The 144,179-nt window shown below is 41.4% G+C and overlaps 1 protein-coding gene across 3 annotated transcripts; it reads left to right on the top strand.

Annotated features, from left to right (window-relative positions):
- The first annotated feature begins 51,881 nt into the window (after positions 1 to 51,881).
- On the top strand, positions 51,882 to 117,312 carry papolg (poly(A) polymerase gamma). Of its 3 annotated transcripts, XM_078556910.1 has the most exons (24): positions 51,882 to 52,089; positions 52,728 to 52,790; positions 66,439 to 66,609; positions 66,701 to 66,767; positions 67,654 to 67,735; positions 67,851 to 67,960; positions 76,516 to 76,569; positions 77,684 to 77,795; positions 78,229 to 78,318; positions 78,409 to 78,547; positions 80,024 to 80,096; positions 80,176 to 80,296; positions 81,071 to 81,155; positions 83,183 to 83,236; positions 83,695 to 83,814; positions 91,281 to 91,390; positions 99,239 to 99,360; positions 99,444 to 99,625; positions 99,718 to 99,836; positions 99,917 to 100,140; positions 101,751 to 101,840; positions 102,801 to 102,857; positions 103,078 to 103,193; positions 116,412 to 117,312. In XM_078556910.1, exons 1-23 carry the CDS (start codon positions 52,073 to 52,075, stop codon positions 103,174 to 103,176), a joined length of 2,361 nt encoding a protein of 786 aa, XP_078413036.1. In that variant the 5' UTR covers positions 51,882 to 52,072; the 3' UTR covers positions 103,177 to 103,193; positions 116,412 to 117,312. The 3 variants fall into 3 exon arrangements, with proteins under 3 accessions (XP_078413036.1, XP_078413035.1, XP_078413037.1); XM_078556909.1 differs by lacking the exon at positions 116,412 to 117,312 and having other exon boundaries at positions 103,078 to 104,206; XM_078556911.1 differs by lacking the exon at positions 116,412 to 117,312 and having other exon boundaries at positions 51,914 to 52,089; positions 52,712 to 52,790; positions 103,078 to 104,206.
- Positions 117,313 to 144,179: the final 26,867 nt, after the last annotated feature.

The following is a 144,179-nucleotide window of genomic DNA, read 5'->3' as shown; positions in this document are numbered from 1 at the left end:
TGATATGATAGACAAATGGCCTCTTTCTGTGCCATAACTTTTCTATGATTCTATGGCTCTATCATAAGATCATAAGAAATAGGAATGTGGGCAGACCATTCAGCCCCGCAAGCCTGCTCCACCATTCAATAAGATCATTGCTGATCTGATTGTAATCTTAACTCCACTTTCCTGCCTGTCCCCCATAAACTCTTAACTCCCCGTGTTGATCAAAAATCTGCCAACTCTACCCTGAACATACTTAATGACCTAGCCTCCACTGCTCTCTGTGGAAGAGGATTCCAAAGTCTAATAACTCTCTTAAATGGAAGACCCTTCATTTTTAAACTGTACCCCATAGTTCTAGATACCCCCCACAAGGGGAAGCATCCTCCCAGTATCCACCCTGTCAAGTCCCCTCAGAGTCTCATATTGTATGTTTCAATCAGATCATCTCTCATTCTTCTAAACTCCAATGGGTATAGGCCTAACCTGCTCAACCTTTCCTCATAAGACAACCCCTTTATCTCAGGAATCAGATGAGTGAGCCTTCTCCGAGCTGCTTTTATGCAATTATACCTCTCCTTAAGTAAGGAGACCAAAACTGTACAGAGTACTCTGGATGCAGTCTCACTAAGGCCCTGTACAGCTGTAGTAAAATTTCTCTACTTCTAAACTCCATCCTCCCTGCAATAAAGGACAACATTCTATTTGCCTTCCCGATCACTTGCTCTATCTGCATGTAATTCATGTATAAGGACATCCAGATCCCACTGTATCACAGGTTTCTGCATTCTCTCCCCATTTAAATAATATTCTGCTTTTCTATTCTTCCTGCCAAAGTGGACATCCTCACATTTTCCCACATTATACTTCATCTGCCAAATTTTTTGCTCACTCACTTAACCTATCTATATTCCTTTGCAGGTTCCTTGTGTCCCTTTACAACTTTCTTTCCTACCTACCTTTGTGTCATCAGCACATTTAGCTACCATACATGCAGTCCCTTCATCCAAGTAATTAATATAAATCACAAATAGTCAAGGTTTGAGCACTGATGCCTCTAGCACTCCACTAGTTACAGTTTGCCAACCTGAAAAGGACCCATTTGTCCTGACCCTCTGCTTCTTGTAAGCTAGGCAACCCTCTATCAATGCTAATATATCACCCCCAACACCATGAGCTCTTATAATGTCTAGTAAGATTTTATGTGGAACCCTAACAAATTCCATTTGGAAATTCAAATGCACCACATCTATTGGTTTCTCATTATCCACCCTGGTTATTACTTCCTCAAATGCGATTTTCCTTTCGCAAAACTATGTTGACCCTGCCCAATTTTATTATGATTTTCTAAATTACCTCCTTAATCATGGGTTCAAGCATTTTCCCTATGACGGATGTTAGGCTAACTGGCCTATAGTTTCCTGCTTTCTGCCTCCTTCCTTTTGTGAACTTTTGTGGGGAGATGGTGGTGCAATGGTAATGTCATTAGACTAGTAATCAAGGGGCCTAGGCTAATGATCTAGGGACATGGGTTCAAATCGCACCACTGCAACTAGTGGAATTTAAATCCAATTAGTAATGTCAGTGATGATGACCATGACAACTGTCATCAATTGTTGATTAAGAACCCATCTGGCTCACTAACGTTCCTTTAGGGAAGGAAATCTGCTGTCCTTACCTGATCCAGCCTACATGTCACTCCAGACCACAACAATGTGATTGACTCTTAACTGCCCTCTGCAATCCGACATAGTTTCTCCTGATGTGGCTTGGTGTCGTACTTCATTTTATAATGTTCCTGTGTAAGCCAAGCAAGCCACTCAGTTCAAGGGAAATTGGGAATGGGCAACAAAAGCTGGCCTTGCCAGCAGCACCCACATCCCATGAAAGAATTAAAAAAAGGTTTGCAGTTTCCTCATCCACTGGGATCTTTCCAGAGTCCAGGGAATTTAGGAAGATTACAACCAATGCATCCACTATCTCTACAGCCACTTCTTTTAAGACCCTAGGATGCAGGCTATCAGGTCCAGATAACTTGTCAGCCTTTAAATCTGACATTTTTTCCAGTACTTTTTCCCTAGTGATTGTGATTATTTTAAGTTCCCCCCTCCCTTTTTCCTCTTGATTTTCAACTATTCTTGGGATGCTTTTTGTGTTTTCCATAATGAAGGCTGATACAAAATACCGGTTCAATTCTTCAGCCATTTCCTTGTTTCCCATTATTAATTCCCAAGTCTCGCCTTCTAAGGGACTTGAATTTGTTCTTCACGTACAGCCTGGGTAGAACAGGGCTGTCTAGATTGCACCCTTCCTACCTCTTCCTCCTGTTCCTTTTCCTCATCCTCCTCTTCCACGTTACACCAAGTACCCCTGCTCCTCAGCATCTCATCTGATAGGTAGGCTGTTCCCTCATGGTGGCATGCAAATTACAAAAACAACAGCATTGTTATATAGCACCTTTAAATAAGGAAGTGTCTCAAGGAGCTTCATAGGAGCATTATAAAACTTCAGATTTACTGCCCCTCCCTAGTCGCCCTTGAGAAGGTGGTGGTGAGCTGCCTTCTTGAACCGCTGCAGACCACATGGTGTAGGTACACCCACAGTGCTGTTAGGGAGGGAGTTCCAGGATTTTGACTCACCAACAGTGAAAAACGGCAATATATTTCCCAGTCAGGATGGCGAGTGGCTTGGAGGGGAACTTCCAGGGGATGGTGCTTTCATGTGTCTGCTGCTCTTCTCCTTCTAGATGGTAGTGGTCATGGGTTTGGAAGGTGCTGTCTATGGAGGCTTGGCTGAGTTCCTGAAGTGCATCTTGTAGATGCTGCCACTGTGCGTTGGTGGTGGAGGCAGTGAATATTTGTGGATAGGATGCCAGTCAAGCGGGCTGCTTTGTCCTGGATGGTGTCAAGCTTCTTGATTGTTGGAGCTGTACTCATCCAGGCATGTGGGGAGTATTCCATCACATTCCTGACTTGTGCCTTGAAGATGGTGTACTGGCTTTGGGGAGGATTTCTAGCCTCTGACCTGCTCTTGTAGCCACAGTATTTATATGGCTAGTCCAGTTCAGTTTCTGCTCAATGGTAACCCCCAGGATGTTGATTGGGGTTTCAGCGATGGTAATGCCACTGAATGTCAAGGGGTGATGGTTAGATTCTCTTTTGTTGGAGATGGTCATTGCCTGGCATTTGTATGACGTGAATGTTACTTGCCACTTGCCAGCCCAAGCCTGGATATTGTCCAGGTCTTGCTGTATTTGAACACGGACTGCTTCAGTATCTGAGGGTCACAAATTGCGCTGAACATTGTGCAATCATCAGCGAACATCCCCACTTCTGACCTTGTGATGGAAGGAAGGTCATTGATGAAGCAGCTGAAGATGGTTGGGCCTAGGACACTACTCTGAGGAACTGCTGCAGTGATGTCCTGGAACTGAGATGATTGACTTCCAACAACCATAACCATATTCCTTTGTGCTAGGTATGACTCCAACAAGCAGAGAGTTTTCCCCCTGATTCCCCTTGACTCCAGTTTTGCTAGGGCTCCTTGATACCACACTCGGTCAAATGCTGCCTTGATGTCAAGGGCAGTCACTCTCTCCTCACACAAGGAGATTTTTTTCAGATGACCAGAAGCTTGGTCAAAGAGGTATGATTTAAGAACCGAAGGCCATTGTCACTCACCACAATGTCTGGAATGCTGCAAAGACTGAAATGTGTTTTCAGGCATTCTACTATTTCTCCTGTTGAGTGAAGATGACAGAGAAGATAGCGACGGAGACGCCTGACTGCACAGAGGGAGGAGCAGCACCCTCAGGGAGAAGAAGCAGCCGGGGTTCCCCCACACGCCACTGAAGAGCCACAGCAAGCCATTGCTGGTCGAAGTGTAGCTAGACTCAGGGTCAATAGACGTCGCCTTTCATTCCCGCAGATGACCGAGAACCAATGTCGCCGAAGACTGCACATTCTAGGGAACTGGTTGGTCACATCTCCCACTTACTGCAAGATTTGGCGCCAAAGAGACATGGAGGGCATCCACTGTCAGTGGCTGTGAAAGTGACCACGGTGCTCAATTTTTATGCCAGTGACTCCTTTCAGGGCTCCACAGGTGACCTCTGTGGGCTATCACAAGCCTCCAGCCACAAATGCATCCATGAAGCCACGGATGCCATCTTCACGAGAGCACACAACTTTCTTCATTTCACCCAGGACCAGGAGAGCCAGGATGAAAGAGCGATTGGGTTTGCCCAGACCTTGGGTTTCCCACAGGTTCAGGGTGTGGTCGACTGCACTCACATTGCACTCAGATCTCTGATGCAACAAGGGGTCAACTAGGTTAACCACAAGGGCTTTTATTCGCTGGATGTGCAGCTGGTATGTGACCACCACAAATGCATCCTGCAGGTCTGCGCACAATTTCCTAGAAGTGTCCGTGACTCCTACATTCTCAGTCAGCCACAGATCCCTGATGTCTTCCAGGGTCCACAGAAGCTGCAGGGGTGACTCTTCGGGGACAAGGCCTACTCGCAGAGGACGTGGCTTTTGACACCCGTGTGGTAGCCACAGGCTGCAGCAGAGCGAAGGTATAACAAGGCTCATGCTGCAGCTCACAAGTTGGTGGAGAAAACCATCAGGATGCTGAAAATGAGGTTCCAGTGTCCGAACAGATCTGGTGGAGCCCTGAAAATATAGTCCACAGAGGGTGTCACACATCATCATCTTGTGCTACACCCTTTACAACCTGGCGCTGCAGTGGGGAGAGGAGCTGACTAAGGAGGAAATGTAGGTCTCTTCTGTTGAGGAGGACATCGATGGTGATGAAGGTGAGGAGATCCTCGAAGGCGACGATGATGGCAATGAGGCCCTCGCACTGGCCAGACGAGGCAGGCGCACTCGGGAGGCCCTCATTACTGCTAAGGAGGCATATGGGATACTTGCCTTTATTAGCCGAGGCATAGAATATAAGAACAGGGGTGTTATGTTGGAGCTGTATAAAACGCTAGTTAGGCCACAGCTGGAGTACTGTGTGCAGTTCTGGTCACCACACTATAGGAAGGATGTGATTGCATTGGAGAGGGTACAGAGGAGATTCACCAGGATGTTGCCTGGGCTGGAGAGTTTCTACTATGAAGAGAGACTGAATAGGCTAGGGTTGTTTTCCTTAGAGCAGAGAAGGCTGAGGGGGGACCTGATAGAGGTATACAAAATTATGAGGGGCATAGATACTGTAGATAGGAAGAAACTTTTCCCCTTAGTGGAGGTGTCAATAACCAGGGGGCATAGATTTAAGGTAAAGGGCAGGAGGTTTAGAGGGGATTTGAGGAAAAATGTTTTCACCCAGGGGGTGGTTGGAAACTGGAACACACTGCCTGAGGGGGTGGTAGAGGCAGAAACCCTCACAACATTTAAGGAGTATTTAGATGAGTACTTTATCTTGTGCAGGAAGGTTTCACATCTGAGTGACACGAATACTGCTCATCAGGACAAGGAGCCATAGGCAGAGAGACATTGTTGAGAGTTTATTTACAATAGTGAATATTACATACAAGTGGTTAACACCCATGTCTAGGCTGTGCAGCTACATCTTCTTAACCTTCCTAACTCTGCTGCTACGTCTTGGTGCTCCCCAGATATCCACAGCGGAGGTGAAGGCAGCCTAGTGACTGCTGTGCCCTGTCTGTGATGACCTTGATGAGTGTCCTCTGGAGGGCCGAGACCTGGAGGGTCCCAACCTGCTTTCAGGGTCCTGCTGTGTGGCATTGGCACCCTCCTCGGCCTGTGGAGCTGGAGCTGCTGGGGTCACAGGAAGAAGGGATTCGGATGGGCTGGACACTCAAGTCACGTGGGTGGATGGCTCAGGATGTGCACCTGCTGACCCTCCTTCCTTTGGATGACTCCTTGAGGAAAAGGGGAAGCTGGAATGAGATCGAGCTGTACACATTGTTGGAGACCAACTGTGGCGTTAGCAATGGAGTTCAGCCCGCACAGCAGTGCAGGAGATGTCCTGGACCAAGGTCTCCATGGCGGCTGCCATCCTACCCAGTGTTGATCTTGGTGTGTTGGCATGCAGGCACTATCACCTCAGCCTGAAGGCAAATGGACTCCTCCATCTTGCCTTGCGATCTGAGGAATGCAGCGAACATCCCTTCCTGATGTTCCCAAGCTGGCCTTTGCAGCTGCAGCAACTGTGACATGACTGAGTCCAGAGGCTCGTCATCTAACTCAGACTCAGCAAATCTCTGGCCTCCAGCGGTCCTCCAAGTGCCAGGGACTTGGAAAGTCTCTGCTGCCGCCTGCTGTGGATCAGAAAGCACGATGTGTTCACCAGATTGTGATTCTGAGGCTACTGTAAAGCTAGGTCCCACTGAGGTGCATCTCTCTGCGCTGGTGGAGGGTGTGAGTGAGTGCTGTGATGGTAATTCAAGGGGAGTGCCTTCAGAATCTTCTTCAGAGGCTTCTTCGGGACTTGATTGGAGGCCCTGGGTTGTGGACTCCTCCGACTGTTTCCCAGATGTTCCTGTGAAAGCAAGGAGAGATAATTAGTGCATGGCAGTGGCCTGTGAAACAGAACACGTCACTCACAGCATGGTTGTCTGATGGATGTTGCACTGCTGGATCCTCACTTGGCAGAGCACTGCCCACCTCACCGTCAGCACAGGAACTGTCCAGATCATCGCCAGCCAGCTGGATGGCTCAGTGTTCACAGTCTGTGAGGACATTGATTTCGGGCATTCCTCCACCAGTCTGCAACCTGTCCCTCTTGTTGTGTGCCAGCTTGTCCTGCATGAATAGAGATGGAGAGAGTGCAAGCAGGATGCCTGCCAGGCCAGGTGAGGACAATGAAAGTGTGTGAGAGAGCAAATTGTGGTGTACCTTGAACTGGCAGTGAGTTTGTGGGTTGACAGTGTGTGGGTTGAGAGTGATGAGAAGAGTAACTTCTCTGGTGGAACGGAGGAGATCATTCATTCTCGTGCAGCAATGAGTGGCTGCCCTCTTTTGAAGGGCATTGGCGCTGACCACTGCTGCCACCAACTTCCAAACCGGATTTGTGATGTTGCTGCCCCTCCTGTGGCCAGGGCGGAGGTAGAGGACATCGCGGCGGGCCTCCATGGCATCCAAAAGGATGGGTAAGATGTTGTTTTCCCTACCCGCTACCGCACTTAGTGTAAATCTGGGACAATTCCGTCCTCTATTTTATCTCCACTTCCTGACACCATGTTTCGAGTTCAATGTTTGCAGCGCTTTCTCATTGTAGGTATTTATTGACCTGATTGTAAGATGGCCGCTTACAAAGTTTTCCTCATGGCAGAGGTCACATGATTACAGCAAGCTAGATAGCACAGGTAGTACTGTTACATTTCAAAACCCAAGCAGTGTTCAATACATACTTGCTGTGGCTCTGCCAGTTGTAATATTCGCAAAGGCTAAAACCTTCCATTTCACAGCAATGGCATGATATTTTGGAGAAAATGTGAGATATTTAGCTAGCATTTTAGGTGACAAATGCAATGTTGTCAAAACTATGGGCCAGAATTTACTGTAGCCAGCAAACAAAAGGCACTCCTCCTTGCCCACTTAATTTCCATAAACTGTTGCATGGCAAGTTAGGGCTACTGGGACATTGAAATGATGCAGCACCCTGTACAGGACATCTGCAAGCTGTATGAACTGGGAAAGCGGATCTGTATATCCTTAATCAGTCAAAGTGAAGAATTGTTAATGAACAGCACAGCATCAGAACCAGGAAGTGTAAGTTAGAATAATGAATCAAATCAGACACAGGAAGCAAAATAAAGAGAGGGAAAGAGATATTGAATTAAGAGAGAGAAAAAAAAGACAGAAAGTAAAAAAAAAAATTAATTCCAGCATGATTAAAAGCTGAAGGAATGAGATATGAGATGCGTACTTATAAAAGTTAATTGTCAATGCCAAGAGGTTGTTTGGCAATAATTAAGACTTACCACACCAGTAAAAAGGATACTTACATTGAAATGAACAAACCCTGACCTTCCGTGGCAGGTTTAATTTGTAACTACTATCCAAGTACAGGAACTTCACACCATTCAAAGCATTTGAATGGCTCAGTCAATGAGATGTCATTTTCTGGAAGCTAACAAAGGAGTTGTGCATCTTGGACAGCTATTATCGGATTTTCGTGTTTAACCACACATTAGCCCTCACCTGTAGTCTCTGTGTTTTTTGTACATAAATAACCATGAGTGTTGTTAGCCACACAGTTGATTTAAATTAAATTCCACCTCCATATTGTTGCTGAAATGGGCCAATTTCACACCGTGCCCATAGCTAAAGTCCACTATGCTTTACCACCACCCTCAACCTCCTTGAAGGTGTATCCATCAATAGTGGGTCGCTATCTATTCAGCCTCCTTTGAGATGATATTTGCCATATCTCACTATTGATCATAAAATACCATTTATGTACAACAATATTCCTAGAAGACAACAGTAAGAAATCCTGGTTTAAAAAATGCAACTTTATACATTGTGAAAATTCCCGTTGTTTATTAATTTCCATTGTTCATTCTGTGATTGGAGTCCTGTCTAGACAAATGGCTGTTAATTATCTAACTGCTTATTGCCCTTTTCATATTTTATGGCATTAAAGGTTTTAATTAATTAAATTTAATTTCATTCTGTCCATTTGGCATACAATTTTAGTTGAATATGCAAAATTATTTGACATTGATAATGGTATTATTTATTCAAGAGGAGCAGTATCCATTTCTTGACCTTGATGAACTGCAACAAATGTAAAGGATCTAATATTCTCCATTAAATGGACAGCCTTCTCATTAGGATCTAAATAATTCCACATTGATCACTTTAAAAGCCATAGCATGAGATTTTAGGGTCCAATATCTGTATTGTTTCCGCTCTAAATTTAAAGAGGAACTGCCTTTATTAAAAAATATCTGACAATACAATTTTGCTTATTTGCTAAGCACAACAATATGATCCATTCTGACTTGTTATCACAAGCTCCTTACTGATTTCTGGCACTCTCTGGCGTGGTACTGAACCATACAGGGCAGAGGCCCCCTGCGATCAATGCCACATCAATCCCATTCATGCCACACACTAGGATTTTCCATTCCATAGTTCCACACTTTGACACTCCATGCTCAAACCTACCAAAGCCGAGTGCTTTCCTTTGATTACTTGTAGAATTCATGACATCCCTCCCAGTTCTCTCATACCCTAACAACTGCAGTATGACCTTAGCCAAGACACATTCCTCAGCTTTCCTATATCCTACCATTACATACAGCACCGCACTGCCAACATGATCATGCTTAAGCAGCATATCACACGACTGCCACACTGCAAGTTGCTAAGCTCTGGCTTTGGAATCCTCCTCCCACTATTCCTGGACTCCACCACAGACATCCCTGTGCTTCCATGCCCCAAGATAACCATTGTTCTATCCTAGGATCCCTTCCTCATTCTCCTAACTCCAAAGTTTCAAAGCCCAGGATCCAACTATTAATTTTACCACCAGACACTGGTATGCTTTTCTCAGTCCTTCCAAACTACAGAACCCAACACCTTTGCCCTAGCACCACTCTTAAAATACTCCCACAAAATAGAACATCTGCAATTTAAATAAATGAATATCTCTTCCCTAACATTAAAAACAACAGATAAGTGTTAATGTTAATGAAACAAACAATATAAATGTTACATGATCATTATCTCAAACTATCATTTTTCAAAGGATTTTTCCTGTCAAAATCCTGTAATTAAATGAGCTATACATTCAAGATCACAGAACCAAATCACCATGTCCTATACGAATAAATCAGGTGAATTTGAGAAAAGAATGTGAAAATAGTTGGAAAGTAGCTGATATTGTTCCCATTTCTGTTGAGTATATCTATCCAGTGATGGAGGTGGATCTTCTAGTCTGCATTGTCAGTTATTCTCAGTGAGTTTTATTGCATTTAGAAACTTTATTGACCTATCCCCTCGAATCATGCACAACCATTTCTAGGCCCAGAAACACATTCAGGTCTCTCTCACTCCCAGAATGTAAGCAGATGTGTGGTGTGTGCAGGAAATCCTTCGATTAATTTTCCCTCCAATTTCTTTGGATAAGTGATTTAACTCTAACAGCACCTCTGTAGTGTATTGAAAATAGTGTCAGGAAGGTACAATAATTTTCATGATGTTATTGGAATTTATTGTGAAGTAGAGTAATAGTGGGGTCTGTGTCTATGTGTGTGTGTGGAGGGTGGGGAGGGGGACTTAATTGAATTAAAGGAAGCTGGTCTGTAGGCTTTGGCTTATCAGAAGATAAGCTAGGTTTTAAAAGTTAAGTAGGTAAACGTGGTTGAAGTTTTAGAATGTGAGGTGTAAAGTGAACATTTGCATTTTTAGATAAACCAATCCCCCTCTTGCATTCAAAAGTGGTTGGGGGGGGGGGGGGGGGTGAAATGTTTCACCTAACCAGGAGAAGTTAAGAAACGGTGTGTTTATTTTTCCCAAGGATTACTGGTAAAATTAGTACTATGACAGATTTTATTATTAGAGAGGTAAAGTCCAAAGACATAGTGAAACAATGGGAATTTGCATTCAAAGGGGAAAATATGTATATAGGAGAGGAGGCTGTGTGCAAGGGAAGACATTCTAAGATCTAACACAAGTGTGAAAAGCCTCCAGCATCTAAACCTCAAGCTGCTGTCTTAAGAACTGAAGTTAAGAAAACTCACTTTGAATTCGACTGTTCAGGGTATCGTGTTACTTTTCCTGGGTCTTTTAAAATATATGTGTTTTTACTGTTGCCTTAATGGAGGTAACTGGGAGTTAGATTATTTAGGGGATTTAGAAGTTATCATAGTGGTAATTTGTAGATCTATGTATATGTTTAAAATCATTTCTTCCACTAATAAAGGTTTAATTTAGTTTTTTATGAAACCTATAAGACTTGGTGGCCTTCTTTTTACTGAATTCACAGCCTGCATCTCGAAATAAGTACAAATTGCAAATAGTTGTGGCAGCTGCTTCATGTTTCCCTCTGGGATTTGGGCAGCTTGTCATTAACCATCCGCCTGCCATAACAATAGCATTGTGCATTCTGTCCACTTAAGGTTACTTTGTATATGTACCAGCAGAGAGAATCTAGAAGGAGAATAATGGAAACCACGTTTTAACAGCACATGTGGCAGTTTTGCTTTGTACTAAATCTTGCTGGATCTTACTATTTCTTCCCAAGAACTTCACGATGGCAATGAAGATGGTGAGAAATAGGAAATATTGCTTTCAGGTATTACATATTTGGAAGGTCGTTGTCTACTTTCTGTAGACAGCATTTTAAATTAGAGATTAGCAGAGAACACTTTGAAGCTGTTGCCTGTTAGACACACAGAGGCACTCCATCTTGGGATTAACAATAGGAGAGCCTGCACTGTCTTCTCACACACACTGATCTCACCAAAATAGTCATCCAAAGGAAAAAAAAAGATCTTAGATCATTAAAGAGACATTTTTATTTGGAAGGAACTTGATCCCAGATTTTGATCAGACACTATCACTGCATTGCTGATCAAAATGGCTTTGTCTATGCCCAATCTACCACATTTTGATATGCATACGGAGGGATCATCTGTATTCCCACAATGGAAAAAGTGGCTGTGATGTTTCAAAGACATGATTGTGGTCACAGATGACAAGTGCAAAAGCCTTTTCCACTATGAAGATGAAGAATTGGAAGATATCTTTGAGACACGTATGCCTGCGCAAGACGAAAATGATGACAACTCAGCAATGCATTAACAACCTATTTCATGCACAAGAAAATACAATATATGAAACAATTGTCTTCCAACATACTAAGTGCTACGGACAGGAGGATGATTCATTTAAACAGCACTAATCTTTCCTCTCACCAGCCATCCATAAAGAGAAAGGTGTTTTTGATTTGCTTCCCTTTATAATTGATAGCGTATTTTCCAACCCCTCAGTTTTGGTGTGATCCAATTTTCTATTAATAACCTGTTATGACGTGACAGGTGATGTGTGCCAGGCAGACCAAATCCACAAGGGAAACTTGGTCACGCTATCACAATGGTTTTGCAATTTGTATTTATTACAAGAAGATGTGGGCACTGAATTCAGAAGTAATAAGTCCACCAACGCCTTTAGAGATTTTTAAAAATTAAATTAAAATATTTATTAACATAATAAAAGATTTCAAACATATATATAAGACTACAATAATTTACTACTCTAATAACTCCTAAAATTCCAAATTAACCTGACCTCCAGTTACACCCCCTTTAAGGAAATGGTCCAAGATACATTTTAGATTTAAAACAGAACCAGAAAGTTAACACAATACCCACTTGACAGTGGAATTCCAAATGGCTTTTCCCCAACTTCAGTTTTGTTACATAGCAGACTCATGCACACATGGTTGGAGGCTTCATTAAGGCTATTTCACAGATGCTTGTTAGATCTTACATGGCCTTCTTCCCACAGAGCCTTTCATTCTCCTTTATATATGTTTCTCACTCTTTAATATGTAAATTCTATTGTTTCATACGTCTATGAAACTGTATCTTCTTCTTAATATAAAAACATTCATGTTGCCAATATTGTCAGTAACCTTTGAGAAAAATAAACACACTCCTTAGCCTTACTTACCTGGCTAGTTGTAAACAGACTAAGATCCATTTGAAATCTAAATCTCTTCATTTATCTAAATATTCAAATTCCTTTCACACCTTGTATGCTAAGCCAGCATCCATGTTTATCATGACCATGTCAAGCACCTAGCTTCTTCTGATGATTTAAAGCTTGCAGACTACTTGACTTCAAATGTAATCAAATCACAGACAGATCCAATTATACTTACTGCCATAAACCTACTTCACAATAAACCAGAAAAATATTATGAAAATTATTATACTTTCATCACACCTTCACCTTTATGGGAAAATGAACTGTCACAATTTTAAAAGTTGGCTTCATTTTCTTACCCCATCTTACCTACCTACTGCACTTATCTATATAGCCAAACTCTTACACTACCAGATGCATGTATTAACATAACAAAATATATACTAATCCTTGGTATTAACAGAGGCCAATTCAGTCCAGTGTCCAGGTTTTAAATGTCCAATTTCCCTTTGAGCATTGAACTCTCAACAATGCATCTGCAATTAGATTTTCTCGTCCAGCTACATGTATAATCGGTAAATGAAATGGTTGCAGTAATAAACTCCATCTGAATAACCTTGCACTTCGGTCTCAAAATTTGTCCAGAAATTTTAAAGGATTGCGGTCTGTATAAACAATTGTTTCTGACAAATTGTTTGCAACATAAACCTCGAAATGCTGTAACGCTAACAACAGACCCAGAGTCTCCTTTTCGATCGTTTAATATCGTATCTGTTGTACATTCAACTTTGGTGAAAAATACCCAATCGGTTTCTCAATTCCAGTTTCATCTTCTTGCAACAGTACAGCCCCAATGCCTATATCACTTGCGTCAATAGCCAATTTAAATTGTTTGGCATAATTGGGTATTGCCAAAACTGGTGTCATAGTCAATACAGTTTTTAAACTGTCAAATGCCTTCTGACACTCCTGTGTCCATTGAAATTTCTTGTTCTTTTATAATAGTTCAGTTAATGGAGCAGCCACACTGCTAAAGTTTGGTATGAATTTCCAGTAAAACCCACTCATGCCCAGAAATCTCAAAACTTCTCGTTATGTTGTAGGCACAGGGAAATCCACGATAGTTTTGACTTTCACATCTCTTGGAGCCACCTTACCATGTCCAATGGCACGGCCTAGATATGTAACTTTCACTTTTGCAACCTCACTTTTAGCCAAGTTCATCACCAATTTAGCTTCTTGCAGTCGATTAAATAATTCTTCCAGATGTTGTAAATGCTCCTCCCAGATTTGACTGAAAACCATCAAATCGTCAATATAAACAGCACAATTGCTCAGTCCTGCAATTACTTTGTTCGTCAGTCTTTGAAATGTTACAGGTGCATTTTTCATACCAAATGGCATAACTTTAAACTGATATAGTCCATCTGGTGTCACATCTAGATCCCTCTGCACCCCAGAATTATGCAGCTATTCTCCATTTAAGTAGTACTCTGCTTTTTTGATCTTCCTGCCAAAGTGAACAACTTCACATTCTCCCACATTAAATTCCATTTGCCAGATCTTTGCCCATTCACTCAACCTATCTATATCCATCTGCAACCTCCTCATGTCCTCTTGACAAGTGGGAAACCAGGGGATTGGGAAGCCTACAAAGACCAACAGAGGACATCTAAAAAAGAAATAAGGAGGGAGAAGATTAAATATGAGGGTAAGTTAGCCAGTAATATAAAAGAAGATTGCAAGAGTTTTTTACATATATATAAGGGTAAGAGAGAGGCAGAAGTGGACATTGGGTCGCTGGAAAATGACACTGGAGAAGTAGTAGTGGGGAACAAAGAAATGGCGGAGGAACTGAATAGGTACTTTGCGTCAGTCTTCACGGTGGAAGACATGAGTAACATCCCCAAAGTTCAAGAGAGTCGGGGGGCAGAGGTGAGTATGATGGCCATTACCAAGGAGAAGGTGCTAGGAAAACTGAAAGGTCTGAAGGTGGATAAATCTCCTGGGCCAGATGGATTACACCCCAGAGTTCTGAAGGAGATAGCTGAAGAGATAGTGGAGGCGTTAGTGGTGATCTTTCAGGAATCACTGGAGTCAAGGAGGGTCCCAGAGGATTGGAAAATCGCTAATGTAATCCCCCTGTTTAAGAAGGGAGTGAGGCAAAAGACGGGAAATTACAGGCCGATTAGCCTGACCTCGGTTGTTGGTAAGATTTTAGAGTCTATTATTAAGGATGAGATTTCAGAATACTTGGAAGTGCATGATAAAATCAGGCAAAGTCAGCATGGTTTCATCAAGGGCATGTCATGCCTGACAAATCTGTTAGAATTCTTTGAGGAGGTAACGAGTAGGTTAGACAAAGGAGAGCCAATGGATGTTATCTACTTGGACTTCCAGAAGGCGTTTGACAAGGTGCCGCACAGGAGGCTGCTCAGTAAGATAAGAGCCCATGGCGTTAGAGGCAAGGTACTAGCATGGATAGAAGATTGGCTGTCTGGCAGGAGGCAGAGAGTGGGGATAAGGGGGTCCTTCTCAGGATGACGGCCAGTGACTAGTGGAGTTCCACAGGGGTCAGTGTTGGGACCACAACTTTTCACTTTATTAATGATTAATTAATGAAGGAACTGAGGGCATCCTAGCTAAGTTTGCAGATGATACAAAGATAGATGGAGGGACAGGTAGTATTGAGGAGGCGGGGAGGCTGCAGAAGGATTTAGACAGGTTAGGAGAATGGGCAAAGAAGTGGCAGATGGAATACAACGTGGGGAAATGTGAGGTCATGCACTTTGGTAGGAAGAATAGAGGCATAGACTATTTTCTAAATGGGGAGAGAATTCAGAAATCTGGAGTGCAAAGGGACTTAGGAGTCCTAGTCCAGGATTCTCTTAAGGTTAACTTGCAGGTTGATGCGGTAGTTAGGAAGGCAAATGCAATGTTGGCATTTATTTCGAGAGGACTAGAATATAAAAGCAGGGATGTGCTGCTGAGGCTTTATAAGGCTCTGGTCAGACCACATTTAGAATATTGTGAGCAATTTTGGATCCTGTATCTCAGGAAGGATGTGCTGGCCCCGGAGAGGGTCCAGAGGAGGTTCACGAGAACGATCCCAGGAATGAAAGGCTTAACATATGAGGAACATTTGAGGACTCTGAGTCTATACTCGATGGAGTTTAGAAGGATAAGGGGGGATCTGATTGAAACTTACAGAATACTGAAAGGCCTAGAAAGAGTGGACGTGGGGAAGATGTTTCCATTAGTAGGAAAGACTAGGACCCGAGGGCACAGCCTCAGAGTAAAGGGAAGACCTTTTAGAACAGAGATGAGGAGAAACTTCTTTAGCCAGAGAGTGGTGAATCCACGGAATTCATTGCCACAGAAGGCTGTGGAGGCCAGGTCATTTAAGACCGAGATAGATAGGTTCTTGATTGGTAAGGGGATCAAAGGTTACGGGGAGAAGGTGGGAGAATGTAGTAGAGAAACTTATCAGCCATGACTGAATGGCGAAGCAGACTCGATGGGCCGAATGGCCTAATTTCTGCTCCTATGTCTTATGGTCTTAACATACTTTCCTACCTATCTTTGTGTCAGCTGAAAATTTAGTTACCATGTCCTTCACTTCCCTCATCTAAGTCATTGATGTAAATCGTAAAAAGTTGAGGCCCCAGTACAGACCCCTGTGGGACTCCACTCATCACGTCCTGCCAATCAGAAAAAGACCCATTTATGCATGCTCTCTGCTTTCTGCCAGCCAGCCAATCTTCTATCCATGCTAATATGTTACCCACTACACCATGCACTTTTATTTTCAGTAATAATCTTTGATGTGGCACCTTATCAAATGCCTTCTGGAAATCCAAGTACAGTACATCTACAGGCTCCCCTTTATCCATTGTGCATGTTACTCCTTCAGAAAACTCCAACAATTTGGTTAAACATGATTTTCCTTTCACAAAACCATGCTGACTATTAATGTAAATGTAAATGCGTGTAAATGCATTAGAAGCACTTGACAGAAGGTTTACTAAACTAATACCTGGAATGGGCGGGTTGTCTTATGACATAAGGTTGAACAGACTAGGCTTGTATCCGCTGGAGATTAGAAGAGTAAGAGGCAACTTGATTGAAACAAATGAGACCCTGAGAGGTCTTGGCAGGGTGGAAGTGAAATGGATGTTTCTTCTCGTGGGAGAATCTAAAACTAGGGTCACTGCTTAAAAATAAGGGGCCTGTCATGAAGCTATTAATGTGTATAATATTATTGGAAAATATTTTTCTTTTAAAATAGAGGTTTAGTCTGTGGGTGTGTCTTAATTGGATTAAAGCCAGCTAGTCTGGGTGGTTGATGTGTACTAAGATGTAAGAGAGGTAGAGTGCATTTGCATTCTTTTGAATCGAGCATTCAATAAGGCAAGTGAAATCTGGCACCTAGCAGAGACCAAGCAATATGTTTATATTACTAATAACATTTGTACTATGAAAGGGATTTTATTGTTAGAAGTAGTGAAGTTCAAAGGGGCTGGTGATACAATGAGAATTTACATTCAATGAGCTGTGTTGGGTATTATAGGCAGCAGTTTTGTGTGTGCAGGGCAGAGGCAATGTAAGATCAAAGTAGCTATAAGCCTACAACTGTCTCCACAGGAACCAAAGTGAGAGGAACCTCATTTTGAATTCGTAAGGTGAAAATGCTTTGCTTGGTGTCTGGTTAAGTTTATGAATGCTGTTGCCTTAATGGAGATTAGTTTGGGAATTTGTTAAAAGTTATGATAGTAGTAATTTGTAGCTATGTGTATATATTTAATTTGTGTAAATTAATAAAATGTTTCCTTTAATTTAATATAAAACCTCTTGAGGTCTGATTCCTGAATTTAGAGTCGCATCTCAAACATACCACTTAAAAATATAGTTTATGACAGTTGTTTTCAAAGTTTCCCTCTGCGATTTTTAAATAACTCAGCTTTACCAACTGCTGGGCCATAACAGGGTCGCCCAATTAAGACAGAGATGAGGAGAATTTTTTTTCTCTGAGGATCATAATTCTTTGGGACTCTCTTCCTCAAAAGGCAATGGAAGCAGAGTCTTTGAATATTTTTAAGGGCAAAGGTAGATGGATTCTTGATAAGCAAGGGGTTGAAAGATTATCGGGGATAGACGGGAATTTGGAGTTGAGGTTTCAATCAGATTAGCCAAGATCTTATTGAATGACGGAGCAGGCTCGAGGGGCCGAGTGGCCTACTCCTGCTCCTAATTCATATGTTTGTATGTACTGACCTGAGCTAGCTGAGTCCTGAATGAATAACTGCTAGACTGGTTGTTTAGGAATGCACATGTTGCAGACGCATCTATCCATAACATAATTGGTCGGAGTGACCATCACATAGTGCTTGTGGGGATGAAGTCGCATATTCACATTGAGGGCATTGTCCATCATATTATGCGATGCCTAAATGCATAATACATATGGAGACAGTTTGGGAATTAAGAGTGGTAAGGTCACTGGGCTAGTAATCCAGAGACTCGAGTTAATGCTCTGGGAACATGGGTTCAAATCCCACCATGGGAGCTGGTGGAATTTAAATGCAATTAATTCATAAAATCTGGAATTGAAAGTTAGTCTCAGTAATGGTGCTATGAAACCATAATCGATTTTTGTAAAAACCCATCCGGTTCACTAATCCCCTTTAGGGAAGGAAATCTGCCATCATTATGTGGTCTGGCCTACAGGTGACTCCAGACCCACAGCAATGTGGTTGACTCTTAACTGCCCTCTGAAATGGCCTAGCAAGCCACTCAGTTCAATGGCAATTAGGGATGGGCAACAAATGCTGGCCTTGCCAGTGACGCCAACATCCCACGAAAGAATAAAAAGACTCAGAACAGATCTAGCAACTAGAGAATGAGCATCCACGAGGTACTGTTGGCCCACAGCAGTGGAACTGTATGCCACAATTCTGTAGCCTCATAGTCCAGCATATCCCTCACTCTACCATTACCATCAAGCCAAAAGTCCAACCTTGGTTCAAGGAGAAGTGTAGGAGAGCATGCCAGGAGCAACACCAGGTATACCTAATAATGAAGTGCCAATCTGGTGAAGCTACAACACAGGGCTACCTGCATGCTAAACAATGGAAGTAGCCTGCTATAGACAGAGCAAAGTGATCCAAAAAAACCAATGGATCAAATTAAAAGTATTGCTACATACAGTTGTGCATGGAGGTGGACAATTAAACAACTAACAGGAGGGAGGAGGCTCAATGTACATCCCCATCCTCTATGATGGCAGAGCCCAGCATGTTAGTGCAAAAGACATGGCTTCAGTGTTTGCAGCCATCTTCAGCCTGAAGTGCTGGATGGATGATCCATCTCGGTCTACTCTTGAGGTCCCCTTCCTCACACAAGCCAGGCTTCAGCAAATTCGCAAAATCACTCCTTGTGAGATCAACAAAAGGCTGAGCAAACTGGATATAGCAAAGGTAAAAGACCTGAAAACATCCTGGCTGCAGTCATAAAGACATGTACTCCACAAGTGGCCACACTTCTTTCAAGCCACTCCAGCGCAGATACAACACTAGCATCTACAGAACAAAGGGGAAAATTTCCGAGGTATGTCCTGTTCACAAAAATCCAATCTGGTCAATAACCTTCCCCCGCCCAATCAGTCTACTCTCAATCATCAGCAAAGTGATCAAAGTGGTCATTGACAGTGCTATCAAGCAGCACTTACACACCAACAAACTGCTCACTGATGCTCAATTTGGGTTCCACCAGGGCACTCAGCTCTATGCCTCATTTCTTTGGTCCAAACATGGGCTAAAGAGCTGAATTTTGGAGATGAGGTGAGAGTGACTGCTCTAAGGCAGTCTTTGACTGAGTGTGGCATTGAGTAGTCCTAGCTAAATTGAAGTCAAAGGAATCTAGGGGGAAAGCTCTTCACTGGCTGGAGTCACACCTATCCCAAAGGAAGATGGTTGTGATTGTGGAGGTCAATCATCTTAGCCCCAGGACATTGCTGCAGGTGTTCCTCAGGGTACTGTCCTAGACCCAGCCATCTTTAGTTGCTTCATCAATGACCTTCCATCAAAAGATTAGAATTGGCAACATTTGCTGAAGAGTGCAGCGTTCAGTTCCACTCACATTCCTCAGCTGCTAAAGCAGCTTATGCCAGCATACAGGGAGACCTGGGCAACGTTCAGACTTGGGCTGATAAGTGCCAAGTAACATTTATGTCATACAAATGGCAAAAGTAATAATTATCTCCAACAAGAGAGAGTGTAATCATTATAATAAAAACAGGAAATGCTGGAAAAACTCAGCAGTCTGACAGCATCTGTGGAGAGAGAGACAGAGTTAATGTTTCGAGTCCATATGACTCTTCTTCAGGGTATAATCACTACCCCCTAACAGTCAATGGCGTTACTATCATTGACTCTTCCATTATTAACATCCTGGGGAGGACACCATTGACCAGAAACATAACTGTACCAGCCACATAAGTACTGTGACTACAGGAGCAAGTCAGGTGCTGGGTATTCTGCAGTGAATAGACTCACCTCCTGATTCCTCAAAGCTTTACCACCAACCGTGAGACACGCATCAGGTGCCAACTTTCCTGGAAGCTGCCATGATGATTTTATCTTACACCAATCCTTCATCCCTCTCCCCACTTTTTGCGACTACGCAGTATTGGCTGGCTGCATACAGACAAGGACTGGCCCTGCACACTTGACTCGTGACCCCTCTTAAGAACCCACACTTAATGGTCAAAGCATGCTCTAATTAGATCTGAGACCCAACAAGAGCCTTCATTGAGCAGACCCTTGGAGCCCTCAAGCAACAACTAGACGAGTCTGGTGGCTTCTTGCAATGCAGCCCACAAAAAGTTATCCACCTCATAATGGCTTGGTGTATGCTGCACTGCAACAGAGACAACACATGGAAAATGATGAAAGAGAAAATAAGAAACTGGAAGGGGTCCAATACCTACCTCCCTGCAGACAAACCTTTTCATCAATAGCTCACTGGAGAGCATTTCAGCTGTACAATCCCTGTTTCCCTGCATTAACATACCTGTCCAACATCTGTGCCAATCTTTCCACTCTCAATTAAATCATATCTCTGCAATCTGATGCTCTGAAATACGAAAATATGAATTAGGAGCAAGGGTAGGCCACTTGGCCCCTCGAGCCTGCTCCGCCACTCAATAAGATCATGGCTGAGCTAATTTTAACTTCAACTTCACATTCCTGTCTACTCCTGATAACATTATATGCCCTTGCTTATCAAGAATCTATCCACTTCTGATAAGTCTACTGGTTCATCATCAATCCTTGATGCTGGCTGTAATAGTGCCCTCTTGTGACCATTGTGTGCATTCACTTATATAAGGAAAAACAGATTAAACAAGTTCCTCTTTTATCTGGCTCTCTGTTGCACATACGACTAATTTTGTCAAGAAAGATATGACGGCTTTGGTAATGAGAGTGGGATTACAGATTCCCTAGCTGAAGAATTTTGGATTGGAGGAGTTCCCCAACCAAGGAACTTGTGAGCGTTCTACAGTCTAAAAGAAAAGTGGGTTTACAAGTGGGTGGACTGACCTTCTGAGATGGCTACACCTACAGGAATTATCGAGTAATTGGAGGAATGCTGCCTTGACCGAGAGTTGTTCAATGCATATATGGGAGCATCTAGAGATATTTTTCACCACTTACAATATCCTTGAAGATCCTGATAATCCAGCTGTTAACCAGGCAGTGTGGGAACGGAAAGGGACAATTGACTGAAGCAGGCTAGGGACTGTATGAGATGTTCAAGAACTTGCTCACCTTAGTAAAGCCAAAGGGGATTTCGCTGAAGGACATTTTGATTAAGCCTGAGCAGCACTATAATTCCAACCTATGGAGATGGCAGAAAGCTATCATTTTAGAACAATGAGGACATTTATTGTAGCCATGATGAACCTGTCAATTCACTGTAATTTTGAAGGATTTCAAGAGAGAGCGTTGCATAACAGATTTGTTTGCAGCTTAAAAAGTGAGTGCATTTGCAATATGTTGATGATATTGCCAAAGTTGACTCTTGATATCCCCAATGACAGCAACTGATGGAGCATATCAGGCTGGTAGCAGGGGTACAATAAAGTCCTGCTACAGGTGCTTAGGCCAACATTGGCCACAGAATTGTCCATTCGTGAAGGCAGAGTGTGACAGCAGCAGGAAGGGTCATCTTGCCAAGGCATGTCACAAAAAGGTCAATGGAGAAAACGCTGGCAGGAGGGAACTTCAGTTGCTGCATATGGTTGTCGAACAGCAACAGGTCAATAACGCATCAGTTCAGATCCATACAATCAAAAGCACAAGGATGTCTAGTGGAAATGTGCAGGGCATTGTGGTCCAAGTAGCATTGGATGGAGTTGTGGTAAATATAGAGGTTGACATGGCGCATTTATTGACATAATTTTGGAATCACTGTATGGTGGAAAGGTCAGTCAACATCAGCTGGAAAAATTGCAAATAGAGTTACACAGTTATGGAGGAGAGAAAATTCCCATAATTGGAAGGTGTTAGTTCCAGTTACATACAAAGAGCAATGTGCAAAATTGCCTATCATTGCTGTAAAAGGTGAAAAAAACCAAGATACACCAGGAGATAGAAAAGATGTGTAAGACAGTGATCATGGGGGATTTCAATATACAGGTAGACTGGGAAAATCAGGTTGGTAGTGGATCCCAAGAAAAGGAATTTGTGGAATGTCTACGAGATGGCTTTTTGGAGCAGCTTGTGGTGGAGCCCACTAGGGAACAGGCAATTCTAGATTTAGTGACGTGTAATGAGGCAGATTTGATAAGGGAGCTTAAGGTGAAGGGACCCTTAGGATATAGTATAGAAGGGACCCATAATATGATAGAATTTACCCTGCAATTTGAGAGGAAAAAGCTGGAATCAGATGTAATGGTTTTACTGTTGAATAAAGGCAACTACAGAAGCATGAGGGAGGAGCTGGCCAGAATTGACTGGGAGATGAGCCTAGCAGGAAAGACAGTGGAACAGCAATGGCAGGAGTTTCTGGGAGTAATTTGGGAGACACAGCAAAAATTCATCCCTAGGAAGAAGAAGAATACTAAAGGGAGGACAAGGCAACCATGGCTGACAAGGGAAGTCAGGGACAGCATAAAAGCTAAGGAGAAAGAATAAAATGTGGCGAAGAGCAATGGGAAGCCAGGGGATTGGGACGCCTACAAAGACCAACAGAGGACAACTAAAAAAGAAATAAGGAGGGAGAAGATTAAATATGAGGGCAAACTAGCCAGTAATATAAAAGAAGATTGCAAGAGCTTTTTTAGATATATAAAGGGTAAGAGAGAGGCAGAAGTGGACATTGGGCCGCTGGAAAATGACACTGGAGAAGTAGTAGTGGGGAACAAAGAAATGGCGGAGGAATTGAATAGGTACTTTGCGTCAGTCTTCACGGTGGAAGACACGAGTGACATCCCCAAAGTTCAAGAGAGTCGGGAGGCAGAGGTGAGTATGGTGGTCATTACCAAGGAGAAGGTGCTAGGAAAACTGAAAGGTCTGAAGGTGGATAAATCACCTGGACCAGATGGATTACACCCCAGAGTTCTGAAGGAGATAGCTGAAGAGATAGTGGAGGTGTTAGTGGTGATCTTTCAGGAATCACTGGAGTCAGGGAGGGTCCCAGAGGACTGGAAAATCGCTAATGTAACCCCCCTGTTTAAGAAGGGAGTGAGGCAAAAGACGGGTAATTACAGGCCGATTAGCCTGACCTCGGTCGTTGGTAAGATTTTAGAGTCCATTATTAAGGATGAGATTTCAGAATACTTTGGAAGTGCATGGTAAAATCGGGCAAAGTCAGCATGGTTTCATCAAGGGGAGGTCATGCCTGATAAATCTGTTAGAATTCTTTGAGGAGGTAATGAGCAGGTTAGACAAAGGAGAGCCAAGGAATGTTATCTACTTGGACTTCCAGAAAGCCTTTGACTAGGAAGGCAAATGCAATGTTGGCATTTATTTCGAGAGGACTAGAATATAAAAGCAGGGATGTGCTGCTGAGGCTTTATAAGGCTCTGGTCAGACCACATTTAGAGTATTGTGAGCAATTTTGGGCCCCGTATCTCAGGAAGGACGTGCTGGCCCTGGAGAGGGTCCAGAGGAGGTTCACGAGAATGATCCCAGGAATGAAAGGTTAGGCCTTCCTAACTACCGCTTTAACCTGCAAGTTAACCTTAAGAGAATCCTGGACTAGGACTCCCAAGTCCCTTTGCACTCCAGATTTCTGAATTCTCTCCCCATTTAGAAAATAGTCTATGCCTCTATTCTTCCTACCAAAGTGCATGACCTCACACTTCCCCACGTTGTATTCCATTTGCCACTTCTTTGCCCATTCTCCTAACCTGTTCAAATCCTTCTGCAGCCTCCCCGCCTCCTCAATACTACCTGTCCCTCCACCTATCTTTGTATCATCTGCAAATTTAGCAGGGATGCCCTCAGTTCCTTCATCTAGATCATTAATGTATAAAGTAAAAAGTTGTGGTCCCAACTCTGACCCCTGTGGAACTCCACTAGTCACCGGCCGTCATCCTGAGAAGGACCCCCTTATCCCCACTCTTTGCCTCCTGCCAGACAGCCAATCTTCTATCCGTGCTAGTACCTTGCCTCTAACACCATGGGCTCTTATCTTACTGAGCAGCCTTCTGTGCGGCACCTTGTCAAACGCCTTCTGGAAGTCCAAGTAGATAACATCCATTAGCTCTCCTTTGTCTAACCTGCTCGTTACCTCCTCAAAGAATTCTAACAGATTTATCAGGCATGACCTCCCCTTGATGAAACCATGCTGACTTTGCCCGATTTTACCATGCACTTCCAAAGTATTCTGAAATCTCATCCTTAATAGTGGACTTTAAAATCTTACCAACGACGGAAGTCAGGTTAATCGGCCTGTAATTTCCCGTCTTTTGCCTCACTTCCTTCTTAAACGGGGGGGTTACATTAGCGATTTTCCAGTCCTCTGGGACCCTCCCTGACACCAGTGATTCCTGAAAGATCACCGCTAACACCTCCACTATCTCTTCAGCTATCTCCTTCAGAACTCTGGGGTGTAATCCATCTGGTCCAGGTGATTTATCCACCTTCAGACCTTTCAGTTTTCCTAGCACCTTCTCCTTGGTAATGACCACCATACTCACCTCTGCCCCCCGACTCTCTTGAACTTTGGGGATGTCACTCGTGTCTTCCACCGTGAAGACTGATGCAAAGTACCTATTCAGTTCCTCCGCCATTTCTTTGTTCCCCACTACTACTTCTCCAGCGTCATTTTCCAGTGACCCAATGTCCACTTTTGCCTCTCTCTTACCCTTTATATATCTAAAAAAGCTCTTGCAATCTTCTTTTATATTACTGGCTAGTTTGCCCTCATATTTAATCTTCTCCCTCCTTATTTCTTTTTTAGTTGTCCTCTGTTGGTCTTTGTAGGCTTCCCAATCCCCTGGCTTCCCATTGCTCTTCGCCACATTTTATGCTTTCTCCTTAGCTTTCATGCTGTTCCTGACTTCCCTTGTCAGCCATGGTTGCCTCGTTCTCCCTTTAGTATTCTTCTTCTTCCTAGGGATGAATTTTTGCTGTGTCTCCCAAATTACTCCCAGAAACTCCTGCCATTGCTGTTCCACTGTCTTTCCTGCTAGGCTCATCTCCCAGTCAATTCTGGCCAGCTCCTCCCTCATGCTTCTGTAGTTGCCTTTATTCAACAGTAAAACCGTTACATCTGATTCCAGCTTTTTCCTCTCAAATTGCAGGGTAAATTCTATCATATTATGGGTCCCTTCTATACTATATCCTAAGGGTCCCTTCACCTTAAGCTCCCTTATCAAATCTGCCTCATTACACGTCATTAAATCTAGAATTGCCTGTTCCCTAGTGGGCTCCACCACAAGCTGCTCCAAAAAGCCATCTCGTAGACATTCCACAAATTCCTTTTCTTGGGATCCACTACCAACCTGATTTTCCCGGACTACCTGCATATTGAAATCCCCCATGATCACTGTAACCTTGCCTTTCTTACACGCCTTTTCTATCTCCTGATGTATCTTGTGCCCCACATCCTGACTACTGTTCAGAGGCCAGTACATACTCCCATTATGGTTTTTTCACCTTTGCAGTTCCTCAACTCTACCCACAGATTCTACATCATCTGACCCTATGTCGTTTCTTGCTATCGATTTAATTTCATTTCTTACTAACAAAGCAACCCCACCCCCCTGCCAACCTGCCTATCTTTTTGATAGGATGTATATCTTAGGATATTTAGCTCCCAGTCCTGATCCCCTTGCAGCCATGTCTCTGTGATGCCCACCACATCATACCTGCCAATTTCAATCTGCACCACAAGCTCATTTACCTTATTTCATAGACTGCGTGCATTCAGATACAACACCTTCAGTCCTGTATTTCCCGTCCCCCTTCTCATTGTCGTCCCTTTATCTGATGTGCTTGAAGTTAGATTCCTAGCCCTTTCCAAATTTTGTGTTCTGGAGACTTTAATAGCCTCTCCCGGGCTCTCCTTTCTTTTCAGTTTTTTCATTATTTTCCATGAAGTTGAATCCACCCTCCTCACATGCTAACCTGCTGCTTTGTTTCCCATTAGTCATACTTCTTGGAGTTTTACCCTTCCCTTCCCCCCCACTTTCTAGTTTAAAGTCCTGTTGACCATCCTATTTACCCTTTTCACTAGAACATTGGTCCCAGATCGGTTCAGATGGAGACCGTCCCAACGGTACAGATCCCTCCTGTTCTAATACTGATGCCAGTGCCCCACGAAATGGAACCCCTCTTTACCGCACCACCCCTTTAGCCACATGTTTATTTCCCTTATTCTCGTGTCCCTATGCCAATTTGCACGTGGCTCGGGTAGTAATCCGGAGATTATAACCCTTGAGGACCTGTTCTTTAATTTAGTTCCTAGTTCCTGATAATCCCCAAACAGGTCCTCTTTCCTAGTCTTACCTATGTTATTTGTCCCGACGTGGACCACAACAACTGGATCCTCCCCCTCCCTCTCCAATATCCTTGCAAGCCGGTCAGAGATGTCCCTCACCCTGGCACCGGGCAGGCAACATACCATGCGGGACTCTCGATCCTGCTTACAAAGGATGCTATCAATTCCCCTAATTATAGAATCCCCTACAACTACCACTTGTCTTTTTCCTCCCCCCTCTTGAATGGTCTCCTGTGCCACGGTGCCATGGTCAGCTGGCTCATCCTCCCTACAGCCCTGTTCCTCATCCACACAGGGAGCAAGTACCTCATACCTGTTGGACAAGGTCAAGAGCTGAGGCTCCTTTGTTCCTGAACACAGGATCCCTCTACCTGCCTCACTTGCAGTCACACCCTGCTGACCCTGACCACTGACTGAATTTGAGGTACTTAATCTACCGGGTGTGACTGCCTCCTGAAACAAAGCGTCCAGGTAACTCTCCCCCTCCCAGATGTGCTGCAGCATCTGGAGCTCGGACTCCAGCTCATCAATTCTGAGCCGGAGTTCCTCCAGCAACCAACATTTGCTGCGGATGTGGTCACTGCAACTCGCAATGGGATCTGCCAGCTCCCACATCATACAGCTACAGCACATCACCTGCCCAGCCATCTCTACTTAGTTAATTAATTTATTAATTAGCTTTGCAGTGTTTTTTTTTTCAAATTTGGTGCAGATTTCCTATTAACCAATCAGGTCACAGCTTTCCTGTGACGTCACTTTTTCAGTTTTGGCTTCAGTTACTCTGTGCCCCGAGATCACTGCTCTGGTGCTCCTCCCTCCGAGTCTGCTTCCTGGATACAAGGCCGCGAATCCCCAGGTAAGCTAGATATATACTCACCGCTCCGGTGCTCCTCCCACCGAGTCTGCTCCCTGGAGACAAGGCCGCGAATCCCCGAGGTAAACTAGATTTATACTCACTGCTCCGGTGCTCCTCCCTCCGAGTCTGCTCCCTGGAGACAAGGCCGTGAATCCCCGAGGTAAGCTAGATTTATACTCACCGCTCTGGTGCTCCTCCCTCCGAGTCTGCTCCCTGGAGACAAGGCCGCGAATCCCCGAGGTAAACTAGATTTATACTCACCGCTCTGGTGCTCCTCCCTCCGAGTCTGCTCCCTGGAGACAAGGGAGTTCTACCATATCATCCTGCTTCCAATGGAGCAGCACAGTGCAAATTATTAAGTGTGCTCTTGTTAAGAAAATGCTAGATACAAATCTGAAGAAGTATCAGTTTTCATTGGATCACAGACTGGTGAAGTTTCTGTTTATCAATTGTAATACATCTTACACCACTACTGGCAGGACACCAGCTGAATTGTTTCTTAGAAGACGGCCCAGTCAATAGAAGAGAAACAATAAAGACAGAAAGAGAGTCGTGATAGGGGAAGAGTGAGAGAAAGAAGTCTGAAGTTGAACCAGAAGGTTAGAGTGAAGAATCATGATCACAAGTGGCTGGAGTGGAAAGGGTTGTGAAAATATGTGGTCCTCGCACATATTTGGTCAAGAAATTTGTTAGTGGAAAGATTAGGTTTGTACATATAGATCATGTTTTACCTTCAGAGGTTCACAACAAAGAAGGAAGTTGGAAAGAATCAAGTGAGTCTGAGAAATTGGATTGTTGGGATACGAATAAAGTTTCAATCATTACTCAAACACAAATCGTGCCAGAAACTAGCCTTATGAAGTAGAAATTCCAATTGTAGGTCAAGGTCATATTCAGTCCTTGTGAAGAAAACTTCTCCTCAGACTCAGTCCAAGATGGGTCAAGGTTCTGAAAGTTTGGGTCAGGAAAGGCGGTATTCTCTTAGGAATTGGGAGCCAATGATTAAGTTTGATTTGTGAATAAAGGGAACGAAAGACGTGCATTAGGATTGTCTGGGGATCGAACATATTATAATTTTTCATTAAGAAGAGAGGAGTGTAATTATGTCCTCCTGTTGGTCACAACATGTGCATTCATGTATAAGAAAAAACAGTTTCTCTTTTACCCAGCACCCATGTTGCGCACAGGAGTGATTTTTTCAGGAAAGATATGACACTGACGGGTCAACATTGTTCATAGAAAAAGCCCAAATTCTAGAAAGATGGACAGAGCACTTTAACCACATCCTCATTTGGCCTTCATCTATCAGTGAAGAAGCAATTAACAGGATGCCACCGCTTGCCATCACCTGCTCTCTTGATAACCCTCCCACGCTGTTAGAAACAACAAATGCAATCAAACCCCTGTATAGCGGTAAAGCTATCCCAGCTGAGGTCTACAAAGCTGGAGGTCAATGCCTGGTCAAGAAGTTCACTGAACTCTCTCAGTCTATGTGGGAGCAAAGAGCATCCCACAAGAGAACAAAGATGCCTCCATTGCCATCTGGACAATAGAAAGGAACTTACCAGTCTTGAAAAAAATCACAGAGGAATCTCACTCCCGTCCATCACCTTCAAAATCTTTGGCAGAAAATCTTTCAGAAAATGTGGAGGGGCCACTGCTATGGTGTTCGCAGTTAGACAGCTCCAGGAGAAATGCCAAGAACAGAACATGGACCTCTACACCACAATTGTTGACCTGACCAAGTCAGCCATGAGAGCCTTTGGAAGGTAACTGAGAAATTTGGCTGCCCTGAGAAAATCTTCATAATGGTTCGACAGTTCCATGACGGCATGCTCATGTGTGTCCTGGATGATGCTGGGTCTTCTGACCTATTCCCTGTTAATAATGGAGTTAGTGTGCTCGCATTAACCATCTTTGGCATGCTTTTCTCCGCCATGCTCTCTGATGCTTTCATAATAGTGATCTTGGCATCGAAATCAGATATCGCATGGATGGGAAGCTGCTCAAACTGAGACGGTTCCAGGCAAAGACCAAGGTCTCCAATTAAATACTTCACAGTTTGTTTGCCAATGACTGTGCACTAGTTGCCAATTCAGAGCTGTACTTGCAATATAGTATTGGCTTGTTCTCCAATGCATGCGACCTTATGATTAGCATGAAGAAAACTGAAGTAATGTACAGTCTGCTTCAGGAAAGCCCTATCTCAAGGCCAGGATTTCAGTCCATGACCAGAACCCCTCAGCAGTGGATAAGTTCACTTATCTTGGCAGCACATTCTCTCAAGCTATCTATATTGACAATGAGACACATGCAAGAATTGCCAAAGCAAGTGTAGCCTTCGGCAGACTTCGTACATCAGTCTGAAAAATGAAGAGGAATAAGTCTGCCTAGCAAACAAAGGTCTACAGAGCAATAGTCCTGCCCAATTTGCTGTATACATGTGAGACTTGAACTGTGTACCAGCATCGTGCCAAGAAGTTCAACCACTTTCACTTGAGCTGCCTTTGGAAGTTTCTGAGGATCATATAGCAGGGAAAACTACCAGACACTGAGGTGCTCACCTAAGCTGGCATGCCAAGTATCCAAGCCAATTGAGATTGTCATTGAGTTGGGCTGGTCATGTAGCCAGAGTGCCTGACACTCACTTACCAAAGCAAATCTTCTATGGAGAGCTTGAGTCCGGGGTGTGCTCTCAAGGCGGATAAAAGAAGCTCTACAAGGACACTCTGAAGCTTCACTTGGGAGTTCTGATATTGACTGAGTCTTGGGAGAAGCTCGCTCTGGATTGCTGCTCCTGGCACAACTAAATTAAAAACAGTGCGGCCTCCTTCAAAAGCAAGTGCATATCAGAGGCAGAGAGAAAACACAAGGAGAGAAAAGCTCAAGCCAGCAACTTGCCCAAAACTTACTCATCTGCAATATCCTGTCAAATTTATCGCAGAACCTTCCAGGCCCAGATCAGCCTTAGCAGTCACCTATGTATCCAATGGAATCCTACCAAACACCCCAGATGATGACATGGTCATCTTTACCTCAAAGAATGCACAAGAAGTTATATCCCATAGATTAATACTGATATTCATGGCAAATAATAGGGCAGGGTCATCAGCTACAGCAGAAACATTGCATGCATGCAAAAATTTCAAGAAGATTTATCATTTTACTATTGATACAAATGTTGACATACTAATTATCACCCTGGTGTGAGTTCCTAGTTTATCTCACATGCTCTCATGCGTACTCTAGTGCTCCTATGAGTTGCTAACCCAGTGACTTTAGGTTTGGAAGTGGAAAACTGTTGTGGCTGAGTCAACGGCTCTCAAGATGCTTGTCGTCAGCGACATCTAGGAAACTGAGCTTGAGAGTACATTTCTGCAGACTGTGCCACTTCAGTAGCTGCCTGGGAAGTCAGGCCCAGTTGGCTTCCTGGAACATGAAAGGCATTGGTTGAGGACATAGTAAGGGTGTAGACATGCTGTCATCTTGAGAGAAAGCAACACATTCCATTGCATAACTGCCACTATCAAGCTGCAACTCAACACTCTCACTGATCTACTGCAGTACATCTTTGAAGCAACCCAGCCATTCTATTTCCCAGCTGATCCTCTTTCAGCCATGATGATGCTGCCTCCTCCTCCATTGATATGTGTTTGCAGTATAGCAAGTTCTCTTCCTGTTCTTTAAGTCCTCCTTTGGTTGTCTGTCAACTTTTCCTGCAAGAAAAGTGACAGTGGCTCAGTGTAGGTCCTGCTGGAATGTTTTGAAGATGTGTGGGCAGTTTAGCATAGTCTGTCCGGTGAGAGTCAGAACCAGCAAGTGTGACCATGAAGGGAAAGTAATTGTGAGGGCAGTCATTAGTGTTGGGTGTGTGAATGCAAGAGGGAGGTGCATTGTCATATAATGGGGCTATTATCATTAGAGGAGATACTTGGGAAGGATATATTTGCTCGAATGCAAAAAAGCATGGAATAAGAGATCATTCAATCTTGAACAAGTCAAATGAAAGTACAAATCATATGGAGCATTCTAGTTTTCTGTCTTTCTGTGATAATCTTCATAGAATCATAGAATTGTACAGCACAGAAAGAGGCCATTCAAGTCTGCAGCAGCTCTTTCAAAGAACAAACAAGTGTTTTATATAAGTTTAGCATAACTTCTTGGCTTTTGTGCTATATGTCTGTATTAATAATACCAGGATCCCATATGCCTTATTAAGTATCTTGTTAACATGTCCTATCGGGTCACCTTGAAAGATTTGAGATTCATTCAAAGACACTCAGATCTCTCTTCTACTTGCTCCCCCTTTAAAATTATATCATTTAGTATATATTGTCTTGCCTCATTCTTCCTACCAAAATGTATCACCTCAGCCCTAGAACTGAATTCTGGTCCTGGTATACCTCCATCCAGTGCAAAAAACAACCATTCACCACAACTCTCTGACTTCTATCCCTCAGGCAATTTTGTATCCATGCTACTACTGTCCCTTTTATCCCATGAGTTTCAATTTTGCTAACAAGCTTAATATGTGGTTCATTATCAAACGTCTTCTGAAAGTCCATAAACACAACATCAGTTGCATTGCCCTCATTCGCCCTCTACGTAACTTCATCAAAAAAACTCAATCAGGTTAGTCAAACACGATTTGCCCATCACAAATCTGTGCTCACTCTTCTTCATTAGTTCACGCTTGTCCAAGTGGCTGCTGATGTTCTCTCAGATTAAGTTTCCCCACTGCCAACATAGAAATGACTAGCCTTTAATTGCCAGATTTATCCTTCTCTTCTTTTTGAGCAAGTAATCCTCCAATCCTTTGGTACTATCTCTGTATCTAAGGAGCCCTGGAAGATTGAGACCAGCAACTCTTCAATTTCTAGCATGTCTTCTCTCCAAGCCACTGACCAATTCAATATTGGTGCAGTTTCCGTCTTTTATTATTACGACTCTCTAGTTCTTGTACCTCTAGTTATGTAATCATAATCATAGGATGCATTCCATCTGTTTTGGCTGGCTTACCCACTTTAGATACTGCCAGATTTTCTGGTACCTCCTCTTAATCTATTTTTATCTCATCCAGCATCCAGGTAACCTCCTCATTTACTGTAACTTTGGCAAAGTCCTCTTGCTTGGTAACAATGTAAAGTACTCATTTAGTGCCTTAGCCACACTTTCCACCTCCACCTCAATTTTTATCACAAATCTGCTCCTCTGGCATCACATTTACTGTTGTTATGCCTACGGAAGACCTTTGGATTCCCTTTTATGTTCGACCCCAATCTTTGTCTCTCTGTCCCCCTTATTTCCCTTTTCACTTCTCCTCTGTACTTTTTAATATTCAGATTGTTTCTCCCATATATTGTTAAGTTGACATTTGTAATACATACCTTTTCCTGATTCATCCTACCCTCTAACATCAGGGAGCACCAGCTTCAGTTTTGTTCCCTTTTCTGTTGTGGGAGTGTATTTAGACTGTACCTAACTATCTCCTTTTTAAAGCCACCCATTGCTCCTTTACATTTCTGCTTGCCAATCTTTGATTCCAAATTGCCTGGGCCAGGTTCCTCCTCAATTTGCTGAAATCAGCCATCCTCCAGTTCATATTTTTATTTTTGATTGTTCTTTGTCCTTTTCCATAACTGATCTAAATTTTATGATACTATGACAGCCATTCCCTAGATGCTCCCCATGACATTCCCAATTGATGCACTTCATTTCCCAGGACTAGATCCAGCAATGTCTCCTTCCTTCTTAGGGAGGAAACATTGATCAAGAAAATTCTCCTGAACACACATCAGAAATTATTCCTCTCTCTGCCCTTAACACAATCACTGACCAATTCAATATTGGGGTTATTTCAGTTTTTCATTATTATTAATCTGTAGTTCTTGCACCTCTCATTAATCTATTACAAATTTTCTCCTCTATCTCCTTCCAACTATTTGGTGGCCCATAGAATACACCAAGTAGAGTAATAGCTCCTTTATTATTTCTCAACATCAATCAAATAGATTCTGTCTTTGACCCCTGAAGGAGATTCTCTCTCTTTCACAGCTGAGACATTTCCTGCATGTGTGAGTCTCTGGGACACATGAAGCATCCTGAAGCTCCCACATGGTGCAGGAACTGCAGGCTATGGGTCGAAGCTGTCCCTCCATTCTAATCAAAAACTTAAAATAAACTTCTTGGTATAAGGTGATTATTTATATAATTCCTGTTAACGAAATGTAAATTACACTACTATTTTTCTATTCGCACCTCCAGGCAAACTAGCCAAAGACTAATTATTTACTCAAGTTTAGCAGGAACCATTGAGATCATTAAACGCAAAAAACCAAAATATTAGATACATACATGCTTAATATAGATACTCACCTTAGAATCCTTGGTTTCTGCAGCTGCACTTTTGAGTTGGGCATGAGAAAACACCTTCCTCGTCAAATTCCTACATTCACCAAATTCTCAGCTTCCGCTCTGGTTGCGAATCACCCAGCTCTGTCTCCAAGCTCTTGTACTGTCATTTTGCCCACACTTATTACAAAATGCCTGAGATTGGGGTCTCACCATGTGGGGCACTGTGGAAATGAAGCCATGTCCTACTACTGTATATAGTGCCAATGCCCTGCACCACATTCAGTGTAAAATAAATCATCAAAGTTAATATCACAATCTTTGGATTAAATGAATATTATCTTCACCAAAAGTTGTTTCCGATACGTTTATTTATTTGCAAGCATACAATGAGGCAATTTGCATTGAAATATATTAATTTGAACTTTATTGGAATTATTTTCCACCATATTTGATTTTTATATTTTATCCTGAATTTAATTCCTTCAATCTGTCCATTGCACCATTCCCTAACCTAAATAATAGATGAGCAACTTGTTCAAAGGCTTTAATCAATGCTGCTTAATAATAGGCCACTGGAGTACATACAGTCTATGGGATATGAAGGAATCCACCAATCATTACAATAACAATTTCACCATGAAATGATTTGTTATCAGATCCTTCCAGATTTGGTACATTTTTTTGGAACCGCCATATTTGAAGGGTTTCCAGGTGATTAATAAAATCAGAGTTAATCTTAGCCATATAAGTGGCAATTTTTTTTTATTCCTTCTCGGGATGTTGGTGTCGCTGACAAGACCAGCAATTATTGCCCATGAGAAGGTAGTGTGACCCGCCTTCTTGAACCACTGCAGTCCACGTAGCTTCTGGGAGAAACCAAAACGAACAGAGAGGAACCAAAGGCCAATTTATGAAAAAGACTCTCGAGAAATTATTCTCCAGCTCCTTAAGGCAATCAAACAAGCTTCAAGATACCATAAAATTGACACCACTAGCTCAGATGACCCACATACTTTCAATGAGTCAATGTTTCTATGTTTTCTATGTTTTTCACTTGCAGGAATTCAACCAACATCCCTGTGAATGCCTGCAGCAAATTTACAATGACCCATGTATTTGGAATGATGGTTTGGGAAATTTGATACCATAGTCCTTATTGCTTCAAAAAGCAATGTTGGCATTAACTTAAAAAAAACAGACACAGATATCTGCAAGTTAAAATCTTTGTTTGTAATCACCCAACAGTCAATTATGCATAATTAAATATATGCATAAAGCTTCTGCTTTGTCATGAATTGGCAAGGATGAATTGAGTTGTGGGTGCTACAGGGAAATTGACACATATCAGGAATTATATTCTTGGTATCACATGCCATTATTAATGGAATGGAAGCCTTTCCTGTTACAGCAGATGTGCAGATTCTCAGCAGGCGCAAAGATAGGTGAAGTGGATACAGCCAATGAAACCTAACACTTTTTTACACCTGCTGTGCATGGTGAGTATAACTAATCTTTTCCTCAGGTGACTATAGCATTTATCATTGTTCTTTGGTCCCTGCCAATATAACTTCAAATTGAATATAACTTTGAAAACTGAGGTGTTAAAACTTATTTGAGTTAACTTTAATAACGTTTCATAACTTAAGACTGAAAAATTAGGAATGGGCAACAACCTGTTCCAATGTTCATTAAATGCTCATAGAATGATTAAGTTTTGTGGGCCTTTCCCAATGAAAACTGGCATGTCTGGTAATTGGTTCCATTGAACTTACCATCACCCTTTATTGCTTACCAAGTTAACTGGAAGTATTAGCCCCAAGATTTATTTGTGGTATTGCTCTTTAAATGTTGTGGAGTGAGGTTTGTGAATGACAAAATTACAGGCTAAATACATGTAAAAGAAAACTTGCCTGTTGATTTTCACTCCCATCATTGTTATTGACAGGAAGCAAATGTCAGCCTCCAAGGATTACAAGTGCTGAATTTAACTGAGATTTTAGACTCAGCCCACTTCACACATTACAGAAGAACTAAAGGTACTCTGGAATGTCAATGTGAGTTAGCTGAAGTGTTGATACTATGTCAGGATGTAGAGCAGCATGTTTCCAATGCTATCTTTGTTTTCAGCGCTTGTTTATCTTCTTCTGTGACGTTTAAATCTGAAAGGCATAGTTCCATCCTTTGTTTAAAAAGTCTAAATTCAGATATCTATGGCCTTCCAATTCATGCTGGGGAACTTGGTAGTCATCTTTCTGATGTGTAGGAGATTTGTAACCTCTATACTCTGTGAAGAAATTCACTAGTGCAGCTGCTGTGTTTTATTTTACTCTCTCTTGCACTGTGACAGCAGTTCAAGTTTTTGCCCTTTCGTATGCTTTATTCTTTTACATGGGAACAGCACCCAAGGATGTCGTAATGGCCCTGCAGCTTTCCTGCCCGATTCAAGATCAACTGCACGGCATGACTCTGAACCAACTTGCTGCTCCCGTTAACCACTGTAGGGCCAGTCCACAAATTGGGTACTCACTGTTCTGCAAAGCACTGTCTGTAGAGGGTATTGTCGCTGGACTGGTATTCCAGAAGACCCAGGGTAATTCTCTGGGGACCTGGGTTCAAATCCCACCATAGCAGATGGTGAAATTTGAATTCAATAAAAATGAATAGAATTAAAAGTCTGATAATGACCACAAAACCATTGCCAATTGTTGTAAAAACCCATCTGGTTCACTGAAGGAAATCTGCTGCCCTTACCTAGTCTGGCCTACATATGACTCCAGCCCCACAGCAATGTGGTTGACTCTTAAATGCCCTCTGATGAGCAATAAATGCTAGCCTAGCCAGCTACGCCCACATCCATGGACGAATTTTTAAAAAATGTGTGGCTCATCCTGTGGCCTTCAAATTTGCATCACTGCCACCATGTTGCGTTTCTATGTTTGCTTTACATAAACTTACCAATCTACACACAGGACTGGTAAACTAGACATAGATTTAGTTTATTTGAAGATACAGTACAGGATGGCTCAGCAGGCAGATCTACTTTATGGGTTCAACAACTATTACTCACGAGGACAGCACAATTGCAATCCTACACACACACTACACGCACTACCATCTGTTGGTCACATGCTGTTCTACATCCTGGCTACTTGCTTATTTGCATGTTGCCTGAATGAAATATCACAACACACAGTACTCCAGGTGTGGTCTAACAGGGCTTTACATAGTTGACTATGTAAACTTCTAACCCCTTGTATTCTAGTCATCTAGATATAAAGCCCAGCATTCTGTTAGACTTCTTGATTATTTTCTGTGCCTGTCCATGACATTTTAATTACCTATTTGCATGAACCTCCATGTCTCTTCGGACCTCCACTGTTTTTATCTTCTCCCATTTAGAAACTACTCTCATCTGTCCATTTTAGATAAGAAATGCATTAATTTATAGTTACCTATATTGAGATTCATTTCCCCAGTTTTGGCCACTCATTTAATCCATTAATATCTTCTTGTAATTTTAGGCTTCCATCTACACTGCTAACAATGCCACTTTTCTTTGCGTCATTGGGATACTTGACTCTCCATCCCATCATCCACGTTGTTAATAAATACAGTGAATAGTTGAAGCCCAACACAGATCTCTGTTAGATAAGTCGCAACTTACCATTGGTTCCATTTTAAGAACAGAAGTGAGGATGTCCATTGGTGATTGAGCAATTTTCAGTTCTATTCACAAATCCTGAGATACTGAAGCAGCCCGTGTCTGCATGCAGCAAGACATGGACAACATTCAGGCTTCGGCTGATAAGTGGGAAGTAACATTTATACCACTGTTGTGACACGGCAGATGATGTGTGCTAGGCAGATCAAATCCATGAGGGAAACCTGATCGCGCTATCACAATGATTTTGCAATTTGTACTTATTTCGAGATGCATGCACTGAATTCAGAAGTAATAAGTCCACCAAGACTTTAGAGATTTTTTAAAAACTAAATTAATATATTCATTAACAAAAGAGGAGATTTCAAGCACATTCATAGAACTACAATTTACTACTATAATAACTTATAAAATCCCTAATTAACTTGACTCTCAGTTACACCTCCTTTAAGGCAACAGTCTAAAAATAGATTTTAGGTTTTAAACAGATCCAGCAAATTAACACAATACACTGGACAGTGGAATTCAAAATGGCTCTCTCCAGCTTTAATTTCTGTAGACAGCAGGTTTATGCACAAATACTGGAGGCTTCACACACTTCTGTCAGATCTTACAATGCCTTCTCCTGACATAGCCTCATTCTCCTTTATACATGTTTCTCCCTTTTTAATATGTAAATTCCATTGTTTCCGTATGTCTTTGGAACTTTACCTTTCTCATAATATAAATCTTTTCATGTCATATATTATCAGTAACCCTTGAGAAAAGTAAACACATTCCTTAGCTTGCTTGTCTGGCTATTTGTAAACAGAATGAGATCAGGGGAGGCAATGGCACAGTGGTATTGTTGCTGGACTAGTAATCTGGAGATCCGGGTTTGAATCCCACCATGGCAGATGGTGAAATTAAAAATCTAATGACAACCAATTGATGTAACAAACCTATCTGGTTCACTAATGCCATTTAGGGAAGGAAATCTGCTGCCCTTACCTGGTCTGGCCCACAGCAATATGGTTGAATCTTAAATGCCCTCTGAACAAGGGCAATTAGGGATGGGCAATAAATGTTAGCCTAGCCAGTGATGCCCATATTCCATGAATGAATAAAGAAAACCAAATCCCCCTTACATGCTACAACCATATTAAAGACACTACTACAACTTGCAGTCTGCTTGGCTACAAAATGTAATTAAATCACACACACAGACAGAACAACACAACTCCCCATAAACCTACTTTGCAATAAACCAGAAAATTATTATGCTCTCATGACACCACACAATTACTAGGCAATGACCATCTACAACAAGAGAGAGTCTAACCATCTTCCTTTGACATTCACCGGCATTGCTATCCCTGAATTCCCTCACCATCAACATTCTGGGGTGGTTCACCATTGACCAGAAATGTAACTGGACCAGCCATATAAATACTGTAGCACAAAAGCAGGTCAAAGGCTTGGAATTTGCAGCAAGTAACTCACCTCCTGACTCCCCAAGGCTGTCAATCATCTGCAAAGCACAAGTCAGAAGTTTGATGCAATACTTGCCATTGTCTTTATGAATGAAGCACCAACACTCAAGATGCTCAATACCATCCAGGACAAAATAGACCGCTTGACTGGCACCCTATCCACCACATTATCTCCACCACCATGCAGCAGTGTTTACAAGATGCTCTGCAGCAACTCACCAAGGCTTCTTCAGTGTCACCTTCCAAACCCGCGACCTCTACCAACTAGGAGGACAAGGGCAGGAGCCGCATGGGAATATCACCATTTGCAAATTCCACTCCGATCCAAACACCATCCTAGCTTGGAACTATATCGTCACTCCTTCCCTGTCACTGGGTTCAAATCTCGGAATCCCTCCCTAACAGTACCTACACCATGCTGACTACAGCGTTCAAAAAGGCGACTTGCCACCACCTTCTCAAGGGCAATTAGGAATAGACAATAAATGCTGGCCTTTCCAGTGAACCCACGTCCCATGAATCAATAAAAAGAATTAGAGACCCTTCCCATTATTTTGCCACTTGGAGAGATAGATGAGGCTGGCACTCACTACCAATGTCTTCTGCCATGCTGCCTATTCTCCCTGCTTCCACTGACTTCTGTTCCTCTTTCACCTTCATAAGGATGACGTACAGACATACTCTATCATATCTTCTCCAGAATTGCTCTGAGCTTTTGGGAAGGGATCAAGGGTTGTGGTGAAGTTTCAGCACATGGTTGGAGGTGGGAAGGTGGAGGAGGAGGGGCTAGTCAGTGCAAGTATCAGTGAGCAAAGTTATGGGAAATAAGGGTTTGAAAAACCACCTGTTAAGACAGAAATCAACAAGTAAAATTGTCTGATTCTTCAAAGTACTTAAACTCTTTACTTTCATCTGAATTAGGTGATTAGGGGGTTGGGGAGCTACTGTGCCTGTTTTATTTGTGTCTAACTTAACAGAGTGCAATAGTGGTTTAAAAGCCCAACTTTTCTGGATGTATTGGCAACAGATGGATGGTGCTTATGCAAATAAGCCCAAAAAGGCTTCAGTGACCAGGTCAGTGAAACTGACAAAAAGATGAAAGGAAACTCATATGTAGCACATTAAAGACACATTAGGCATGTAAGCAGCAGTGAGCAGTGCCACAAAAGTCATAGTGGAGGGCAGATGTTCAATACGATGAGGGGTTGGCACTTTCATAGGCAGCAGGGAGATCAAGGATGAGAATGGAAGATGAGCCATGGTGACTGCCCCACAAGATGCCATTGGTGACATTCACTAATGTGATTTCAGTGCTTTTGGCAAGGATGAAGCCCGATTGGACAGTTTCAAATAGGGAGCAGTAAGGCTCGTGGGAACACAGTTGTAAGGATTTTAATGGGAAGATCAAAGGTTGGAGGTATGCAAATGTCAGAAATGATGGAGGAGTGGACTGCAGAGTTTTGAGGAGTGGTGATGAAAACTGAGAGGACAAGCCAGGGAATAGAGACAGGTTCATTAAGGTATTGATCAGAGAACTAAACAGCAGAAATTTGGATGATGAGAAACTGAGCGGGGAAAAGTTCCAAAAAATAGTAGTTTCTTTATATGAAAGGCTTATGTTTACTGACAATGGGGGAAGGAGAAATGAGGGGAAGTAAGCAGAGTGGGTGCTCTTAGGTAAGGACTGAGCAGAGGAAAAGTTAGAGAAGGCTGAAGCCATAGACATGAAAAAGTCCATGGGTTTTTCAAAGTTAGAGTCTGAGGTGAGAATGGAGGATGAAGTGGAAGGTAGCTCGGAGAGTCAGCTGAAGTCTGTTGAAGAGGAGTTTGGAGACCTTCTTGTTCTTCAAATGACCTTTGAGTGAACAGGAAAAGTATTTGGCAGTGGAAAGGCAGCAATGGTAGACCTGGAGCATTCATGAATGGATAGTCAATCTTGTTGTTCACCAGGTATGCTCCAGTTTAAGAATTTAGACAAAGATGATTATTGTGCAAGTATAAGTGGTAAGGATGGGAGTTGTTCTGAATCTGGTGAAGTTGTTATTGAGAAAATCAATGGAGGCAACAATGTTATCTGGAGTGAAGCAACAGAGTGGGGAAGGTTGAAGTATAAAAGAAATTGTGTGAGCAAGTCAGGGTAGTTTTTTCCAGGGGTAATAGAAGATGGTGGAAAGATTATGGGATCACAAGTGAGTATGTAAAAGAAAAATAAGGTATCTGGGACTGCTGTCGGCTATAGAGACCTTGCAAATATCAAGGCCACATGTGATGACAAGGTCAAGTCTTTCATTATATATGTGGGTGCGGGAGTCCATTTGGAGAGTGATGATGAAACAAGAGTTGAGGACAAGGAAGTTAGTTGCAATGTGTGAGGATGGATTCAGGTAAAAGTTGAAATTAACAAGGACAAATATTCTCTTGGTGCAGAGAAGGAAGGTAGACAACTGTGAGGAGAATTCAGTAAAAAAGGCACCTGCTGCTGGAAGTGAGTAGATGGCAGTAGGTGAGTAGTCGGAGGCTAGAGCAGGACAAGATCTTCCAATGTGGAGAAGCATCCAGGGAAGTGGGAGGAATTTGAAGATAAGTGCTATTCCATAACCATGATGATCAGGATAGAGGCGATGGATATGCTGGGATATAAAGGCAAGGCAAGATGATTTCCATGAGAGCCGCATAAGGTAAGGGTTGATAGAAGAAAGGAGACGAGGGAAGAGGTCCAAGGGCTCCAAGATGGGTGGGGGAATGTGTTGGGAGAGGGGGTCTGACAGTTAAGGTGGCTGCTGGGGAAGAGCCACCCTCAGTGAAGGATGCTGAGGTTATACAGAGGGAGGCAGTAAGTCTGTCAGAAGTGATGATGCTGGGGTGGATACTGATAAAACTCCTTGCTTTTCATTAAACAGTGCCTTTGGATCTTTAAGGTCCACTTGAACAGGCAAATTGGATCACAGTTTAACATCTCATCTGAAGGACAACACCTCAAACAGCACTGCACTGGTGTTAATCCAGCTTACCTTCTGACTCAGAGGCAAAAATTCTACCTAATGAACCAAACTGACACACGCCAGAGTTGGGAACATTCTACAGGGCTGTCAAAACTAGGACTGCCATTGACAATCAAGAGTATCATAGAGTGCAAAACAATTTGAATATATGAACCCTGTTTATTTATAAAACATAAAAAACCCAATGCTGAAAATCTAAACTGGAAACAGAAAAAATATGTGCATCACAAAAAGTTAGTATGCAGGTACAGCAAGTGATTGGGGAGGCAAATGGAATGTTGCTGTTTGTTGCAAGAGGGAATGTTATCTAGAAGTAGAGAAGTTTTACTTCGTACAGGGCATTGATGAGACCACATCTGGAATACCGTGTACAGTTTTGGTCTCCTTATTGGAATAAAAAAACATAATTGCGTTAGAAGCAGTAGATTTGCAGTGGCAGACTTTTAAGGAGATATTTAATAACGCTCAGAAAAGATTTATCCCAGTGAGAAAGAAAGGCTCTTTAAGAAGGATAGCTAAGTAAGGAAGTTAGGTTAGTGTTAAATTGAAAGAAACATTTTACAAATCTGCAAAGATTAGTGGTAGATTAGAGGATTGGACGGATTTTAAGAACTAGCAAAGAATGACTAAAAAGATAATAAAGAGCCAGAAAACAGAGTAGGAGAGAAAGCTAGCTAGTTATATAAAAACAGATAGTAAAATTTCCTACAAGTATTGAATAGAAAAAGAGTAACTAAAGCTATTGTTGGTCCTCTAGAGATTGTGTCTGGGGAATTGATAATGGAAAACAAAGAAATGGAGGCATTGAACAGGCATTGTGTGTCTGTCTTCATGGTAGAGGTCTTGAAAACTTTCCAATGATTCTTGAAAATTATGAGATGATCGGGAGGGATGAACTTAATATGATCACCATCAGCAAGGAAAGGATGCTGGGAAAAATATTAGACCTGAAGGCTGACAAGTCCCCAGGAACGATGACCTGCATCCTAGGATCTTAAAAGAAGTGGTGGCACAGATAGCAGAAGTATTGGCTATAATCTTCCAAAATTCCTTAGATTCTGGAAAGGGTCCAGCGGATTGGAAAATAGCTAATGTAACACCTTTATTCAAGAAAGGAGGGAGGTAGAAATCAGAGAACTATAGACCAGTTAGCCTAACATCTGCCATAGGTAAAGCACTGGAATCCATTATTAAGGTTATAGCAGGATACTTAGATAATCACGATTTGATCAGACAGAGTCAACATGGCTTTGTGAAAGAGAAATCGTGTTTAACTAATCTGTTAGAGTTTTCTGACAAAGTAACATTCAAGGTGGATTGGTAGATGGGGTGTACTTGAATTTCCAAAAGATATTTGATAAGGGACCACATCAAAGGATACTACACAAGAGCACATGATGTAGCAAGTAACATATTAGCATGGATAAAGGATTGGTTGGCCAACAGGAAACAGAGAGTAGGATAAATGGATGTTTTTCGGATTGGCAAGCTGTAACTAGTGGAGTGCCACAGGGATCAGTGCTGGGTCCTCAACTATTTACAATCTACATTAATGACTTTGATGAAGGGAGCAAATATATGGTAGCTAAATTTGCCAATGACACCAAGATAGATAGGAAAGTAAGTTGTCAAGATGAGGTAAAGAGTTGCAAAGGGATATAGACATGTTAAGAGAGTGGGCAAAAATATGGTGGATGGAGTATAATGTGGATAGATGTGAACTTCTTCACTTTGTTAGAAAGAACAGAAAAGATACTATTTAAATGGAGAAAGATTGCAGAGGGATCTTGGTGTCCTGGTACATGAATCACAAAAGGTTAGTATGCAGGTACAACAAGTAATTAGGAAGGCAAATGGAATGTTGGCATTTATTGCAAGAGGAATGGGATATAAAAGTAGGGAAGTTTTACTGCAGCTGTACAGACCGCATCTGGAGTTATGGTCTCCTTATTTAATAAAAAGGTATAACCACTTTAGAAGCAGTTCAGAGAAGGTTCACTGGACTCATTCCTGGGGTGAAGGGGTTGTCTTATGAAGAAAGGTTGAACAGGTTAGGCTTATACCCATTGGAGTTTAGAAGAATGAGAAGTGATCTTATTGAAACATAAGATCCTGAGGTGACTTGATAGGGTGGATACCCGGAGGATGTTTCCTCCTGTGGGGGAGACTAAGACTAGGGGACATAGTTTAAAAATAAGAGTTCTCCCTTATAAGACAGAGACGAGGGGAATTTTTTTCTCCCAAAGGGTTGTTGGTGTGTGGAATTCTCTTCCTCAGAGAGTAGTGGAGGCTGGGTCTTTGTATTTATTCAAGGCAGAGTTAGACAGGTTTTTGTTAGGCAAGGGAGTCAAGAGTTATGGGGGCAGACAGGAAAGCAGTGTTGAGACCACAATCAGACCAGCCATGATTTTATTGAATGGTGGAGCAGGCTCAAATGGCCTATTTTACCTCCTGTGTTCTTATGTCTTCCTATGTTCCTAAGCAGTTCAGAGAAGGTTCACTCAACTCATTCCTGGGATGAGGGGCTTATGTTATGAAGAAAGGTTAGACAGGTTGGGCCTATACCCATTGAAGTTTAGAAGAATGAGAGGTGATGTTATCAAAATGTATAAGATCCTGAGGAAACTTGATAGGATAGATACCAGGAGGATGTTTCCATTTGTGGAGGAGACTAGAACCAAGGGACACGGTTTGAGAATAAGAGGCCTCCCTTTTAAGACAGAGATGGGGAGAAACGTTTTCTCTCAGAGGGTGGATAGTATGTGGAATTCTCTTCCACAGAAAGCAGTGGAGGCTGGGCCATTGAATTTATTCAAGGCAGAGTTAGACAGATTTTTGATAACAAGGGAGTCAAGGGGGAAGACAGGAAAGCAGAGTTGAGACCACAATCAGATCAGCCTTGATCTTATTGAATGGCAGAGCAGGCTCAAAGGGCCAAATGGCCTACTCCTAAGTTCCTAATAACTAAAATGAAGATAGTAGGTGCCCTATTTCCAAGTTTGATAAGGGTTCACTAAATGACAATAACTTAGGAGGAACAGCAGGTACAACAGTTGTATAACGTTCCCTATGTAGACTTGAATACAGCATGGCCTAAAATTCCCTTACAGAGGCCATGATAAGAACGGATCTTAAAGTTCAACAAGAAATCGTCCATGGGAATCGGTACATATCAGTTCCTGTATTTAAATAACACCAGGAGGCTTTTGTGCCTTCTTGCAGAAAGATCTAGGAAAGTCTGACAGGAACCATGCTAACAGTCGGGTACTTTAGTTGGATCTAGAACAAAGTCAGTTCAAGCACATCAAACAATAATCTAATATGAAGAAACGGAGATATGGTTCACCAGGTTGGTGTTTGGGGTAGAGTTGTTCCAAGCTCTTGTGACTTAGTTGCACTATTTCTCTAACACCAAGCATGAGTTTCAGGCTCATTTTTATAATAAAATTTATGCCTGACGATTGGCAAGATTAACCCATAAAGGCTGCTTCCCAATATCTCTTTATTAGAAGGAGTCAATAGAAGGTGAATAAAATGGTGGAACCTAGGGCAAGTGATGTTCATATGCCCAAAGGTCCAAGTTGTAAGCCATTAACCTGTCTTTGTTTGGCTCTTTTGCCAATCCTCCATGATCTTTTTGGCAAAGTATCATGATTCCAGACATAAGTCTTTGTGAAGAATGCCTTCATCAAAATCATGCTCCAGGGCTGTATGCTTATCTCTTCCTGGGAAGAAACAGTCAGTCTTTTCTCAGGTAATAAAAACAGAAAGTGCTGGAAAAACTCAGCAGGTCTGGCAGCATCTGTGGAGAGAGAAACAGAGTTAACATTTTCAGTCCAATATAATTCTTCTCACACTTTATTCAGGATGTTTAAAAATACATATTATGCTATGGAACTGGAAGCATATTCAAACTACCCCCTTTATTATTATGTATTTCAAGTTACCATGACTAAGTTTAATTGCATGTCTTTTGATCAAGCTAACCAAACAATTGTCTGGTTAACATATTGAATTAATGATTTGATGAGTAATACAAAGTAGATGTTTCAGGATGGTCTTTCCTGGATGGAGAGTGTAAATTTAAAATGACTGCCAGGAGCCTCAGATGGAGCAGGAAGTTGCAAAGGGTCATATCACAGGTTAGTGGACAAAACTAGAGGAAATAGAGTTTATGCTGGAAAGTGTTAAGTCATCCTTTTTGGGCCCTAGAAAGATAAGTCAAGAGTATTTGCTTAATGGTGAGAAACTAGGAATTGTGGAGAAGCAGAGAGATTTGGGAGTCCAAGTACACAAATCAATTAAAGTTAGTAGGCAGACCCAATAAGCAATCAAGAAGACCTTTATCTCAAGGGGGCTGCAGGAGAGAAAATGATGCTCCAGTGGTACAGAACCCAACTGAAGTACCGCATTCATTTTGGGCAATGCACCGCAAGAAGGATATATTAGCAATGCAAATTCACCAGAATAATACTGCAGTTTAGATGGTTAAAATATGAGTACAAGTTGCATAAACTTGGCTTGCATTTGCTTGAGTGTAGAAGTTTAAAAAGTGTCTGATTGAAATATTTAAAATGTGAAAGGGTTTTGATAGGGTAGATAGAAAGAAACAATTTCCTCTGAAGGGGAAAATCAGGAACAAGGGGAAATAAAATTAGAGCTAGGCAATTTCGGAATTAAAACAAGAAGTTATTTTTCACACAAAGAAATCTGGAAATCTGCCCTGAAAGGTTGTGGATGCTGAAACAATTAGACCTTTCTAGACTGAAAGCAAGATGACTTTTGTTTGGTAAGGGTAACAAGGTATATAGAGCTAAGGCAAGTAAATGGAGTGATCTAAATCAGGCTTATCCAACCTTTTCTTGCCAGGGGCCACATTTCAATTTTTCTCATACTTGAGGGGCCAGTGAGCAAATTTCAGAAAGGTGAGGTTTGGTGCAACATTAAACATGAATTTCAAAAAAAAACTGATATATGATTAAAAGCAACTTGCTGAGCAAAAAACCCCCCCAATAAATTGATAATTAAAAAATGAGTAATAAATAAAGGCAACTATTCGAGTGTGAAAGGGTGAGAGTATGTTTGTCCAGCTAACTTCAAGTCTCAGGATGCTCACTCACTCATACTCACCTATTGTAAGAGTGCCTGTTGGTGTGTGGGCATGAGGGTGAATGAGAACCCTGCGACTGGGAGTGAGCCAAACACACACTCTCCCCTCCCTCTCTCACACACACACACACTCACCCAACCCACCCTCACCCACCCACCCTCACCAACTCACACACTCACCAGCTCTCGCATTCACTTACTCACCAACCCTCACCCTCATTCACTCACCCACATGTTCGCTCACTCATCCATATGCACAAGAGTTGGAGCGAGGCCTGAGGCCTAGAGGCGCCCGAACGCAGGTACCTGCCAAGGGGAGAGCCGGGATACACGGGGAACCGGTGGGACATAGGAAGTACCTGGGGAAAGCAGCTGGGCCAGAGCACTGGCAGCCGGGAGAAAGCGACTGCAGCCGGGCCAGAGCACCGGCAGCCGGGGGAAAGCGACTGCAGCTGGGCCAGAGCACCGGCAGCCATGGGAAAGCATGGTGAACGTGTGACCCAAAGTCTCTCTCTCTCTCTCTATCTTCAAATACTCGCAGTTGCCAGTGTACGCTGATCCTCCAATCACAGCCTGGTTCTCTCCCATGGTTGATGCTGATAGGCTCAAAGTGAGCCTATCAGCTGCAAACGTGGGAGAAAAACAGGCTGTGGTTGGAGGACCAGGTCCCGGCAGAAACCTTCAAACACTGAGCTGTCTTACCATTTTCAACAATCGTTTCGGGGACCGCACGGATGGATTTGCAGGCCGCATTGCGGCCCACTGGCTGGACAAGCCTGATCTAAATGAACGATGGAACAGGTTCAAGGGACCTGCTCTTGTTCCTGTGTTCTTCATTAAAACGAAAGCAAGCACTTGCATTTACTTAGCACCTTTCACAGCCTCAGGACAACTAGCAGCTAACATAAAAGGAAATCCCAAAGTATTCTATAAGCACATTAATAATAAAAGGGTGGTAAAAAGGGGAGTAGGGCCGATCAGGGACCAAAAAGGGGATTTACACATAGAAGCAAAGGGCATTGCTGGGGTGTTAAATTAATACCTTGCATCTGTCTTTACCTACGAGCCGAGTGCTGCCCAGGCCATGGTGACAGAAGAGGAAACTTAGTCACTAGAAAGGTTTAAAATTGAGAAGGAGGAGGTACTGGATAAGCTATCGGAAGTTGACAAGGCACCGGGACCGGATGAGATGCATCCAAGAATATTGAAGGAAGTGAGAGTGGAAATTGCAGAAGCACTGGCAATAATCTTTCAATGTTCACTGGATTCGGAGGAGGTGCCGGAGGACTGGAGAATTACAAACATTATGCCCTTGTTCAAAAAAGGTTGTAAAGATCTGCCCTGCAATTACAGACCAGTCAATTTAACTTCGGTGGTGGGGAAACTTCTAGAAACAATTATTCGGGATAGAATTAATAGTCACAAGGAAAAATGTGGGTTGAAATGGAAGAGTCAGCAAGGATTTGTTAAAGGAAAATTATGTCTAACTAACTTGATGGAGTTTTTTGAAGAGGTAACAGAGATGGTTGATAAGGGCAAGACCGTTGATCTGGTGTATATGGGCTTCCAAAAGTGCCACACAACAGTGTAGATACAGTGCCACACAACAGACTCATGAGGAAAGTTATAGGTCAAGGAATAAAAGGGACAGTAGCAACATGGATACAAAATTGGCTGAGGGGTAGAAAACAGAGTAATGGTTAATGGGTATTTTTCGGGCTGGAAGAAGGTTTGTAGTGGAGCTCCTCTGGGATTGGTATTGGGACCCTTGCCTTTCCTTATATATATAAAATGATCTAGATCTTGGTGTGTAGGGGGCAATTTCAAAGTTTGCAGACAACACAAAACTTGGGAGAATTGTAAACTGTGAGGAGGGCAGTGTAGAACTTCAAAAGGACATTAACACCTTGGCGGAGTGGGCAGATAGGTGGCAGATGAAGTTCAATGCGGAGAAGTGTGAGGTGATAAACTTTGGTACAAAGAACATGGAGAGACAGTATAAAATACAGGAAACTATTCTAAAGGGTGTGCAGGAGCAGAGATACCTGGGTGTATATGTACATAAATCATTAAAGGTGGCAGGACAGATAGAAAGAGCTGTTTCTAAAGCATACAGTATTCAAGGCTTCATTAATAGGGGCATAGAGTACAAAAGCAGGGACGTAATAATGAACTTACATAAGATACAGATTAGGCCTCAGCTGGAGTATTGTGTACAGTTCTGGGTGCCACACTATCAGAAGGATGTGAACGCATTCGAGAGAGTGCAGAAGAGGTTTACAAGAATGATTCCAGGGCTGAGACACCTCAGTTATGAAGAAAGATTGGAGAAGTTGGGACTGTTTTCCTTGGAGAGGCGAAGGCTAAAAGGAGACTCGATAGAAGTTTTCAAAATCAAAAGGGGTCTGGACAGAATACTGGAGTACTGGAATACTGGACAGAAATCTGGAGAAACTGTTCCCACTTGTAAATGGATCAAAAACCAGAGAGCAGTTTTAAAGTGTTTTGCAAAAGAAGCAAATGCAAGGTGAGAGTAGTTAGGGCTTGGAATGCACTGCCTGGAAGTGTGGTGGAAGTAGGTTCAACTGAAGCATTCAAGAAGGCATTGGATAATTATCCAAATAGAAACAACGTGCAGGATTATGGGGAAAAGGCAGGAGATTGGCACTAAGTTAGAATGCTCAGAGAGCTGGTGCAGACATGATGGGCCGAATGGCCTCCTTCTACTACACCGTAACAATACTGTGACTGTGAACACAAAGAACTTCTCTATCAATCAAGTATTTTGAAGTGTAGTCATGGCAACATGTGGCAGTCAATGTGCACACACCAAAACCTCACAAAAGCAAAAAGATCAGATAACTTTTAAAAATTATGTTCGACAGGACAACTCACCTGCTCTCCTTCACACAGTGGCACAGGATCTTTTAAACCACCGGAGAGCATACACATTTCATGTTACAAGGACAGTACCTCAGTGCAGCACTCCCTCAGTACTGCATTGAAGTGTCAGCCAACATTTTGTTTGTAAAAACAAAAAACTACTGTGGATGCTGGGAATCCAAACCAAAAACAGAATTACCTGGAAAAACTCAGCAGGTCTGGCAGCATCAGCGGAGAAGAAAAGAGTTGACGTTTCGAGTCCTCATGACCCTTCAGCAGAACTGAGTAAAGTTAGGAGAGGGGTGAAATATAAGCTGGTTTAAAGTGGGGGTGGGTGGGGGGAGAGAAGTTGGGGAGAAGTGGTTGTAGGGACAAGCAAGCAGTGATAGGAGCAGATAATCAAAAGATGTCACAGATAAAGGAACAAAGAGGTGTTGAAGGTGGTGATATTATCTAAGAGAATGTGCTAATTAAGAATGGATGGCAGGACACTCAAGGTACAGCTCTAGTAGTCACCCCACCAGCCTCCGCATTCAAAGGATCATCCTTCGCCATTTCCGCCAACTCCAGCATGATGCCACCACCAAACACATCTTCCCTTCACCCCCCCTGGCGGCGTTCCGTAGGGATCGTTCCCTCCGGGACACCCTGGTCCACTCCTCCATCACCCCCTACTCCTCAACCCCCACCTATGGCACCTCCCCATGCCCACGCAGAAGATGCAACACCTGCCCCTTCACTTCCTCTCTCCTCACCGTCCAAGGGCCCAAACACTCCTTTCAAGTGAAGCAGCATTTCACTTGCATTTCCCCTAACTTAGTCTACTGCATTCGTTGCTCCCAATGCGGTCTCCTCTACATTGGAGAGACCAAACGCAAACTGGGCGACAGCTTTGCAGAACACCTGCGGTCTGTCCGCAAGAAAGACCCAAACCTCCCTGTCGCTTGCCATTTTAACACTCCACCCTGCTCTCTTGCCCACATGTCTGTCCTTGGCTTGCTGCATTGTTCCAGTGAAGCCCAACGCAAACTGGAGGAACAGCACCTCATCTTCCGACTAGGCACTTTACAGCCTTCCGGACTGAATATTGAATTCAACAACTTTAGATCTTGAACTCCCTCCCCCATCCCCACCCTCTTTCCGTTTCTTCCCCCTCCCTTTTGTTTTTTCCAATAGTTTATATAGATTTTTCTTTTCCCACCTATTTCCATTATTTTTAAATCTATAACTGTAATGCCCTGTCAGTCTTTCCACCCCACACCCACTAGAGCTGTACCTTGAGTGTCCTGCCATCCATTCTTAATTAGCACATTCTCTTAGATAATATCACCACCTTCAACACCTCTTTGTTCCTTTATCTGTGACATCTTTTGATTATCTGCTCCTATCACTGCTTGCTTGTCCCTACAACCACCCCCCCCCCAAACTTCTCTCCACCCACCCCCCCGACCTTAAACCAGTTTATATTTCACCCCTCTCCTAACTTTACTCAGTTCTGCTGAAGGGACATGAGGACTCGAAACGTCAACTCTTTTCTTCTCCGCCGATGCTGCCAGACCTGCTGAGTTTTTCCAGGTAACATTTTGTTTGTCCCTGGAATGAGTCCCTTGAACCCACAACCTTCTGACTCAAAAAAGTATCACAATTGAGCCATGGCTAAAACCTAGAACGTTGATTCATCTTTATTCTTTTAAACACTGAAGATCCTGCTGAATTCACAATCGTTAGACCCATAAACTCCCACTGCTGCTTCAGGTTCCTCCTGTTACCGAACAGCCTCAAGATTCGAGCGCGCGCACTGTGCTGAATGACGCGGGGCCGCAGGAGCGCTCACGCACTGTGCTGAATGACGCGGGGCCGCAGGAGCGCTCACGCACTGTGCTGAATGACGCGGGGCCGCAGGAGCGCACACGCACTGTGCGGAATGACGCGACGCAGCAGGAGCGCGCGGCGCAATGCATGCCGGGCTGCTCGGCCGCCATGTTGGCGGTGGGTCGGTATTTATGAGATTTCAGGGGAGGTGGTGAAATAGTAACCGACTGGATATTGCTAGAAAAGAAAAAGTAAACCAGTAAACACGGAGGGTAGCTGTTTTCCAGGAGGAGATGAAAGAAATGTCAGCGTAAGTGATTGTTGTGTGGATGGATTCCCGGCTCTTGCTCTTAGATTGAGCTGCGGACAGAGCGTTTCCTGCAGAGGCCCTGGCCTATTTCTCCCCTTTATCGTGGGCCCGGCTTCTCCATGGGAGAGCAGCCCGTGTGATGCCTGCACTGTTCCTGGAAACGGGCGTCTCCCCATCCAACGGGATCCGGGGAGTATCTGACTAGGCCTCAGTCTCTTTCTCCCTTCGCTTTATACACCAAATTAGAAAGTAAATATTGTTGAATGTGTTATTCAGTTGTCAGTATTTCAGCCTCTTGAAATTGTCGTGTGGCAACGTTTAATACGATGATCAGCCGCATAATGAACACGATAACACTTGTGAAGTGTTCAAAGTAATTTCAATACGGCTTTGAAAACGTGATTTAAAACTCCCGACTGTAAATGTATCAACTATTTTTTGGACAGTATCTTTAACTTTTGATCGCATTTGGAATTATTAATCTGTACACCCTTTTGCGGCTGAGCAGATCTTTATAATGAGGGCAGCCTAGCCGGCTTTGTTTTTACATGTTTGAAATACGACACTTGCGCGCCTATTTACGTTGGAAATCAAACCTCTTATTTCAATTTTTTGATCCAAGTACTTTATAACTACAGAATTTTGATGTCCAGTGGCGGAGATCTGTCTCCCGAATCTATGACTGCACTACTAAATTCCGGGTTAGTATACTTTATTTTTAGGAAGCATTAACAATACTGTAGTTTAAAGGAGGAAGTTTTTTTTAAAAAACCTGAAACTCCTCTGAAATGTTTGATAAACTTGTCCAGAAATTGTCTGCTGCTATAATTACAGAAACTTACACCCAGTATTATGAAGAAAAATGTATGGTGAAGTCAGTTACATACCTGACTTGGGATGTCCCAATCTAAATTTGGGTACCTGTGCACTGTGATTTTTTTTATATTAGTCGGGGAGAAATGTTAAACTATGATCATGCTGGGCTTTTTTTCTTGCTTGTGCATGAAATATCTTCAGATCAAATAAAAAGTTTGCTTCTGCACTGAGCATGTTCTGAGAGCATATAAAAATGCACTCTTGACCTGTGATGTTTTTTCCAGTTCATTAGATATAATAGTGGCATTTGAGTGTGAACCTCTTGCAGTGAGTGATCGTTGTATGCCATTAGTATAATTTTTTACTTCGGAGTAAGGTTAATACTGATGCATTCTCCCATCGCTTTGATGGATGTGTGTTCAGCAAGGAGACCAGTTGTTCTTCATTTAGGCTGGCATTATCTTGTGTAATATTAAACCAAACCAAGTCTTGATTTGCAGTAATTAAAAACACGAAATGCTGGAAAAACTCGGGTCTGACAGCATCTGTGGAGAGAAAAACAGAGTTAACATTTTGAGTCCTTATGACTTGCAGATCCGATTGCAAGTATTACATATGAAGTCACTGTTGGAGGGTTGGATGAAGACATTGGGTTTGTAGCGTGCTTGCTTCTGTAGAGACTTGACTCTGCTCTCCTCAAATGTTGAGATTGCTCGATGAAAGAAACTTCATCGTTTGGATCTCTGCGGGGGTTTTTTGTGTAGTGGGGTCCAACTTAAGCTGAGATTGGTTTTCAGGTATCTTTGTAACTGAGTTTTGAGCATCCTATGGTACGTGTTCCCAATCTCAGCTGGCTTTGGTGTGCAGGAATCCTCCATGTGAACCACATGATCAACCCAGCAAAGCTGAGCTCTGATAAGCATGCTCTCAATACAGGTATGCAGCACCTTGCAAGAACTTTGGTAGGGATTAGTAATCTTATTACTAATATATATTCTTTTGCTTTTAAAATATGTTGGTTGGCAGCTGGTCAAGTTAAATGAGTGTATTTTCATATTTTGTGAAAACTTGACTGGATTTATCTCCCACGCCAGAAGAAAATGAGTCTTCAATTTCTCGAGTTAGTTTTCTGAACTTTTTGAATTTCTTTCCTAGTTGAAAGTTGTCCCAGTTGGAAAATTTCGAATGTGGGATATTTTTTAAATGTAGCCAAAATTGAGTGTTGCTGGAAAAAGATGAAAGCATTTTCCAGCCAATATACTACTTTCAATACAAATGCCTGTATTTGTCATATTGCTGTCGACTTTTTTTCTATGAAGAATGCAATACCAAGAGTCCTGCCTACACTGTGGTGTACATAATTAAGTGTGGGTGCAGCTCTTAAAATCTGAAATTCGGGATAAATAATGACTTCATCTTAAAATATGCAAGCAGCTAATTCCATTTATCCCATTTGGGACTTTGGCATGCCACTTAAATGCATTTGCCCCTCTGCCTTTGTATTGTTGGCTAGGATTTTGCAGCAGTAATGACAAAATTGTCAGCATTCACTCATTATTTCTCTGAAACCGACAGTAATTTCTGGAGTCCACACATGCGCAGTTAAACCAGAGCAATTATTCTAAACTTCTGCATTGGGTGCACTGTTGAAGCCCTTGCAGACTCCAGTCAATTAGAAATCGTTGACCTGATGAGGATGTCCAATTTTAGACCATTCATCTCACAAAAATCTTTAAAGTTGCACCTTGTTGAATGAGATGTAACGGAATTTTAACGGTCTATTAAACGTATAATTATTGTTGTGCAACCTCTCTGGCCCTGAAACAAATTTCTGTTTGTGGAATGTGAAATTTCTCCTTTATGAAAACATTCCACATTTTAAAAAAAGTTTGTTTACATTTGTAAGATTTAAGGTTTGGGAGTCACCGAATAGCCAATAAGAGGGCCAAGTTTGTAAGTCATTTTAGAGTAGTTTATTAAGTAGATTATTGAGAAGCAACAGTTTAAATATGATAAGCTAAATAGATGGGAAAAGCATACAACCCTTGACAATTGAGGATGATTCACTGGCCCTGGAAGGTGAACGGACAGATAGAACTGATTTCTCCAGCTGGGGATGGCAGTCTCTAGTCTGTTTTATCTTCAGCCTTCTCTTTTGTACTTTTTCTTCTCGAGCTAATCGATATACTAGGAAGCTCTCTCTCCCAATCTTCCTCCACCCGAAGATGACTGGCCAGCATGGATCACTTTGGAAAATCTCTCTTTCCTGTCCAAAGTGATTTTCTTTTCTCCCTCCCAAGAGCCTGTTTTTAACCTTTTTCTCAGACTGTTGACTTGCATGTGTGTCATGAGATTCACCTTATCAGGAATGTCTGTGCTAGAGACATGTCCTTGGCGAGATAACAGGTCTGCCCTGTGTTTTTCAGCCAGCAAGCTGCTACGGAAGCAGCTTTCACAAGATTTCTGTAACATTCAATAAATTTAAGATCTTCTAAGTTTTTATACAGTGATTTCTTACATATGGCAGCTTGTACCCTAATCCCATGTGTATGTCCCGATCTTCATTTTTGCTTCGTGTAAAATGATTTTTGATGCATTTTACTTCCTGATTTCCGGCCTGTGGAAATACTTCAATGTGATTTGACTCCTTACTCTATTTAATGACATCACTGTTGCTAGATGTCTGGAAATCCCCTTGACATGGTGCCAGCCAACATCAGGAACGATTTAGTCCTCGCCATAGAGCTAGATCTTCGTACGCGGCTTCCTTGAGGTCAGCGGCGAGTGCTGTCATGTCGCTGCTGACTACAAAATCCAAGCTATTTTGAGATTCTCTTGATTGCAGTTCTGACATTTAGCTCCAGTACATGTTTTGAAGTGGCATGAGTGGACGCTTGCTTGATTTATGCTATGACTTTGAGCTGCTCTACAAGAAGGCAAATAAATGTGAGATCCATTTGCACATGATCTTAGAAATTAGTGCAGCTCTTTATCAGGCTCCAACTGACAGCTAAATTGGTTATTGCTGGTAATGAAGTCAGTATTCTTTATGTACTTTTTCTGGCTGAATGTAACACAAGTTTGTAACATTTAAAAGTTGGTTTTGCATTAGTTGTGCTTGTAAGTTGCTTTTGCCATAGTCCAATGCCATTGATTCCTGACATGCTGTCAGTATTGCTAACTCATGTAAGTGAACCACTTCCCTGGGTCGAATTGTGATAGTAGTCTACATTTTTGACTTTTGTGCTTTCTAAATGCTCAACTAGCCATGTGTTAGCATGCTTGAAATATGCTGAAAAAGAGATTAGCAACTCATTTGCTTAAGAAGTTAGATTCTCAGGCAGATCTATCCAAACACCCCTCTCTGCCCCACCCAATAATGTAGCATGGTGTCAACATTTGGGAATTAGGGATGCATACAGGGCAGCTTTTTGACAAGTTACCTTTATTCCAAAGCACTTGAAAGATGCAATCAAAAACCAGATGCTGAGCCAATGGAGAAGTTGGGAAGGGTAACCAAAGAGGTGAAGTTATGTGTGCAATTTTAGCTAGGTCACTTGCTGCAGCCTGAAATTGATTTAGGGAGGTGAGAAGATTTGAGATCTAAACGTAAGGATGAGAATTTTAAATTTGAGGCTGAAGTTAGTTGGCCAAGAACCAACTTATGCCAGCAAGCACAAGGCTGACAGGTGAGCTGGGCCTGAAGCAATGTTGGATAGTATGAGCTGAACTTTGTGTCAAGCCTTTTGGAGAGAGACCAAAGTCCTCGCAGCTGTACTGGTTTATCTCTCCTGTAATCTCCAGTTTCTTGTTCTCGCAGACAAAACTATTAATTAAGTTTGACAGATTGCTGCTGCTCTCCATGTTTCCATTCTTTCTCTGTTTCCTCCTCTTCCTCCCACTTCCATTTTCTACCGTATGTTGTTTCTTGCCATTTCGTATAATCAGTGAGATTTTTTTTCACTGCCAACATCACTTGCGTAGCTTGATGTTCTGCTTGAGCATGCCCTTCTACATACTGAACTGAAACTTGCAAGTAATAGAAATAGAAGAGCAGATATGTAGGCAAATTTCAGAGAAGTGTAAAAATAATAGGGTAGTAATAGTGGGGAATTTCATCTTCCCCAACATTAACTGGGTTAGTCATAGTGTGATAGGTTTAGCGGGAGCGGAATTCTTAAAATGCACCCAGGAGAGCTTTTTAAGCAAGTACGTAGAAGGCCCTACAAGAGAGGGGGTGGTCTTGGGCTTAATTTTAGGGAATGAAGCTGGGCAAGTGGTAGAGGTATCATGGGGGAGCATTTTGCAGAGAGTGATCATAACTCCATTAGATTCAGGAGTTCTGAAAAGGACAAGGATGGGCCAGAAATCCGAGTTCTAAATTGGGGGAAGGCCAATTTTAATAAGATCATATATGATTTAGCCAGAGTAGACTGGGAGCAGCTACTTTTAGGTAAATCTGCGTCAAAGCAGTGGGACTCATTCAAGAAGGAAATAGGGAGAGTACAGGGCCAGCATATTCCAGGAAAGACAAAGGGTGGGACCAACAAATGCAGGGAACCCTGGGTGTCGAGGGATATGCAGGATTGGATAAAGAGAAAAGGGGAGGCTTATGGCAGATACCGAGGGCTCAAAACAGCGGAAGCCCTAGAGGAGTATAGAATGTGTAGCGGGTAACTTTAAAAGGAAATTAGGAGAGCAAAAAGGGGGCATGAAAAAACATTGGCGGGTAAAATAAAGGAAAATCCAAAAGTTATTTTACAAGTACATGAAAAGTAAGAGGATAGCTAGGGAAAGAGTAGGGCCCATTAAGGACCATAGTGGTAATTTGTGTGTGGAACCAGAAGACATAGGTAGGGTTCTAAATGAATACTTTGTGTGAATACAAGTGAGGGGGACGACGTGGATATGGAAATCAGGCAGAAGGACTGTGATATAAAGAAATTAGCATAGAAAAGGAGGAGGTTCTAAGTGAAAAAACAAAAACAGAAATACCCGGAAAAACTCAGCAGGTCTAGCAGCATCAGCAGAGAAGAACAAAGTTGACGTTTCGAGTCCTCATGACCCTTCAACAGAACTAAGTAGAAATAGGAAAGGGGTGAAATTTGCCCCCTTAAACCAGCTTATATTTCACCCCTTTCCTATTTCTACTTAGTTCTGTTGAAGGGTCATGAGGACTCGAAGCGTCAACTTTGTTCTTCTCCGCCGATGCTGCCAGACCTGCTGAGTTTTTCCAGGTATTTCTGTTTTTGTTTTGGATTTCCAGCATCCGCAGTTTTTTGCTTTTATCTCTGAGGTTCTAAGTGGACTGACAGGCTTAAAAGTAGATAAATCTCCAGGCCCAGATGAAATGTACCGCAAGCTGTTGAGTGAGGCAAGGGAGGAGATAGGGGCGTTGGCAATAATTTTCAATACCTCTCTGGCCTCAGCAGAGGACTGGAGGATAGCCAATGTGGTACCGTTATTCAAGAACTGAGGAAGGGATAAACCAGGGAGCTACAGGCCAGTCAGTCTAAACTCAGTGGCGGGGAAACTATTGGAAGCAATTCTGAGCGGCAGAATTAATCTGCACTTGGAGAGGCAGGGATTAATCATGGACAGTCAGCATGGTTTTGTTAAGGGGAGGTCATATCTGACCAATTTGATTGAATTTTTCGACGAGGTGACCAGATGTGTAGATGAGGGCAATGCATTTGACGTAGTCTACTTGGACTTCAGCAAGGCTTTTGATAAGAACCCATGGGATCCGAGGCAAATTGGATCCAGAATTGGCTGAGTGGCAAGAAGCAGAGGGTGATGGTCGAGGGGTGTTTTTGTGACTGGATGCCTGTGTCCAGTGGGGCTCCACAGGGATTGGTGTTGGGGCCCTTGCTGTTTGTGGTATGTATAAATGATTTTAGACTTGAATGTAGGAGGGTTGATCAGTAAGTCCGCGGATGACACGAAAGTTGGTGGGGTGGTAAATAGTGAGGAAGATAGCCTTAGATTACAGGAGGATATAGACGGGCTGGTCAGATGGGCTGATCAGTGGCAAATGGAATTTAATCTGGATAAGTGTGAGGTGATGCACTTGGGCAGGACAAACCAGACACGGGAATACACGATGAATGGTAGGAACTTGGGAAGTACCGAGGATCAGAGGGAGCTTGGTGTAAATGTCCACCCGTCCCTTAAGGGAGCGGGACAGGTGGTTAAGATGGCATATGGGATACTTGCCTTTTATTAGCTGAGGCATAGAATATAAAAGCAGGGAGGTTATGCTGGAACTGTATAAAACACTGGCTAGGCCACAGCTATAGTATTGCATGCAATTCTGGAATCCGCATTATAGGAAGGACATGATTGCACTAGAGGTGAGTGCAGAGGAGATTTACCAGGATGTTGCCTGGGCTGGAGAGTTTTAGTTATGAGGAGAGGTTGCATAGACTAGGGTTAATTTCCCTGGAGCAGAGGAGATTGAGGGGGGACATGATTGAGGTATATAAAATTGAGGGGCGTAGATAGGGTAGACAGGAAGGAACTTTTCCCCTTGGTGGAGTGATCAATAACCACAGGGCATAGATTTACGGTAAGGAGCAGGAGGCTTAGAGGGGACGCAAGAAAGAATTTTTTCACCCAGAGGGTGGTGGGAATCTGGAACTCTGCCTGAAAGGCTGGCAGAGGCAGAAACCTTCATAACATTTAAGAAGCATTTGGATGTGCACTTGCGATGCCATGGCATACAAAGCTATGGGCCTAAGTGCTGGGAAATGGGATTAGAATAGTTAGGTACTTGTTTGACTGGCGCAGACTTGAAGGGCCTTTTTCTGTGCTGTAGACCTCTGACTCTATGTAATCTGGCAGCTCGCATCCTTTTTTTTTGGTACTCTGGGTTCTTCTATGTGGACAGCCTGTTCAAGAGGGCGAACACGAGAACAGGCAGATTCTGGAATGTAGTCTATGAACATCGATGGAGAATCTCTGGCTATTCATCACCTTTTATGATACTCAGTGGTGTAACCAGGATCTGTGGGGTTGCTACTTCTGTAGCTCTATGCAGGATACCGCTTTGTGAGCATTATCAAAATTTAGTATTTGGTGCTACATTAAATATCTATATCTAAAGAGTTTGTTTTAACATTGTGAGAAGCTTTGCACTGAAGATTTGAGGCTCCAAACATATTGTTAATCATAATGAATTGAAAGATGTAGTTCTCATTTAGGGAAAAAGAAAACTCGAGCATAATCTATTGAAAATACCTGGCAGTGGCAGGAGAGAATTCTGCTTGTAAAAAGATCATTACAAGATTATGCAATGCAATCAGTATGCGATTACAAAAGTTATGCAAGTAAGAGTAAAGAACGTTAAGTACAGTAAAATTTCTGTTATCCAGCACTCATCCAATTAATAGAGAATTCCAGTTGGTATTCTGGGGTTGGGTCTATTGGATCTGTTTTTTGACTGGAAATGTCAAACTCACCAGTAGTTGCTCTCGGTGGCCTGACCTCGCTCTGGTCTCAGCCTACCATTGTTCTGCAGCAACATCTTCCTTCTGTGCTGCTTACTCGATTCATGCACTCCCACACCTCACGAGATCTCAACACTGAAGTGACTACCCTGGAGCCTTCTGATTGGATGAAAACGTGGAATTCGTCTTGCATATTTGATTAACTAGCACCTCCCATTCCCTGAGCATGCCAGATAACATACTTTCTTGTATAACTTTCTTGAGCATAACCGTGTACATGAACTCCTGCCGCCAACCGAAAAAGCATTAGGAAGAGTTGCGCACGTGCTCTTGGCCCACACTGTGGCCACTGATGCATGCACAACTCTTCCTTGACGCTTTTCCGGTCTGCGGCAGGAGTTCCAAATACGGGGTTCCAACGAGTCTGTTTTGTGCTATGCATTTCCTGCAAGTTACATGACTCGGGCACCCACAAGTCTGATACACAACCATAGCCTTAAAGTGAACTGTTTCCATTTTGTGTTCTGTTTTTGTGGAGGGACTTATGTAGCTGGTAAGCTCAGATGGTAGTGAGTAAGACTCTTGATCCAAGGATCATGGGTGCAAGTTCCACATTGGGTGATGAGTTTTTACTTCATTTTCAATTTACTTTTTATTGCTTTTTAATGAAAAGTGTCCTTGAACCAAAAGTTCCAGTGAACTCTGAGGGAAAGCAGCAACAGGCAAATTCGTTGCACCATGGTTGGCTCTGCTGCACAGGGGAGGAGTAAAAAGTGTGGGAATGCAATAGTTATTGGGGATTCAATTGTAAGGGGAATAGATAAGTGTTTCTGTGGCCACAAACGAGATTCCAGGAAGGGTATGTTGCCTCCCTGGTGCTAGGGTCAAGGATGTCTCAGGGCGGCTACGGGACATTCTGGAGGGGGAGGGTGAACAGCCAGTGGTCGTGGTACACATTGGTACAAGCGACATAGGTAAAAAAAAAAGGGATGAAGTCCTAAAAGCAGAATATAGGGAGTTAGGAAGTAAGTTGAAAAGTAGGACCTCAAAGGTAGTGATCTCAGCATTACTACCAGTGCCTCGTGCTAGTCAGAGTAGAAATAGGATATATTGGATGAATACATAGCTGAAGAGATGGTGTAAGGGAGAAGGTTTCAGATTCCTGGGACATTGGGACCAGTTCTGGGGGGAGGTGGAACCAGTACAAACTGGATGGGTTACACCTGGGCAGGACCGGGACTGATGTCCTTGGGGGAACATTTGCTAGAGTGATTGGGGAGGGTTTAAACTAAAATGGCAGGGGGATGTGAACCTATACAAGGAGTCAGAGGAAGGGGAATCAAGGACAGGAACAAAAGACAGAAAGGGGAATAAGAAAAGTGAAAGGCAGAGAAATCAAGGGCAAGAATCAAATAGGACCTCATTGAAAAATAGTGGGAACGGGACAAGCCTTAAAAAGACAAGCCTTAAGGCTTTGTGCCTTAATGCGAGGAGCATTTGCAATAAAGTGGATGAGTTAACCGTGCAAATAGATGTAAACAGGTATGATATAGTCGGGATTATGGAAACATGGCTGCAGGGTGACCAGGAATGGGAACTGAATACCCAGGGGTATTCAGTATTTAGGAAGGACAGACAAAAAGGAAAAGGTGGTGGGGTTGCATTGCTGGTTAAAGAGGAAATAGTGAGGAAAGATATTAGCTCCGATGTGGAATCTTTATGGGTAGAGCTGAGAAACAATAAGGGGGTTGTATATAAATCCCCAAACTAGTGGTGATGTTGGGAATGGCATTAAACAGGAAATTAGAGACGCATGCAATAAAGGAACATCTGTAATTATGGGTGACTTTAATATGCATATAGATTGGGCAAATCAAATTAGTAACAATACCATAGAGGAGGAATTTCTGGAGCGTATACGGGATGTTTTTCTGGACCAATACGTTGAGGAACCAACTAAAGAACAGGCCATCCTAGACTGGGTATTGTGTAATGAGAAAGGAATAATTGGCAATCTAGTGGTGCGAGGCCCCTTGGGGATGAGCAACCATAATATGATAGAATTCTTCGTCAAGATGGAGAGTGATGTAGTTGATTCTGAGACAAGGGTCCTGAATCTTAATAAAGGAAACTACGGTGATATGAGGTGCAAGTTGGCTATGATGGATTGAGAAATGTTACTTAAAGGGATGACGGTGGATAGGCGATGGCAAACATTCAAAGAGTGCATGGGTGAACTGGAACAATTGTTTATTCCTGTCTGGTGCAAAAGTAAAATAGGAAAGGTGGCCAAACCATGGTTTACCAGGAAATATAGAGATAGTATTAGATGCAAGGAAGAGGCATACAAATTGGCCAGAAAAAACAACAGACCTGAGGATTGGGAGCAGTTTAGAATTCAGCAAAGGAGGACTAAGGGATTGATTAAGAAGGGGAAAATAGAGTACGAGAGTAAGCTTGTGGGGAACATAAAAACTGACTAAAAGTTTCTATAGGTATGTGAAGAGAAAAAGATTGGTGAAGACAAATGCAGGTCCCTTACAGACTGAAACAGGGGAATTTATAATGGGGAACAAAGAAATGGCTGCCCAACTAAATACATACTTTGGTTCTGTCTTCACAAAGGAGGACACATAACATATCAGAAATGTTGGGGAACACAGGGTTTAGTGAGAGGGAGGAACTGAAAGAAATTAGTATTAGTAGGGAAATGGTGTTGGGGAAATTGATGGGATTGAAGGCCGATAAATCCCCAGGGCCTGATAATCTAATCCCAGAGTATTTAAGGAAATGGCCCTGGAAATAGTGGATGCATTGGTGGTCATCTTCCGAGATTCTATAGACTCGAACAGCTTCTACAGATTGGAGGGTAGCTAATGTAACCCCATTATTTAAAAAGGGAGGTAGAGAGAAAACAGGGAATTATAGACCAGTCAGCCTGACGTCGGTAGTGGGGAACATACTAGAGTCCATTATAAGATTTAATACTAAGATAAAAGCAAAAAACTGCGGATGCTGGAAATCCAGAACAAAAATAAAAGTACCTGGAAAAACTCAGCAGGTCTCACAGCATCTGCGGAGAGGAACACAGTTAACGTTTCGAGTCCGTATGACTCTTCAACAGAACTAAGTAAAAATAGAAGAGAGGTGAAATATAAGCTGGTTTAAGGGGGGTGGGACAAGTAGAGCTGGATAGAGGGCCAGTGATAGGTGGAGATAGCCACAAAATGTCATAGACAAAAGGACAAAGAGGTGTTGAAGGTGGTGATATTATCTAAGGAACGTGCTAATTAAGGGTAGAAAGCAGGACAAGCAAGGTACAGATAGCCCTAGTCGGGGTGGGGTGAAGGAATCGAAAAAGGCTAAACAATTTCAGATCAACAATTTTAGATCATGAACTCTCTCCTCCATCCCCACCCCCTTTCCGATTCCTCCCCCTTTTTTTTCAAAAATTTATATAGATTATTCTTTTCCCACTTATTTCCATTATTTTTAAATGTATTTCCATCCATTGTTTTACCTCTACCGTTTAGCCTTTTTCGATTCCTTCACCCCACCCCCACTAGGACTATTTGTACCTTGCTTGTCCTGCTTTCTACCCTTAATTAGCACATTCCTTAGATAATATCACCACCTTCAACACCTCTTTGTCCTTTTTGTCTATGACATCTTTTGGCTATCTCCACCTATCACTGGCCCTCTATCCAGCTCTACTTGTCCCACCCCCCCCCCCCCCCCACCCTAAACCAGCTTATATTTCACCTCTCTTCTATTTTTACTTAGTTCTGTTGAAGAGTCATACGGACTCGAAACGTTAACTGTGTTCCTCTCCGCAGATGCTGCCAGACCTGCTGAGTTTTTCCAGGTATTTTTATGTTTGTTTTGTAAAAGATTTAGTAGCTGAGCACTTGGAAAACGGTGGCAGAATCGGACAGAGTCAGCATGGATTTATGAAAGGGAAATCATGCTTGACAAATCTACTGGAATTTTTCGAGGGTGTAATTAGTAGAGTTGATGAGGGGGAGCCAGTGGATGTGGTTTATTTGGACTTTCAGAAGGCTTTCGACAAAGTCCCACATATGAGATTAGTGAGTAAAATTAAAGCGCATGGGATTGGGGGTAGTGTATTGAGATGGATAGAAAACTGGTTGGCAGACAGGAAACAAAGAGTAGGAATAAACAGGTCTTTTTCCGAATGGCAGGCAGTGACTAGTGGGCTACTGCAGGGATCGGTGCTGGGACCCCAGCTATTCACAATATATATTAATAATTTAGATGAGGGAACTAAATGTAATATCTCCAGATTTACAGATGAGACAAAGCTGGGTGGGAGGGTGAGCTGTGAGGAGGATGCAGAGATGCTTCAATGTGATTTGGACAAGCTGAATGAGTGAACAAATGCATGGCAGATGCAGTATAATGTGGAGGTTATCCACTTTGGTAGCAAAAACAGAAAGGCAGATTATCTGAATGGCTATAAATTGAGAGAGGGGGATGTGCAACGAGACCTGGGTGTCCTCATACACCAGTCGCTGAAGGTAAGCATGCAGGTGCAGCAGGTGGTAAAAAAGGCAAATAGTATGTTGGCCTTCATAGCCAGAGGATTTGAGTACAGGAACAGGGACGTCTTGCTGCAATTGTACAGGGCCTTGGTGAGACCACACCTGGAATATTATGTGCAGTTTTGATCTCTGTATCTGAGGAAGGATGTACTTGCTAGAGGGAGTGTAGCGAAGGTTTACCAGACTGATTCCTGGGATGGCGGGACTGACATATTAGGAGAGATTGAGTCAGTTAGGATTATATTCGCTGGAGCTCAGAAGAATGAGGGGGGGATCTCATAGAAAACCTATAAAATTCTAACAGGACCAGATAGAGTAGATGCAGGAAGGATGTTCCTGGTGGTGCGGGAGTCCAGTACCAGGGGTCACAGTCTGAGGATACGGGGTAGACCATTTAGGACTGAGTTGAGGAGAAATTTCTTCACCCAGAGAGTGGTGAGCCTGTGGAATTCGTTACCGCAAAGTAGTTGAGGCCAAAACATTGTTTGTTTTCAAGAAGGAGTTAGATGTAGCTCTTGGGGCGAAAAGGATCAAAGGATATGGGAAGAAAATGGGAGCAGGCTATTGAGTTGGATGATCAGCCATGATCATAATGAATGGCGGAGCAGGCTCGAAGGGCCAAATGGCTTACTCCTGCTCCTAGTCTCCTTATGTTTCTATAGTTGACTGTATGTTGGGAATCTCATTTCCTGATTGTATATCTTTTTCATTTACTGAATCATCAGAAGCATGTTTTACAGAGGAAACAGTAATAAATGATATGTAAACTAGAAGTTTTTATTCTTTCATGGGATGTGGGCTTTGCTGGCTGGGCCAGCGTTTATTGCCCATTCCTAAATGCCCTTGAGAAGGTGGTGGTGAGCTGCCTTTTTTGAACTGCTGTGGTCCATGTAGCGCATGTACACACATAGTGCTGTTGCCAGGGTGGCGGGGAGTTCCAGGATTTTGACCCAGTGACAGTGAAACTATGGTGATATAGTCAGATGATCCAAGACCTTGCCGTTGGTTAAGGACTGAACAGACCTAAGAATAGATAACTTGAACTTTGTTAGTTTCTGTCAAGCCAACTCGTTTATTTTAATGCAAGTAGCTGATGCTTTGACACTGACAGAGGCAGCAACTAAGCATGTGCAGGAGGTGCTCCTTTGAGTATTGTGGCAGAAATAAACTGCCTTCTATGTGTGTCTTAACATTTGAGTTACCTACAGTCTTTCTAGTAATAATTTTGTTTTTATGCTAGAAGTAAATGGCTGATTTGTGATTATTGGTAGGATTCTCTTCAAAGGCGCAGTCTGTCAACCTTTGGCAATGACAGGAGCAGTAATGAATGAAATAAGTAAACTACACTGGGTTTTGATAAGTGCTAAATATACACAAGTAAAATGTTGCTACCTTTACTCATTGTCTACAATCTTAAGCCTATTGTTGTTATCAACAAAATTTCCGTTTGAGCTGTGATGGTATTACTTTACTGTGATGGTATTACTTTACAATATGTAATGGCATTTTACTTCCTGTTACAGCAACAGTGTTATGCTGGGGCCTCAGCCTCAGCAGGCTCAGAAGCATTATGGGATCACTTCTCCAATTAGCCTTGCCTATCCCAAAGATGTGGATGATATTTCTACTCGGAGGTTGATTGAAGCCTTGAAACCATTTGGAGTATTTGAAGAGGAAGAGGAATTAAACCACAGGTGGTAATCTTGTAATGGTAGATTTTATATATACTAATTTACCATTTGGTTTCTCATTGACCAATTTTAATGGTTTCTTTTAATGTTTCAGATTAGTTGTTTTGGGTAAATTGAACAATTTAGTTAAAGAATGGATAGCAGAAATCAGCGAAACAAAGGTAATACTACTTTTGCTTAAGCTAAGATATTCTGTAACTAAAATTTCAATGGATACATGGGTGGTTATATTACTCGTATTGTAGTACTTTAATATTCTTTTCCAGGAAATCCTTTGACAAGTGTTGTAGATAATGCTGTTGTATTTTTATTTCAGATTTCCAGCATCTGTGATATTTTTTGTTTTGTTGTGCTGTTATATGCTCCACCATTTTATAAAATTTGATAATTATTTACTGTAGGTTGTACTGCTATCACAATCGGTGGGGGAGCTTTCACTTAAATAGCTATCTGGTTTCTGGTAATAAGCTCAATTTGCCTTTGATAGTTTACTCATGGTTAATGCTTTTGCGGAAGTAGCTGCTTAAAAACTAAGTGTTTTTATTTTTTGTACAATTGAGTGCAAACTAAATTTTAGATATTTTGATTAAATTAGTTGTGAAAACTAATGCTTGTTTTCCTCAATTTTAATTTAAATCTGAGTATATGAATAATAATCACTTATTATGTGGAACAATTAGGCAACTGCTTGGTATTCCACAGGGCTTATTTATTGGGACTATTTGGATAATTGACTGTTTAGGTTAATAAATACATTTTAATAAAAATGTTTATGCTCCAAAGAGATGTACTCGTCAAAATTGAATTGTGTAAATTTCCACTGTAGGTTATTTGAAAGTAGAATTGGAGATGCCTGTAAACTTGTAAATTTAAAATAAAACTTGTGTTTTGCTGAAATGAAGGATACAGATATTTTTGACCATATCACTAAAGAATATTTGGTTATTGTGCATGTTTTCCTTTAAGTGGGATGGGGGATTAAAATGCCTGATTTCCTCTAAGAATGTGGCAACTCTTGTGTTGACTGGTTTTAATTTTTATTCTCAGAATCTACCACCGTCAGTTATAGTAAATGTTGGTGGAAAGATATTTACATTTGGCTCATACAGGCTAGGAGTGCATACAAAAGGTATGCTTCAATTTTTTTTCTAATTACTGTATTAGTATAAATTATTTAAGGCGATTGTCAAACTTACTGACCTGAAAAATGTTGGCACTTTCTGGGGTGCCCAAATAACTTGCAGGTGCTGATATTGATGCACTATGTGTTGCTCCACGCCATGTAGAAAGGAGTGATTTCTTCCAGTCCTTCTTTGAAAAACTAAAGCAACAAGAAGGAATCAAGGACCTGAGGGTAATTTATTTCCTATAAATATTGTACTCTGACAGCTGTTACCCAAACTGTTATTACAGGTTATTAGATTGATGTGTTACATGTTTGTGTGCTTTACATTGTGTTTCTGCTGCTCCTAAATTCATATGTTTGAATATTCCATTTTCATGTTCTGAATTTTCAGTATATTAGGAGCGGCTATGTTGGCTAAAGTTTTACATGCTCCACAGTTGGAATAGAAGTTGATAACTGCTTTGTAGTGGAAGTAAATGATCTTGTGTATTTTTAGTGTCTCTTTCCTGGGCACCGACTCCTTCCCTTTGAAAACACTTTCTTCACCCACTTCTGAGACCCATTTCTCTTTTGCAACTTCTGCCCTATCCCTTAATCTTTTTTTCTATTAAGGTTCTCAAACACGTTATTGCATCCCACCTCCATGCCTATCTCTAGCATTTCCTGTATGAACCCCAAAAATGGTGTCCATGCTGTGCATTATTCCTCTATGCTGTTTGACACAGGTAACCTTCCCATCTTTTCCTGTTACCTTACCTCCATTTTCCATGGGATCTCTCTTGCATGGTGGAACCCCTACCTACCTAACAAACAGCTGCAGCAATGTCTCCTTTTCCTGCCCCTGCACAGTCATTTCAAAACACTCATAAGGGTGTATCTTTGGTCTCGTCTTCTTTTGCATGTTTCCCTCGCTCACATCTGCTGTACCATCAGGCACAAAGTCAGCTTCTAAATCTATGTTGCTAGTACTGAGCTCTGCACCACCACCATCTCTTGACAACACGCTGATCTTTGTACAGATTTTAATGGTCGTCCAGTGCAAAATTGTGGCCGATTCATAACTTAAGACCAAAGCCATCATTTTCTGCCTTCATCAACCTCTTTCACTGTTAACTTCAACTTGTTTCCAGTTGCGCACACAAGCTGGATAGAACCTCAGGACCCTTTTTGATCTGGAGCTGAACTTCAAGAATGATTCATTATGAAAGAATTGAAAAATTGTCCACTTCATCCCCAGCTCAATTGCTGCTATCCTTAGCCATACTTTTAAAATCTTGATTGTTTGCTCTCATTTCACCCTGTATGAACCTTTATCCAAAACTTAGCTTCCCATATCCTGTCCTATTGTTTTATCAGCACTTGCCATTAAAGAGTACATCGCCATCCATAGTGTCTGTTAGGATTCTTCAATCTGTTTGGTTGAGGGGAGACCTTTGCTTGCTCTGTTCACACAGGTCCCACATTCCCTGTAGAGTGTGTGGAATTGATTGACTCTCTAAATACCCCAAGTCTCAGTACAAAAAAGCCCACAAAGTCTGTTGGCAAACACAAGTCTAATTGAGAGCAAGTGCTGTTCATTTGTTGCTGACTGCAAAATCCAGGCCTGTCATTTTGTCTATTATCTATCATTACTGAGTTGCATTGGCTCAAGAACCTATTACATTAAATTAAATTCCTTCTTTTAAGCCAGGGACTTATTTTTGTTTCCTTTGTGGAGCTACTGTTGACAATTGGCTGCTTTTTGTAACTTGGTTATGGCTACATCAATTTTCTGGTCCTTGTGCACTTGTCATTGAGGTCTACAGCACACAGGCCCTTCGGCCCATCGAATCTGTGCCAGTCAAACAAGTACCTAACAATTCTAATCCCATTTTCCAGCACTAGGCCCATAGTCTTGTATGCCACAGCATCGAAAGTGCACATCCAAATACTACTAAAATGTTACGAGGGTTTCTGCCTCTACCACCCTTTCAGGCAGTGAGTTCCAGATTTCCACCACCCTCTGGGTGAAAAAAATTCATCCTCACATCTCCTCTAAACCTCCTGCCCTTTCCTTAAATCTATGTCCCCTAGTTATTGATCCTTCCACCAAGGGGAAAAGTTCCTTCCTGTCTATCCTATCTATGCCCCTCATGATTGAGGTGTATAAAATTATGTGCCCCCTCAATCTCTTCTGCTCCAAGGAAAATAACCCCAGTCTATGCAATGTCTTCTCATAACTAAAAATCTCCAGCCCAGGCAACACCCTGGTAAATCTCCTCTGCACTCTCTCTAGTGCAATCATGTCCTTCCTGTAATGCGGATTCCAGAACACCCAATACTCCAGCTGTGACCTAACCAGCGTTTTGTACAGTTCCAGCATAACCTCCCTGCTCTTATATTCTATGCCTCGGCTAATAAAGGCAAGTATCCCATATGCCCTCTTAACCACCTTATCTACCTGTCAACTCTACCTTACAGGACCGGCGGACATGTACACCAAGGTCCTTCTGATCCTCGGTACTTCCCAAGGTCCTACCATTCATCGTGTATTCCCGTGCCTTGTTTGTCCTGCCCAAGTGCATCACCTCACACTTGTACAGATTAAATTCCATTTGCCACTGATCAGCCCGTCTATATTCTCCTGTAACGTAAGGCTTTCCTCCTCACTATTTAGCACCCCACCAATTTTCATGTCATCCGCGAACTTACTGATCAACCGTCCTACATTCAAGGCTAAATCATTGATATATGCCACAAACAGCAAGGGCCCCAACACCAATCCCTGTGGAGCCCCACTGGACACAGGCATCCAGTCACAAAAACACCCCTCGACCATCACCCTCTGTTTCCTGCCACTCAGCCAATTCTGGATCCAATTTGCCAAATTGCCTTGGATCCCATGGGCTCTTACCTTCGTTATCAGTCTCCCATGTGGCACCTTATCAAAAGCCTTGCTGAAGTCCAAGTAGACTACAATGCCAAATGCATTTCCCTCATCTACACACCTGGTCACCTCTTCGAAAAATTCAATCAAATTGGTCAGACATGACCTCCCCTTAACAAAACCATGCTGACTGTCCATGATTAATCCCTGCCTCTCCAAATGTAGATTAATTCTGTCCCTCCCAATTGCTTCCAATAGTTTCCCCACCACTGAGGTTAGACTGACTGGCCTGTAGCTCCCTGGTTTATCCCTTCCTCAGTACTTGCATAACGGTACCACATTGACTGTCCTCCAGTCCTCTGGCACCTCTGCTGAGGCCAGAGAGGTATTGAAAGTTATAGCCAGCGTCCCTGCTATCTTTTCCCTTGTCACACTCAACAGCCTGGGATACATTTCATCTGGGCCTGGAGATTTATCTACTTTTAAGCCTGCCAGACCACTTAGAACCTCCTCCCTTTCTATGCTAATTTCTTTAATTATATCACAGTCCTTCTGCCTGATTTCCATACCCACGTCGTCCCTCTCACTTGTGAACACCGACACACAGTAATCGTTTAGAACCCTACCTACATCTTCTGGCTCCACATACAAATTACCACTATGGTCCTTAATGGGCCCTACACTTTCCCTAGTTATCCTCTTACTCTTAATGTACTTGTAAAATAACTTTTGGATTTTCCTTTATTTTACCTGCCAATGTTTTTTTCATGCCCCTTTTTTGCTCTCCTAATTTCCTTTTAAAGTTACCCCCTACACATTCTATACTCTAGGGCTTCCGCTGTTTTGAGCCCTCGGTATCTGCCATAAGTCTCCTTTTTTCTCTATCTAATCCTGTATATCCTTCGACATCCAGGGTTCCCTGGATTTGTTGGTCCCACCTTTTTTGTCTTTACAGGAATATGTTGGCCCTGTACTCTCCCTATTTCCTTCTTGAATGAGTCCCACTGCTTTGACGCAGATTTACCTAAAAGTAGCTGCTCCCAGTCCACTCTGGCCAAATCATATCTGATCTTATTAAAATTGGCCTTCCCCCAATTTAGAACTCAGATTTCTGGCCCATCCATGTCCTTTTCCATAACAACCTTGAATCTTAATGGAGCTATGATCACTCTCTGCAAAATGCTCCTCCACTGATACCTCTATCACTTGCCCAGCTTCATTCCCTAAAATTAAGTCAAAGACCACCCCCTCTCTTGTATGGCCTTCTACCTATCAGCTTAAAAAGCTCTCCTGGATGCATTTTAAGAATTCCGCTCCCTCTAAACCTATCAAACTATGACTAACCCAGTTAATGTTGGGGAAGTTGAAATTCCCCACTATTACTACCCTATTATTTTTACACTTCTCGGAAATTTCCTACATATCTGCTCTTCTATTGCTCTCTGTTTGGGGGCCTATAGTACACTCCCAGCAATGTGATTGCTCCGCTTTTGCTTTTCAGTTTTACCCATGTGGCTTCATTTGAGGAGCCTTCTAAGATGTCATGCCTTCTTACTGCTGAAATTGATTCCTTGATCAATATTGTGATACCCCCTCCTCTTTTACCTCCTTCCCTGTCTTGCCTAAAGACCCTATATCCTGGAATATTGAGCTGCCAATCCTGCCCCTCTCTCAACCATGTCTCTGTGACAGTAATGACATCGTACTTCCATGTGTTAATTTGTGCCCTCAACTCACCTGCCTTATTTGTCAGAGTCCTTGCAATAAAATAAATACCATCTAACCTTTCCAAACTCCCTTGTGCCTAAACTGGCCTATAATTTCTATGCCTTCCAGCCTCACTTGCCCTCCCTTCCAATTTTGGCTGTGCATCTCCCCTGCTGCTGAACCTCCTCTCAGGATCCCATCCCCCTGCCAAGTTAGTTTAAACCCTCCCCAACAGCACTAGCAAACCTCCCCACAAGGATGTTGGTCCCATTCCGGTTCAGGTGCAACCCAACTGCCTTGTACAGGCCCCACCATCCCCAGAAATCTAAAGCCCTCGCTCCTGCACCATGTCTCCAGCCACACATTCATCTGGACTAACTTATTTCTGTGCTCAATAGCGGCACCGGACGGTAATCCAGAGATTACTACATTTTGAGGTTCTGTTTTTTAATCCGTTTCCTAGCTCCTTAAATTCTGCTTACAGGACCTCACCCCTCTTTCTACCTATGCCATTGGTACCAATATGTACCACGATCTCTGTCTGTTTGTGCCCCCCTTTAGAATGCCCTGCAGCCATTCAGTGACACCCTTGACCCTGGCACCAGGGAGGCAACATACCATCCTGGAGTCACGTCTACAGCTGCAGAAACGCCTGTCTGTTCCCCTTACTATCGAGTCTTCCCCTCTTTTTCCTCCCCCACCCCCGTGCAGCTGAGCCACTCAGTGCCATGAGCGTGGCTGCACTCCCCAAAGGAACATAGAAAACAGGAGAAGGAGCAGACCATTTGGCCCTTTGAGCCTGCTCCGCCATTCATTATGATCATGGCTGATCATCCAACTCAATAACCTGCTCCCATTTTCTCCCCATATCCTTTGATCCCTTTCGCCCCAAGAGGTATATCTAACTCCTTCTTGAAAACAGTGTTTTGGCCTCAATTACTTTCTGTGGTAGCGAATTCCACAGGCTCACCACTCTCTGGGTGAAGAAATTTCTCCTTATCTCAGTCCTAAATGGTCTATCCCGTATCCTCAGACTGTGACCCCTGGTTCTGGACTCCCCCACTGTCGGGAACATCCTTCCTGCATCTACCCTGTCTAGTCCTGTTAGAATTTTATAGGTTTCTATGAGATCCCCCTGCCCCCCTCATTCTTCTGAACTCCAGCGAATATAATCTTAACTGACTCAATCTCTCCTAATATGTCAGTCCCGCCATCCCAGGAATCAGTCTGGTAAACCTTTGCTACGCTCCCTCTATAGCAAGAACATCCTTCCTCCGAAAAGGAGACCAAAACTGCACACAATATTCCAGGTGTGGTCTTACCAAGTCCCTGTACAATTGCAGCAAGACGTCCCTGTTTCTGTACTCAAATCCTCTGGCTATGAAGGCCAACATACCATTTGCCTTCTTTACCACCTGCTGCACCTGCATGCTTACCTTCAGCGACTGGTGTATGAGGACACCCAGGTCTCGTTGCACATCCCCCTCTCTCAATTTATAGCCATTCAGATAATCTGCCTTTCTGTTTTTGCTACCAAAGTGGATAACCTCCACATTATACTGCATCTGCCATGCATTTGTCCACTCACTCGGCTTGTCCAAATCACACTGAAGCATCTCTGCATCCTCCTCACAGCTCACCCTCCCACCCAGCTTTGTCTCATCTGCAAATTTGGAGATATTACATTTAGTTCCCTCATCTAAATCATTAATACGCTGTGAATGGCTGGGGTCCCAGCACTGATCCCTGCAATACCCCACCAGTCACTGCCTGCCATTTGGAAAATGACCTGTTTATTCCTCCTCTTTGTTTCCTGTCTGCCAAACAGTTTTCTATCCATCTCAGTACACTACCCCATATTCCATACGCTTTAATTTTACTTGCTAAACTGATATGTAGGACTTTGTCGAAAGCCTCCTGAAAGTCCAAATAAACCACATCCACCGGCACCCCTCATCAACTCTACTAGTTAAATCCTCAAAATTCCAGTAGATTTGTCAAGCATGATTTCCCTTTCATAAATCCATGCTGACTCTGTCTGATTCTGCCAAGTGCTCAGCTATTAAATCTTTTATAATGGACTCTAGAATTTTTCCCACTACCGACGTCAGGCTGACTGGTCTATAATTCCCTGTTTTCTCTCTAACTCCCTTTTTAAATAATGGGGTTACATTAACTACCCTCCAATCTGTAGGAACTGTTCCAGAGTCTATAGAATCTCAGAAGATGACCACCAATGCATCCACAATTTCTAGGGCTACTTCCTTAAGTACTCTGGGATGTAGATTATCAGGCCCTGGGGATTTATCGGCCTTCAATCCCATTAATTTCCCCAACACCATTTCCCTACTAATACTGATTTCTTTCAGTTCCTCCCTCTCACTAAACCCTGTGTTCCCCAACATTTCTGGTATGTTATTTGTGTCCTCCTTTGTGAAGACAGAACCAAAGTATGTATTTAGCTGGGCAGCCATTTTTGTTCCCCATTATAAATTCCCCTGTTTCTGACTGTAAGGGACCTACATTTGTCTTCACCAATCTTTATCTCTTCACATAACTGACTGTAAAAGTTTCTATAGGTTTTATGTTCCCCGCAAGCTTACTCTCGTACTCTATTTTCCCCTTCTTAATCAATCCCTTGGTCCTCCTTTGCTGAATTCTAAACTGCTCCCAATCCTCAGGTCTGTTGTTTTTTCTGGCCAATTTGTATGCCTCTTCCTTGCATCTAATACTATCTCACTCTCACCGTTTTCCAACACAAAAAAATGGTTCTCGAGCGAGATGCACCATGGGAATTTCCTGACTACCTGCCTAAAACATTTCTTTTGACTGATGGTCACCCATTCCCTCTGTGTCTGCACTTCCGTAAGCTGCGGGTTGACCACGTCTAAAAACGTGCTATTCACAAAACTCTTAGCCTCGTGGAGGCACTTCCTGCCCACGTGGTCGGTCAGAGCGCAAGGAGCGTCTAGGACTTCCCACATGTTGCAGGTGGTACATAACACAGGACTGAGCTGCCCTGCCATGCCTCTAGTTGGGGAAAAAAAATCATTTTAGTCAAATACTGATTTTTTTTTTAAAAAAGTTAAATTATTTATGTACATTAAATAAAAACTAGAACCCTTACCTTTCCTTAGCTTAATCTATTTTGAACTGGAGAAAAACACTTGCCCACTACTCACCAATCAGCTGTCACTTTTGTGCTGACGTCATTTTTTGAAGTGACTGCTTCACAGCGATGTTGACTACAGGACACTCTTCCCAATTATTCCTGTTATTATTTGATGTAGCTACTTTCTCTCCTTTCTCATTACAGCAAATTTGTAAACCTGTTCCTTACACTATCTATCTCCATTCTTCTATTGGGGCGCCTCTTCCAGTTATTAGTTTTCTGTCTATGGCCATCTACTGAGATGCTGGTGGCTCTGGGTCTCTTTCCATTTACTTCCCTAATCCTGTTGCAGCCAAATCCTAGAATTCTATCCTTCCTCTAACCATGAGAAATATGGTAGAAGGTCCACTAAGAATACATTGGCGTGTGTATTTTTATATGGGCTTTTTTGCATCAGGCCATTAGGGGGAAGACGTTGGTATTTTTGTTTTACTTTGAATGTTTAGCTTTAAAAGTTAATGCCTAATAATGTTTGTATTCATTTACTTTTGCAGCATTTTGGCAAATTGAATGGCATTTTATGTAAGCTAACTGGTACAAATGAGTAGAAAAACATGGAGCCACTAGTGTACTACTTTTGAACATGTTAACCATGGAAATTGTAACCTCATAACTTCCTTTTTGCTTTATTTTTCTCCTCTTCCTTTTAACCCAAAGGGTTTTTTTTATAAATCAGTTGAGAGCAAGCTTCTACTTGACAATGGCCATTTGCTATAACAACATTTTCCAAGCAGTTTATTTTGTGCCATTGAATTTAAAACAGCAAATTAGAAATTGATTGCTAATACTGTGCCTCTTACGCATTTGGATATTTTTAATGCATTGGATATTTTTTCACTTGAGTGAAGAAACACCCTAATCCGAGGATTTCGACGCGCACCTAAACCTTACCTGTACGTAATAAAGATCTGAAGGGTGCCCAGTTGTTTTGAAATGGGTCTAGCCAAGGATTGACCCCTACTTTTTTTTGCTAGCTTTTTAAGAAGTTAATCATAATTGATGGTCCACATCTATCTTTTTGCCCTTTTTATTTTGCAGGCTGTCGAAGATGCATATGTTCCAGTTATCAAATTTGAACTTGATAATATTGAGGTAAGACTGCTCATAGTAACCTAATTGCACAAATTTGTAAAAGAATACAGTATACATTTTTTTTCTCTAGTAATTATTACATTAACTGGGCTTCTTTTGCACAGATGTAATGAAGTGTGAGCTTTTGTTCCACTTGATCCAAATCTGAGTTTCAAATTGGGATGTTCAATGCTTGGGCATGACTCTGACATTTATGGCCTCTTATCCCCATGGGGAGAGATCTTTTCTCCTGTTAATCTGGTCTCCAATTGAACAATGAAGGCCACAAACTCTTTTAGTGAAGGGCAAATCCATGGGGGGGATATAGCAGTAAGCTATGATTCTAAGTTTTTAAAATTAAGATGATACATAAAATTCACTGAAATAAGAGCTTATGTAGAAATACAAGTTTCAAGCTGCATGTATGTTTGTAATGCATAAATGATTTTAATGTCAACCATCTACAAGGCTCAAATCAGGAGTATGATGGAATGCTTTCCACTTGCCTGAATGAGTGCAGCGCCAACAACACTTAAGAAGCTTGACATCGTCCAGAACAAAGCAGCCCACTTGATTGGCACCCCATCCACAAACATTCACTCCCTCCACGGATACACAGTGGCAGCAGTGTATGCCACCTATAAGATGCACTGCAGCAACTCACCAAGGCTCCTTCGACAGCAGCTTCCAAACCCACAAACTCTACCCCCTAGAAGGACAAGGGCAGCAGATGCATGGGAACACCGCCATCTGCAAGTTCCTTTCGAAGTCACATACCATCCTGACTTGGAACCAATACCGCCGTTCCTTCACTGCTGGATTGAAATCTTAGAACTCCCTTCCTAAGAGCATTGTGGGTGTACCTATGCTACATGGCCTGTAGTGGTTCAAGAAGGTGGCTCACCACCACCTCATGTACAATTAGGGATTGACACTAAATGCTGGCCTAGCCAGTGATGGCCAGATCCCATGAACAAATTTTATTAAAAAATTCATTATACATGCTGGTATTTTTAGAAAAATTTGTTAGATTAACTAGCTCCAGATTTTCAGCAAATTCTTCTAGACACAATTAGAGGGCATTTGCTTAATTTACAATAATATGGTGATGCACATCTTTTAAACTCTCTTTCAGATCGATCTTGTATTTGCTAGGCTGGCTTTGCAAACCATTCCAGACAATTTGGACCTCAGAGATGATTCTCATCTGAAAAACCTTAACATTCGATGTATACGAAGTTTGAATGGTATGCAAACTGTTTACTTGATCTTGAATGTTACTTTTCAATGTTCGAACTTTTCTTTTGCCTCATGTTTTGCTTCCTAGTATACAGATTAATTAATATTTTGCAATTTTTTTTTTTACTTTTCTACCTCTGATATTAACTAGTATAAGCCATTAAATATAATTTAAACAATAAAGAAGGCTTAAACAAGAGTTTACATCGGGATTACCTGTAACTGATAAGAGGTTAAAATATCCAGCATGAAAGTTTTGTAGCATTATATTGTAGCTGGTTGCAAAATTCATTGATCATTGACTGTTCTCATACATTATACATGAGTACAACATTGACTTGGTGCAAATTTTGGAAAGCTAGTTCAATACTTGACTGTAGATGTCAATGTTTTGAATGAGAGTTGCCTTTAACACCACTTGTAAAATTTCATGTCTGATAGGTTGCAGAGTTACAGATGAAATTCTTCACTTAGTACCAAATAAAGAGAATTTCAGATTAACACTTAGAGCCATTAAACTATGGGCAAAAAGTAAGTAGCACAGATACTTCATTTACTGACTAATCTTTAGCAGGTGTTAAAAGAAAAAGTACTGAATGCTATTGTAAAAATCTATTCTAGGGCGTGGAATATACTCTAATATGCTTGGATTCCTTGGTGGTGTTTCATGGGCCATGCTAGTAGCAAGAACCTGTCAGTTGTATCCTAATGCAGTTGCATCTACTTTAGTCCACAAGTTTTTTCTAGTCTTTTCCAAGTGGTAAGTAAAACTATTTGGAACTTGCAAAAACTTTACTGATAATTGGAAAAATATACCATGGAAGTTATATATTGAAGAGGATGAATTGTGTAAACTTTTTCGAGTATACATTGTAAAGCAAAATACTACGGATGTTGGAAACCTGAAATAAAAATGGAAAGCGTTGGAATTACCCAGGGGGCCTGGCAGGATCTGGGGAGAGAGGAACAGAGTTAACATTTGCAGTTGTAAATTACTCGTCTTCAGAACATTGAAGAAGAGTCATATTCAACTAAAAACATTAGCTCTCCACAGATGCTGCCAGACCTGCTAAGCATTTCCAGCACAAAAACAGAATTACCTGGAAAAACTCAGCAGGTCTGGCAGCATCGGCGGAGAAGAATAAAGTTGACGTTTCGAGTCCTCATGGCCCTTCAACAGAACTGAGTAAAATTAGGAGAGGGGTGAAATATAAGCTGGCTCTGTCTCCGAACCTTGAAGAAGTATTTCCAGCACTTTGTTTCAATTCCATTGTTAAAGTAGTTCAATTTCCCTGTGTGGAATAGATTTCATTCAGAATATACCAAAGCCAGTACTCCAAGAAGTGTGTGGTGCAATAAATTAGTTAAAGCTGTTGATTAAAACCACAGGGCTTTTTGTCCAAAAATAGTGATAATTGAATGTATACAGTTGACCATTGAATTTTGGTAATGTTCACCAGTAATACTGATACTAAAAGCTTGCATGGAGTTCAGCTTTCTTGTTCTCTGTGCTAATGTACTGTAACTGCAATGATGTTCATAGCTGAAAAAGAGAACATTTATCTTGTAACACTGAAAAACAGCACTCCAGTACAGACATTTGTATTGTCTTTTAACGATTTCAAATAAACTGCTCTTCACTTAGTCTAAAATTTATATTGCATTATTGTGGAACTAAAATCCTAAGGACCTGGTATAAAACCAAACCAACGTTGTCAACTTTTTAAAAATTTGCATATCCTGAAGTGATTTCTGATTTGCATTGAGAGGTGTTCTGGGGAAGGCATTTTCGCACCACTTGGGTTTGGCATCACATGTAGCATAACATCAAACTTGATCTTAGCAAGCACTTTAGGGCTTCCTTGGACCTCCTAAGAACTTTTAAACCTACTCAGAATTGATTGCTGATGCTCCCACTTGCAGTCTAACCTTTTTTAATGTTTAAAATTTGTACCTGCAGGAATGTATTGTTACCCTGCATGTGCTTGTTTACATAAAGTGCTCTCTTAAGCAGGAGAATTTTTGGTTTGATAACCCAGCCAGGTAATATAAAGAGGTATCACCTGGCTGCAGCAGAGTGCGATCACCAGTGTATATAAATTGTTAGAAGCTTTACTGTTTGGTTAGCATTGAAGCTGAGCTAGTGTTTTTTTTTGTTGTTGTTTAGCTTTTACATTGGTGTTATCAAATAGTCATTTAGCTGTCCTGAAAATTGTTTGGCTTTTTTTGTTTTCAGGGAATGGCCAAATCCAGTCTTGCTTAAACAACCAGAGGATAGCAACTTGAATCTGCCAGTTTGGGATCCACGGGTATGACTGAGCACAGTACTGAATACTAACTTGATTTGATGTTTGTTGTATATTGTCACATCTGATATTTGTTCCACAGGTAAACCCATCTGACAGATACCATTTGATGCCAATAATAACTCCTGCCTACCCACAGCAAAATTCTACATTCAACGTGTCCTCATCAACGCGAACAATAATGATAGAAGAATTCAAACAAGGTTAAATGTTTTATTTAAATATACCTTGTAGTTTGGCAGAAAATGTTTTTATTAGTTGCTGGTTTTTTTATAGGCTACAAGATCTTTATTTGATGTCCACACTGTCTTTCTAAAATTCTAAAAAAAATTAGTCTTCTAAAAAAGGACTTGATCGTTTGTAATTTTGGCAGAAATGCTATTTGTATAGTATCACAGCAATGCTCCTTATGCTTTAAAAAATATCACTCCAAAAAACTATTGCTATAAAACATAAAACGGCATCTTTAAAAATAGCACTACCTACCAGTCTGTTCACCCTGAAACCCTTCTTTTTGCAGCAGTGTATTAGCTTGTCTTTTAAACCAATTTGTTATTTTCAATGACTTGCCTCTTGTGCTCCCTTTTACTTCAACCACCACCAAAGTAAAGAATTTTGTTAATTTCTTTCATGAACATTCTAATGTCCTTTTTTTTCAAACAAAACTTAGTCCAAAATCAAGATAGTTAATTCCTTATCCAAAAGCAGAGATTTTTAATGAACAATGGTTCAGTTGTGGTTTCACATATACATATCTTGGTGCCTTAGTCAGGCTTAGGACATATCTTAATTCCCACAGGATTTTGAGCTCAGAATTGTCCAATTTAGCACCACTGAATAATTTTGGATGTCCGTTTTAAATGAAATTCCACAAGTTAAATCTGCAGTTAATATGCTTTTAAGGTGCTTTGTTTTATTTGCACTGTTGAAGTGTGATTTTATTCCAGATCCATACTGATTTGGTTTTGTATGTTCAGGTCTTGCCATTACTGATGAAATACTACAAGGCAAGACAGACTGGTCTAAACTCTTTGAACCACCTAGCTTCTTCCAAAAATATAAGTAAGTAGTTGTACTCTTTCACAATGTAGCCTATAAACTTCTAGTACAATATTATAGTCCTATTGCAAATGTGTGAGCATTTTCAACCTGTTTCTGGAGAGATCTATTCCAATTTACAAAAATATATGAAAAGCTTTGATTAGATTTTAAACCTATTGATTATGTATTAATAAAAACTTGAATTATAGTGCACCATTGTGGTAAGGGATATCTGAAAGTTGGTTGCCATGGTGATGTCATATCAACTGAGAACTACTTACAATTTCATTACTTCAGTTTTGTTGTATTCCAATGTACTGTTAATATTAGTTTTGTCATGTCATCGTCACAGTTAGACTGTTGAAACTGTGTATGCCTGTATCCAGCACCTGCTATCCCCCGCTCAGTACTATTGGGTGTATTTTGTGAACGGATCCACTGCTAGTATGGGTAGGGATCCTCATGTGTTTCTTTTGGTCCCTAACAAAAGGCGTAGTGAGTGACCCCCTCATTCTAGGGAACCTGATAGTTGTTTCACAGCTACTTAAAAATAGGAAGATGTTTTCTATTTGAGCCAACAATGTGGCATAATTCTTCAGATTCTTAGAAGTTGAAGATTTCCTGAGCTCTGCTGTGTCCCTACACAAGCTAATTTCTTTATTCCACATTTTTCTTTCCATATTGGATAGATTATTTTTATGCTAAATATTTTCTCAAGGTTCAATCGTTGGTCATTCCCATTGTTGTGCATATAATCTGGAGTGTACTTTTCTTTCCTACCCAATTTTTGTTGCATTATACCATGCACTGGTCATAATGCAGCACCCTTACTTCATGGCCCCCACTGTATAACCTGTACTACCTGAAATAGCACTGTATTGAGACAACAAAGCTTTGGGCTAAATTTATTTACATGAATCAAAAGTGTCTCTGCAGATAGAACGTGTGCACATATTGAGACTGTTTCAGCTAAACAAAATAAGTGACAGTCATTCGCTGACTCTGGTCAAGGCATAGCCCTGAGGAATCAGTGTCAAGCTGCCTGGTTTAAATTTCAAACAATGCTGGCAGTTAACTGTCAGTCATCATCAACTCGTGCATCCTCAATGGCCTCTACCATTCAGAGTCCACTTGCCAACCAATCAGCACTCATCGCATACAGCATAAGCTTGTTTTTTTTTGCCAAGTGCCCTGATGAGTGCAAAACATAAATCTTCGACATGTCTCTTCATCAATAATCATGAGTATTGTGACCAAACCTACACTTTTTGCAAAAAGCGTCTTTTCCATTCAAATGCATTTGTCTGTTAACACACACTTAATTTGTTGATTTTGGGTTTGACTGTTACAGCAAAAATTTTAAAGTGAAACCTTGTCCAACAGTTCCTTTCATTGGTCATTTGGGAATTCTTTCCACATTATTGGACTCTGTAAGGATCGTAACAGTATATAGATTCCACCATCAGAACATTATCTTCCTCCATTCTTTTCATAAACAGGAATAAAGATTCGACTTTGTCTAGAAACAGAAGATCACCGTCTCAATTTATTCGGTCAAAACTAAGCTGGTTCAGACTCGAGATAGGCTTTTCCTGTTGGCTGCCAAAATTAGAGACACTGTCAGACTGAGGCTGCTTCTGTCTTGGAGTACTGCTCCTTAAGACGCTGTTCACTAAGAGAATTGTATAAATCACACCAGGCTTGTGCTTTTTCTTGTGACTTGTATTTTAATTTGGGGAGTTATCTTTTTGCTTGAGGTTAAGCTACTGAAATGTGTATGTTTGCTTGTTAACAATAACAATCTAATGCTTACCCATTTTGTGCTGTAGTAGTGGAGCGTGCTTAAGGTGTGAATTGGTGATTAATTTTGAAAATCGTAAGACATTGCTTATGGTCAAGCCACTCCACTGCTGCATAACATCTTTTTGAAGTCTTTTTTGCTATGAATAATTCATAATGAGGTCATTTTACAGTTTTATTCTGAAATTTTTTTTTGTGAGATTCTCAACTTACTTGAAGTTATTAAAACTATTTTTATTTGTTTACAGGCACTACATTGTATTAACAGCAAGTGCATCCACTGAAGATCATCACTTAGAATGGTGAATACTCCAGTTTAAAAAAAAGACTTACAATGATAATGCCAGAACTGCAAGGTCATTCCTATTGGAACAAGTTAATCTGGCTGGGTGGTCTTGAAAAGAGAAGGCTGTGGTGACTTAATTAAAAAATCTTTATGTAATGTTTTGATAAAAGACAGTGTTTCAACTTTTTTGGGAGGAGGAAAAACTAGGGGCCATTAAAAGATGTTTACCCAAAATGGGTAATTCAGAAAGGTCTTTACTGAGAGAGTGATGAGGTAAATATTATACATGTATTTATGGGGAAGAAGGGAATATACTGGCAGTTAGATGGGAAGGATGGGAGGAAGCTTGGATGCAATTTAACACTGGTATTGGATTAATTGGGCTGAATGTCCTATTTCTGCACTGCATGTCCTACTTCAAAATTGTGGTTCTTTAGATGACTCCTAAACTAAAAATATTTTCCCTTTTTTTAGGGTTGGTCTTGTTGAATCAAAAATCCGTGTACTTGTTGGCAACCTTGAGCGAAATGACTACATTACTCTTGCCCATGTAAACCCACAGTCTTTTCCTGGCTTAAAGGAACATCATAATCTGTAAGTTAAGCTTTACATTGACTTAAATGCCTCATGTTATAAATTGGGTGGAGCCCATGTATGACTGCTTGAAATACACTAGCTAATTAAACTTGTCTATGGCTTTTGTGTACTTCCTTTGGGGAATATACTGAATATGATGTATGATATTTGTTTTAAACCTGATAATACCACAATACATCGCAGATATGAATTTATCTTGGAAATTAGCATTTAATCATAATACGTCCAATACTGGCCAATTTGCAGATTTTAGCTTTTGCATGTACTACCTGCTAAAAGTAGTTATTGCATTTTCCACATAGCTAATTCCTGAAGCTACACATACCCTTAAAATATATTTGAAAATGCCTCTGTTAGCACTTTTTTTAATGTAGAAAAAAATGCCCCACAGCACTTGAAGTGTAATTTAAAAAATCACCTGTTATAAGTCTCATTTGATTCTTAATTTTCTCAATGTTTCATGTTTGTGTCATTTGCTTTGGTCTGATGATCATCCAAATTCCTTTGTATATTTGGTTTTTTTTAAATAGTACATTTTCTTTTTAAAATGGCATTACTATCTTTCCTGGCAGCAGTTGCAGGCAGAAGTACTAGACAGCAATAACTAAAGCCATAAATCTTCAACCACTTGCACTTATGGATAGGAATGGCGAAGGGGTTAGCAGTTGGGATTCTTCAACAAATTTCTGATTTATCCGCTACTCCAACATGTGGCTAGTTTGCAGACCTTCTCTACAACTGGTTGACTCAATTTGTAGCTTAGAAATCCTATTCTGGAAGGCAGCAGAGACATTAGTTATAACTTGCAATAAAGCAATTGAGCCTGTAGTTAATTTAAGTTATCACATTCATGCCGTGATACACAAAAACAAATGTTATATCTTTACATTATCCCCACTGGCTGATATCCATCACGCTCCAAACCTTAAAAGTGCACTAGTGTCACGTGCTTATTATTCAGATTGAATTTCTGTACCTCTTATTTTAGAACTAAAATTGCTAATGCAAGTTAGTCATACTGAAGTTGATGACAAGGAGTTATAAGGATCTGATGCCACGGATTCTCGGGAACTGAGGTCAAAATTGAGTAATCTCAACTAGTGTAGACCAAAGTGGGAATGATATCCTAGGAAGAGTCTCTAAACAAGGTGCTCTAGTGGAAACCCTAAGGTTCAATGCTTATGGGGCAGAAACAGTATTGTGGATGCATAACAATCCAGGTGAATGTGTTGGGTAAGCCACATCAATTACATTTGCTGCCATGATCAGCAAGTTGATGAGTCTCAAATTTAGTCCTATTGATTCCTATTGACTATGGGCAAAATGACAATTTCTTAATTGTCTAAATTGCTTCAATTTCTAAATTCCAATGACATTTGAAGTTGTTGCCAATCCATCATTCTTTTCTAAATTGGTACTGGAGTGATGTGCTAGGGCTTTGGGTAAAGATCAACAGAAACAAGGCATCTATCCTTCAGAATGAAGCTCAAACATTATCTAGAAGCTGAATAGAGTGAAAATTTTAGACAAGTGTTATCTGAAATGCAATAATTATTTTGCCTTTAAGACTTGAACCTGAAACCTCTGAGCAGCGGCAATGCTGTGCACACTTCCATTGTGTGAAGATTCGTGCGACCTGACGCTGCTGCGCATTTGCCTGGGATCTGCTGATCCCGGACTTCAAAGGAATGCTCAGCGTCAGCCAGAGAACTCCCATCAAAATGGAGTGGAGTCAGGGGAAGAGAAGACTAGCTGCACTAGCTAGCACTCACAGTGGTATTCCGATAAGTTTCGAGTGTGGATGGGGACGGTAGTTAGGGCAGGAGTTTGGGGTGGGGATGGTCGGGTCTGGGGGATGTGGGGTGTGGGGGCGGGTGAATGATTGGGGGTGTCGATTTGTGAAGTTGCCTAGGTGTTAGACCAGGTTTTAAACTGTCTTAACATTTCCTGGGTAATTATCAAGGTAAGTCACACACATCTGTCCCAAGCCTCCAGCTCTAGCTCAGAGTTGGAGACATTCGTGCAGAATTCCGGGCAGCAGGGAATTGCCCATCAGAAGTTTTAAACTTCCCCGGAAATTCCCACGTAGGTCCACACGTCAGGACTTCCACAGAATCCTAACAGGCAACTTCAGTCATATCTCCAGAGACCAAAAGATTTGGGCCTTGATTTTAAAGGCTTCATTTAGTGCCACAATTTTTTTTAATTCTTACACAGCTTGTGGGTATAGTTGGCTAGGCCAACATTTATTGCCCATTCCTAATTACCCTTGAGAAGGTGGCAGTAAGCTGCATATGGTGTAGGCACATGTAAAGTGCTCCTTAGGAAGGGAGTTCCAGGATTTTGACCCAGCGACAGTGACGGAACAGTGATATAGTTCCAAGTCAGATGTGTGTGGCTTGGAGGGGACTTTGCAGGTGGTGGTGTTCTCATGCATCTGCTGACTTGTCCTTCTAAGTGGTGGAGGGTTTGGAAGATGATGGCAAGGGAGTTGCTGTTGTGCATGTTGGAGATGGTGCACACTGCTGCCATTGTGCATCAGTGGTGGAGGGAGTGAATGTTTAAGGTGGTATATGGAGTGGCAGTCAAGCTGGCTCCTTTCCCTGGATGATGTCAAGCTTCTTGAGTGCTGTTGGAGCTGCACTCATCCAGGCAAATGGAGAGTATTCCATCACACTCCTGACTTGTGCCTTGTAGATGGTGGACAGGCTTTAAGGAGATGAGTTACTCACTGCAAAATTCCCAGCCTGTGACCTCTTGTAGCCACAGTATTTATATGGCTGGTCCAGTTCAGTTCCTGGTCAACATGAATTCCCAGGATGTTGTTAGAGGAGGATTTGGTGATGGTATTACTGTTGAATTTATTGGGGAGATGGTTAGATATTTCTTGTTGGAGATGGTCAGTGCCCGGCACTTGTGTGGCGTGAATGTTACTTGCCACTTATCAGCCCAAACCTGAATGTTGTTTGGGTCTTGCTGCATATGGACATGGACTACTTCAGTATCTGAGGAAGCTTGTGCAATCATCAGCGAACTTGCCCACTTCTGACCTTATGGTAGAGAACGTCATGATGGAAGCAGCTGAAGATGGTTGGGGTGAGGACACTACCCTGAAGAACTCCTGCAGTGATGTCCTGGAACTGAGATGATTGACCTCCAACAACCACAGCCACCTTATGACTCCAACCAGTGGGAAGTTTTTCCCTTTCCCATTGAATCCAGTTTTGATAGGGCTATTTGATGCCATACTTGGTCAAATGCTGCCTTGATGTCAAGGGCAGTCACTCTCAATTCACCTCTTTTGCCCATGTTTGGATCAAGGCTGTAATGAGGTCAAGAGCTGAGTGGCCCTGGCAGAATCCAAATTGAGCATCAGTGAGCAGGTTATTGCTGAGTAAGTGCTGTTTAATAGCACTGTCGACGTCACCTTCCATCACCTTGCTGACGATCAAGAGTAGACTGACAGGGCAGTAATTGGCCAGGTTGGATTTATCCTGCTTTTTGTAGGCAGGACACCGTGGGCAATTTTCCACATTGTCAGCTAGATGCCAGTGTTCATAAAGTTCAAAATAGGAGTACAGTTTTCTGCAAATTAAAAAAATAAGAATCATGGGATTCTAGGTATTCTAAAAGACTTCTAGATAGATGAGAGAAATTGGCAAATTGATTATTAGGCCTGTTTATACTGAAGCATTCCCATCTGAGTTTTTTCAACATTTGCCCCAAAGCTTTAATGATGTACTACTACCAATAATTAGGATTATGAATTTGTGCTGTACCCTACCCTGTGGTGTGGAAGATTTGTGCACCCTGCAAAAATCTTATAGAAGATCAGAAGTAGGCCACTCAACCCCTTGAACCTGCTTTGCTATTCATAGATTATGTCTAATCTGCACCACATTTTCCACCCCCCCCACCTCCCCCCCAAGTTATCTGTACTGGGGCCTCTGTTCATATATGTAACAATAACTTGCATGAAGGATTAGAAACGTATATCCAAGTTTACAGAAGATACTAATTTGGGCAGAATAGTAAGTTGCTTTGATGGGAGCAGAAAGTTACAAAGGGACTTAATTTTGCAGGTGTCATTCAATGTGGAGAAGTGTGACATCATCCACTTTAGATCCAAGTGAAATAAATCGCAATATTTTCTTATTGTTGAGACATGTGCAGCAAAGATTTAGTTACTCACAAATCGCTAAATGTTAGTGCACAGGAACAAAAGGCAACTGCAATAGAAAATGGAATGTTGGGCTTTATCTCTGGGGATACAAAGAGACTTTGGTTAGAACCTAACTGGAGCACTGCTTTCAATTTTCAACATTGTATCTCAGTTGGAGTGCAGATTCATTAGAATTGTGCCATCATTTGCCCCTTCAAGCCCCAAGGCCAGTTGCATAAACTTGGTTTCATTTTCTTGAGTTTGAAAAATTGAGGAGATGTCGAATTGACATATTCAAAATAATTAATGCAGGAAAACTTGACTTCTGGTGGACGATTCCAAAACGAGGGAGCATCATCATAAATTAGAGTTGGGCCATTTAGGGGTGAAATCAGGAAGTTCATTTCACAAAGGGTAGTGTAAATTTGGAACTCTCTCCATCAAAAGGCTGTAGATAATGGATCAATTGAAAGTTTCAAGACTTGCGTTTATTTTATGTTAGACAATGGATATGGAACAAAAGCAGGTACATGGACTTAAGGTACAGATTCACCATGATCTTATTGAATGGCAGAATAGACTCGGGACTGAATGGCCTACTCATTTTCCTTTATGCTGTGTATCAGGTTATAAAAGCCGACAAAAGCCCGGATATTGTAATTATGGCACTATCAACATGACAGCAACTTCAGGTGTCCACATATGCATAGTTAAACATGAAAATCCCAGAAGTTACTATCAGTGATTTTCTACTTCCTCACAGGGTGTGCATTGAAAAGTCACAGCAGATGAAAATTGTTAAACTCTTGAATTGATGTGAATTTTCACCTTGTATGCTATTGATTCCTCAGTAAAAAGCCTTAGTTACATCTCACTCAACAGGTTCATAATTACTGCAGAATAATATCTCTGGCCCTGAAAAACTAATTTTATGCTTGTGGAATATCAAATTTCTGCATTATGATAAAAATTCCAATTATTTTTAAAATATTGATATTTCAGCTCCTCCTTAACCCCAAGTGCATGTTCCAGTGTTTTATTTCATTATTTGTAAAGCGATTAAAGTGAAGGATATTCTGTGCTTATTTCCCAGTTTGCTGTCTGCTTAAAAAGGGAGGAAGGGATCGTCCAAGTCATTACAGACCTGTCAGTCTGTGGTGGTCAAATTATTAGAAAAAATTGAGGACAGCATAAATTGTCATTTAGAATGGCACAGATCTATCAAGGGCAAACAGTGTGGATTTGTTAAAGATTGGTTGAGTCTGACTAACTTGATTGAATTTCAAGGAGGGTCGATGACTGTAGTGTATCACTTGTAGTCCACATGGATTTCAGCAAGACTTCTGGCATGGCTGAATGATCAGAAAAGTAAGAGGCCATGGGATCCAAAATTGGCTCAGTGGCAGGAAACCAAGGATTATGGTCAATGGCCATTTTTGTGACTTGAAGGCTGTTTCACAGTGGGGTTCTGCCAAGGCTCAGTTCTAGCTCCCTTGCTTATTGTGGGGATATATATCAATGATGTAGTCTTAATGTTGAGGACACAATTAAGTTGTAAATGATTATCAACCACACAGTCCATTTATTTTGTTTAGTGAAAGAGAAAGTTGTAGACTGCAGGAAGATATCAATGGACTGATCAGAATGGTAACAGTGACAAATGGAATTCAATATGGAGAAGTATGAGGGAATGTCATGGGGAGGACAAATGACGAGGGTAAATGCAATAGATGACAGAATAGTGAGCATTTTAGAGGAATGGAGGGACCTTAGTCCACAAATCCCTGAGGGTAGCAGGACAGGTAGATGAGGTGGTTAAGATGGCATTTAGGACATTTTCCCTTTTTTAGCCAAGGCCTAGAGCATAAAAGCAGAAAGATTATACTAGAACTGAACAAAGTACTAGTAAGGCCACAGCTAGAGTACAGTATACAGTTCTGGTCACCACATTATAGGAAGGGTGTGATTGCACTAGAGAGTACAGAGGTGATTTATGAGGATGTTGCCAAGAATGGAAAATTTTAGCTATCAGGAAAGTTTTTAGATTAGCTGGGTTTGTTTTCTTTGGGACAGAGGAGGCTGAGGGGTGATTTAATTGAGGGGGGCCTAGAGAGAGTGAATAGGAAGGCCCTATTTCCATTAGTAGAGAGGTTAATAACCAGGAGGTATAGATTTAAAGTAATTGGCAGAAGGATTCAAGGGGAGCTGAAAAACATCTTCAGCCAAAGGGTGGTGGGTCTGGAACACTCAAGTCGGCAACAGGGAGGCGGAAACCCTCATTGCATTTTTTTTTAAATTGAAGTGCTATAACCTAGTGGTTCTCAAACTAGAATGCAAGGAGACTTTCCAAGGAGTATACACAATAACTTGAAAGCACTTACTGAGCAAGGCCTGATGGGCAAAGTGGTCAGTTCTTGGATCTTGTTTTGCTATCATGTAGCCACTTGGAACATCTTGCCACTGCTTAAGACACTGAGCTGTTTGGTTAAAAGTCCCGTGAGGAGTGATATGGCAGAATTTGAGTCTTGTATTGATGCTCAATGACTCGAGGAGAAGCACAAAGCTATCAAACAAGTGTGAGACCATCTTGGGCAGTCTCTAAGTGCTCTCGTGAATCGAGGCTTTACCAGAATGACTAAATCAAATTCTATTTTTAGTTGCATTGATTTTTTTTTAGCGGGTGTTTTGGGACCAAATTTTGCAATTCCATCTTTTTTCCTGGGAAAATAAAAATTGGGTTTTGTATATGAATTACGAGTATCGTTGGTAAATATCACACCAGGGATCAACAGACTCTGAGAAGCAGGCGCACCCATCTTACTGATAGCTTTAAGTAAATACTTTTTTTCTTAAATGCATTATTACAAAACTCTCTTTTGTATGATACGGTATTATCATTTAGATGAGGATCCATGATTATTCATTTGAAGGGGGGCCTTCAACCAAAAATGTTTGAGAATTACTGCCATAACCTGCAGGGCAATGGGCCAAGAGCAGGAAAGTGGGATTAGCTCTTTTAGTCTGCACAAACATGTTTGGCAAATGGCTGCCTCAAGTGGTAATTTCTGTTTCTTCGTGAAAACTCTTCAACCTGATTGGCTGCTTAGCCTCTTGATGGCATTACTCTTGCTGGATGCCATGAGTTGATGCCAAATTAAATTAACATTTAGAAAGGTGAAATTCGCACCAGAGATTGCTAAATCTTTGAGGTTTTTTCAAGTTGAGTGACGAATGTTGTCATTTTGCTGCTGACTGCAAAATATGGCCCAAATATGTCTTACCTTTTTTTTCTTTTCTGTAGGGATGATTATGTTACCATCTGGTTTATTGGAATCATTTTTAAGAAGGTGGAAAATGCAGAAAGTGTAAACATTGATCTGACACAAGATATTCAATTATTCACTGATACAGGTAAAGAGTTATTCATTAATTTGATCAGTTCAGTAGTGTCTTCGATGGTTTCATATGTTTGTGGACTACAATTTAGAACTGAAGTCCTTGGACTTACTAGGATGAGATAAAGTCTTGTAATCTCTTCCTTTTATAATCTAGCCTACAAAGTTTAGCAGATTTGTGGTGTCCACGCAAAAATAAGTTGCATGGATTAATTTTAGCACCTTTCTAAAAATTGCAGCTTGAATTTGGACATCCTGTTTGTACTTTGACTAAAATTCTTGGTGCCTTTGTAGTTTAACTCTTGAAATTTACGTAATGCTATCCACTCAGTCTCCAGTAACTATGTTGCATTATCTGACATACTGTTCATTCCAAGAAGAGTAATTTCAGACTCCTCTTGCTATAATGCTCTCAAATGTTTATATTTCATATTTTTATCATCCGGTTTCATCTCATATAAGGAAAACACCTAATAGCCTCTTTTGCAGCATACTGGTTGTGGGTAGCTCCATGTCAACCTACTTTTCATTAAATACACTTCGAATGATTAGATGTTGTGGAAAAAAAGTTTTAAAAAGATACCCTTCAAAATGTCTTGCACTGAAGTTCTGTCAAACTCAATTTTTCAGCATTCAAGGCAACTTGGCAGTCTTCCACATGCTTTACCAATGATCTGCAATCCAAGGGTTTCTTTGTCACAATTCGCCGTTTTCCCCCAACTTTATCATCAGATGTAGATATGCAGCTAGTTACTCCTGTTTCTCACCTAATCACAATGTTTCTAATATCTCAATTTCTAATTTATAACTGTAACTATGTCCTCATCTTGCACTTCAAGTCAAAAATGTTTGCCTCATACGGGATCTGCAATGTTTAAATTCTGCAACTAGGCTACTATGTGGTGTCTTTGCAGATTATGTATTCCAGAGCAGCTCCATTTGAAAGCAATCAAGCTATGCTTCTGGACCACCTAAGAGCTAATCTGGAGTAAATAGACCATGACCAGTCTAAAGTTACAAGCTTCATTGTTCAGCAGATTATCTGTTTTGCAATCAGTGGTAGAAATGCAATGTTCTGGGTTGCTTTACAGGGTAAAGATTAGAATTTTTTTCTTAATTCATTTTATAGTTTTATTTTGTAACTTGACGTGAATGGCATTTCTTTTCCCTTCATACTCAGATTTTCATTTCCAATTTCAATCTTGCATGAGAGTCTTTATTGTTAAAACTGGTAAAGAATGAAACAGAACCCCAATTTAAATCTACAATAAGGGGTATTGTATCACTATTTAGATGTCCAATAGTGATGCAAAGAACCTTAATTTTAGACCTGGTAATTTCTCTTATGGAACTAAATTTCAACCCAGGAAGATGCACTGAAACTGAAAGACACGGTATTTTTATAGATGTAGGAAACATTCTTGTAAGAATGCAAAATAAGCTGTTAAATGTGGGCAAGAAGGCTTTGATTCTTTAATACAGTCCAAAGTACAATTAAGTGGTGCATCAGAAGATCACAGGAGGATCAGTAGCCATGATAAATGCTATAGACTTAAGAACAATTGAGGTCTAATCTGTGGACCAACCAGATTCAGAGAAAATCAAGTGTGGCGTCACAGGGAACCAGGTAAGTGGTTGGTGAATATTTTGCTCGTTTAGCTTTTGAGAACTGGTACCATTTATTGGTAACTGTAAGGTTTTATTAGTAGTAAGGTTTTTATAGTAGTAGTAAAGCTTATTGGGAGTAGTGGGGATTAACAATTAATTGAAAAAGTAATTAACATTGTGTGAATAGCTGGATTATAAAAAAAGGTAAGCTTTACATAACCTTTAAGTAACCAATTTATAGGCTCAGGAGAAGGAGCTGATCAGTAAGTAAGTCTACTTAGCAGCCTCCAGTTTATGCTAAATAGTCCAAAAGTAAGCAGGGCTGCTCGGCCACCTGAATGCCCATCCTGTGGCATGTGGGGAGTCATGGACACTCCACATGGCCTAGTCAAGCACATGTGCAGGAAGCGTCACCAGGTGTACAAACTTGAGCTCCGGGTTCCGGAACTAGAGCAGCAGTTGGAGTCGCGGTGGTGCATCCACAGTGCTGAGGACCACATGGATAGCATGCTTTAGGGAGGTGGTCACACCACAGGTTAGGAGCTTGCAGGCAGAGAGGGAATGTGGTGACCACCAGGTAGTGCAGGAGTCCCCCTCTGAGCCTTTGTCACTCAAGAACCAGTTTTCCATTTTGGAAGCCATAGAAGGCAATGGTTCCCCAGAGGAGTGCAGCAAGAGCCAAATTCAAGGCTCCACAGGTGGCTCAGCTGCACAGGCGGGAAGGAAGAACAGTTGAAGAAGAATAGTGGTATTAGATTTGATAGTCAGAGGAAAAGACGGGTGTTTCTGTGGCCATAGACATGACTCCAGGATGGTATGTTGCCTCCCAGGTGCCAGGGTCAAGGATATCACAGAGGGGCTCCAGGGCATTCTTAAGGGGGCCGGTGAATAGCCAGAGGTGTTGGCTCACGTTGGTATCAATGACATAGGTAGAAAGATGGATGAGGTCCTGAAGGCAGATTTTAGGGAACTAGGTAAGACATTAAAAATCGGGACCTTTAGAGGTAGTGATCTCCGGATTACTGCCAGTGCCACGTGCTATTGAGCATAGAAATAGGAGGTTAGAACTGATGAATGTGTGGCCAGAGAGATGGTGAAGGAAGGAGGGGTTCAGATTTTTGGGGCATTGGGACTGATTGGGGGGGTGATGGGACCTGTACAAACTGGATGGTTTGCACCCCGACGGGGCCGGGACCAATATCCTTGCCTGGAGGTTTGCTAGTGCTGTTGGGGAGGGTTTAAACTAGGTTAGCAGTGGGGTGGGAACCTGAGGGTAGACTCAGATGGGGCAAAATCAGAAATGGTAATGTAAGGCAGAAAATCAGTGAATAAGTCTGGAAGGCAGAGGAAACAAAACATAGAAAATAAAAGAGTTTGGCTGTACTCAAGGGTATGTACTAGAATGCAAGGAGCATAGCAAATAAAGCACGCAAGCTGAGGGCATGGTTAGAAACGTGGCAGTATGATATCATAGCTATTGCAGAAACATGAATTAAAGAGGGAGAGGAATGGCTGCTCAACATTCCTGGTTACAGGGTTTTTGAGGGAGATAAAAGCGGGGGCTGGTGGCAGTTTTGGTTAGAGAAGAAATTACAGCTGTGAGTTGGGATTATGTCAGAAGGATCATCAATTGAGGCCATATGGATTGAGCATAGGAACAAAAAAGAGGCAGTCACATTACTGGGGCGTGTACTATGGACCCCCAAACAGTCAGAGGGAGAAGAGCAAATATGTAGACAAATCTGAGAAGTGCAGTAACAATGGGGCAGTAATAGTAGAGAATTTTAACTACCCCAATATTAACTGGAATAATATTTGTATGAAAGGGATGGAGGGAACAGAATTCTTAAGGTGCATTCAGGAGAACTTTTTTGGCCAGTATGTAGCAAGTCCAACAAGAGAGGGTGTGGTTCTGGACTTAGTTTTAGGAAATGAAGCTGAGCAGGTAGAAGGAGTGACAGTGGGAGAGCATTTTGGTGTTAGTGATCGTAATTCAGTTAGTTTTAACATAATTATGGAAAAGGAAAAAAGAACAGGAGTTAAAGCTCTAAATTGAGGCAAGGACAATTTTACTAAGCTGAGGAGTGATTTATTAAAAGTGGACTGGAAACCGCTACTTGAAGGTAAATCAGTGTCAGATTATTGGGAGGCAATCAAAGTGGAGATTCAAGGGGTTCAGAGTAAACATGTTCCCACAAAGAAAAAGGGTAGGACGGCCAAATCTAGAGCCCCCTGGATGATCAGTAAAGGAAAGCTCATGTCAGACACGCAACTCAATACTACAGAAAGCTGAGAGGAATATAGAAAGTGGAGGGCTTAATCAGAAATGAAATTAGGAAAGCAAAGAGAAGGCATGAAAGAATATTAGCAAGCAAAACCCAGGAGAACCCAAAAAATGTTTTTACCAAAACATAGAGTAAGAGGATAACCAAGGAAAGAGCAGGGCCCATAAAAGACCAAAAAAAGGTAACCTATGTGTAGAGGCAGAAGATGCAGGTATGGTTCTTAATGAATAATTTACATCTGTCTTCGCAAAAAGGGGGCCAATGCAAACATTGGTTAAGGAGGAGGAGTGTTAAGTATTGGATGTGATAAACATAGGGAGAGAGGAAGCATTAAGGGGATTAGCATCCTTGAAAGCAGATAAATCACCAAGCCGGATGAAATGTACCCCAGACTTGTTAAAAGAAGCCAGGGAGGAAATAGCTGAGGGTCTGACCATCATTTTCCAATCCTCACTGGATACAGGTGAGGATCAGAAGGATTGGAGGCTTGCTAATATTGTACCTTTGTTTAAAAAGGGAGTGAGGGATAGACTGAATAATTACAGGCCAGTCGGTCAGACAAATTATTGGAATCAATTCTGAGGTACAGGATAAACTGTCACTTAGGCACAGATTAATCGAGGACAGTCATTATGAATTTAAGGGAAGGTCATATCTGACACATTTGAATTTTTTGAGGAAGGAACTAGGAGAATTGAGGTTGGTGCAGTCTACATGGATTTTAGCAAGCCTTTTGACAGGGTTCCACATAGACCGGGTAAAAAAAAAAGTAAAAGCCCATGGGATCCCAGGGAATGTAGCAAACTGGATACAAAATTGGCTTAGTGGCAGGAAACCAGAGTAATTGTTGATGGGTGTTGTTGCGACTGGAAGGCTGTTTCCATTGGGGTTTTGCAGGGCTCAGAACTAGGTCCCCTGCTTTTTGTGGTAAATTTTAATGATTTGGACTTGAATGTAGGGGGACTGATCAAGAAGTTTGCAGACGACACAAAAATTGGCCGCGAGGAGGATAGCTGTAGACTGCAGGAAGATAGCAATGGACTGGTCAGGTGGGCAGAAAAGTGGCAAATGGAATTCACCTCTCAGTTCTCTGGGTTGATGCATTTGGGGAGGTCAAACAAAGCAAGGGATACAATAAATGGGAGGCTACTCCGGTGTAGAGGAAGGGAGGGACTCGAGAGTGAATGTCCACAGATCCCTGAATGTAGCAGGACAGATCAATAAGGTGATTAAGGCACATGGAATCCTTTCCTTTTATTAGCTGAAGCAATGAATATAAGAGCAGGGAGGTTATGCAGGAACTATATAAAACATTAGTTAGGCCACAACTTGAGTAGTGTGAGCAGTTCTGGTCATTTACAGAAAGGATGTAATTGCACTAGAGAGGATACAGAAGAGATTTATGAGGATTGGAAAATTGCAGCTATGAGGAAAGGCTAGGGTTGTTCTCCTTGAAACAGAGAAGGCGGAGAGGAGATTTGATTGAGATGTACAGAATTGTGAGGGGCCTGGATAGAGTGGGTGGGAAGGGTATTTTTACTTTAGTAGAGAGGCCAGTGATTGGGGGGCATAGATTTAAAGTGATTGGCAGAAGGATTAGTGGGGAGACTAGGAAATGTTTTTTTATCCAGGGGGTTCTAAGAGCCTGAAAGGATAGTAGAGGCAAAGTATTTGGATATGCACCCGAGGTGCCGTAACCTGCAGAGCTACAGACCAAATGCTGGAGCGTGGGATTAGCCTGGGTGGCTTGTTTTTTGGCCGGTGCAGTCACGGTGGTCCAAATGGCCTCCTTTCTGTGCTGTAAACTTTGTGATTCTAAATAAGCATTGTGCTGCTTTCCTTTCAGTATTACCTGCCTAGAACAGGTGGAGAACTTGATCTTTGCAAAGTTCTTAGCAAGGGACAGCAGTACAACTTGAATCAGGAATTAAAGTTGCTCCACTTGATAACTCATTGCTTAACTTGCCCAAAGGTTTAGTTAATAAGACTGCTACTAAAAGGAGAAAAATTTAATATTTTGTACCCTGGTGGCCACAATAAAATAATTTAGAATAAAAAGCTGTGTCTGAGGAATTCATGGGTGGATCACATCTGAGTGACTGGAGTACTGGATGCTTTTGAAGAGCAGTGGCTTTAAAGCAGGACCTGAAAAAAAATTAGAAAAACAGAATACCCCAGATGCTAGAAATCTGAAATACATTCGGAAGAAACACAGACTGGGTGACTGCTTTGTGGTACACCTCCATTCATTCTGCAAGCATGACTCCAAATTTCCAGTGGCCTGTCATTTAATTCTTCACCTTGCTCTCATACTGACACATCTGTCCTTGGCCTGCTACAGTGTTCCAGTAAAGATCAATGCAAGCTTGAGGAACAGAACCTCATCTTTCAGTTAGGCACTTCACAGCCTTCTGGACGTGACATTGAATTTGACAATTTCAGACCGTAAACTCTTAACCCCGCCCCCCCCATTTTGTTTCCCTTTTTTTGCATGTTTCGGTTTTCCTGTTATTTTCGCTTTCAGGCATAACGCACCTGTGCACGACACATCCTTTTTTGTTTCTTGCCCCATCACCCTAAAACACTCTCCACAGATACTGCTTGACCTGCTGAGTATTTCCAGCATTTTCTGTTTTTATTTCTGATTAAAATTTGTATGTTTAAAATGGCAGAGCAGGGTGCAGCTGGAGATCATGGAGAATTTGCTTAATGAAATACTGGTAACTGCAGGAGGCACAGAATGGAGAGATTTTACAAGAGTCCCAACTAATAGCATGTTTCCGAGTGTCTAATTCATACTTGCGCTGCATGGCAGGGGTTAGTTCTGCATTAAGCATTCCCATTCAAGATGTATAGCTGGAGACCTTAGGCAGAATTTGCTTAATGAAAGACTGGTAACTGCCTGTTGTGGCGTGCAACAGCTTGCTAGTGGCATTGTGTGTGGATGTTTTGGATTGGTCCTGATTTAAGGTGCAAGTTTTGCTCTTGCCCAAGCATATAACCATAAAGGTTTGACTTAACCAATAGCAAGCATTGTGCTACTCATATCTTGTAGATTGGCTGTATGCCTCCAGTGTTAGGAAAGATGCCCTTTGAAATGGAGTCGGGTGGTTTTCTTTGCAATCTGATGTCTACAGTATCCATTGCTAAACTGATATAGACTAAGTAGAGGGTAACTTGTCAGTACTGACTGTAATGCATAGCTTTCATATTGCTGTAAATGGTTTTTTTAAAGTTAATCACTGATTTGTAATCCATCTGGTCCAGTCAGTTCTTTTCCATGTGCTTTTCATAATTTTCAATAAGGTTGCTGCTGCAGTAATGAGTGAAACAGTTAGTGGAAAATTTGAGTTGCTGGGTTTAGATGCCCTGATTGAATTCATAGTGCAAAGTGAGAAAGTAACAGTAAGGAATGCAGAGGATCAGAAATTATTTATTAAAAATACTGTCACTGGGTGTACCACTTCTTTATAAAGGAGTGCATCCCCAAAATCAGCATGAGGAATACCATTGATTAGTATGTTTGTATATTCCGTTTATGGGAGTAGGGAATGCATGTTTACGGTACCAGAAAAAATAGTGTGCCAATTTTAACATTTTTGTAACAACTTTGAATGTAAATTTGCTCGGGACTGCCTCAAATTAATCAGTTCTGAAGAAATTATATTGGATTCAAAATGTTAACTGTACTGCCAGACCTGCTGAATTTTTCCAGCACCTTCTGTTTTTATTTCTGGAATTAAACTGTTTTCCATTTTTGTAGTATCTAATGGGATTACACAATCACCAAAACAAAGCTCTGGACAGGAATGCTTAAATCTGCAATACTACTAGAATTTCTTTCAAAGCAAAATCACCATACTGTATTCTAACTATATTGTTGGTTAAGATGTTTTATCATTTAACTCTACAAATCACCTCTTTACTTATCTTCTGCTCTTGCCTGGAAACAATTCTGGTTTATATTGCAGTATACAGGCAAGCAAACAATATTAACATGCTGAAGGAGAAAATGAGAATTGAAGCTACGCATGTCAAAAAGAAGCAGCTCCATCAGTATTTGCCGGCTGAAATTCTACAGAAAAGGAAGAAGGTAAATGTGCACTGCATTGAACTTATTCAGCTCTTTACCTTTGATTGCATTTTTGTTTAATTCTCATTCTGTTTGCCTTCCAGCAAAGCATACCTGACATTAATCGGAACTCTTCTGGAAATGTTGGTAATCAAAATCGCACTTCTTTGGAAGGAAGTCCTTTGGACAGTTCAAGGGATACTGATGTTGGCACCCCTCTTGGTTCTCCTGCACTGTTACAAAAATCTTGTAAATCAAATACTCTGGGAACAGAGGACTTGCAGAAGTATGTGAAACTTCATGTGGAACATGTTGAGTATGTTGGCATTCTGTGTTGTAACGTTATGACACTGAAGAATTTTAATTTTTCTTTACTAGAAACAGTATTTCCCCTGGAAAAGTACAAGCTTCAGATGTAACAAAACTACTACCTAATGAGGGTGCTTCTCCAGAAACGCCGCTTGGCCAGGCGAAGTCTAGACCTGTTATTCTTGCAAGTATGTCAACTTCTCCTAACTGATTTGCAAGACTACACATTGTGACTTCACAGATGTTAACTATAAACTTTTCCTTGCAGAGAATGATCCGATTTCCACTGCAAATCCCACTCCTCCTCAAGCACTCTGTACCATTCCCACTGTTGTTGGGCGTAGTGTAATTCCATGTTTGACATCTCCTCCATGTAACCAGCCGCTACCAAATGGGACCAAGCTAAATCCTAGCCCAAACAGCTCTTCATCGAAAAGACCTCATTCACCTACTTTGGAAGAATCTCCGAAACGACTTAAAGACCTCCCATTGGTAAATAACAGCAGGGTTTAGTTTATGCAGAACTTTTAGGTTTACCAGCACTTCAAACTTAAAACACCACATGCTTATAAGTAGCAATTGAGGGTGGAGGTGATTTTATACCTGATATATGATGGGTGTTAGTGAAAACTTACTTGGTTGCTGTTTTTCTTAGTATGACCTTGAAATAATTTTCCTTTTCTGCTTTCCATTTTCTTTCATTTTGACTTACTCGCACCTGTTCTGGTGCTGACTAGAACCAGTAGCAGATCAAGTTTAGAAGCTAATTGTGTATGTTTAAACTAACTATAGTCTGTAATCTCTCATTTATTTGCCTTTTGATTAAATTGCATTAATTTACTGCCAACTTCTCACATCTGCGTGAAGGAATATTCTTCTTACAAATCAAAAAGAACTGTCAAAATTGCCTTGTGTCCCTACCTCTTCCATCCCTCATTATTTTTCTATATTTGGGGTTTACCAGATCAATGTCATTTTGTAAAGTATTTCTACTGACTGCCTGCAACAAACTTTCAGTGAACATAACACACAGTGCTCTTAAATCAAGTGATTTATGCTGAGATCCACATTGAAAGAACTGTGGTTTATTGCTACAAAATTGTCACTCAAGTTAGAGCCACTTAAGTTAAGGCCACTTTTGATAAAGAGCATTGGTGTTTCAGACAATGCAAAGTTAACTTACCATTTGAGGTAAAATTCTGAAATGCTACTGGTTCATGCATTTGGAGGAATGGTTGTTGCATAATGGATGTAAATGCAAATTACACCACAAATGGTAGGGAGTGTCATTTAAGCTTTCCTTTTATTATTTGTTCTCAACACGTCCCCATGCTGGAAAGGCCTTATTCATTGCCCATCCCTATTTCCTTGAGACACTGGAGGTAGGCCTAGTTTTGAACTGCTGCAGCTCTTGTGGCAGAGATGCTCCTGAAATGCTGCGAACTAAAGAATTCTAGGCTATGGACCCAGTGACTATGAAGGAAAAGTGATGCGTGTCTAGGTTAACATAACCTCTCACTTTGAGGTGATGGTTTCCCATGATGTTGCTGCCCTTGTCCTTCTCAGTCATAGAATTTGCATGTGAGAGTTGTTGCGCAGTCAAAGTAAGCTTGGTAAGTTACTGAAGTGGATTCTGTAGATGGTCTTCAGTGTAACCACAATGATGATGAGAGTGGATATTAAACCTGGGGTACTGACCTGTCATGAATGATGTTGAACTGTGTTGTGTTTGCATGGCAAGTGGTATGTGTTCTGTTGCACTCCTGTCTGAGCCTCATGGTGGAAAAGGCAAAGCAGTTTATCCTCGGTTGAATTTGTGGTACAAAGCAGGAACTTGATGGAGGGTATGGTTATTTTATTTGTAATGCGCATATCGCAAGAGCATTTTTCTTTTTCAACGGTGTTAGGATGATATTGGCCTAGAACAATATTTCCTTTTCAAAACAAAATTGGGAGCATGTCCTTTCAGGAGCCACAGTTAGTATTGGCACTGTCGGGCTTTTTAAATGTTACATAATTTAATTTAGAGCTAAATTAAAATTAAACACTTATCACAATATTCTGGAATGTTGTTTCAATGCTTTTCTTTCCTGTCCTTCCAGATGTGTGCCATTGAGCCAGATGATTCTGCTTTTAAACAACCCTGTTCATCAAATGAAGAGGACGGACAGAAATCTCAGAAAGATGGACAGGTAGTGGTAACCACAGCTGAAGGTTGACTACAAGGGTGTTCATGGTGACTGTGGGTGTTCATTTCTCACTGGTTTAAAGGGACCATTCACTAGCACCTAAGACTGTACAGCTTTACCCTTAAACTGGTGAACCTGTCAGTAAATATTAGTTCATTTATCTGTAGTCCTCCCTCTTGTAAATTCAGTCCCCTCTTATAAATTCAGTCCCCTCCCCAGCTTGATTATCATTATTAAATCTAATGTTAAAAGTTAATATTAATTAAATATTTGAATTAATTGAAATATTTTATATTTAACATCCTGCCTGTGTAGAATATTCCTGAAGACAGTATGTATTGGCAGGAGTTATGGAGAAGTGTTAATGTGCCCGTTCGCAGTACCCAATAGCTATACCAATGGCATGTCTTCTGCATGAAAGGCAGTTTGTGCAAGATGTTGCTCTTGTAATCTTGCTTTCTATACTGCATTTTACAGTCTGTACCCTAGTGTTTTAGACTTATACAAGAATTTATGCAGGTATAAAGAAACTTGTTTGCAGCTTTATATTTAATTTCACTGTTATGTTGACTTAGGTTGATCAACAAGAATTAAGTGACATTTATATGCACATTTTTCTGTTGCGGCTCTGTTCCCCTATAGGGAAATGTTTGTTGTGCAGCATTTTACCTGTTGTCGCAGCTAGCACCAATCTGAGTGATTGGAGGCTAACTTTCAATACAACAAATAGCTGGAATACCCCAGATGTATCAGTGGATATTCAGCTCCCTTACAATGTCTGGTTCAATTGTTTGTCATTTCAAGTAATAGTATCAGCGCACTGAATGTAATAAATTGTTTCCATGCACTTTGATTCTTTTAAAACAATCAAATTTGCACGTTTTGTATAGTGGGGGGGAGAGGTTTCACCTATCTGAAATTTGTTTTGCTTCAATTGATTAAATTGTTGTCTGTATGTAACAGGACAGCCACGGAGAAGTGAAATCCATGCCCATTCCAACAATTGATACAAGATCACAGGTACCACCTATTAAATCTCTTTCTTCACAGGAAACGATGATTCTACGAGTAATGTCTGCACTCAAAACTTTCTGAAGATTCTTTAAGGGAGCTAGAATGATTTTCACTCTTAAGTTTTTTTTTAAAAAAAATCTCTTGTACTTCTAGAACTCATCTTTAACAAGTGCAATTTAACATGCTTCTTTCTGTCCTTGTTTTGGTGCTGCTTCTTTTTTTACAGAGACTACCTAGCAAGGAGCTGCCAGATGCATCATCTCCAGTCCCCACGAGTAGCATACGTGTCATAAAAAATTCCATCAGACTAACCCTTAATCGGTAGCATCTCTATCTTGTCAGGTAAATGTAATTTGTAATTCTTAAACCATTCAAGCATGTCAGTTGTGTTTTGTTAAAATTTACCTTGACATGAAAAGTGGAGCCCTTCTATGTAATTGTTACCCTGACTTGGTGTTGAAGCCAGAAGGTGGGTTGGTCAAATCTACTCCACTATACATTTTGCAGACCAGATGCTAGAAGTACCAGAAGTATGTTTTGGTTTACACTTCTTCAAAGTATATACGTACTGATGACTGACTCTGCTGGTTAACCAGCGATGTCCATAAACTTGAGGCCTTTTTTTAGAAAATGAGAAAGGAGGGAGGAGAAAATCAAAGCCTTAAATGGATGGAATAGCATCTGGCCATGTAGATCAACCAGTGTCCTGGACACATTTGTCTCTTTGCCCTGAATTATGCATTGTATGTGTGTAAATACTTGTGAACAGCCTTTTATTGAAAAAAAATCAGTATTGCATTGACAGTTCTTTTCAAAAGGCTGATATGTAATTTTAATAATTGTAAAATAACAAAAAAACTTGTCCTGTGATGTATTTTTATGTTAACCGCACCCCCCCCTCCCCCACCTCCTCCATTGTTTTGTGTATATAACAAAAAACAAAAAATATGTAGTCTATTTTAGTTATTGGTATAGGGTTTTGAGGTTAAAATCTTTACAGTTGGAGAATTGCATCACTATTCAGGAAAGCATTTACAGGCAATTGTTTTTGATTATTTCTAATGGCCAATGACAAGTCTGCTGATTTTTCTAGTGTGTGTGCGCGCGTGTGTGTGTGTGTGTGAGTGTATATATAGCACTGCATATAAATGTCTACAAAGCAGAATGAAAAGTTTAGTAATTGCCTAAAATTGCCTGTTTTCTGCTGTAACTTCATTGTCACTGTGATTTACATTTTCCAGTGCATTCAGTTGATTGTTTTGTAGGCCTAAAATCTATATGTATTTGAAAGAATATTTTTGTATTTACTGTATATAAAAAAAACCTTAAAGAGTAAAAAAAACTTTAAAAACTTATTACGTGTTTTGTGTATTGTAAAATTTAGTCATAACTGAACTTCCTGTGGAGAATTAACCCTCCAATTAGATGGTTAAAATTTGAACCCCAGTCTCCATTAACACTCTGTTTTTGTCTTATGGTTTTGAAATCTGGAAGGTTGCTGTCCATAAACTAGCATCCAGCATAGACCAATGAGAAACTGGGCTTGAGTCTGCACACAGAGGAGCCAGATTTAGCACTATTCGCCAAGAGCTTGCTCATGAACGCTGATCTTTGATTTCAGAATCTGGACTAAAACAGTATAGATACGTTAAGTACTACACTTGACAAATCTTGCCAGCCTAAACCAAACTTCAGGGAATGACAGAAGGTTTCCTTTGCTGCTCAAGATGCGATTTTGTGGAGGACTGATTAACCTGTTTGTAGATGTCGTGAAATCTTGGCTTGTTCAAATAATATACAGGATCAAGAGTGCTGGACAAATTTATACTGAGATAGTATTCTTGCCAAAGAATAATTACCTAGTGGAAGAGTGAATAATTTTTATGTGTTAGTGCTTTTCACTGTTAATGGCTAAAAATTCCAGATTGCAAGGACAACCAGGTGAACTACTGGAACTGATACCACAGGACATTGGCTGTGAAATAAAAGAGCCTGCAGCGCCTGATTTTTCCATTCATTTTGTATTGGGAGTGGTGGACCATGGAATCAGCTCTTCGCAAATTTAACAAGCATCATGCCACCTACTAGCATGTTGGTTCTCTGTGTGGAAAAATTTCTAGCCAAGCAATCATGAGATAGGATCAAGTAGGCAGGAAGGAGAATCATAGTGGTACTTGGTGGGGTGGGGGGAGAGTTTTAACCCACAAGCAGGTGGGTTTCAGTCAAGTGAAATGTGAATATATATATTTTTAAAATCTCTGACCTGCCCATATCTGGTTGTAATGGAGTCATGATGGGGTACAGGCAACAAACCTCACCAATAAAACCTTATCTTCCAGGTTCCCTACCTGCTCCTGAGCTGCGATCTTCGGAGCATTCCCTGCCCAATGGAGTCTAGCCTGTCAATCAGACTGGGATCTGAGCAGGGAAATTTTGGCAAGGCGAAAGAAAAAGCTGTAAACTCAAGTCAAAACTCCACAGAGTGTCAGGAACCACAACTCCCCCCCCTGGGTCTGGAAAACATGCCCCTTTTCAAACCTGGAACCAAAGCTGCTTCTAATCTCTAATTGGCCACTAGTTGTGACTGGCAAAGATCGAAAGCTGACTGCCAACTCTGTTGTTCTGGTTGGGAAAGGAGAGAGGTGCAAATATTAAAAAGGAAATGCTCACCAACTAATGGAAAGATACATAGAGGAACAAATTTGCAAGGAAGTTGGAGAAGTGCAAGAATTATAGAGTAGTTATAATGGGGGACTTTTACTATCCCAGTCTATGTTAGGATAATGTTTTTAATTCATGGGATGTGGGCATTGCTGGCTAGGCCAGCATTTATTGCCCATCCCTAATTGCCCTTTTGAGAAGGTGTTGATGAGCTGCCTTCTTGAACGACTGTGTCCATGTGATGTACATCCACAGTGAACATATGAGCATACAAATTAGGAGCAATAGTAGGTCACTCGGCTCTTCGAACCTGCTCCACCATTCAACAAGATCATGGCTGACCTGATTGTAACCTCAATCTCACGTTCCTGCCTATCCCTGAAAACCTTTCACCCCCTTGTTAATCAAGGATCCATCTGGCTCTGCCGTAAAAATATTGAAAGACCTTTCCATCACCTTTTTCAGGAAGAGAATTCCAAAGACATGCAACCTTCTGAGAAAAAAATTCTCCTTCTCTGTCTTAAATGAGTGACCCCTTATTTTCAAACAGTGACCCCTAGTTCTAGATTTCCCCCACAAGAGCAGACATCCTCTCCACATCCACCCTGTTATATGATGTGACAGGCGATATGTGCCAGACGAACCGAATCCACAAAGGAAACTTGGCCACGCTATTGCACGGTTTTGCGATTTGTATTTATTACAAGAGTTGTGCACTGACTTCAGAAGTAGTGAGTTCTTTAGTGATTTTAAAAATTAAAATTGAAACATTTATTAACAAAAGGAAAGAATTCAAACACCTATATAAGATTACAGTTATTTGATATTATAACGAATCCCAAAATTCATAATTAATCTGACACTCAACTACACACCCCCTTTAAGGCAACGGCCCAAAATAGATTTTAAATTTAAACAGGCAATCCAGCAAGGTTACCACAGCACCCACTCGACCTTGGAATTCCAAAGGCTTTTTAACACAACTTTGGTTACTGGACACAGCAGACTTCTGCAAAAGTGGCTAGAGGCTTTTCCCCAAGGCTGCTTTACACAGTACCTTTCAAAATGTTACACGGCCACACCTCTACATAGCCTTCCATCCTTCTTTTATATATGTTTCTTTCTCTTTAATGTGTAAAATCCCAATGTTCTACATGTCTTTGGAAATTTACTTTTCCCATAATCTAAAAATATTTCATGTCAATATGGCCTCTTTCCTTTTTGGGAAAAATAACCTTGCCCTATTTATCTTGTTAATTGTAAACATCCTACCATCCCTTTGAAAATCAACATCAATTATCTAAAAATGCAAATTTCATTCACACCTTATTTGTGGCACCCTCATCTTTGCTTGCCCATCTCTATTTCAACAGTCTGCTTTACACCTAACTCTTTTGATAATTTCAATCTTGCAGTCTACCTGCATCTAATTCAATTAAATCAGCCACACAGAACAATCCACACTCCCACCCATAAGCTTACAATAATATGAAAAATATTATAGTTTTGTGACACTATCAAGACTCCTCAGGACCTTGTATATTTCGATCAAGTCACCTCTTACTCTTCTTGACTCCAGTGGATACAAGTCTAACCTGTCCAACCATTCCTCATAAGACAGCCTGCCTATTCCTGGTATTAGTCCAGTAAACCACCTCTGAGCTGCTAATGCATTTTACATCTTTTCTTAAATAAGGAGACCGATACTGTACACAGTACTCCAAATGTGGTCTTACCAGTGCCCTGCACAAGTGAAGCATAACCTCCCTATTTTTGTAATCAATTTCCCTCAAATTATAACACTGTAATAAGCTTTCCTAATTACTTGCTGTACCTGCATATTAGCCTTTTGTGACTCATGCACTATTTTTTATTCTTCCTGCCAAAATGGACAATTTCATACTTGCCCATATTATACTCCATTTGCCAGATATTTGTCACTCACTTAACCTATCTATGCCCCTCCTGTAGCCTCCTTATGTCCTCTTCACAATTTACTTTCCTATCTATCTTTGTGTCATCAGCAAATTTAGCAACTATACCTTCAGTTCCTTCATCCAAGTCATTTATATAAATTGTAAAAAAATTGACGCCCCAGCACTGAACTCTGTGCACACCACCCGTCACATCCTGCCAACTAGAAAAAGATCCAATTATGCGAACCCTCTGCTTTCTGTTAGCTAGCCAATTTTCTATCCATGCCAATATGTTACCCCCTATACCATGAGCTCTTATTTTCCGCAATAACCTTTGATGTGACACCTTATCAAATTCCTTCTGGAAATCTAACTACAGTACATCCATCGGTTCCCCTTTATCCACAGCACATGTGACCCCTTCAAAGAACTTCAATAAATTGGTTAAACAGGATTTCCCTTTCATAAAACCATGTTGACTCTGCCTGATTGCCATGAATTTTTCCAAGTGCCCTGCTATAACATCCCTTTTAATAGCTTCTAACATTTTCCCTATGACAGATGTTAGGCTAACTGGCCTGTAGTTTCCTGCTCTCTCTCTCCCTGAATCTAGGGAATTTTGGAAAATTAAAATCAATGCATCAACTATCTTATTAGCCACTTCTTTCAAGACCTTGGGGTGAAGTCCATCCAAATCCAGGGATTTGTCAGGCCGCAGCCCCAACAATTTGCTCGATTCCACTTTCCTGATGATTGTAATTTTCCTGAATTCCTCCCTCCCTTCAATTTCCCGATTTACAGCTATTTCCGGGATGTTACTTGTGGCCTCCATAGTGAAGACCGATGCAAAATACCTGTTTAATTCATCCACCATCTCCCTATTTTCCATTATCAATTCCCCCAGCACACTTTTCTATAGGACCAAATCTCAATTTGTTAACGCTTTTCTTACTTAAATATCTACAGAAACTCTTACTATTGGTCCTTATTACTAGCTAGCTTTCTCTCGTACTCTAATTTTTCCCTCTTTATTAATCTTTTTGTCATTTTTTTGCTGTTCTTTGTCTTCTCCAATCTTCTGACCTACCACCCGTCTTTGTGCAATTATATACTTTTTCTTTAAGTTTGATACTGTTTAACTTTTTTTCAGTTAAACATGGATGGTGGGCCCCCTCCTTGGAATTTTTTGTTCTCATTGGAATGTATCTGTTGTTACGACCGCAGCTGGTGTTATTCACTGAACAAGCCAGATCCCAGAGGGAAACTTGTCTTACTGATCATAACTTTTTTTTTGTATTTTAAAAACGAGGGGAAAACTACTAAGCCCAGAAGTATAGATTCTCAGTGACACTTTTTTAAGCTTTTAAAATTAAAAGCTTTATTAGCAAGAATCTCACTTGGTCAGACCATACAAGTAAACTACTAGGCAACAGCTCCCTTTATAGGTTTTAATCATAAAAATCCAGTAATATCACCCAAGGCAAAATCTGCTGCTACTTCAATAAAGCATACCTCTCAAACTTCTCACTTCCACTCTGCTGTTTGGAAAAAAAACAAAAGAAGTTCAGGAATAGACTGCTCTCTGAAAATCAAGACTTCCCTGGCTTGAAACTGGATGGCTGCTTTAAATTCTCAATTTTTCACAGCACAGAGCTGATCTCGGGACACCTCCCCCACACAGCCAGCACAGCTCGACTAAATGTATTTTCTTAAATATCCCTTTCCCCTTTGATCCTAGACTCCATTATTCTAAACACCTCTGAACTCAATTTTCCCAAAATATAAAAATCTTTCATTTTCCTATTGCATCCACATTTGGGTAAAATAAAATTTAGTAACTTTCCCTTGTTTATTATGAAACCTTTGTAAGTTGTAACAGCCCCTTGCCACTTTTAAACTTCCTTTGAAATTTAACAGCTGAAAAGTCAAGTTCCTACTTATAATGCAAATTTCAAACCAAACCTATTTACTTGTGCATTCAACTTCACCACAGCCTCTCATTACAAATGCAAGCATATCGCACTTTTACCTGTCATCTCTCTGTTCCTACGGACAAGCTATTTTTACTAACCTTCCCCCAATTTAATTACATACACACACTCTCAGCCTTCTTTACAGAATGCCACCATATTCCTAAATTTAAAAGATAACATCCATATTCACACTATTCTGTGTATTCTAAAATATCCCTTTAAATGTCTGCCACTGAACCTCTATTGACCTATCCCTTAACCTCATTTGTCAGTTCACTTTAGCTAGCTCTGCTTTCATGCCCTCATAATTGCCCCTATTTAAGTTTAAAATGTTAGTCTTGGACGCACTAGTCTCCCTCATAATTTTAGTAAAATTCAATCATGATCGCTGCTATGTAGGGGTGCCTTCACTATGAGATTAATTAATCCTATCTTGTTGCACAATACCAGGTCTAGTATAGCCTGCCCTCTGGTTGGCTCCAGAAAATGCTGTTCTAAGAAAGTATCCCAAAAACAATCTATAAACTCCTGTTAAGGAGGAAGTTCCAGGATTTTGTCCCAGCGATTGTGAAAGAACAGTGATATATTCCCAAGTCAGAATGGTGAATGGCTTGGAGGGGAACTTCCAGGTGGTGGTGTTCCCATGCCCTTCTAGATGGTAGCAGTCATGAGTTTGGAAGGTGCTGACTAAGGTAGCTTGCTGAGTTTCTGCAGTGCACCTTGTATATGGTACACACTGCTGCTATTGTGCATTGGTGGTGGAGTGAATATTTGTGGATGGGGTGCCAATCATGCAGGCTGCTTTGCCTTGGATGGTATCAAGCTGCTTGTGTTGTTGGAGCTGCACCCATCCAGGCAAGTGGAGAGTATTCCATCACACTCCTGACTTGTGCCTTGTATGTGGTGGACAAGCTTTGGGGAGTCAGGTGAGTTACTTGCAGGATTCCTCGTCTCTGACCTGCTCATGTAGCCACAGTATTTATATGACTAGTCCAGTTCAGTTTCTGCTCGATGGTAACCCCCAGGATGTTAGTGAAGGATTCAGCGATGGCAATGAAAATCAAGGGGTGATGGTTAGATTCATTTTTGTTGGAGATGGTCATTGCCTGGCACTTGTGTGGTGTGAATGTTACTTGCTACCTGTCAGCCCAAGGCTGGATATTGTCCAGGTCTTGCTGCATTTGGATATGGACTGCTGCAGTATCTGATACATTGAGAATGGTGCTGAACATTGTGCAATAATAAGCAAACATCCCCAGTTCTGACCTTTATGATGGAAGGAAGGTCATTGATGAAGCAGCTGAAGATGGTTGGGCCTAGGACAATAACCTAAGGAACTCCTGCAGTGTTGTCCTGGAACTGAGATGATTGACCTCCAACAACCACAACCATCTTCCTTTGTGCTAGGTATGACTCCAGGAAGATGGTTGTAAAGGGCAAAGAGAGGCAAAAAATTTCTGAGAGTTCAGGAGAATTTTTTTTTACATCAAGTTTCCAATCCAATAAGAAAAGAGGCATTGCTGGATCTGGTTCTGCAGAATGAGGTATGTCAAATGGATCAAATGTCAGTAGGGGAATATTTAAGGAACAGTGACCATAGTATCATAAAGGTTAGCTTTGGAAAAGGACAAGGAGCTTACTCAGCTAAATTGGAATCCAGGATTGGCTTGCAAAACTGGAAAAGGAACAATGGGCTGCCTTTAAAGAGGAGATTGGTCAGGTACAGTTCAGGTACATTCCGATGAGGCAAAAGCCACGCCAAACAAATGCAAAATTCCCTGAATGACAGAAGTAAGGGCAAGATGAAGCAGAAAAAGGATGCATTTAACAGATATTAGGTGGATGATACGAGTACCAGGCTGACTATAGATGGTTCAGAGGGGAAGTGAAAAATCAAGAGAAGCAAAGAGAAAGTTGAGAGAAGACTGACACCCAATACAAAAGGAAATCCAAAAGTCACCTTTAAGCATGTAAATAGTAAAAGGGTGGTAAAAGGAGTTGGACCTAAAAGAGGATTTTCACGTGGAGACAGAGGCATAGCTGAGACACTAAATGAGTACTTGGCATCTTCCTTTGTAAAGACAGGTGCAAAGTCATAGTAAAAAGAAAAAAAATTGTTACCAGAACCGGATCAGATACATCCAAGGGTACTGAGAACAGTAGGCATGGAGATTGTAGAGGCCTTGGCCATATTCTTCCAATCCTACTTAGATACGGGGTTTCCCAAAGAACTGAAGAATTACAAATGTTACACCGTTGTTCAAAAGTAAGGATCATCCCAGCAACTACAAGCCAGTCAGTTTAACCTCGATGATGGAAAAGCATATAGAAACAATAATTTGGGGCAAAGTTGACAGCCACCTGGGCAAGTGTGGATTTAACTAAAAGTCAGCATGGATTTGTTGAGCAGTTTAGCTAAACATGATTTGCCCTTGAGTCTTTTGATGAGGTAATAGCAGGTTGATGGCGGTAACGTAGTTGATGTGGTGTACATGGACTTCCAAGGTGCATTTGATAAAATGCCACATAAAACCTTGTCAGTAAAGTTAGAACTCATGGAACAGCTTCTCCCTATCTATTCTGCCCAGCCCCCTCATGATTTTGAAAACTTTTATCAAGTCTCCTCTCAGCCTTCTCGCCTCCAAGGAAAACAGCCCCAACCCCTCCAATCTATCCTCATAGCTGAAGTTTCTCATCCCTGGGACCATTCTTGTCCTCTTCTGCACTCTGTCCAATGTGTTCACATCGTTCCTATAATATGGTGCCCAGAACAGTACACAATATTCCAGCTGAAGTCTAACAAGGGTCTTTTATAAATTCAGCATGACCTCCTGCCCTTGTACCCTATACCCCTATTAGAAGCCCAGGATACTATATGCTTTATTAACTGCTCTCTCACCTGTCCTGCCACCTTCAATGATCTATGCGCATATGCACCCAAGTCTTTCTGCTCCTGCACCCGCTTCAAAATTCCACCTGTTATTTTATATTGTCTGCCCATGTTATTTCTACCAAAATGCATCACCTCACACTTCTCTGCATTGAACTTCATCTGCCACCTATCTGTCCACTCCACCAACTTGTCTAAGTCCTCTTGAAGTTCCACACCATCCTCCTTGCAGTTCACAACACCCCCAAGCTTCATATCATAAACTTTGAAATTGTCCCCTGCACACCAAGGTCTAGATCATTAATATATACCAGGAAAAGTGAAGGCCCCAATACCGACACCTGGGGAACTCCACTATAAACCTTCCTCCAGCCTGACCATTAATCTCTGCTTCCTATTTTTCAGCCAATATTGTATCCACGTTGCTGCTGTCCCTTTTATTCCATGAGTAATAACTTTTCTCAAGTTGTCTTGTGTGGCACTGTGTCATATGCCATTTCAAAGCCATTTGCACCACATCAACAGCATTACCCTCATCAACCTTTTCTGTTACCTCTTCAAAAAACTCCAGCAAGTTAGTTAAACACTTTCCCCTTTAGAAATCCATGCTTGCTCTTCCTTATCAACCCATATTTTTCCGTGACTATTAATTCTATCCTGAATAATTGTTTCTAGAATCTTGCCCACCACTGAAGTTAAACTGACTGGTCTGTAATTGCTGGAAAATTATCCTTACAACCCTTTTTGAACAAGGGTGTAACGTTTACAATTCTCTAGTCTTCTGGCACCACCCCTGAGTCTAGGAAAGACTGAAAGATTATGGCCGGTGTCCCTGCAATTTCTACTCTCACTTCCTTCAATATCCTTGGATGCATCTCATCTGGTCCCAGTGCCTTGTCAACTTCTGGGCAGCAACACTTTTTAGGAAGGATGTGAAGGCATTAGAGAAGGTGCAGAAAAGATTCATGACAATGGTCCAGGGATGAGGAACTTCAGTTAGGTAGGAGCAGCTGGGGCTCCTCTTCTTGGAGAAGAGAAGATTAAGATGAGATTTGGTAGAGGTGCTCAAAATCGTGAGGGGTCTGGATAGAGTAGACAGGGAGTAACTTTTTCCATTGGCAGACAGAGCAAGAATCAGAGGACACCGATTTTAAAGTGATTGCAAAAGAACCAAAGGAAAATCCTTTTTAATGCAGCATGTGATTTAGGATCTGGATTGCACTAAATGTTTCGGAGGCAGATTCAGTCGAGGTCTTCAAAATAGAATTGGATAAGTATCTGAAGAGAAAAATTTGCAAGGCCACAGAGAAAGTGTGGGAGAGTGGAACTGGACAAGTTGCTGTTGCAGAGAGCTGGCATGGACTCAGCAAGCAGAATGGCTGCCTTCTGTGCTGCAACCATTTTTTGATTGAGTTGTTTAGCACATACCTTCTGTCTATATATAGAAAGCTTAACAATTGAATTCTGATCTGTGCCTGGATTTACTTAATTGACTTCATAGCATTAAAAGGGACAGAAGTCAGTCTTCACAGCAGCATACTGTTGTGTCCTACATTGTACATCCAGTCCTTAAAACAGCATGTCACTGAAGTAAGTGAAAGCAATGCATGGGAAATCTGTTAGTGAAAGTAAAATAAAAACTTTGCCTGATATTCCTGTAATACAGTGCTGAACTATACACAGATTGCTGACACTATTTCATATACAATGGACAAAATCTTGGGAACATAATTAGTAGGTTGCAAACACGTATGAAAATCAACATCAATGAAGTTCAAAAACCAAATCAAGTTGACAGTAGCAATGAAGTTTTCAAGGTAGACAACAAAAATCTTTCTTTGAAAAACTTGAAAGAAAATAATTCAATCTCTGTGATGGCATTTTGTGTTGGAAATTAGTCCAATGTTTTTATCTAAAGCCTGTGTCAATTCAAGTCGGAGCAGTCACGATTAGCTGACTAAAGACGAACCCAGCTTGCACACGTGCCTACAACTTCTAAAATCATGCATGGTTGACATGAAGAATGACTACAGCATACAAAGACTACAGCATACAAAGACTTGTTTTTTAAGCCCTGCTCTTCTTATCGGAAAATACTGGAGTATAACATCAGAGAAAAATCATTTTAAAGGTCTTAAAGGAACAATTTTTATACATGGAATTTTCAGTATTTGAGGTAATTTTTCCGGGGGGAATAAAATTTGTTAATTCAATGAGTTGTAACGTGTGACAAATGCATGATAAATTTCAAAGTGAAACCTTTTGAATACATCATAAAAATATAAATAGTTACTGGAGCTGCCATTTGTTTTTGGTGGGAACTTAATATTCATAAGCATGCCTGAAAGGGCTGAAGCACTATTCAAACCAGAAATGTTTTGAATAAATATTCTCGAGTTTAAAATATTTTTAAAAGGTTATGCATAGTACACTTGCAGATATGGTTTTTTTAAAAGGCAAATTAAAGTTTTACAGTGTCTTGGGCTTATTATGAAAAGCATTAACCCTAAATAGATGGACAGTAAAATACTGCTCCTCCATGTTATATATAACTGATATTTAGTTAGCTACCTGCAGTGGATACGGAAAATACTTCTTTCTTTCCCCATTCCAAGCAACTATAGAATCTCTGACTTGCTGTGAGCAATGCCATGGAGATTTGTTGGTGTGTGCGTGAATGTTTTGTCTCACGTGATGCATGCAAGATGTCATGATTTATTGATTGATTATCTGCCTACCACACAATTGATCAACGCTGTGTATGAATTTCATTGCCGGTGCAATGCCAGTTACATAGGCTCCATGTCCCAAGGATTGGCTGATCAAATTGAATAATGTTCCTCTGGCTGCTCGCAATAGACAGAGTACAGTCTGTACTCAACTAGTCCATGCTTGCAAAAGTCCACAACAAAACGTCTGCTGTTAGATATGATACTGCGATTGGGAAGCACTTGCTGACCAATCCTGAGTGCATTCATAACTACACTAACAAGCAATTTAAGGTAATCAGTTGAGCTCATAATGTGGCTCATTTATAATTGCTAGCAGTGAGATATATTCATATGCAGGGACCTGTTCTCTGCAAACAAAAGGAATATATAAAAGCTCTGTGACTTTTTTGAATTGCCTGGGGAGCCTATTGTTCCCCGTTGGTTGAGGTGTCGTCATGGAGAAAGCAATCAGCATCCCTTTTCTCCTGCAGTATAAATTGTGATCCTTTGAAATTTGGTATTCTTGTGTTTGTCCTGATGCAACATGAAAAGCTTTGGCTACATGTCTCTCTTTTCAGCAATATCCAAGTTCTGTACATTCAAAATTATGAAGGGGCTTGACAGGGTGAATAATGAGATGTTCTTTCTGCTGGCTGAGGAATCTAAAGCAAAGGGGCACAGTCTCGGGATAAGGAGCCAGTCATTTATGACTGAGATGAGAAATTTCTTCATTCAAAGGGTCATGAATCTTTGGAAATCCCGACCCCAGAGGGTTGTGGATGCATCATCATTGAATATATATAAGATTGAGACAGATTTTTGGTCTCTAGGGGAATCAAGGGATATGGGGAGTAAACAGAAAAATGGACTTGAAGTTGAAGATCAGCCATGGTCATACTTAATGGTGGAGTAGGTTAAGGTCATCTGCTCCTATTTCTTGTTTTCCTATCTTATGTTCTCATTGGTGAGGACTAAACTTTCCTTCCAAGTCTGCTATGACTTACAGAGCACCACCATGGTAAATGTATTAATTGTATGAAGCTAATTCACAACAATTTTTCTCACCGGTATTATCTGAAACCCAAACACCTGATTTCTATAGCAACTATATCATGCAGATGATGGTTGAATTTATCCTGTGGGGGGAAAAGTGTATCTGCAGATATTCTGCTGTAAGAGTGTGAAAGGCATGTTTTAAATCTAGCAGTTGCAGGGTACATGCAGTATATAACATTTATTTACTTGTATTGGTGAGTTGCAGTTTTAAATACTTTACAACTTTGCAGGTGCTTTTTTTCATTGTTCATATGTTGTACTGAACCTTTTTTTTAACTTGAATCTCACTATTCACTCTCCTGCAAGTCTTAAAGCCACATCACTAATGTGTTTCTTTTCAATGTTAAAAACAGCAGGCCTACCTTGCACATCCAGGTGGTGTTTCCCTGTAGATTGATACTTTGGATACATGGATGTCATAGCGGCAACTTTTCCTCCTTCCATTGCAGCTTCAGCTTACGAGTTACCTTGGTTTGATCATCCTTCATTAATGAGACTACAATGAGTTCTAAAACTCCTCCCATTCAAGCAAATTTCCAACATATGATATTGCACTTTTTTTTTTTAAGTGCTGTGAACTAGAGGTTTCTCCTTTGGGAAAACTACAAATTTTCATCGTGAATAATACACTGCATGTTTTTAATTTTGGATGCAAATTCAAATTGTTTCTCTTATTATTGACTGACTTCTCTCGTGAGATCCTTGAGCAGTGTATTGTGAAACATTTGAGAAAGAAACTTGTGTTGTCCTTGAATGAGCTGTCACAATTTTTAATATGCCCACAGTTTGCTTGGTAGGTTCTAGAGTTGTGGGCTGTGCTGCTGCACTTAATTTCTTGGTAAAGTTGAAAAAAGAAAGTCTGGAAAGAGGGAAATGTAATGAGTGTGTTTTGGAAGAGACTGAGCTGTGACAATAATGAGAGAGAGAGTTGCACATGTGGCCTAAGCTAGGAAGGGAAGAGTGAGACCCTGTAATAGAAAATTAATGTAATTTTATTGCAGGTGAATGCTGATGGCTACACCTTTTTTTGCTATTGTCAAGACCTAAGTACTCCTTGTCAAGAACTCCTTAATATCTCACACCCTTTCTGGGGGTCAATTTTTTGAATTGTACTGCTGACTATGTGTTAGTAGTTGAACATGTGAATTTACTTATGATACTGTTTAAAGTTATTTGGGGAGGGAATAAGATAAAATGCAATGCCTCATCCGTCCCTAAATAATTTAATCCTTCAATAAATCTTAAACAACAGAAGATTCCCAATGTTGTGATAAGTTATGATTCGTTGCGTTACTTGCACAGTGTTCTTCCTCTTTGATATTGAACAAGCTAGAAGTAGCGTTACATGAATGAATTTCTGCCTATAATTTCTGGAAACCTTGTCAATCTGGGAATATCTTTTTGCAAGGCCTGTTGGAAGTAAAGGGACTGTTCCCCTTTACCAAAGATTCTCTCTGCATCCTTGCCAAATTTAAGGAGATGGAACCTGATGCATAGAAATCAAAGGTAAGAGGTGAAATTTGAGAAGGGAACATCATAGAAGCATACGTTAAATTCTAAAAGAATAGGACATTAAGGAATATGATTGCAATGTAAACTAATTGAACAAGCACCAGCCAGATCCCAAATTAGCTTAAGAGTAAGTTGGGGGAAAAGCATACTCTTGGGGCAATGGAGGAATAATTGCTATGATTCAATCTAGACATTGCTTGTTTGGGGCACCAGGGCAGTTTATTAGCTACTGAAATCCAATGGATTGCGTAAAGAGGATGCGTAGTAAGAAGTGGGAGCTAACTGATATAATTCATAAGGGAATGCTTTGACTCGTTTTAAGGTTGGGAATTGGGGTAATGGTTGTTTTTTTAATTTTAAAAAATACTCTCGCTGAAGAAACACATGCAACATTAATATAGCACCCTTTTGAGGGAGAAAGTAATATTCATGGAAAGTGGGTGTCGCTGCTAAAGCCAGCATTTATTTCCCTAATTGCCTTTGCAAAGGTGGTGGTGAGCCACCTTCCTGAAACTGAATGACCATTTTAGAAAGGGAGTCATGTAGACCAGACATCTACTGGTAAGGCCAGTTAAAGGGAGTCATGTAGACCAGACATCTACTAGTAAGGCCGGTTGATTCCGTCTCTTAAAGGGCATTAGGGTTTTTACGACAATCCAGTAGTTTTGTGGTCTCCATTAATGATATCTACTTTTTATTCCAGATTTCTTTTGAATTTAAATTTCCCAGCATCCATGGTGAGATTTCAACTTGTGTCTTTGGATTACTAATCTAGTAACATAACTACTTGACTACCATACATACTATACTACCATACCTAAATAACTTAATAGAGTATTAGGTGGCTGAGGTAAGGGAAGTGCATTTGCTGCTGGTAAATTCTGTTTCCACCAGGAACTTAATGCAACTGGGAAATATAAAATATAATTAGATTAAAAATGAAAACCCATTAAATGAGTAAACGCTGAGCTGCTTAGGAAATATTTTTAAAATGACAGCAGTTTGGGTCTTGCACAGCAAATATTACCCTAACATATCTTAAGGGTGAGGAAGAGGCAAACAATAACCTAAAGTACAGAAACTTGGTCATTTTTGTCCAGAAATTTAAACCTTCAGGATTTTGACTTGAAACAGGAATTGATTTCAAAGCTGTTCACAAATTACTTTTGAAGTGCAGTGGCTGATTTGTAACCAACTATGAGATCTATTTTGTACACAGCATTTGCTGTTACAGTAGTGAAATAGACCAATTTTTTAAATCTTGATTGAAAGGGGAATTTTTGCCAAAACCCTGGGAGAACTCCCGGCTCTTAAAATAGCAGCAAGGAATAGTTAATATCCACATTATGGGGCCTCATTTTAACATCATGTTTGAAAGACAGTATCTGTGAATGTGTTGCACTAGCTTTTCAGCTTGTATCATGCTCTGTTGCTAGAATGGAGCTTGAACCTACAAGCTCCTTCCTCCAACACTAATGTACTAACAGCTGTGAATATAGGTTCTGCTGTCTGTTAAAAGGAGGAAATTGCATTCACAATATGCAAGTTTTTAGTCCTTTTTCTTTTTGAGGGTTTGGTGAATGGCTTACCTTGATCAAAGACAATGTCGCTTTCCTTCAGGAGATCAGGTAAAGGAGTTTGAGTTTATGATAAAAGGTTTGAGAATACCATCATGGCAATTGAACAATATTGCAATAAACTTTTAAGTATGAAAAATCCCTGCTGGATTAAAACCAATCCTGAAGGCTAACATTTGATGGCCATGACAAAGTTGAATCTGATTTACTATAAGAGTGCAGATGACTTTGCAAGCTGACCATGTCAAAATTGATTAGCACTGCAAGTTCAGGTGAAGGTTCTATGGTCCATTTAATCTTCCAAAATATCAACTCTGCTGTCATTCCACAATTTTAAACATCAAGCTTAATCTAGACATTATCTTAAAGTTCTAGCTCTCAATGCTATGTGAGAGGTGCTTACCTTTATCTCCACAATGTTTAGTAATTCAAACCCACAGCCTTTTTAACTTTGAGACAAATCTGCTGACTCAGAGCTAAACTGACCTGCAGAAGGCAAAGAATTAAGAGTTCCTTTCTGACATGGAGGGATATTCTTTCACAAGCATCTCTGCTATGTGTTCACTTTTGATGTGTGTCCACATAGTATCATTTATGATTTACTATTTGGTCATGAAATCAGTCGTGGCAGAGAGGAGACATTCTGGTTTACTTCCCTGCTCTCGCCACCCCAACACCCACCAAAAAAAAACAATCGCACCAATGCCAATTTTAACGGTCCCCTTCTCTAGCTGAGACCACACACCAGGAATCAGAAGATCTTTCTGATTCTTCTGGCTCACTCTACCACATCCCATGATGCATTTATTCGCTAAGCGATCGTAGATTCTATACTTTTAAAAGATACCAGTAAATCTTGCATGCCAAGGCAATTCAGAGGATTTGGTGTTTTATAAGGATAAAATTACACCATGAATCCATGGCAAACAAATTGCATTGTGTTCAAGTTGAAATTGTATGCAACTTGGAGATACTGTTTTTCATGATATTGCTGGTCTTGTCCTTGAAGATTGAGGTCGTGGGCTGCAAGATGCTGTTAAAGTAACCCAAGTTAATCCTATAGTGGTATGCTGCAGCTGCACAAGAGATGGAAATGGGTATTGATTCTAGTGGCAGGAGCATCAATTGGGTAGTGTTTTGTCCTGGATGCTGTTTTAGTATTGTGGCTGTGGCTGTGGCAAGTGATGCATGTTCCATCATAGCCTTTTAGGTGGTAGGAGGAGATTTTGTTGGGGGTGGGGGGGGGTGCTGGAGATGAGCCGCTTGTCATATAAAGTTCCCAGTTATTGCCCTAGTTTTGTAGTTAGTACTCACAAATCTACCTGTTAGAGATGCATGACATTGGTAGGAGTACTGCGCAACCTTGTACAAACAAAGACCCATCTTCACACTGAGGACACCATCCTTTATGCTGTTTGAAACTACCAGTACTAAATGAAACCGATTAAGAACAGTTTAGCAGCTCAAAACTGGGTATCAATGAGGTGCTGTGGGCCAACGGCAGAATTGTATTCAACCACAGCCTGTAACCTGGATATGCATACCCCTCACTACCATTTCCACTGAGCCATGTAGAAGAGTATGCCAGGAGCAGCAGGCATACCTGAAAATGAGGTGTCAATCTGGTGAAACTACGAAATAGGACTGCATACACATTTAACAGTGGAGGCAACATGCTATGGAAGGTGAAGCATTCCATTAACCAAAGAATCAATCAAATGTCCAGTCCTGTCAGATCTAGTCATGAATGCTGGACAATTGTACTACTAACTGAGGAGGAAATTCCAGGAACATTCTGGTCCTCAGTGATGGCAGAGTCTAGCCCATAAGTGCAAAAGGCAAGGGTGTAGTGTTTGCTTCACTGAACCAGCGACATAAATACTGTGGCTACAAGAAAGGTCAGAGGCCGAGTATTCTGTGGTGACTGATTCACCTGACACCCCAAAGCTTTTCTACCACATACAAAACACAAATAAGGAGTGTGTTGTCTGGATGACTGCAGCTCCAACAACATTCAAGAAGCTCAATAAGACCGTCAGACGTAGGAGCAGAAGTAAGCCATTTGGCCCATCGAGTCTGCTCCACCATTCAATGAGATCATGGCTGACCTGATAATCCTCAACTCCATTTTCCTGCCTTTTTCCCATAATCCTTGATTCCCTTACTGATTAAAAATGTCCATCTCAGCCTTATATACTTAACGACCCAGCTTCTACAACCCTCCTGTGGTAAAGAATTCCACAGCTTCACTACCCTCAGAAGAAATTCCTCCTCATCTCTGTTTTAAATGGGCGACCCCTTACTCTGAAATTATGTCCTCTGGTCCTAGACTCTCCCACAAGGGGAAACAACCCCTCAGCATCTACCCTGTAAAATTCCCTAAGAATCTTATAAGTTTCAATAAGGTCACCTCTCATTCTTCTAAACTCCAATGAGTACAGGCCCAACCAACTCAACCTCTCATAAGAAAATCCCTCCAGGATCAACCCAGTGAATCTTCTCTGGACTGCTTCCAATACCAGTATATCTTTCCTTAGATAAGGAGACCAAAACTGTTCACAGTATCCTAGGCGTAGCCTAACTCGTGCCTTGTATAGTTTTAGCAAGACTTTCCTATTTTTATACTCCATTCCCTTTGAAATAAAGGCCAGCATTCCATTTGTCTCCCCTATTACCTGCTGAACTTTATGCAAGCTTTTGTGATTCATGCATGAGGAATCCTAAATCCCTCTGTGCTGCAGCTTTCTGCAGTCTTTCTCCATTTAAATAATATTCAGCTCCTCTATTCTTCCTGCCAAAGTGCATAACCTCACATTTTCCAACATTATATTCCATCTGCCAATTTTTGCCCACTCACTTAACCTGTCTATATCCCTCTGTAGACTGTGTTATCCTCACCACTTGCCTTCCCACCTATTTTTGTCATCCGCAAACTTGGCGATAGTACATTCATTTCCCTCAATCCAAGTCATTAATATATATTGTAAATAATTGTGGCCCCAGCACTGATCTCTGTGGCACTCCACTAGTTACAGGTTGCCATCCTGAAAATGCCCCCCTTACCCCAACACTTTGTCTTCGATTAGTTAGCCAGTCCTCTATCCATGCTAATACATTATCCAACACCATGGGCTCTTATTAAGTAACCTTATCGAACGCCTTTTGGAAATCCAAATATATATCTACTGATTCCCTTTCATCTATCCTGCTTGTTAACACCTCCAAGAATTCTAATAAATTTGTCAGGCATGATTTACCCTTCATGAAGACATGCTGACTCTGCTTGATTTTTTTTATGCATTTCTAAATGCTCTGCTATTACCTCCTTTATAATAGACTGTAACATTTTCCCAATGACGGATGTTAAGCTAACTGGCCTATAGTTACCTGTTTTTTGCCTCCCTCCCTTTTTCAATAAGGGTGTTACATTGGCAGTTTTCCAGTCCTCTGGGATTTTTCCAGAATCTAAGGATTCTTGGACGATTCCTACCAGTGCACCCACTATCTGCAGCTACTTCCTTTAATATCCTAGGGTGCAACCCATCAGGTCCAGGGGACTTATTGGACTTTAGCCCCATGAGTTTTCCTAGTATTTTTTCTCTAGTGATAATTATTGTATTTATTCCCCCACCCCCCTCCCCACCATGTTTTTGTCCCTTAATTATTTAGTATTTTTGGGATACTATTACCGCCTTCTATTGTGAAGACTGATGCGAAGTATTTATTCAACTCCTCTGCCATTTCCTGGTTATTATTTCCCCAATCTCATTCTCTATGGGGCCTATGTTCACTTTGGCCTCTCTCTTCCTTTTATATATTTAAAGAAGCTCCTACTGTCCATTTTTGTATTACTTGTTGGTTTACCCTTGGAGTTTATTTTCTTCCTCTTTATTTTTATGGTCATCTTTTGTTGGTTTTTAAAACTTTCCCAATCCTTACTATTCTTTGCCACATTGTATGTTTTTTCTTTCAATTTGATACTATCCTCAACTTCCCTGGTTAACCATGGTTGAGCTTATCCCCTTCCAAGAATCCTTTTTCCTCACTGGGATATAGTCATGAGCTATTTTCTTAAATGTCTGCCATTGTTCATCAACCAAGTCATCTGGACTCGAAACGTTAACTCTTTCTCTCCACAGATGCTGTCATACCTGCTGAGTTTTTGCAGCAATTTTTGTTTTAGTATGTTTTCTGCTAAACTCCTTACCCAGTCCACTCCAGCCAACTCTGCCCTCATTCCTTTGTAATTACCCTTATTTAAGTTTAGCACAGTTGTTTCCAACCCAAGTTTCTCACTCTCAAACTGAATGCTAAATTCTACCATGTTATGGTCACTGTTTCCTAGGGGACCTTTTACTCTGAGATCATTTACTAAACCTACCTCATTGCACATTACCAGATCCAAAATAGCCTGATCCCTGGTTGGATCCTCAACATATTGTTCTAGGAAACTGTCCCAAATACATTCTATGAATTCTTGCTCATGGCTACCTCTGCAAATTTGATTTTCCCAATGTATATGAAGATTAAAGCCACCAATGATTAATGTACTGCCTTTTTTACACGCCCTCATTATCTTCTGATTTATTCTCTGTCCTACAGCATAGCTACTGTTAGGGGGCCTATAGATTACTCCTGCCAGTGTCTTCTTCCCCTTGTTATTTCTTACCTCCACCCATATGAATTTTACATCTTATGATCCAAGACCATTTCTTGCTATCGTACTTATTCTCTCGTACTAACAAAGCTACCCCACCACACTTTCCTTCCTGCCTGTCCTTTCAAAAAGTCTCATACCCGTGAATATTTAGTTCCCAGCTTTGATCTCCTTGTAACCACGTCTCCGTAATGGCTATAAGATCATACCCATTAATCTCAATTTGTGCCGTTAATTCATTTATTTTGTTCAGAATACTATGTGCATTTAAATAACCATTAAATTTGCCTTTTTTACCATTTTTTCCCCCCTTTGACCCTATTTGCTGCTGTTTTTTTATGTTTGTACACTCTGTCCCTTCCTGTCACACTCTGGGTATCATTACCTAAATAGCTGCCCTACAAGGCTGCCATAATCTTTTGATTTGTTAGCCTACATATCCCCTCTCCAGAACAAGGCCCCCCCCACCCCCCCCACCTTCTATTTAGTTTAAAGCCCTCTCTACAGCCCTAGTTATTTGATTTGCCAGAACACTGGTCCCAGCACGGTTCAAGTGAAGCCCACCCCACCAGAACAGCTCCCTCTACCCTAGTACTGGTGCCAGTACCCCATGAACTGAAACCCATTCCTCCCACACCAATCTTTCAGCCACGCATTTAACTTCTTGACTTTATTTACCCTATGGCCGTGGCTCAGGTAGTAACCCCAAGATTATTACCTTGGAGGTTCTGTTTTTTTAATTTAGCTCCTAACTGCTCAAATTCTTCCAGCAGAACTTCCTTTCTAGTCAACCAATGTCATTGGTACCAACATGGGCAACAACAACTGGATCCCTCCCCTCCCACTCCAAGTTCCTCTCCAGCCCTGAGGAGATGTCCTTAACCCTGGCATTAGGCAGGCAACACAGCCTTCAGGACTTTCACTCATGGCTGCAGAGAACAATATCTTTCCCCCTAATTATACTGTCCCCTAGCACTACTGTGGTCCCATTTCCTCCCCCCTAGTTGAATGGCTCCCTGTAACACAGTGCCGTGGTCAGTTCGCTCATCCTCCCTGCGGTCCTGCTCTCATCCACACAGCTTGCAAGAACCTTGTAACTGTTGGACAGTTGCAGGGGCCAAGGCTCCTTGATTGCTACCCCTTGGGTCCCCATACCTGCCTCAGCTGCAGTCACATCCTCTTGTCCCTGACCATAGACCAAATTTGAATTACCCAATCTGAGGGGTGTGACCACCTCCTGGAGCAAAGTGTCCAGGTAACTTTCCCCCTCCATGATATTACGCAAAGTCAGCAGCTCAGACTCCAGCTCCAACTCGAATCCGAAGTTCCTCGAGCTGCAAACCTTTATTACAGATTTGTTCGATCTGGATCACCTTGGTGTCCAGCAGCTCCCATATGCTGCAGCAGCAACACATCACCCATCCTGCCATCACTATCGTATTATATTAATTAATTACTCTAGTATCCCTGCTCTTTACACTTGAAGAATCCACTGCTCTTTATACTTTATTGTAATTAATTTTTTTACACCAGTATCGACCTTATACTTAACAAGCTATTTTTAAGAAAAAGAGAGAAATATAGACAAGAGACCTCAGCACAAACTAAAGACCTTACTTTAATTTTAAAGACTAGAAATACTCACCAATCCTACTCATCAATCAGCTGCTTTCCCTGCACTCTCTTCGCGTTGTAGTTCGTGACGTCACTCCAACGCTGGTCTCACATGAACTCTCCCTGCTCTTTTTAAAAAATGAAGTCTCGCTCTCCCCGCTCTTTTTTTTAAATGAAGTCTCCTTGCTCTCCCAGCTCTTTACACCATCCACAAAGCTTGCTACTTGATTGATACTTCATCCACTACCTTAAACATTTATTCTCTCTACCACCAACGCAGCATGGTTGCAGTGTGTACCATCTCTAACGTGCACTATAACAAGCTTTTATGTCAGCACCTCCCAAGCATGTGACCTCCAGCACCTAGAAGGACAGCAATCACATGGGCCATCACCTCCAACAAACACATATTCCAGGCTTTGAAATATATTGCCATTCCATCACCATTGCCAGATCAAAACCCAGGAACTCCATACCTAACAGCACTGTAGGAATATTTTCACTACACGGGTGGCAAATGTTCAAGAAAGCAGCACAACACCATCTTTTTGAGGGCAATACCGTTGGGGAATGAAAAACAAGAAATGCTCAGCATGTCTGGCAGCATCTGTAGGGGGAGAAACAGTTAGTGCTTCAGTCTGTGACCTTATCATCAATAGGTTTTAAGCAGGTGAAAATGGGGGGAATGAGTGGGAAAAATGACAAAAGGAAATGTTTGTGATAGGGTGGAAATCAGGAGAAATCAAATGACCAATGGTTTTGTGGTGAAAAGCCAAAGGGAGTGGGAAGGGGAATCAATGCTGGTTTACCAGTGACGCCTACATCCTGTGAATTTTTTAAAAATGGCTCATCTACCAAGTAAACTTAAAATGCTTCGAAGCTAATTAATTATTTTTAAGACATCCTACATTCATGAAACTCGCCTTATAAATGCAGGTTTTCATTTTCTCTCTTTCTTGCTTTTTTTTTGTTATCCTTAAGCTTCCAGCCAATAACGCTCAGGATGTTCTTGGTGCAGAACTTGGCAATGGTCGTGCTTTTGATAGGCAAGGGTAAACTGGTTGGACTTTTTCAGGCATGTGTGATACATTACCTGATGAAAGGGATGTAATTGGTGAAGTAGGTGAAGATGCTTGACAAAGACCACCACCCCGAGGACCTCCTGCAGTGATGATCAGGGGTAGCAATAATTAGTCTTCATGGAGAAACCTGATCATCTTTCTCCTGTATTGAATACTTTTCCTTTTTGGTCCCCATTAACCTTGTTTTGCTACTTTGGTGCCATGCTTTATTTATTACTACCTTGATGCCAAAAGCAGCTACTGTTATTTCTCCTCCTGCATTTGGCTGTTGCAGTTGTGAGGTGACCAAAATCTCACCTTGCATATTTTTCTAAAATAGATATAGATATCCTTGAGGCTATTTCTAAAACTTTTTAAACTGGACAAAGACCTTTTAAAATGGCGGAAGCTATGTCTGTCTGTCACCCTCAAACAAAAGGAGCTTTCTGGCAGTATCAGGGAAACTCGCACATTATTATCTCTGAAGAGACGCTAAAGACACCACTGTAGGCTACACAGATCAAATTCAAAGAGAACTATGCAAAGGCCACCTGCATTTCCTAACCTAGGTTGGCCAACCAGCATATTCATCTACTAGGGCAAAGAACCCCACAACCTTCCTTTTAATGCTTAATGGTTGGAACGTTTAAACATCTCGGCAACCCAGATGAGGGATACACATTCCTTGACAAAAACAATGTGGAGATGTGAGAGTCATGTGATGTGAACCTCTAGCTGGTGGAACCAGTTATATTGTCTTGCTGTACTGCAAACTCTAGTCTGTCATTTTGCCATCTACAAGCAGGAACACAGAAGAGGGGCTCTGCCCAGATTGAATACCTGGCCCCATTCACACTGTCTCTGCGGAACTTCTGTACCATCACCTACAAGACTAATTCATCTCTGTGTGCCTATCTCATCATGTGAATCCAACTTCACCAGAGAAGTGAATTATACAACATTGGTTTTCAGTCTGCTGAGTTCCATGAGGGAATGCCTCATTGGACTTTGATTCTGGACTCTGGAACCTACATGAAACAATATGTCCTTTCTCTGTGGTCTTGGCCCTGTAAATCTTTTTTCTATCGCTCTTTTACTTTATGAATGCAAGAGGAGGCAACGTGGCCAGCCTCCTCCCCTGGTTTGAGACCAAGTGCAAGTCAACTAACCCTTTGAATTCACCCTATCTTGAGTTTGCTGTGGGGTTTTTAATAGAAAATTGGATCATACCAAAACTGAGGAGTTGGGAAATACACCTCTGCTTATAAAGGGGAGAGCAAATCAAAACATCTTTCTGTTTACAGACGGGTGATGAGAGGGGAAATTGAAGCTGTTTAAATTATACCCCCTCCTGTCCGTAACACAGCCAAGACTGTGAATGAGCTCTGAAATTCAGTAGTTTTAATAAAACCAAACTTGATGTGGTGAGTACATGCCACTTGACAACATTATTGAAAGCACCTCGTCATTTTACTTAAATTGGTTGCGAAACTGGTGGGACAGTGATTGCACAGTTAATTTTGCCTTTAAAATGATAAATGATTACATTTCAAATGTGAAGAATATTTGGGGTGTCATCATGATTTTTTTTTCTATTTTCCATGCTTAGAGTGGCTCTCAAATTACCATGTTACATTTGAAAATATATGGAGCTGTTTTGGGAATGCAGATCTGCTGTTATGTAGTGTATCATTCAAATACAAATTCCTGTTGAATATTCTTCCTCAAGGAATAATATTTAATGGCAGCTGGTTACTGACTCCAAGAATAGACATATAGTCTGATCATAAGAAATAAGAGCAGGAGTAGGCTATTGAGCCTGCTCTGCCATCCAATAAGATCATGGCTGATCTGATTGTGGCCTTAACTCCAATTTCCTGCCTGCCCCCATAACCCTTGACTCCCTTGTCAATCAAAAAAATGTCAAACTCAGCCTTAAATATAGTCAATGAGCCTCCACTGCCCTCTGTGGAAGAGAATTCCAAAGATTAATGACCCTTTGAGAGAATAAATTCCTCCTCATCTTCATCTTAAATGGGAGACGTCCTATTTTGAAACTCTGCACTCCCACCCCCCCCCCCCCCCGCCCCCCGTTCTAGATTCACTCACGAGGGGAAACATCCTGTCAACATCCACCCTGTCAAGTCCCCTCAGAATCTTATGTTTCAATAAGATCACCTTTCATTCTTCTAAACTCTGATGAGGACAGGCTCAACATTTCCTCATAAAATAAACTTAGTCTGACAATGGAAATGCATTAGGCTCCTTCAATAAATTCCATGGACGGTCCTGTTTTGAACCTGGTTTGCAACCTGAAGTTAAATAGGAGAAATTGTACAGCAGTTTAAAATTTCAATATTGGGAGATGAGGTATTTTAAGAATTAAGTAAGCAGAACATAGTTATTTAGAATGTTTTAAATCATTAATTTCACTAACTGGCCATGAAACCTGAAAAACATGAGAAACATTTGGCACTTTTATAAGTACTTGGATGAAATCCGGTGCCTTTTCCTGCTCTGTTAGTAATCTTCAAAGAGAGAGATGGAGGTGAAGATGAAAAGGAAGAAGCACAAATATGACACATGTCAGGTAAAAAATACGATGGAGAATCAGGCTGAATATAAAAGGACCAGAGGGGAAGTGAAAAAAACTAATCAGAAAAGCAAGGAGGGAGCATGAAAAGAGACTAGCGGCTAACATAAAAGGGAATCCCAAGGTCTTCTATAAGCATGTAAATAATAAAAGGGTGGTAAAAGCAAGGGTAAGGCCAATTCGGGATAAAAGAGGAGACTTGCATGTGGAGGCAGGAGAAGGAGCGGAGGTATTAAACGAGTACTTTGCATCTGTCTTTACAAAGGAAGAGGATGCTATCCAGGCCGAGGTGAGAGAGGAGGTAACTGGTACGCTCAAGGAATTTACAATTGAGAAGGAGGAGGTATTAGGCTATATTTACTTAAAATTAATAAGGTACCAGGACTGGATGAGATGCATCCAAGGATACTGAGGGAGGTGAGAGTGGAAATTGCAAAGGCACTGGTGATAACCTTGCAGTCTTCCTTAGACACAGGGGTGGTGCCGAAGGACTGGAAAATTGCGAATTACACTCTTGTTCAAAAAGGGGTGCAAAGATAATGCCGGCAACTACAGAACAGTCAGTTTGACTTTGTCGTGGCCTAGGCAACTACAGGGAACCCATTTAGTGCTAAAAGGGTTAATGGGGAAGTTGAATTGTATGCCTAGGCCTAAGAGAAAAATACTGCAACCTTGAGAACAATATCATCTTGTCTGACCACAGTTGTAGGATGAGCCCTGAGACATTCCATTTTGTTCCTTCTCAGGTCAATGTAATCAGAATTGTGATAAGCATTTGCGTAAGCACATCTGTTGTGCTGGGAATGAAAATTTACTGAAATATGGATTGGTCAGTTAACTTATGCAAATAAGCGGATAGGTTTGTGCAAAATTTACTGATTGGCTGTAAAAATGCTTTTAACAGGTCTGCGTGTATTCTACTATGAGACTGTACAGTAGATCTTTTGTGTGCTGTCTTCCTTCTGCACAAGCAATAAATGGGGTTTCTACGTACGAAATGATGCCTCGGTGTGATTAATCTCCGACAGTTTCTTGGAGGTCCCACCGAGATGACCTTAGGGCTGGGTCACGGAGCGCCAGCGTTAGGACCTTGCGGTGCAAGGACTCCTCAGTCCGCGGCAGCCCGATTTGGGCTTCTGGGGTTCATTGACCCGTGATCTGCCTTCGCCTGCCTGTGGCTGACTCTTAGGGTAAGTCACCTGTTTAAGTGTTTAGGAGATTAGTTGTCGCGGTCCGGGACCACTCTGGCCAGAATATACTCAGGGTTGGAGCCCTTGGAGTTTAGGTTTAGAATATACTCGGGGTTGGAGCCCCTGGAGTTTAGCTTTAGAATATACTCGGGGCTGGAGCCCCTGGAGTTTAGCTTTAGAATATACTCGGGGCTGGAGCCCCTGGAGTTTAGGTTTAGAATATACTCGGGGTCGGTAGCCCCTGGAGTTGGAACGCTGTGTGTGTGCGTGATTGCGGCTCGGGGTCCGGGACCCCTTGAGCGTGTGAGTGGACTGATTGGTGAAAGTACCTTAGTAGTAGATTAGGGGTCGAGGACCCGCCAAGTACTGGCCTTTTTTAGTTATTAGATAGAGAATAGGTAATATGGCGTCAAAGAAACCCCAGGTTCCCCCTCCAAAGGGAACCCCGAATGCTTATATGTATGTCCATTATGGACCCGAAAGGTCCGCTACTGAATTTTCTGCACTTAAAAAAAAAGAATTGATCTAAGTTACAAGAGTTGTTTGTGCTGAAGAGAGAGAGAGAGAATGTACCCCTAGGGGGTTAATGATCAATTGACAAGCAGCAGCAGAGAAAATGTCAGTTTGAAGGTCGCTATAGGTGGAGCCTTCAAGATCCCTTTATTCCCCCCACAGCTACTTGAAGCTTTGTTTAGAGTTAAGTTCAATATTATAGGAATATAAATACATACCTTTATATATGTGTTTGTTTGTGTGCAAGGAAGCATTTGTATGTGAGACTTAATGTGTTTTCTTCCCTGAATTGTCTTTTGTCTGTGTAGTTGAGCACTTTAGAGACGAAAGCCCCATATTAGATTAAAGGAAAAGTTTATTCAAACATTCCAAAGTTTTGAGTATAAGGTTTGAGTTGAGATTTCTGGCAAAAATCGTAATTTGAAGGTAGTGTAAAGATAAAACAGGGCATGCCTTTGTTTGAGATGAACCAACCCTTGTAACACCCCCTTGCAGACTAGTAAGGAATAACCCTCATCATCAGCTTCCAAGCTGATTGGGATTAATACATACGAGTTCGTATTCTAAAATTCTGAGAAAAAAAATTACTTGAAATTCAGAAGGATTCTAGGAAAACCAAAAGACATAAACACACGGTCTAGATGGTTCCAATGGATAAAAGGGGGTTTCTTTTGAAGAGATGAATTAAATATTAAAGGAAATCTGCATCACAACAGCACTGTAATTTGAATTTGGGACAATCTTGAGATGTAAAGTGCAGTGTAATTTAACAGGTTACTTTTGAATCACTAGGATGCTATCTAAGATAAAGAATGTGTTGATAAACATACGGAAATTATAACTTGGATACAAATCAACACACATAAGAAAGAGGTCGTTTTAATTTTGATAGTGTAAATTACATTTCTTACAAAGTTTAAAATTTGAGGTTTGGTTCCTGATAATTTCTCAGAAGGGAATTTTCATTTTAAAAGGTTTGACAACAATTGGCACTAATTCAAATGCTGCAAGCTTTTGTATTTGTAAAGTCTGTTCCCAAAATATGAAACTAAGCTCAAGACCTTGACAAAGTTTGGCAGAAATCCAATTTTTGGCTGAGTTAATGAATCTGGGATAATGCTAAAAGAAAAGGGTCAGACACAATTTAGTGGGTTACTTTTGAGACAATAAAATGTTTGAGAAGAAGATAAAGAAGCAAAACATGTCAATACCTGATTTCTGTTTTTAAAACTGTTATGAGAATATTTTATTTATTTTAAAGTCTCTCCAGGCAACCTAAACAAGATAAGATGGTAGCCGTTGCATGTGCAAAATGGTATGAGGCAAGTAGAAGAATGAGTTAGGAAAAGAGGACATAATGTACAAACTGTTTTATGGGAAATGAATTTGATAATCTGGCCATCAACTGAGGCATTGGAACTGCACAGGGGGAGATAAGCAAAGATCTAGAGACAGAGATCCTCATTGACAATAGAGAAACTGAACTCAAGAGAATCTTAGGATGATCATGGTCAGGAAAAAAAAACTTAGAGGTAAAACTATGTGGAATCTGTTGTTCAGGAATTGAAATGTAAGGAGAAATAATACTTAACAACAATTTACCACAAGATGGATACAGGTAAAGGGAAAACTTGGAAAAGGCTAAATAGATGTATTACTGATTATATTAATGTGCCTGCGAGCTACAAAAAGTAAGACCACAGGATTAACACCTTGATGACAGGCAGAGTTAAGCGGTTCCCAGAGAGAACCATCACTGGAAGTGAAGATACTGAGCCATTGAAAGATAGGATAAGAAGGTGCATTGTAGAGTTGTTTAAGGAATTGAGGTCTGACATGAGACAGCAGCAGGAGATAGTAAACTGAAAGGAGTGGGGGTGCCTACCCAGATAGATTCAGATCAGGGAACTCATTTCACAGGGAGAGTCATTAAAGAAGTGTGTAATCTTATGGAGATTAAACAGAAATGCCATATTCCTTACCACCCCCAGAGTCCAGGGATGGTGGAAAGGATAAACTGAACTTTAAAAACATCTATAGCCTAAGCAATTCAGGAGACAGGCAACAGCTGGGCCACAGTATTGCCCAGCATTCTGATGTGCCTTAGGGCTACACCAAATAGGACTAACAGGTTCACCGCATTGAATTGATAACAGGAAGGGCCACGCAATTACCTGAAGGCATTTTAGTGGGAGGAGGAGATGTAGGGCCACTGAAAGGAAAAATACAGACTATGTAAGGGAATTAAGTAAGCAATTGCATGAGTTAAGGAAGGAAGTCAGAGACCGACAGGTGATTAAAGGTATGGAAACAAGGCAAATCAAAAGAGCAACAATGGACCAAGTGGGGAATAAGGTGATGGTCAAGGTGAGTTCGGAGCGAGTAGGCATGGACCATATGAGGTAATTATGACAGGTGATTCATGCGCACTTGTAGATATGAGAACGAGAAGCAAATGGAGGCATTACACACAGTTAAAGATACACGACAATTGACCAAGCGATAACCCGGAGAAAGGGAGCCAATGTTAAAGTCTCCACAGACCTACGATCCTGGTCATGGGCGTATCAGTACTGGCAACAAGGTCGGGGAACATCTCTGCTCATCCCGCACCGCAGGAGGAACTTTGGTACAGCATGGACAGTGCCGAATGCGACACGCAACAGGGAATGATAAATGTAACAGTAGGAGAACAAGTGCTTTCAAATTGTAGTAAGGGTTTGCTTCAGATTGGGTATGGGAGGTCCGCCACTACCCAGCCACCTTCCACATCTTCTTCCACAGTCTGAGTAGAGATAATTGAAGCCCCTCAAATCACACCGACTGACCCATCTTGTCCAACTGTGCATCCAGGACCGATGAATGGTTTGGTACTGGTTAATCAGAAGTTTTGTATGATAATGTACACCACAAGCTGGTACCCGTAGTCTTGAATGTATCCGGTGTCGTCCTGCCCCAGTGGTGCTCAACCCATACCCAAGCACTCTATACGGCTCTGATGCGCCAATTGATGACTGAAGCAGTTCAGTTCAATGGCAAGATGCGATCAGGCTTGGGAGGGAACCGCATTAAGCGCAGCCTGTTAAATGATGCTGCTACGATATTCAATATAGGGACATCAGTAGTTAATTCAGAACCTGGCAACTGTTGACCAGTAGGTCTGTACCCTGAGCTTTAAGCTTAAGGAGATTCTAGAGCGGGGACAGGGGATCCAGGATACCCAATTAGATACGGACCAGGACGTGACACAGTTAATCCAAAGCCTGGCTACCGTGCTCGAAAGTCATGCGGGGACTATCAATAAATTAATTGAAATAGGGCAAGATATTTCAGACAAAGAGAGCAGAAATGATGTATGCAGCACCTATGGATCTTGGGCACTGGAACAAGCCTGAGAAAATTTAAGACAGATTAATGAAGGGGTAGTCCCTTTATGGGTAACTAATAAGTACTTATTGAATCTCTCACGACACAAGAATCATGACTTGACCAGCTCAGAGGTTTGACACGCGTATATAGAATGAATGTTGAATGTATAGTGAATAGTAATATGTTAATAGGCATTGTATGAGTAATACCTGTCATACCTATGTCAACACCCGGCAGGACATTATATAGAGCTGAAAATATTGGGGCAAAGGGGGGATGAACAAAATGGCACAGCAGATGTGGATTGCGCCTGGGTTTTTCGCCATGGCAGCTAAAATAGCTTCACAATGTCTGCTTTGCCAATGACATAACCCAGGCAAGATGCCCACAGTGACTGCTGGTACGGGACCCCAGCCATGGGGCCTGTTTGTACACCTACAAATTGACTTTATACAAATGCCTAACTGTATGGGATATAATTATGTTTTAGTTATCGTATGTTTGTTCTCGCGATGGGTGGAGGCGTATCCCACCCGATGGAATTATGCTATTATTGTTGCAAAATTGTTGTTGTATGAATACATACCCAGGTTTGGGATACCAGAGATTTTATCAAGTGATAATGGACCTCATTTTATCGCTAAAGTGATAAAGGAACTGTTGAGGGCCTTACAATGCAACCATCACCTTTCCTGCCCATACCACCCCCAGTCTACTGGGGCGGTGGAAAGACAAAAAAGCTCAGAAAAAGCCCACCATTGAAGACTGCCATCAATACCAGCCCGGGGACCTAGTCCTGGTAAAGACCTTCAGGAGAAAGAACTGATTGGAACCTTGATGGGAGGGACCTTTCCAAGTCCTGCTCACCACCCATACGGCCGTGAAGGTTGAAGGACGTCCCTTGTGGATCCACGCATTGCATGTCAAGCGGACACTGACCTCGGATGGAAGTGCTTGTGCAGGAACTTTAACTGAGCTGTCAGAATGTTGACTCTGATTTGGATCCTGTCCTGCGTGGTCCTTGAGGAGGCATGGACTACCAATTCTGCGGTTCAACGAATGCAGGCCGTAGCCTTGCAAGTTAATCGGACTAAATGTTGGATTTGTACTCATTTTCCTGTTAACCCCTCCTCAGAGATGCATTTTTGGCTTTCCCCTCAGATTCTACATGGTCCCTAGGTAATACGGGGGCCCTCGTTCATCGAACGCCCATTTGGAGACGGGAGCCCACCTTTGTGGTTGTTAAGGGGCCGGCCTGGCTATGCGTCAGGAGAAATTATACCAAGGGTAGTACTCGGGTGGGCGAATTGCCATTGGGTTCCTGTGCCTACCTTGCTGATTATATTTACCGGGAGGGCCGATTCCGGTTCCACAACCAGTCTGGTCCTATGACTACCTTTTGGGAGTGTAAGGCCAATGAGGTGATGTGCCTTTCGCAGGCCCCGAGATCTGAGGATAGACTCACATACTTTAATGGGGGTGGGTGTGATTGCCAATGATCATACAATCTCACCTCAAATAATTCCACCTCCACTTGGACCTCTAATGGCGACTACACTGAAGAATCTGGGCCTTACAATTACAAAAATCTGTCTGGTTGCCCCGACTTGCTGGCGCTGCGAGCATTGCAGCTCGGTCAGACCTGCCGCATCCGCTCTGTATGCCAACTACAGAACCTCCAGAGTCCTGGTGGCAAGCCAGTTATCTATTCCCCCCTCTCCTCAGGAATCAAGACCCCACTGAGGATGAAGCCCAACGACTAGGATACATAGAACTTGGCTAAGGGTGGTGGACTGTCCTTTTAGGACCAAAAGGGAGGAAGTGTGGTGGCCTAGGCAACTACAGGGAACCCATTTAGTGCTAAAAGGGTAAATGGGGAAGTTGAATTATATGCCTAGGCCTAAGAGAAAAATACTGCAACCTTAAGAACAATACCATCTTGTCTGGCCACAGTTGCAGGATGAGCCCTGAGACATTCCATTTTGTTCTTTCTCAGGCCAATGTAATCAGGATTGTGATAAGCATTTGCGTAAGCATAACATCTGTTGTGCTGGGAATGAAAATTTACTGAAATATGGATTGGTCAGTTAACTTATGCAAATAAGCAGATAGGTTTGTGCAAAATTTACTGATTGGCTGTAAAAATGCTTTTAAAAGGTCTGCATGTATTCTACTATGAGACTGTACAGTAGCTCTTTTGTGTGCTGTCTTCCTTGTGCACAAATGGGGTTTCTATGTACGAAATGATGCCTCGGTGTGATTAATCTCCAACAACTTCAGTGGTAGGGAAACTTCTGGAAACTCTCGTTCGGGACAAAATCAATAGTCACTTAGACAGGTGTGGGATAATTAAGGAAAGCCAGTATAGATTCATTAAGGGAAAATCATAATTAACTAACTTGCTGGAGTTTTTTGAGGAGGTAACAGAGAAGGTTGATAAGGGTAATGCTGTTGATGTACATATGGAACTTCAAAAGGCATTTGATACAGTGCCACACAATAGGCATATGTGCAAAATTCTAGCTCATGGAATAAAAGGAAAAGTAAGCACTTGTATCATAAATTGGCTGAGAGACAGGAAACGGAGAGTAGTGATAAATGGTTATTTTTCAGATTGGAGGAAGGTTTGTAGTGGAGTTCCCCAGGGGTCAGTGTTGGGACCTTTGCTCTTCTTGATACATATTAATGACCTAGACTGTGGTGTGCAGGGCATGATTTCAAAATTTTCAGATGATATGAAGATTGAAAACTGTGATGAGAATAGTCTTGAACTTCAAAAGTACATAGAAATATTGGTGGATTGGGTAGACAAATGGAAGATGAAGTTCATGCAGGGAAGTATGAGGAGATTCATTTTGGCAGGAAGAATGTGGAGAGAGTATAAAATAAAGGGAGAAACTCTAAAGGAGGTGCAGGAACAGAGACACCTCAGTGTATATGTACACAAGTCATTGAAGGCGGCAGGGCATGTTGAGAGAGCAGTTAATAAAGCATTTGGTATCCTAAGTTTTATTAATAGGGGTATTGAGTGCAAGAGTAAGGAGGTCATGTTAAACTTGTATAAGACACTAGTTAGCCTCATCTAGAGTACTGCGTCCAGTTCTATGCACCATACTTGAAGGATGTGAAGGCATTGGGGAGAGTACAGAAGAGATTCACAAGAATGATTCCAGGGATAAACAGCTGTAGCTTTGAGGATAGATTGGAGAGGTCAGGACTGTTTTCCTTGGAGAAAAGAAGACTGAAAGGAGACTAGACAGAGGTATTCAAGATCCTGAGAGGTATGGGCAGGGTAGGTAGTGAGAAATTATTCCCACTCTAGAGTACATCAAAAACTTGAGGGCACAGATTCAAAATAATGGGCAAAAAGAATAGAAGCAATGTGAGGAAAAATTTTTTTACCCAGAGGGTGACAAGTCTGGAACGAACTGGAATGAAAGTGTGGTTGAGGCAGGTTCGATTGAGATATTCAAAAGGGAATTAGATAGTCTCTTTTCAGATAACATATGCATGTGTGTACGGGGATAAGCAGGGGAGTGGGATTAGGTAGAATGCTCTTTCAGTGAGCCAGTGCAGACTTGAAGGGCTGAATGGTCTTCTTCTACACTGTAAAGACTCCGTGATCCTGTGACTTTAACATAGTAGAACAGCCAAAATGCAAAGACACTCTGTTCGGCTGCTGGTCCCATGCCAGTCAATTCAGGATAATAACCGAAGTTGGTTAGTTTGATTTTTGGTCCATGTAATTGACTTGTCAGAAAATAGTTCATTTTCAGACTTTTCTGAAATACTTTTGTAAATCAAGAAATTCGGGTGTTTTTGTTGAATTCACTAAACCAATAGTGGAGCCCGCTCAATTGGGAACTGTACTGTCAGAGTGCAGGGACAAGCCAGGTCACCATACAGCATGCAGTGGGTGCATGGTCCAGCTCAGCCTTGTTGCAGTGCGGAGCCCTCTGCTGTTATTTGCATCTGTGGCCAACAGTTGGCGCTCATAGAAAACAGTTCGAAGAAGCTGCTGCATGAAGGGGATTTTTTAAAACTGGGCAAATTCACAGATTTTATGGTGAATGGGTGTCAAATTCTCCATTGTAATTAGAATATCCTGCTGCATTTAGTTATCTGAGTGACCATTTCCTTTAGTTTAGCTTACAATTTATGTCGTACAATTTTATCTTTTTAAAAATATTTAAATAACTTGTCACAGAAAAATTACTCCCTTTTTCCTACTACTATATCAATACTCACCATTCTTTACAGGCCATGGGGGTCCTAATTGACAAGTTACTATTTATACTATTTAGATGTTTTGGATTCAAGCATGCATTTCTGACACCTACATTAAGCCTTTACTTAATGTTGTGGTTGCATTCCTGGAAATCGCAACTTTAAGTGAATCATAGGTTCCCATAAGAAATCAATGTTAAAGCCAGAGTTAGGTTCTTTTGGACATTTCTCGGCCAGATAAACAATGTATGAATTGGAATACCGTACCAGACATCTCCAGCACTGTGCACTCCTAGCTGAAATAAGTTGCAAAATAAAACACATCACTAAATATAAAACAAATACAATATACAAATTACATTCCTTAAAAAAAAAAGTACAGTACTCTCCTCCGTACACAGTACTTTTAGATTGACGAGGCGCCATAAAGTGGCAGAGTTGGTCGGTGCAATTAGCAGCTACCCGCACTAACCAACTTCTGCCACTAGATAGAGCCCAGGACTTATTGTGAGTTCAGGAGTGGAGTAGGAAGCTGGAGTCAGGAATCACTGAAAAACAGACCCCAAGGCCCCAGGTAAGAACAGAGGCCAAGGGGGCAGGGAAGGCAAGGTGGGGAGAGGCAATTAAGGCCAGGAGTCAACAAGCAGGGAGAGGCATAGCCGAGAGCAGAGAGCGGAAGCGCTGCAGGAAAAGTCATGTGAGCTGACAGGCCATAGAGAAGGAAGTCTGTGGCAAATGACAAAGTGAAACCACCAATGTTAAACTGATATATTGACTGTATTTTATTACCAATGTTAAAGTGAGTCAATGTTAAGCCAATCACCTAGTTAACATTTTCTTCTTTTTGCCATCTTCTCCTTGAGTTCTCTGCCAGAGGCTGGTCCAACCCACAGTGCCACAATCTCTGCTACAGGTAGGGCAAGGAGGCAGTTCCCAAATCCACCCCAGCTGGAACCGGGATGGAATCCCTTGCTGCTGATACCAATCTGATCCATACTGGCCGTCCAGCTAACAGAGCCAACCAGCTACCCAAGGAGTCTGAGTTGCTGTAGCAACATACACAGTTACATGCATGTTGTAGCTTGGAACTATGGATAGTAATGGTAGAGGCTTCAATTTCTTTCCATCACATGACTGACGAGGAATCACTTCCCCTCTTATCGCCTGCCATTGATATAGAGTCATAGAGGTCTACAGCACAGAAAAAGGCCCTTCGGCCCATCAAGTCTGCGTCAGTCAAACCTAACTATTCTAATCCCATTTTTCAGCACTAGGCCCATAGTCTTGTATGCCATGGCATCGCAAGTGCATATCCAAATTCTTCTTAAATGTTATGATGGTTTCTGCCTCTACCACCCTTTCAGGCAGTGACCTCCAGATTCCCACCACCTTCTGGGTGAAAAAATTCTTCCCCTCATCCCCTCTAAACCTCCTGCCCCATGTGTTGGAAGGATTTTCAAGCTGATACTCAACCTGTTTGGCCACATTATGAGCACACCTTCCTTGGCCATCAAGTCCTGGTTCAGTGGCAGGGGTGCCACCCACTGCGTCTACAAATCCACCAAGCAATCTTGTGATGCTGTACAAAAAGGAAATTTCTTCAACTAGGGCACTGTACCTAACCTCTGAACATCTTATTTTTACCAGATAATTTGGTTCTGTATACATAGGGATGATATTAAAGAAAAACAGACAAAATAAATATTCTGATAGTGTTATTAAGGACGTGGGAAATGTCATGGTCATATCCATGTAGGAAGGAGAAGCCACTGATCAAGATATGGGAGATAAGCTTCAAATCCGTGAAATAGAGTTGGAGAACGTAACCCAACGAAGGTTGGAGAATGTAACAAGAGTTTATCACTGCCTGTGAAGTGTAATTCCTTTTTCTTTCGTTCATCGGATGTGGGTGTCCCTGGCTAGGCCAGCATTTATTGCTCATCCCTAATTGCCCTTGTTCAGAGGGTATTTAAGAGTCAACCACATTTCTGTGGTTCTGCAGTCATATGTAGGTCAGACCAGGTAAGGCATATTTCCATTCCCGTTCCAGATTAACAACAATGGTTTCATAGTCACCATCAGATTTTTATTTCCAATTTTTTATTGAATTCAAATTTCACCCGGGTCCCCAGAGCATTAACCTGGGTCTCCAGTGCTACCACCTCCTCGTGAAGGTCACAAGGTGCTGCATGAAACAAGTTTCCTTTTCTTCCCCTCAAGTTGGAAAGCAACATTTTAAATATACAATTTTGACACCAGTGAACTTTAAATCTCTTTGAATTTAGTTTAATTAGTTTCAGCATGATTTCTAAGCAGGGCCAACATTTACTTAGAACTTGCTTGGTTCAACTTGGCAGTATTGGTACGCTGTTTTCAGTAGAACCCACAAATGAATCCAACCACACTCCTGGCATTGCTACTTATTTGCTCCTTGTGTAGCGTCCATGAGAATATATGAAGGGAAGTAGCAAGGCCTCTGAGAAGATAAAGTCCAGTGCAATTTATGTCTTCCCCAAGCGTTAATGAAAATGGAAGAGCACCAATCTAAAATTACCTTTTGCATTAGTTCAATCTTAAGCAGTTATATTTCACAGATAACACTTCCCCATGGTCCCAGCAAGACACCGAGCATAGCGTTCTGTAAAGAATGTTATTTGTGCCTAAACCTACACAAGACTTTGATCCTATTATTAACCTGATATCCATTCAGATAATTTTAATGGAAAATAACACTAGGTTCATACTTGCTTTGAGTCTATTTTACACATTTACCATCCTTGACAAGGGTAGTCTCTAATGTCCTCCAATGGAATCAAAGTTTAAGATAAATCTTCATTAGAAACATATATCCAAGACGAATGGGATTTTAAATACCTGAATCCTGTCTCCTTCTCAAACTTCTTTTCTCTAATGTAAACAACTTATCTTTTAAAATTTATCTTCATAACATCAGAATGAAAGTTCTGTTATCTCTACCACTATTCTCCTGACATTCTCAACTATAAAAATGTTCTTTTGAAGGTAAATTGCCAATTGTATATTCCAAGTGTTGACCTTACTGATTATTCAGGTTTGAATGACTTGCTCCAATTTATCATATACTGTATGACAGTGATATCTTTTGTTCCACCCTCAACTTGAGGAATAGGTGTAAAGAGCTTGCATTACTCCTTTTTTAAGGTATTCTGGTCTGATTGTAAGATCAGTAAGGGTTAATAATCTTTTTGTTTTTTGTGTGTTTGGGATGTTCTGTAAATCTGTTGAAAGGTCTTTCAAACAAAATTGTTCAAAATTTTTGACTTTCAAATGCTTATCAGAAATTATCAATACTTATTTTCACCTTGTTTATTCTTTATTACTGGGTTAACAATTGTAATGATCCAGAATTGCAATATTAGTAATTTTGTTGGGCAGAATCTTCTGTTGGGCGAGCAGGGGCGGGGCCCGCTCACCGACACGTAAAATGACGAGGGGTGACGTCATCCCGCATCATTTAGATTTTCAGGTCAGTGGCCTATTAAGGCCATTAAGAAACTAATTGAAATCAACCTTAAGGTTGGCGGGCAGGCCAGGAGCCCTAGCGGGCTTCTGAAAAAGCGTAAAACCTCATCTACAGGCGGGATGAAGTTTCATGAGTGATTTAAAAATCTCAGAATATTTCAAAATAAAAGTGATGGACATGTCCCAACACATGTGACAGTGTCACATGAGGGGATCTGGCAGCAAAATGCTTTTCTCATGTTTATTTGAAGTTTGAAATCTGAGCCGATCTCCCTGAGGCAGCACTTTGCACGTGTGCGCAAAAAAGTACACTGCCGGCTCAGGGAATCTCCCCCTCCACCCCCCCCCCAATGCCCCCACAGCGCTCCCTGGCAGGCGTCACGCTGTGCGGGCCTTAATTGGCCTGCCCACGTAAAATGGAGGCATGCCCCCCCCTCCCCCCACAACCGGTGGCGCCGATCAGGAACCTGCCCACCCACGCCCACTCCTGTACATCTCCCCCCTCCCCCGACCGGGGGGGAAAATGTTGCCCGTTGTGACCCTCATTATGACGAGTCTTTGTTTCACACACTTTTTATTTCAATAGTGAGGATATAGAAGGAAAGTGTTAATTAAAGCTTAGAAGAAAAAAGAGAGGTTGGTTCAGAGAAGACCTGACCATAATACCATTGACAAAAATAGAAGAAATTGGGAAGGCTATGATGGAGAGATTGACTACCTTATGACAAGTTCTTGCTATAAGCACAAGGGAAAAGGGAATTTCATCTTTTTTTTCACTTTCTAACCATTGTTGCCAGGCAATTTAAGCCCTAGCCAAATAGACCGGCGGTAAGTATCAAAGATGGTACAGCTTCCATAAATTTGGAGTTGGCAAGGACTGTCTGGGCTTTGTCTTTAAAGTTGGAATTTTTACATGTTTCCCTTATGTTGCTTGAGTGTCTCCCAGTCAGGTAAATTATGCTTATGATAGTGGGTACGTAGCATATGTTACCAGACTAGTTGACGTTATAGGTCAGTCATCCCTGGACTAATGAGATGGACAGAAAGTGAATGAGCCTGAGGGAAAACACTGCAGGAGACCCACAGATAAAAGCGGCGGTAGGGAGTCAGCGGGACAGAGAGAATGAGTCTGAGGGAAAACTGTGACGGAGACCTATGGGTGAAAGGGGCAGTGGGGAGTTAGCAGGAGAGAGAACGAACCTGAGAGCAACATTGCTGGAGACCAACGGATAAAAGCAGCACTGGGGAGTCAGAGGGAGAGAGACCGAGTCTGTGGGGTCAATGGGAGTCAGACAGAACACAGAACAAAAATACCAAACAAAAATTGAGTGAGATTAGTAGGTGGGTGATTGGTTGTTCAGAGAGCTCTGAGGAGCACATAGCTGGGTTCAGGGATAGAGTAACAGAGCAGAGTGAGCATCAGTGTCAGGGAGCAAGGTTTTTAAAAAAAGTATAAGTATTGTCAGCACGAGCTGAGTATTAGAGTAAGTATTAGAGTAAGTGAGTTAATAAGACTACTAGCAGAGAGCTGGTCTCGGGGCATTAATTAAATGAATGGTTAAAAGAACGTACTAACTAGATTCTAAAAGAGGGAATTGAGATTTTTGTTAGATCATGAATTGACATCTGAAATCTGTTGCTTGCAATTCCTGTGCCATGCGGGAACTTCAGAACACTTTGTGTGTCTAATCTCTCTCCCTCGCCCCTTTCTTGCTCTTTCTCTCCCTCCCTTCTTTTCTGCCACCCCCCCCCCCCCCCACCCCCCCCCCGCGCCTTTCCCGCTCTGAACTGCTTAAATTAAGCTGTGATTTCACTTTTGATGAGCGAAGAAGCATTGTGTGTGAGAGTGCAGCACTGAGGGTACAGGACTGAGAACTACTTACATTCATCAGCCTCCCCAAAGCACTTCACAATTAGTGAAATACATGCAGTGACTGCTGGAGGCAACCACAGTTGACAATTTGTGCACCACCAGGTCCCACAGACAGCAAATGAAGTGAATTAATGGGTAATTTGTTTCTGGTTACATGAACATCATCAACAACACCTTATATCTATATAGTGCCTTTAATGTAATAAAATATTGCAAGGTGCTTTACAGGAGCCCTGTAAAGCAAAATTTGATACCTAGCCACATATTGAAATATTAGGGCAGATGGGTTAAAAGCTTTGTCAGAGGTAGATTTTAAGGAGGGTCTTAAAGGAGAATGGAGAGTTTGAGAGGTTTAAAGAGAAAATTCCAGAACTTGCAGCTTAGGCAATTGAAGGCAATTTGATCATCACTGGCCCATTCTTAACTACCCTTGG

The sequence above is a fragment of the Cetorhinus maximus genome, chromosome 14 (assembly GCF_964194155.1).
Source record: "Cetorhinus maximus chromosome 14, sCetMax3.hap1.1, whole genome shotgun sequence".
NCBI lineage: Eukaryota > Metazoa > Chordata > Chondrichthyes > Lamniformes > Cetorhinidae > Cetorhinus > Cetorhinus maximus.
This window is presented reverse-complemented; position numbering and strand designations above follow the sequence as displayed.

What these genes read in the sequence shown, in the direction of transcription:
- papolg (XM_078556910.1), top strand. An exon ending in TTAAAGGAACATCATAATCT is followed by an intron (nt 83,815 to 91,280) that starts GTAAGTTAAGCT and finishes TCTTTTCTGTAG; the next exon opens with GGATGATTATGTTACCATCT. An exon ending in AATCTCAGAAAGATGGACAG is followed by an intron (nt 101,841 to 102,800) that starts GTAGTGGTAACC and finishes TGTATGTAACAG; the next exon opens with GACAGCCACGGAGAAGTGAA.